We start from the raw sequence: 144179 nt of genomic DNA on the forward strand, positions 1-144179 counted from the left end.
ATATGGTACAACACCTACATCTAAACTGATGGGACTGTGGATTATAAGCCAGTTAGGGCTGATGCAAGACTAAAGTACAAGATGCAAGGGGCATTAGGCCCCCAAAATTGGCATAAGTGAGCTCCAGCATCTGGTCTGATGCACTGCCATCTTACCTCCAGCCTGTTCCTGGGTTCCAAATTGCACCGCATGGTGCAAAGGTCAGGGAAACACCAGTGCACATGTCAGGGATACACCAGTGAAAAGGTCAGGGATACACCAGTGCAAAGGCCAGTGATACACCAGTGCACAGGTCAGGGATAAACCAGTGCACAGGTTAGGGATACACCAGTGAAAAGGTCAGGGATACACCAGTGCACAGGTCAGGGATACACCAGTGCAAAGGCCACTGATACACCAGTGCACAGGTTAGGGATACACCAGTGCACAGGCCAGTGATACACCAGTGCACAGGTCAGGGATAAACCAGTGCACAGGTTAGGGATACACCAGTGAAAAGGTCAGGGATACACCAGTGCACAGGTCAGGGATACACCAGTGCAAAGGCCACTGATACACCAGTGCACAGGTTAGGGATACACCAGTGCACAGGTCAGGGATAAACCAGTGCAAAGGTCAGGGATACACCAATGAAAAGGTCAGGGATACACCAGTGCACATGTCAGGGATACACCAGTGCAAAGGTCAGGGATACACCAGTGAAAAGGTCAGGGATATACCAGTGCACAGGTCAGGGATACACCAGTGCAAAGGCCAGTGATACACCAGTGCACAGGTCAGGGATAAACCAGTGCACAGGTCAGGGATACACCAGTGAAAAGGTCAGGGATACACCAGTGCACAGGTCAGGGATACACCAGTGCAAAGGCCAGTGATACACCAGTGCACATGTCAGGGATACACCAGTGCACAGGTCAGTGTTACACCAGAGCAAAGGCCAGTGATACACCAGTGCACAGGTCAGGGATAAACCAGTGACAGGTCAGGGATACACCAGTGAAAAGGTCAGGGATACACCAGTGCACAGGTCAGGGATACACCAGTGCAAAGGCCAGTGATACACCAGTGCACAGGTCAGGGATACACCAGTGCACAGGTCAGGGATAAACCAGTGCACAGGTGTCAGGGATACATACACCAGTGCACATGTCAGGGATACACCAGTGCACAGGTCAGGGATACACCAGTGCACAGGTCAGTGATACACCAGAGCAAAGGCCAGTGATACACCAGTGCACAGGTCAGGGATACACCAGTGCACACAATGCAGCCAGTCAGTTTTCCATGGCACCGAGAGCACAATCTAACCCACTAATTTAATGAGAAAGATGATGTTACCTCCAACAGTGAAACACTTTCTCAATACTACACTGAAGTACAGTCTAGATTCCTGTGTTTTGGTGTCTAATTTGAGAGTTAGATTCATAATCTTCTGATTCAGTGAAGTCACCAATCTTACCTTGAAAGCTCAGTCAGATATTCGGCTATTGTTTTAGTTAAAGTACTAAAGTAATAAGCATGTTCCATAAAATAGCATGAAAGGAATGGTTGAGAAATAGAGTCTGAATGTCATCAAGTGATACAGCATTGAACCAGGCCCTTGAACCCACTGAAACTGCACCAACCATTAACTGCACATCTACACTAATTTCACATTAACCTTATTACTTATTCTTCTGAAATTCCCATCAACTCTCCCCAGCAAAAACACCCAATGGAAACCCACACTTCAGAGGAAGAATAGTCAAGATCCACACAGATAACACTCTGTTGGCCAGAAGAAATGATGATCAGTAAACAGGAATGGATGTGGCCATTTTGTGAGACTGTCCTTGCAGTTGCCATTTTGTAAACAGTTTGATGGATTGATTCTTGTTCTGGGAATACTTAATTAGGGTAAATGACTATGAACATAAGGAATCTCAGTTAATGACCTGCTAAACTTGGGTTCATTCTCAGACATGTAGCTACTTATTGTGGACAGTGGCAGGCTTGCAGGGGAGCAATCTGTTAACTTGTTAGGCTTAGTGTCTGGGTGACCTGGTTTAACTGGTTTGAATCAGTCAAGCTTAAATAGAACAAAAGACACTAGGCTGAGGGCAAAGGACTTAGAGAAATATTGGTTGTAGTCCTGGATCAGAGTCTATAAGAAGATGACCCAGGTTGGTCTGGTTATCTTGAGCCAATGAGATAAAAGTGCAGCATTTGAATTTGTGAGGAATGAGCATAAAAATTTGAGACTTCAAATGTAAAGGAGTGACAACTCTCCGGAGCCAAACTATTGTGGATCTCTAAAGTAAATTACCCCGTATCGGACTTGTGGTGATTAGATCGGGAATGCCTGGCCAGTGTAGACTACTTTCCTGAGTGATACCTTTTCTCTTCATTGATTGTTTGAAGGGTCAAGGAATCCTAGTGGGTGTGCAGAGTTAGTTAATTTAATTTAGTTAATTTAGGAACCTACATGCCTTTTAGTTGTGTCAGTAAAGTTATTTGTCAGTAAATACGGATGTTGTCAATGCCTAACTGATCATTATTACATCATTATATTATATTATTATCATTATATGTAGAAACTCAAATGCCAGGATCAAGCTGAAATCTTTGATTTCATGAGGCAGCAGCTCTCCTTACTGTGCTTTCAAAATAAATCAACAAGCATTTCATATGATGTCAAGCACGGGTTTTGAATGTTTTTAGGCTCAATGAAGAAACATGATTCAGGAAATAAAGTAGTTTGTGAGTTTGGAGCAGAAAAATATATTTGAAAATAAGTTGCAATGATTCTTGAGGAGTGAAAACGCAAGGTCACCAAATACAAAATCCCTTTCCAAGTGCTTGTTATTCTGTATTTCAACTTTAAATAGCCACTTTTCAGATTTGACATTGCTGTACCCATCATAAATTTGATATGTAGAGATACTTAGATGGATTGTAGCTTTGAAAGATTTTATTTAACTTTAGGAATGTTTCCCAGCAGGTAGTCTGATGATTCATTGTGGTTTCCAGTGAAGTTGGTTACTTATGCTGACTCTTAGATTGCACTTATACTGTTGATTTCATGTTGATATGGAATAGTTTCACATATACTCAAAGGGCAAAACAACAGCAGTATTAGTTCTTGAGCTGTGCTTATTATATAATACTTTTTTGCAAAATAATGTAGAATCAATGGAATAGCTGGTGGTAGAAACATCTGATAGCTACCCTACAGTTTGTCATTAGCTTAGAAGTCTCTACACCACATGGTAGGGTGGTAAATAATGGATAGATGGGAATGCCATGGTGCCATAATTTAATCATGGAGTTTGAATCAACTGAAAGCTTGATTAGATTGCTCCCTTGGAATTTCTGGTATGGTTAGTTATTTATAATGTACATGATGTTCATTTTGTGGGGTGTTATTATCCTTTCTCAGTTTTGCTTTTCAGACTGTTATTGTCGATGCCGTCAGCAACTACACTCTTGTTCCCTGCTATCAATGTTCACATTGAAGAATTCATGATTGCTCCATATGGCTCAATGTGTACTTTTACAGGACTATTTGAAAACTCAGTGTGTACATATTTATGGAATGTGTTAGTTTATCACAGGCCTGGTCATTTGTTATGATTTGTACTTATAGTACCTCTGCTTAGTGACATTTTATTTCTCATACCACTAGACTTTGATTGAATAACACCATTCTAAATGCTACATTTATTTCAATTCTTCATCTTGGTATTGCGAAACCTATCTCTTTTTCTTCTTATTGTCTAAAATGACTATTTATCACATTCTTGACTTGATGTATTTGTTTCCTAACCCCTCTGAGTTTTGCCATGATCAATGCTACTCTCTTTATCCTAGAATAATAGAGTATTATTCAGAATATAATACAGAATAATAAAGAATATTTACATATAATCAAACATATAAATGACCATTTCAGAATTATTTAACACATTCTATATTTAACCAATCTCCCCATAATAAAAGACCTATATATTTTACTCATCAAAGAGAAACTACATCTTTGCACATAGAAAATTGCACATTAAATCACGAAGTTTGCTGTAAGTGCTTTTGTTAACCACAATTGTCTTCTTTGTGAACTTAACTTTGTTAAAATAGCAGGATTAGGGGTAGCATTAATTTTCTGTGTGGACTAATGCCCATATAGAAATGGCTTAAAGATGACCATATGTTCATTGTATCAAGTCAATGGCCTTTTATCAAGGAAAGATCTCCTAATGAATGTTAACACTGTTTCTTTCTCCATAAATGCTGCTTGACTCTTTGGGCATTTCCACTATTTTCTTTCCATTTTGCCTTTCCAGAACTATTTTTAATCCAAATTTTAATTATTCAATTTACTATTTATAACGTTTCACCAAATGTTTTGTTAACGCTAGCAGAGAAACTGAAGATTATTTCCAAGGAACTGTGCAAGCGTATGTAAACTGCATTTTCACATGAAAATCATTTCCAGTCCAATATATTTTACATCTCAAAATGCCCACTATTTATTCCCTGATAAATGTGATGGACAGAAGTCCCTGATATTGGAATAATTTTGCAAGATGGGGAATTCCAAACTGCAATAAAAGACTATATTTGATCAAATCCCAAACCTACATGTAAGTGCCAAAGAAAACACAAAACTATTCATAGTAAGTTCAACAAGAAGTGCCAGATAGATCATCTACCTTGGCTCCCTCCTGAGATTGCCATCATCATATCCATGTCTTAAAGCTTCCGTAGTCAGTCATCATTAGAGAAGTCTGTCTCTAGACAATTTGATCCACTCCACATGATATCAAGAAATGATGAGGAGCATCGTGGAAGGTTGAATTTGAAGACAGAATACAGGATTAATGGCTGAATTCTTGGTAGTGTGGAGGGACAGATGAATCCCTCAAAATTTTCTGTGCAAGTTGGTAGGGTTGTTAAGAAGACATATGATGGTTTAGCCTTCATTACTCAGGGGTCTGATCTCAAGAGCCACAAGGTAATATTGCAGTTTTATAAAATCCTGGTTAATCTACACTTGGAATATGGTGTTCAGTTCCGGTCACCTCATTATAAGAAGGATGAGGAAGCCTTAGAGAGGGTGCAGAGAAGATTTGCTAGGATGCTGCCTAGATGAAAGGGCATGTCTTAGGAAGATAGGCTGAGTGAGAATGAGGTGACCTGATAGATGTGTACAAGATAAATTGAGGGGATACCAGAGATTTTTCCCCAGGGCAGACATGGCCAATAAACGGGAGTTATAATTTTATGAAGTTTGGAGGAAAGCACTTTACAGAGAGAGTGGTAGGTATGCTGAATGCCCTGCCAGGGGTGGTGATAGAGGTAGATCCATTACGGTCATTTAAGAAACACTTAGATAGGCACATGCATGACAGAAAAAATGAAGGGTAATGTTGAAGGGAAGGGTTAGATTGATCTCAGAGTAGTTTAAAAGGCTGGCACAACATCATGGGCTGAAGATCCTGTACTGTGCTGTAACGTTCTATGTTTTATGTAACAATGGAGGAACAAAGGCAATGGGACCAGACATTATTTCTGCTCCAATACTGAAAACCTGCACTCTGGAATGAACTGCACATCCAACCAGGCTGTTCCAGGATAGCTACAAAGCTGGATTGTTTGTTTTAGTGTGGAAGTTCCCTATGGATGTTCCATTCAGAAAAAAAAGCAGGACAAATGCATTCAACTCATTACCACTTGATCTATGTTCAATCATCAGCAAAGTAATGGAAAACGTCACCAACAGTGGTATCAAGAAGCTACTACACAATAAGAACTATTTTTTGATTCCACATTTAGGTTTGCTGGGACCAGTTGGCTGCATCATATCCTTGGTTTAAACTATGACAGAAGAGCTAAATTCAGGAAGTGAGATGTGAGTGATTCCATTGATAGCAAGGCAGCATCTGACTGAGAATGAAACTGAAGTTAATTGGCATTAAAAGAAAACACAGTAGCTAGAAGATATACCTGAAGATGGATGTTATTGTTGGAGGTAAATTATCCCTGAGTGCCCTGGACCTAACCACATTCATCTGCTTTGTAAGCTCAGAAGTAGGATTATTCACTAATGTTTGTACAAGTGTAATTCCATTCAAAATTGTCAAAAGTTTAACCATCCTATAGCTAATGTAGGAAAATATAGATAATATTTAGGTGCGCGCTGTTAACATGCCATTAACATTAATGCCACAAAAGAAGCAGGTGATGACCATTTAAAAAAAAAGTATTTCTAAACATCTACCCTTAAGATTCAGTGTGATTCTATGACTAAATCCTTGATCATTAATATACCTGATGAGAAAAATTCAACAAATACCATGGTATAAAAGAGCAGGACAGAGGTGGGGTACCATGATGTGTGGCCCGCCTTCTTTGCAGCATCTACAAAGAACAAATCAGGACTGTGGTAGAATACTTTCCTTGGGTGAGTGCAGTGTCAAAAACTCTCAAGTTCACCCACATAAAGAAAATGGACAGCTAGATTGAACAAGCGAGATGATGAAAGATATGTACAGTTGGTACTGTAATTCTTTATGTTATAAGACCATAAGACATTGGAGCATAAGACATTGGACCATAAGACATTGGAGACATTCAGCCCATCAAGCCTGCTCTGCCATTTGATCATGGCTGATCCATTTCCCTCTCAAACACCTTCTCTTGCCATTTCCCTGTAACCTTTCATACCCTGACTTATCAAAAATCTATCAATCTCCATCGCTGGCCATGAATGCCACAGATTCACAGTACTGTGGCTAAAGAAATTACTCCTTATCACCATTCTGAATGGACGTCACTCTATTCTGAGGTTGTGCCTTCTGATCCTAGACTCCCCTATCAGAAACATCCTCCCCACATCCACTTACTATAGGTCTTTCAACAGTCAATGGGTTTCTATGAGATATTCCCCCCATTGTTCTAAATTCCAGTGAATACAAGCCCAGAGCCGTTAAACACTCCTCATAAGGGTGAGTCATTATAGTCATTACTACAATTGTTCCAATGATCCCGTTCATACCCAGCTTTATATTCAATCAGCTGGGAGATCCAACCCCTAAAATGAACACTAGCCCTTTTAACTCTCTTTCCCCATGCATTATCTTAATGCTGAAAACAACATCTGTTGGATGCGGATGTGCACGAGAAAGGAATCCTTCAGCCCTAGCACCACCACGATTTGTGCTGGGAAATGAAAACTAAACCACCCCAAATTTTCTATCAGAGTTCCAAATTCTAAGTTTTTCTTTAATGAAACAAAGTAAGTATATGTTACCGTATACTACTACCTTGAGGTTCATTTTCTTCCAGACATTTAAAAATACAACCGTATTCACGAAATACTATACAACTACATCTAAATAGTAGCAACATCGATTTTGTCAATTCAGTGCTGCAGTAATTTGCGTCGCTATGACCATTTACCGATAGGAAAAGATAGTCTAAATTATACACACAGTGTTTGTGCTGCTCCGCCGTCTTATATTCCACGCCTGCACGAATGAGAAGGTGCTATTATTGAAACCGCAGATAGGAGGCATGTATACCCAGCAGATCGCGCCACATGCAGCTATTTTTTCGTCACCGAGGACATGCTGATTCCAGCACTATCCTTCCCAATAAACGATTTCAGCTCATTCTACAAAAGACAGTTGACAAGAACTCATTATGGGAGGGGCTTTGATGTACTCCGAGAATAAAGGTCAATTAGTATATATTCATTCAAAAAGAATGTCAGCTGAAGAGCTATTGCTGTCGCCTTTGTACACACTTACAGAAAAGGAAGATACATCCCGGGATCAAGATGTCCAGACTGTATTTCCGACTGTGAATGTAAAAGGAAGCATGAAGCACGTATTGATTAGACGGACGCATTAATATTCGGATATACCATAATCTACTTTTTATTGATCAAACCATTCTTTTATAAACCGTCCCGGCTCCCTGCATCCCATACGTGCAATTGAAATGAAATTAGCTTTTCGAATCCTTCCCTCCACCCCCCTCGCAATCGCCACTGTTGGTCACGAGATTGAAAAGCCGCAAAAAAGGCTCTTTATCTTCTGCAAAAAATAACACTAATGTAAAATCTGTGAAAACAGCGTATGATGTTTTCTACTTAATTTTCGTTCCAGACAGATATCAGTCGACGCTATTATTACTGCGTGTCATGCGCTACCCGGGTACTCTCAGAGAGGAGCCACGCTCTCCCGTGCTGGCATTTACCCCTCGCGTTACCTCCCAGAGATGGCTAATGACTATTCTGCTGACATCGGGATCGACTTGAAGCTTTTTATTCAGACTGCGGCGACACACACACATCCCAACGCCGCGCGCAATTTTGGAATACTTATTCGAATCCGCATTGCTTTTCGCGGAATTTTTTTGTTTATTGATACTTGCTCATACTAAAAAAAAACATTCGCACAGTCAAATGGTGAGGAATAGAAATTTGATACAAATCGGAGTGCGAGTGGTGAGATGGAAAATATCTTAGGACTGTCCCACCTTTGATTTCTACCGAATGGATTTCCGATATCAGTGTTAAACCATCCCCTACATCAAACATGTACCGAATTACTAAATAGGCGACACTCTAGACAGGGTTGAAAAAATTGACCAAAATGGGACAATATTCACCACAGACCACTAGCAAATCCCCTTCTCCCACTCTCAACGCTCACATACATCCTCAGTGAGTAAACAGCGAGCAACGCCCAGAGCTTTCAATCAGTATCTACAACCTCTGCTGTAATATCACGAACTCCCCGCTCGTACCAACACAATCAGTCAGTTCCACAGCGACCGCCCGTCAGCGACGCCCCCCACAACATGCGGCACGTGTCACAGAACCCTGACCAGGATGTGCCGCTTCGACTGGGGATGCACCGCGGATGCAAGCGAAAAAAAACGCCAATTTGTGTAAATGATTGGCATAGCGTTGTAATAAACCTCGTCTCATGACTATTGACTAGCTATTCCGTACCGGACCTGCGGGATTTGTTTTTGATAGAAAGCAAGGTCTAAACCTTCCGGACAAAGGGTTGGTAATTAAATAGATAGGTTTATGATTGGTTTTCATTATATATATATCGTGATGAACTGGGTGTGTACAGAAACTCTGTCGACTCTGCAATTAAAATAAAACAATGTTTTGGAAAACAATGAAATAAAGCGCGATTAGCCCAGAAATGAGTAAATCCGAAGTACCCTTTGTAGATATGTGGGTTGTTGTGATCTGATTATTGTAAGCACCTGTGCGAGTGCATCCCACTAACTCTGAGCAAGTCCAAAGATTGGAGCGTTATTTGCACGGGTTGGAGAATGGAACCGGCCCGCCCGCTCTGCCGCTGATTGGTTTAAAGAGGCCTGACGCACGATAGCTAGGTGCCCCGCTGCCAGCCAGTCAGAGCGCGGCGCCGGCTGCCGGGGATGACCATTGGTTGGCGCGAAGTAGGCGCTACGCAAAAGCAGAGCGCTGAGCCCAGAGAGCTGCAATCTGTCAGTAGAGGGAACAGTACAGGATCCAGGGACCGCAGCCGCGGGGAGCAGGGAAAGCTAACAGCAGCAGGCAGCAAAGCAAAAAGGACCAAAAAAAAGAGAGAAAGAGGTATACAAATACTCAGTGAAGTTCGGACTAGGGAGCGGAACTCCAGAAAGTGTCTGACGATCAACTCCAGATCCAGTTAACGTGTTTACACTGAGGATATGACCGGCCGCTGTGTCAAAGGGTTTGATGTTAAACCTATGCCCGCGGGATTCTCTTCTTCCAGGCCACTACTGAATAGTGGAAGATCAAACGACCATTTCACTCATTAGAAAGCAGCAGAAGTTCAAGATTCGTAGGCGATGAGTCTGCTTCACGTAACTGGCATTTGTGGAGAGATGTGATGGAAAAATCAAAGCAGGAGGGAGCGCGAAGTCAATAATTAGTAATATTTTTCTCTTTTAAAAAAAGGAAATACCACCACCCAATCTAGAAGGGGCGTCAGTCAGTTTGGATTGTGGAGATGACCTTCCTATTCGTTTTGGTTTGCATTTTGATCGACCGCGTTGCCTGTCAGATCCGCTACTCGGTTCCCGAGGAGCAGGAACATGGCACGTTCGTGGGGAATATCGCCGAGGATTTGGGATTGGACGTGACGAAGCTGGCCGCCCGCAGGTTTCAGACGGTTCCCAGTTCCAGATCTCCGCACCTGGAGGTGAACCTGGAGAACGGGGTACTGTTTGTCAACGAGAAGATCGACCGCGAGCAGATCTGCAAGCAGAGCCCTACTTGTCTGTTGCACCTCGAGGTTTTCCTGGAGAATCCGTTGGAACTTTTTCGCGTGGAGATCGAGGTCGTGGATATTAACGACAACCCGCCGAGTTTCCCCGAGGCAGACATTACGGTGGAGATTTCGGAGAGCGCCGGTGCTGGTACTCGGCTGCCGCTGGAGAGCGCGTTCGATCCGGACGTTGGCAGCAACTCACTCCGCACCTACGAGATCACCCCCAATAGTTACTTTTATCTCGACGTGCAGACGCAAGGAGACGGCAACAAGTTCGCCGAGCTGGTGCTAGAGAAAAACCTGGACCGAGAACAGCAAGCCCTCCATCGGTATGTGCTGACGGCAGTAGACGGGGGTTTGCCCCAGCGCACCGGCACCGCTCTGCTCAGCATCAGGGTGTTGGACTCGAACGACAACGTACCCGTCTTCGAGCAGTCGGTTTACACGGTGAGCTTGCCGGAGAATGCGCCCGTCGGTACCCTCGTTATTCAGCTCAATGCTACCGACCGCGATGAAGGCAAAAACGGCGAGGTGGTGTACTCGTTCAGCAACCACGTCTCCCCCAGGGTGAAGGAGCTGTTTAGCATCGAGCCTAGGACGGGCTGGATCGAGGTGAAGGGAGTCATCGATTACGAGGAGAGCAACCTTTATCAGCTGTACGTTCAGGCGAAGGATCTGGGGCCCAACGCGGTGCCGGCTCACTGCAAAGTGCTAGTGAAAGTTACTGACGTGAACGACAACGCGCCCGAGATCAGTTTCAGCACCGTTTCCAACTCAGTAAACGAGAGCGCAAACCCGGGCACCGTGGTCGCTCTGCTGAGCGTCACCGACCGTGACTCGGGAGACAACGGGCAACTCCAGTGCGAGATCCTGGGACAGGTACCTTTCAAGTTGAAGCCCTCCTTCAAGAATTACTACACCATCGTGACGGACGGGCCGCTGGACCGAGAAGTCACCGACTCTTACACTATCACCATCATGGCGAAGGACAGAGGCTCTCCTCCTCTGGCCTCCAGCAAGTCCATCAAGGTCCAAGTGGCGGACGAGAACGACAATGCGCCCCGTTTCTCTCAGTCTTCCTACGACGTGTATGTCACCGAGAACAACGTTCCCGGCGCTTACATCTACGCAGTAACAGCCGTGGATCCCGATGTGGGGCAGAACGCTTACATCTCTTACTCCATATTAGAGTGCGATATACAGGGTATGTCGGTTTTTACGTACGTTTCCATAAACTCTGAGAATGGCTATCTGTACGCCTTGCGCTCTTTCGATTACGAGCAGCTCAAGGAGTTTAGTTTCACGGTGCAGGCCAGAGATGCGGGGAACCCTCCGCTGAGCAGCAACACCACCATTAACATCATAATTGTGGACCAGAACGACAATGCGCCATCCATTGTATCACCCGTGTCCAGGAATGGCAGTGCCCGCGAGATGGTGCCTCGCTCAGCTGAACCGGGATACCTGGTAGCCAGGCTAGTGGCAGTGGACGCGGACGACGGCGACAATGCTCGGCTCACCTATTACATTGCCAAGGGCAACGAGTTGGGTCTCTTCAGAATGGATTGGAGGAGTGGAGAGCTCAAGACGGCCAGGAGACTGTCCACCACCAAAAAAGCCCCCAGTGCCCCGTACGAGCTGGTGATCGAAGTTAGGGATCATGGACAACCGCCGCTGTCAGCCACTGCCACAATCCTGGTGATGGCAGTGGACAGCCCGGTGGATCGCCAAGGAGAACGGGGCAACCGAGCTGGCACGCCGAAGGAAAACTCTCTTGATCTGACCCTGATCTTGATTATCGCCCTGGGCTCCGTGTCCTTCGTCTTCCTCCTGGCCATGATCGTGCTGGCAATCCGGTGCCAGAAGGACAAAAAGGTGAACATCTACAGCTGCCTGGCCAGCGAGTGCTGCTCCTGCTGCAGGCAGGCGAGAAACAGAAAGAAGAAGCTCAGCAAATCGGACATCATGCTGGTGCAGACCACCAACGCCAACGCTGCGCAGGTGTCGGTGGAGGAAGGGGGCTTTGGACATCACAGCCAGAATTACTGTTACCAAGTTTGCCTGACCCCGGAATCGGCCAAAACTGACCTCATGTTCTTGAAACCATGCAGCCCAGTCAGGAGTACGGACGCTGAACACAACTCCTGTGGGGCCATTATTGCGGGGTACGCTGACCAACAACCCGACGTCATTTCCAATGGGAGTATATTATCAAATGAGGTAAGATATCAACTGCGATCGGATCTACATTGCCAATTGTCTCCTAATTTTGGCCATCTCACACATTCCACTCTCCTCAACTGCCTTTACTCCCACACATTATAAATCCAGCTATGCTAACTGGCCTTTCTCAGCTCATAGCGGTTTGGGGTTTATTTTCAGATGCGTTACTCTTAGAGCAAGAACGGGCGTCATAATGTGAAATGTTGTGAATGCAGCCAAATGGCAGCACTTGACTACTGTGATTTCACGAAGTAATCTGTGACTTCTGGCACAGATTAAAGCATAAAATGGAATGACTGGTCTTTACGTGTAATGATAGATTTAACCCTTTGTTGCATCTACAGAACGGGGGAATGGAAGTCTAGAGTGTTGAGTGTCTAGCTATTTGAGTACTGAAAGAGTTTGCTCGTATCACTGTCCATTCCAAGTCCTTACAACTTTCAGATGTACTGTGCTAAATGAAGATAACGCACCTCAAGAAATCACAAAGCACAAAATAATCTAAATACTGTTCTAAAGTTTTAAACAAAAAAATTCTCGTCCTTGAAAGATTTCAGTCCTGGTTCCTCACCAACTGGAGCTTAGAGCTAATTTCAGCTCTTAAACTATATAGTCATTACAAGGTCCAATGTAATTAAATTTTTTGGATCATTGTGACACCTTTAACTAAAACTCTGGTCTGATTCCTTTCTAATGTGAGCCTATAAACTATACAGATTTCTGTTCGTTAAGTAATGATTACTGATTTGATGTTTTATACCTCCAGACCAAACACCAGCGGACCGAACTCAGTTTTCTTGTGGACAGACCCCGTCGAGTTAACAGGTAAGGAACTCACTAAACCAAAGCCTTCACCAGATTTCACTATTATCAAGAAAGCACTGATTTATTGGTGGTTTCGATCAGATATTAATCAGGCGTCCTTCTTGCTGTTACGTTTCTAGTTCTGCTTTCCAAGAAGCGGATATCGTGAGCTCGAAGGACAGCGGTCACGGTGACAGTGAACAAGGCGACAGTGACCACGATGCTACTAACCGAGCTCACAACTCTGGTAAGTTTGCTAAACTTTAAATTTCCAATTCGTTCGCCGCCCTTGCTGTCGTCGAGAGGATGGGGGGAAAGTAGAGGTAATACATGCCTTTTGCATACTTAATAGAAAATGTAATACTATACGGACGCCCTAGGTTTATTGTTTTGTGTAAGTAGCAACGCTTTAAAAATACATTTAAGTATTTCAATCACGTTCCTTTTGTCGGTGTTGGGTGCCTCTCTAATTCACCGAACTGCTCAGAGGCGTGAATGAGTGGACGTGTCAGCGGAGAAAGCACGTGTGCTCGGATTGAATTAAGAGTACTGTGCAGTTAACTCGGGGGCTTGGATTTCACCTCGTGGTGTGCGTTTCATGCAAATTATTGTTGAGTCATGGACTTTGAACGAATTGTGTGATGCACCATTGAGCTAGATGGAACAAGAGGCGTGACGTTATTTATTGCTCATCGCATGGCGTTGAACCCTCTTCCTTTGTCATGTATCTTGTGTCCAAGCTGCCCTTGAAGGAAGTTTAATTCCCCCTCTCCTTTCCGAACTTGGATTGGTTTCATCCGACCCGAGCACTAACTGTTCATTATGGAAAACACGTTTGGTACTAGCAGTCTCTCAATGGCTCCTTTATTTACCCTGGTGTTAATGAATGTGCGATCTTAAATTGGTCCTCCAGCAGTGGCATTGGTGTCCGTCATTCTGCGCTTCTGGACGTGTTGGAATTTGGAGAACATTAATGATAGTAGCGGTGTCGGTACATCCAAGAGTGTACAAAACTGCGCTTCGTTAGATGTCCAACTCAGCTACAGCTGAGGGGTTTAAATCTTCTTCGCTCTACTTCACCCCCTCCACCACCACCACCCGATTGAAAATTGGCAAACTCTAAGGACCGAGTAGTTTTGGTTTTTAGTGGAAATGCTCGTTTTGTACATTATTCTGTTCTTACAAAATGGAGGTTATTTAATACACCGATACCACAGAAGATGGCAGTAATGCAAAGCTTTACAATCTCCAAACTCTTTTCAGTATGGAAATGTCAATTTTACGGTTAGCGTAACTCTCAACGACATCTAGTCGGTAAAGCCGGTAGCAAGAAAAAATTGAAGTAGAATATTATGTACGCTGGCGAGTGAGTCGTATGCCAGTGATCGCCAACGACAGAATTTAAACCTAGTATCTTTTTTAAGAATCGCAATACTTTGAAGTACTGTAAATGACGAGTGTTTCTGGAAATCGGATCAAATTTGGCTGTAACCGGATTAGAGGAATGGAGAGAATTATTTTATTTTGGGAGGAGACAGTTGAGGATCACGATTCTAAATTTACTTGTTTCAATGGCTTATCTGTGTAACTGTTGAAACAACATGTTCAGAGTAAAGCTGAAGAATTTGAGCAGATTTATAAATCTCTCAGACGATGTAAATAGTATTGGGAAGTGTTACAGTCGGGTACTCCGGTACGACTTGCTCGCAATGATGGCATCTCTGATAACAAATGTCAATATATTTCCCAGCAGCTTTTAGATATCTAAATATATGGGTACAAAAGTTTCCACCTAATGAAATGCGAATGCTTAGGGGGGAAATACACACTTCTGCTGGTATCTAATAGAAATACCATAATTCCATCTTGACTAATCTTTGTATTGTTATCTTGAGAATACACAGAAACACGAGATAACAAACTCCTAAATTATATTGTCAACTGATTTGATTCAATGTTGGTACCGATTGGTTCGAGTTCTATGCAAACGGTCGCCCGGTAAACATAAAGAAAAAAAGAGACGCGTTAACTTATTTGCGAAGGACTTGAGTTGTATTGCGGTAAACCCGGAAAATGCCAGAGAATCTTTTTTTCCCCAGCATTCCAAATTGTTTTTTTTTTCATTTTATTTCGGTTTTCTAGCATTTTTGACAACTTTGAAGGCTTAAATTACTAATTTAAAACAAGAATTCTAGCGTGTAGGATCTTTAAAGACCTTAGCCAATGGTAAGGGAAAGATTAGTGAGGATGGATGCAAGAACTGAGAAGGCAAAATCGGTGCAAGCTCCAGCAGTACTTGCAACAGAAGTAGGCCATGTACAAAATGTCTGAAGTGGAAACGGATAAATCCCAGTTTATACATACAACCAGTGCTGTGAAATGGTAGTTTTGTTTGCCAAATCTCAGTTACCGGTTGAACTAGTTCTTTAGTATTTAGATATCTATGCTTAGGAAATGCTTAAGGATCTTAATTGTCAAATAAGGGAAAGTATAATTGAGGGTACTGGGATTAGCAGAGACTGTGGGTGGCAAAATTGAGAATGCCTATTCCCTATTAGTAATATCCCTTAACTTGCCCCTCAATTTCTCCTAATTCCATTATATGGCTTCTGACTGACAGGATAGAATTGTTCTTGTTTAGTGCAACCAGTGGTACTTTGGAGTGAGTGGAGTCACATTTGATGCATTTAAAGCATTAACCCATAGATCTAGATACATCTAGCAGATCGAATGACAATAAAAAAATAGAGTAAGATTCATGTTTTTTTTACCATTTTAGTAGCAAATACAAAAAAATGTTCCATTTGGGAAATCCTGGATAAATCATCAGTCTATTCTAAAGAATAGACTGATGATTTATCCAGGATTTCCCAAATGTTTGTCCTTCAGGATGGGAAGAAGAGCTAAACTGGAAGAAATGTTTCATATTTGTCATGAATAAAAGTTCTGGATTCAGAATCAGAACTACAATCAGGTTTAATATCATTGGCCTATGTCATGCAGTACATAATAATTTAAAGTTATAAATAGCAAAATAAATTAAAACTATAAATTGCAATAAAATTTATACATGAAAAATAAATTAAGTAGTGAAAAATTAGAGCAAAAATAGTGAGGTAGTTTTCATAGGTTAATTGCCCATTCAGAAATCTAGAACACTAGAATACTACAGCATAGTACAGGCCCTTCAGCCCTCGATGTTGTGCCAACCCAAATCTGAGGGGAAGAAGCTGTTCCTGAAATGTTGAGTGTGTCTTCTGTCTCCTTTGCCACTTCTTTGATAGCAAGGAGAAAAGGGCATGTCCTCAGTGATGGGCATCCTTAATCATGTATGGCACCTTCTTGAGGCATCGCATTTTGAAGGTGTCCTCAATGCTGGGGAGGCGAGTGCCCATGTTGCAGCTGGCTGAGTTCAGAACTTTTTGCAGCTTGTTATGATCCTGTGTAATGACCACTCCATACCAGATGGTAATGCAATAGTTAGAATGCTGTCCAATTTATGTAGAATTTTTTGAGAGTCTTTAATGATATGCCAAGTCTTCTCAAGCTCCTAATGAAATATTGCCATTGCTGTTGTCTTTGTAGTTATATCAATATGTTTGACCCAAGTTAGATCTTTAGAGATGTTGTCACTCAGGAACTTGACAATGCTCACCCTATGACTGCTGATCCCTCAATGACTTTCCCTTCTGAACAGCACAATCAATTCCTTGGTCTTACTGAGGTTGCTGTTGGGGCGCCACTCAACCAGCTGATTTATCTCACTCTTGTACACCTTCTCATCACCATCTAAAATTCTACCAACAACAATTATCATCAGCCAATAAATAGATTGTGTTTGAACTGTTCATAGCCACACAGTCATGGGTGTAGAGAGAGGAGAGCAGTGGACTAAGCGCGCATCCTTGAGATGCACCAGTGTTGATTGTCAGCGAGGGGGAGATATTACTTCCGATCCGCATTGACTGTGGTGTCCTGGTGATGAAGTCAAGGATCCAGTTGCCAAAGGAGGTACAGAGGCCCAGGCATCTGGAGCTTCACAAAATTAATTTAGAGCTTATGAGGAAGGATTATTATATTCGTGTCATTAAAGAACTCATACAAATAATTTGGTATGGCAGTCCTCAAAATTTATATTCCAAATGAGTATGTCTTCTTTTAATACATGGGTCATTACAATGTTCGCATTGTATACAATATGTGGAAATACAATTGCGACATGGAATGGTATTCAAATTTCTTTTGTATGTTCCCTTACTGAAATACTGTAGAAGGTGATGGTGGGGGTGGGAAACATTAAGTGCGGTAAAGGAGAAACCTTGAATTCTGGATCCCTGGAAGGAAAGTTAGGTGCATTAAAGCTTTCCATACTGGACAGTCAACTTTCCTTTTATGTTTGCCAACATATTGAAAGGGTTCTTAAGATTCAGAACACTGGATTCTTTCAAAACTATTCAGCTTTGATAATATGAACTAATCTCGAGATTATTAAAGACAATACTAAATATATTAGTATCAAGCTGGAACTCCCATGTTAATTGTAAAATAGAGGTAAAATAAATGAGTGATATCACGACTTGTTCTGAATTAAAAAAACTGTTCTTAAATTGTACGTGAAGTATAGTCAACCAACCTGGAAATAAGATTTCACCTGCTAATCAATATATGGGGATGGAAAGGTATTGATTAAAATAACATTTCAAAAGGAGGGTGGGCATGAAAACATACACAGCCTATTGTACAGAGGTTGGTTTTTTTTAAAAATGAATAGTTTGCAGAACCAGGCAACTGAACAGAATGCACTTCTTTCAAAGCTATTCAGAGACATAGCCACAAGTAGCTGAGCAGGCTCCAAAATCCACCCCTCCCCCAACACTCCCCCATCCGCTGCCACAGAACAGAAAATGGTGTTTATTTATTTTAGAAGTCAGTAGGCATTTGTCAGCTTTTACAAACTGCTGTGAAGAGGCCTGGATTGCGAAAAGGCTGTGCCCCAGCGACTGACTAGCAGTAGGCTTTTTGCAGGGTAAACATAAGTCAACTTGGAACAGTTTTACTAAATGTCATCATGCCTGAGCAATTCCATTTTAAATACCAGCCCAATGTCGATTTACTTTATTATTTGACTAGTTCTGAAACAAAATCAAATGAATGGAGATTCCCTAGTCCCCGCCAAGACTGTACGTCAAAGGTCTTTTCATTTCCCGTTAAAGGATTCACGGCTGCCGATCCGGTTTTCAGTTCACGTACGCAGTTTGCAACAGTCCACTGATCAGTAATTTGCTTTCAGCTTTCTGCATAGCAATTACTGATTTAGGGATGAGATCGAAGCATTGCATTTGCATCACACGAGCTTCTTTAATTTAACATATATAAAAAGTCATTTTGAGATGAATCCATGATAGCAGTCATTGCTGCCTTTCCTCGCCTCATCAGTTTAACTATCTACGACCTCAAACTTGTAGCTCTCAGAAATCATGAACTAGTGCTAGGCTGGTAAGATGAGAGAAGTCAGGCCTCGTGGTGTTGCAGTCTGGTTAATCCCTATGGCTGCTTTGCAAATGGTGTGACAAGCCTCTTATTTTGCATACCTGTTTTCTCTCTTCAGAACTTCTCTGAGTGTCTTTATTGTCACTCATCCGGTTCCTCTCTCCATCAACAAATGCATTAGTGCTAAGCCATTTGGCAAGATAGGCATTTGAAGACATTGTTTGTCAATTTGGTGTAACTTGGTTACTTCATGGCCTTTCCTTTCATGTTTTCTGCTAATATAAATTAGATTGTCATCTCAACACAGATGCACTCAGTACCTGATGAAGTAATCTGAGTGTAAATTCCTGGTCTTCTGCTGTAGTCCATCCACGTCAATGTTTGACATGTGGATTAGGAGTTGCTCTTTTGCACATTACTGTGGTAATGCATAGCTATTTGAGTTACTGTCACCTTCCTGTCAGCTTGAACCAGTCTATCCATTCTCCTCTGACCTCTCACATTAACAAGGCAATTTCACCCACAGAATTGCCACTCAAGGGATGCGTTTTTTTGTTTTTGTGGCATTATCTGTAAACTCTGGAGACTAGTGTGTGAAAATCCCAGGAGACTGGCAGTTTCTGAGATACTCAAAGCATCTTGTCTGGCACTAGCAATCATCCCACAGTCGTTGTCACTTGGGTCATATTTCTTCCCATTCTGATGTTTGGTCTGAACAACAACCGAACCTGTCGACCATGTCTGCAAGTTTTTATGCATTGAATTGCTGCCAGATGATTGGTTGATTAGATATTTGCATTAACAAGCCAGTCTACAGGTACAACTAATAAACTGAATGTTTTTCAAATTGAAATGTGTCAAGTGAATGGACATGGGGTTGATGTACACATGTGACATACAGAAATGAAAAGGGACAATTGCTCTTTCACGATTTGCTTTATTTTTCAAGTGATTTAGACCACAGGTAGTATCAAGCCATTGTCTACTTAACTGAACCAGCCTTATTCAGCAGGGACAGGTCATAGGCTGGACGATTGACTCACCTCATGGCATTCAAAAGACAGACACATCAGGAGTGTTAGGAACATTCTTCATTGACTCCACGTCCTTCCTCTCCCCTGAAAAAAGTCACCACCATGTTGGCCATCACTTTACCTGACGACTGTAGTATGCACCATCTGCAAAATAGAACTTGCTTATGTTACTTTGATAGAATCTCCCAAACCAGAATTTCTACCACCAATAAAGCTAGCAGGTACATCGGAAAATCACATCAAGTTCAATCCAAGTCTCACACTCTCGTGACTTGCTAATGCACTATATTGCCTTTCCTCCTTTGTTGCTGGTCTATATCCAGCAGCTCCCTCATTGACAGTATTGTGAGAGCTTTTTTTTTAAAAAAAAGCTGGTAAATTAAAAGTAATAAAAGATTTATTATTGTCAAGTGCACTGAGGTACCATAAATACATGTCTTGCCTACCATCTATGCTGATCAATGCATTCCAGCACCGGGACTCACACCACCAGGTTCAGCAACATTTACTATCCCTCAACCTCGAACTCTCGAACCTAAGGGGATAACTTCACTCACCTCACTTGTCCTATTATTGAAATATTCCCATAATCAATTAACTCACTCTCAAGACTGTTCATCTCATGTTCTTGATATTTATTTATTTTATCTATTTGTTCTTGTTATTATTTATATTGTACTTGTACAGCTTGTTGGCTTTTGCATGGCAAGGTGGTGCTCTCTTTCATTGATTCTGCTGTGATTATAACTATATGGATTTACTGAGTATGCTTACAAAAAATTAATCTCAGGGTTGTATATGGTGACCTATATGTACTTTACTTTGACCTTTGAACTTTACAGCAGTGAATTGAGGTAGTGCAGGGTAAAAAATAACAAAGTACAGCATAGCATTAAGAGTACAAGAAAAATGAAGTACATGTGGAGTAGGCTCCTCTGGCCCTTCAAGCTGGGCCCCAATTTGATCCAAGCCTAATCACAGAACAATTTATAATGCCCATTTAACCTACCAACTGGTACATCTTTGGACTGTGGGAGGAAACCAGAGCCCCTGGAGAAAACCCAGGCCGTAATGGGGAGAATATGTAAACTTTTAACAGGCAGTGGTGGGAATTGAACTCATGTCAATGGCTCTGTAAAGTGTTGTGCTAACCACTACACTACTGGGCCAGCCAGTTATAAAAAAGATATTTAAAACACGAGAACTGTAGTAGTTCAGTAAAGGGTTTGCTACCACTTTCTCAAGGTTGTTTAGGAAGAGCAATAAAGGTTGGCCTTGCCAGTGATACTCATATCCAGAAGAAATGAATGAATGAATGAATCATAATGTTATTGTCAATCATCCTCTGTATTTCAGACCCATTAGATTCCAACTGGATGTAAGAAAACTTGTGTATCTACTAGACAATTATCGGTCATTAGAGCATGCATTAACAATGTAGACATCAATAGCATCTGCTTCTGTATCAAACAGAACTGAAGAGTGTAGCTAATTGATTTAATTTGTATAGAGAAACACTGTTTTTCAGAATTAATGCTTTAAGTATGTTCTTCTGGCAATAATTATAATAGATGCTGATTATAATCTCTTGCCTGTTATTGTATTAGGCAAGCAGTTAAATTTGAGTTTATCTTAAAATGTATATGTAACTATGTATTTATATATACTATTTGACGATGGTCAGAGTACCTTAAATGAAAACAAAAACATCCAATGATGTCAGATATTTGTCATGGACCCAAAGGGCCAGTAAGCCTCTAATAAATACTCTAATGACTTGTGATTTATTTTTCCATAAATTCTCCAGTCCCTATTTGCATCTCAAACACTATGTTGAGTGAATTTAAGAGTTTATTTTTAAGTCTTTATTAAAGACATAATGGCTTAATTCTGTGGGGATCATCCGTCACAGAATGCAGTTCCAGCCTTACGAGATAGTTGTACTGTTTTGCCCTCAAACATCGATTTTAATATGGTGGCAGGTATAAGTAGCACATAATAACTGAATTGCAGTGTGAAGATGTAATGGTAATTTTCAGTGAATGGATCTTATGAAAATATTCAACAATAAATCAGTTTAAGGATATTATTGTATGAAATTCTAGTCTTCAGCATATCATATATTCTGGGCTTCTGGACTGGATTCAGCAAAAATAATTATCTCTAATGAACATGTATTATAAAGTACCAAGGCTTGAAAGAGTAGCTAACCATAATTCTCCATTAAGAATGCAATATTTTATAATTTGAACAATGTTCATAATTTCAATTTAAAGGTTTCATTTATTAATTTTAAAACATTCTCTTTATGTTCCTTGGTTGCAGATTTGTTTTATTCATTAAAGCAACTGTCTCCTTTTTTTTGTTTCAATACACATCCTTAAATACAAAGAGGCTTCCACTGATATTAATAGCCAGGGGGAGCTCAGCAACAAAGAAAACAAATAGCGGAGCCAACCTTGCTTTTTCTTCATTTTGTTTCTCTGTTTATTTTTTTTAATATTTTTTTTATTGAGGTTCATCATCAAACAAACATTTCCATAAGATGTATTTCAGACATTGTACATATATATCATATAATCATATATATCACAAATCTCCACAAAGTATTTATCTGAGGTATACACTTATAGAAAAGAGTGAAAATTTCCTGTTCTCCCAATTTATTCCTTTAACTTTTTTCCTATGGGAGATTCTGGTTAATTGGGTCATCAGTCACTTAGTTGGGCCAACTCCTAAAGGATGAAAACTAATTGAGAAAATAACAAGAAACACATACAAAAATGCTAGAGGAACTTGGCAGGCCAGGCAGCATCTATAGAAAAGAGTACAGCTGACGTTTTGGGTCAAGACCCTTCAGCAGGACTGGGGGGGGGGGGTGGGAAGCGGTGGGGAAGAGTAGATTAGAAAGGTGGGGGGGGAGGGAGAAACACAAGGTGATTTGTGAAACTGGAAGGGGTGAAGTAAGGGAAGTTGAATCATCCTATCACCTTGTGTTTTTCCCTCCCCTATGCCCTCCTTTTAAATCCACTCCTTATCTTTTATTTCTTCTATTCTTGCTGAAGGTTCTCAGCCCGAAACATCGACTCTAATCTTCCATAGATGTCGCCTGGCCTTCTGAGTTCCTCCAGCATTTTGTGTGTGTTGCTTGGATTTCCAGCATCTGCAGAATTTCTCTTGTTCAAGAAAGTAACAGGGATTCCCTTTGTTTATTTAGGACACTCTGTTACAATTGGCGCAGGAGCCTGTTGATGAACAGTTTCTAACTAGCGTCAAATGTGTGCGTATACTTGCGTGGCTGTTAAACACTACATTGAACTGGGAGCAGATATTTTTAAAATAGTGTAAGTTGCATGTGTGTTCAAAAAGCAGTAATTTTTGTCACTGATAGTTGGTGAGAAATAATAAGTAAGATCACACAGAACTGTTTTCCATATTGATTTCAAGCATTCAGACTTCAAGATTGCAGAAATGGCTGGGAGTGAAAGTGAAATGATTTCACTACAAGATAGGAACTATGAGGAATTTGAAGGTGTCAATGTTCTTGAATGGGTTAAAATGAAGATTTGCAGGACGCAATCATCAAAAGGATTGTATGCAGGGAGTCAATTATCGAAACGTGCGGTATCTGTGCTAATTGCGTTCATTCACACTCAATCAAGAGCACAGTGCAGGTGTACATTAAATTAATCCCTCCATTGATAACTAATAGAAACAATTACAGTTTTATAGTATTGTAGTAATATTGATGGTCTTCTAACTTGTTCTGTTATTCATTTAAATGTATAACTTGTTACTCAAACAGGAATTTGCAATTTTGTACTTATTTAACAATTTCAACAAACTTTGGCTAATTGGGCCAAAAGGTACTGGTTCCGATGTATCCCAATTTACCAAATCTACTTTATATGGTAAACTCTCTGAGCAAATACACTTTTGAATACAGGGATGCTGTGTTTGCGGCACTATAGAATTCTGTCTGCTTACTGAGACAAATTGTGATACAATCTGCTCTACTATTTCTCAAGTGATAAAATCAAACTGGTCCATTCCATGTAGCCAAATAAGTGTTCTAATTTGGCTGATCTTGCTGACCTAATGAAGTCATTCTGGATTTTCTTTGAATTTGCTTTGATTGCTGTGTTAACCACACCTAAACAATGTTTTTAAATTGTGTTTTAAATATTGGTAGGGTTTGCTGACTAGAAATGCAAAATCATATTAATCTAGGTGACTAAATGGTAGAAATATGAATAAGCTTATGCAATAATCAATACATTTATGGACAATGTTGCACAGATAAAAGAGCCACTTGTATTGGTGAGGTTCTATGTTCCCAAAGCTGTTAGTTTGCTTTTGAGCATTGAGTGTCTTGTGTTCAGATGAGATTGTGGAGTGACGTGAACCATGTATTCATTCTTGTTTGGAGCTGCATTCATTGGACATCTAACACTATCAGAGAATAAACATTAGAGCATTTTCCAAGGTGGAACCTATTGCTTTCGTAATACTTTGCCAGCTTTCAGATTGGAATTGTGTTCATACGTACCATTAATTTAGCAGTTTCTTTACTTTACAAGCAAGCGGCAGCGTAGACTTGCTATTCACTTATGCTGAAGTATGTCTACAATTAGAAATAAAAAAAACTATTAACGAGAAGAATTTTACTCTGTATGTGTGCACTGCCAGTTTGTAACAGTACTATCAGCACAATGGCAATGTTATGATATTTCAAAACAAAATTAAAATTCCTCCAGTTTTGTCACTTTGCTTTGTGTTTGTTCCTGTATAATTGTTCTTGTGGGCACTACAGATGAACTATTTTTCATGATTTTCAGAATTTTTAATTTTTGGAAACTTCTCCCGAGTGCACATTGACCCAATCATTCCACTTGCAGATCTCATAGAAAATCTGCTTTGTGATTAAATTTTGTGTAAAATATGACTATATTCCATGAATTTTGTACTTCACAAGCTATATGGTATCTCTCTTTGCCCCTTCCTTCCAGTATATACTTCAGTTATTTTCTCCACTAACTTCCCTTCTGTGCCACAAATGGCTGACCTTTCAGCCTGCAGATTATAAACAATTTATAAGTTACACAGTGTAAATTTTATCATTGAAATGGGGCATTCCAGTCACAAAACTTCTGGATCTCCACAGAGCTGCCTGCTGTCATAATTTTGCTTTACACCCGTAAACCATATGGTGGTGAGGCTCAGTTTTCAAGGCCTCATTTCTCTATGCAGGCTTTCTCCTAATGCCATTGCCCTTGTTTCTGGTGACGTGTCTATGATATCTGAAACATGCTTGTAACAGGAGTAAGTGCTTCACCTGCTTCTGTAGGCATAGAGTTTATTTTTTATTGTGCTTGATAAATCTCTTCAGTAGAAGTCCCAGAGGAGAGGAGAGGCAGGTTGTAAATAGAGAGCTAGGCTTAATTACATGGCTCTAGGCACTTTAGTTGCATGCACACTGGTGGTTCAGTGACAGGATCATTTTAGCTACTATGAAATTATATTACATACATTGTTCATTTTCTATACTTGTACTAACTAATAATTTGACAGAAAAAATAGAGTAATGTTATGATCACCCAAGGTGTGATCACTTTTTTTTGAAGGTACACCTTTCTGTAGGCGTTAGACTTTATTTGAATTTCTTTACCCAATAAAGAGAAACCTGATTCGGATCAAACCTTCTGTTTGTCCTTTGAAATAACTCTCAATGATGATTGCTGATGATGGAGGCCATCAAAATGCTTTTTGCAAGATATTTTTGTTAAAATATTGCTTCTGTTGTGGGATGCATTTGTCACAAATGGTTAAGGTGTTTCATTATCAGATGTGGTTTGGAAGCTTTATCAAACTCCATTCCTTAACCCAAAACAGCTGGAAGCCTATTTTAGTTCAGCCGCTATAAGGTATTCAAAGTGGCAGGTCTCCTGCATAGATGGACATTTTATTACTATCCTTATTTGCTGTCACTTTGTAAATGAACTGTCTATCATTGGTTGTGAACTAAGCATGATCCTAGTACTTGGAAAGTACACAAAATCATCTTATGCTGCCTTTGGAGTAAATTTCACACAGTGAATTAATTGCAGCAGAATAGCATCAGCATATTAGAATGTTCTGTCATTGCAACTCCCTGTGTATCATTCCAATTTCCTTGCACTGTCAGACACACCAGTCACTCCTGTGAAGTCTATCAATGATGCAGACAGCACCCATCTTTTAAATCTAAATAGAAACAAATTAAAATACACCTGAGTAGCCACAGCAAAAAAATAATTGGTTCATATTTTCTACTTTAATTGTTTTCCCTAAATGTCTGAAAGGTGAACGCTCTTCAAGATTAAGCTGCCAGTGAAAATGCCAGTCTTCTGTGGTTGTGCCTATGAAGATTAAACTTTATTGGGCATTGATTGCTGAATTCCACTGTGATTTTTGACATATAGAGTAATCCCAATAATGAGGTGCCCCCAGTTATTTAAAATGTTCTTTCCATCTTTTTTCCTGTCTTTCTCCCATTGTAGGCCGTTCACCAAGATGCATCCTCCTCCAGATGGGGGAGAGCAGGATGGTCCAGGATACAGACTTCTCCACGACTGCCGTCAATGCAGCTCTGTGAGCAGCTGGCAGGAGATGCGATTTGAGCAGGGTGCGTTGGACAATGCCACTTCTCCCTCTTTCCCCTCCCTCCACACACCCACCTAGAGAATGGAGTCCCTCACTTCCACATTGCTCTTCCTCTAGGGGTCTGGTCAACATCTGAGGAAGCTGAACCAATTGAGGCAACTGATAACAGGCAGTCCTGTCAATTTCTGGTTGGGAATGAAGCATGAAGCTGCTGGAGCTGCCTTGAAAGCCCTTGCTATCTATAAAGGACAGCACCAGCCTATTTTAGCTGAAAGGTTTTTTTACATTTCACAATGGAGTCCTTTTAACATTATTTTTATCTGCCAAAGGAAAGAAAATTATAAATGGAGTGATTAACTTCAATATGAGATGTGGAAGAAACACTCATATGACAATCATGTTGTTATCTTATAAAGTGACTAACAATTCAGTTTGTAAACACAGTATTATCAGTGAGGCAGTGATATCATTCGCCAACAACTGAACATTTCTTCACCCTTTTTACTACTATGCTTGTCTTCTTCCTAATCTCTCACTCCTGCCGATGAATTGAACCACTTTCAGATGCTAAAGCAGCTCTGGGTTCTTCTGGTATCTCAGCACATTGGCTGTTCTATATGTGAATCTTGACTGTAAATAACAGGAGACTGTTTGACCGTGGGAGAATAGCAGAGCAAAGCCTGATCATGCCCTCTCCCAAAGGCTCAAAAGCAGATCTTACTATTGTTAAAGGAGAGCAATGAATGGACGAATGCTATCTGATTTAGTTAACTATTGAAGCTTTGCTAATGCCAGTTGGAATGTTTGCTTTGTTGATCTGGTTGTGATCACCTCATTAAGCACTTTGCACTTACCAAGAGTCAAGGTTGGTATTTTCTTTGCTAGGAAAGCAGCATTACCAACACAGGAAGGAGGACATCAACCTATCTGAATGACTTTTATCTTCAAAATAAGCAAAGCTTGTACTTGGGAACGGAACAGTTTAATTTTGGGCACTCTAATGTGTTATCCCAGATAAATTTCACCATAATTAGAATCAAACTGAATACATCTAATGGTCTTTACGGTGTACATTACCATTAACTTTGAAAAGCAATCACTCTTACCAATGCACTGCTTTTTGTATTCTCCACATTTCTCTGAATATGATTGACAAACCAGTGCAGCTTTTTTCTATAGGTCGCTATTCAATTGGGATTGTTAGAAGTTGCCTACAATAATTACACTGGGTCCTTGTTGCCAGATTAGCTTTTCTCTCATTTTCTGGGTTGGATTGAACCCAGGTGTCTGGGGTGAAGTGCCTATATCTTATGGTCCATTTAAACATTGCTTCACCCAGTTCTGTGTTTGAATAACAAACTGAAAGGGTAGGTTGGGGGGGGGGGGTGGGGTTGGGGGCAGGGGTAGCTAACGTAGTACTATGGTATTAAGTCATTTCATCACATGAAGAAATTTCTTCATTTTAGGAGTTTTTGAGTGAGTTGTTCAAAGATTTTAAAAGGTTTGTCACTTGAATCTGCACATGATTTTGGGAGAAAAAACATTAATTTGTAAACATATGTATTAAAAAAATCAAGAAGAAAAATCACTTAATAATTAGCATTAGTATTAGTGTTAGTACTTTTCTAACTTGTGTTCAAACATCTTAATGAAATAACACTTTTTAGAATGGTATTATTTATTATGGTATTTTGCTGCAGTGTTAAATTCTGTATTTACAGTATATGCCATTAGTTCCTTTAGGAATTACAATTCTATACAATGATTTTGAAGGGTGCTATAGATACTGAGTATCAGTTATTGTCAAACAGTGAATGTACTGAAGATCAATGTCAGATTCCTCTCAAACCTCTGAAAGAGTGTATTGCTTAGTATGTGTAGACTTATAAAAATGTTGCTTTTTTATGTCCATGAATTTGAAGCAATTAAAACTAAAGTCACAGCATATATTACCATTATATTTAATTAAAGCCTTCTCTGGAACAGTTATGAGCTATTATTCATATTTTCATGAATAGTAAGGGTAAGGTGTTCCTTCTATTTGTTGCCACTTGTTATATGGTGAGATTTTGCATTTTACACCACTGTGTAAGAAGGGGGTTTGTATTGTAGTAGTTGGGTCAAGCCATTCTTGATAAGGGGCACTGCAAGTTGGGAGAATATTCCATGTCAGAGCCAAGCAGATGTCACTCCCACAACCACCACACTCCACCCACAATCTCACTATTTTCTTTGGACTAACTTTTTGATAAAAGAGAAGAAGTTGTTCATTTGAGCATTCATGATATTAATAGTCAAAATTTGGGTTAAAATATACTGTGTTAAAGATTTTGTGTCTATGCAGAATTTTTTTTTATGTTTCTGTACATGCTATTTATATTGGCAATAGTTCTTGGGATATAAAATGTAAAATTACTAAGGATTATAAGTTAAATATAACACAAACTGGTCATTTGAGCTAAAAGGTCTATGAATGTGTTTAGGTCCACCCAAACCTTCTCATTTTATGACTTTATCACTTTATCAAGATTTATTTCTGTTCCTTCATCCTCAACTGTTTACTTTTCTTTCAGTTAAATATATTTACGATATTTTCTTTCTTACTCCTTGCAATGGTGATGCCTATGTTCCAACCAATACCCGAGTTAAAAAAAATTCTTAATACCTATATAATAAATTGTCCCCTAATTGTTCTACTCTTGCTGGCAGCCAGGAACTTTCTTTCTAATTTGACTTTATAAACTCCAATCTTATTAGTAAATTTTTGTGGAATCATCACTCAATTTTTTAAGAAATCTGCAAAGTCTTAGTTTTTAAAGAATTTATGTCGTTTCAACCCTTCTCCGTGGAGGTGCTTGTGGGTGTAATTTAAGAGTAATGGGAATTAGGTCAGTTTTTACTGAATATATACATTTAAATGTACAATTGAAAACTAAGAGCAAAATGCTGTCTCTCCACCCTGGTCCAATTATCAAACATGCCGAAATTGCTTCGAGAAAGTGCAAGTGTTCATGATTTTCTGTGTTCACAGTGACAGTGCTTTCATTCTAAAGTACCTAAAGGGTATATTAAATAAAATTAAATGTTATCACTGTAGTATAACCAAAGGAAATGGTAAATGTAGAGTTAAATAGCTTGAGTATAAGTTACTATTTTGACCAAGGCATCAAAGGAGGAAGTAACTGTAGGATTACATGTGAGGATTAAGGTAAAAGGTAATTGCAGGTCTGCATACTTTAGTTTAAAAGTCTGTGATGTGATCTCAGTGGCTTGAGATTTAAGTGTGCGAAGGCTATATTTTTAAAATGTCTTTCCTTTCTTCTACTGAAATACTTTGTCAACGACTTTTCTTTGAAGCTTGGACGGATGATATTTCAGTGAAAAGGATGAAGGCAGTAATTTCACTATAGGCCATATCCGTACGCTGCCAATAATGTGAATATAGCTGGTTTGTTTACAACCAAATCAACACTCTTCATTTTATCCTTCACACGGTCCTTAGCAACAAAGAAATGCCACATACTGCATTAAATGTTCATTAACATATTCAGCAAGATCAATTATATTATGCTTTGCATTGCCTGGTTTACACACTTTCAAAGGATCACCACTTGCTGCCTGATAACGTTATGAGCACGTCTTCATATTTTCATTGAACTGGAGAATGTGTATGTAACCTCAAGAGAAGTAATCTATGCTATTGAAAGCAGTAAATAAGAAATTAAATACTAACTTGGTAAAATCGCAATTGTGCCACAACGACATGCAAGGTACTAATATCAGAATCTGTATTACTGGTTACTATTGTTTGCCTCCATGTGACTGGGTCAAGTATTCAGTCAGGAGAGTTTATAGTCTGCTGTGCTTACAACACATTGCATGGACCTGATGAATGTAGTGGGAAAGAGGAAGAAATAAATATTTGATGGAATAAGGAAAGAAATTGATTTAAGTAAAACTAAGTGCATAACCTTTCATGTACCCATACATTTACTTCTTCCCTTTACCACTGGTTGTTCTTTATATTGTGTGTTTAGTGGAAATCCACACCAATAATTGAGACCAATCTTGCACTGTTTCTACGTTTTTGTTGTCAAGTTAAAAGCTGTTAAGCTAATAAAGTTACTTTGTATTTTTAAAGCTTACTCTGCTGTGTTCTGAGAAATATATTTACGGAAACTAAAGTCACTAAATTGCAGAAACTTTGAGTCTGAAGTAGAAGACAGAATGAATAATTGCAGAGGCACTTGTTAGCCGTCATTTTGCAAACATCACGATGGATTTTAACAGTTATGCATCATGGGATACAGAATTTATTCATAGAAACCTTATTTATTCCAAGTTTAATGGTCGCCTAAGTAAGCAAGGTGGTCTGGACCATGGCATGAGTTTGGTTTCTGCTGCATACTTCTATGCCCACAAATGTTGAAGACTTCATACATCCTATTTTAATATGTGTTGTGTACAGCCACAGGAGGAACACATCAAAACCCAAGTTGTACAGAAGATCCCATTTGAGTGGCATGAATTAGCTGTTCTCAGCTTGTCTGTTTGTAATAGTGCTTCGGGCCTGAAGGAAATACTTTCATTTAAATAATACTTATTTTTTAATTATGATATTCTAAATTGCTTTATTGTACATTTGAATATTAGTGACATGTGATACATGTCAGCCATTTTTTTGTATAGCAAGCTCCTGCAACCAGTGAAAAGTCAGCCAAGCTTTCCAGTTGTAAAGTATCTACACATAAGGCAATAAAACATTGGAGCAGAATTGGGCCATTTGGCCTATTAAGCTTTATTTGCCATTCCATCATGAGTCATTTATTATTCCTCTTAATCCCATTCTTCTTCCTTCTCCTCATAAACCTTAATACCCGGACTAATCAAGAAACTATCGGCCTCTGTTTTAAATATAGAGTACTTAATGACCTGGCCTCCAAAGCTGTTTGTGGAAATAAATTTCACAGATTTGCCACCCTTTAGCTAAAGACATTTCTCTTCATCTTTGATCTAAACAGACATCCCTATACTCTGAGGCAGCGACCCCTGGTCCTATACCCAATCATTGTAGGAAATATCCTCTCCACATCCACTCTATCTAGACCTTTCAATATTTGATAGGTTTCAATGCGATCTCTCCCCCCCCCCCCCCCCCATCTTAAACTCGAGTGACAACAGGTCTAGAGCAATCAAACACTCCTCATATGTTAGCCCTTTCATTCCTGGATTCATTCTTGTGAACCTCCTTTGGACCCTCTCCAATGTCAGCACATCTTTGCTTAGATAAGGGGCCCAAAATTGCTCACATATTCCAAGTGCAATATGACCAGTGCCTTAAAGTCACATCATCACATCCTTGTTGTTATATTCTAGTTCTCTTGGAATGAATACTTACATTGCATTTACCTTCCTTACCATCTACTCAACCTGCAAGTTAATCTTTAGGGAATCTGGCAAAAGGATTTCCAAGTCCCTTTGCACCTCTGATTCTTGAATTTTCTCCCCATTTAGAAAACAGTTTCTGATTTTATTTCTTCTAAGTACATGACCATACACTACGCTATCAACTGTATTCCATCTGCCACTTTGCCCATTCCCCCAAACCTTCTGAAGATTCCCTGCTTCTTCAATCTATCTTTTTATTATCTGCAAATGTGGTACAAGATCTTCAATTCCTTCATCCAAATCATTGACATATAATGTGAAGAGAATTTGTCCCAATACTGAACCCTGTGGAACACTACTAGTCACTGGCAGCCAACCAGAAAAAGCCCCCCTTATTCCCACTCTTTGCTTCCTGCCCATCAGCCAATCTTCTATCCATGCTAGTATACCATGGGTTCTTACCTTGTTAGGCAGTCTGAGAGGCACCTAGCCAAATGCCTTCTGAAAATCCAAGAAACAACATTCACTGACTCTCCATTGTCTATCCTGCTTGCTATTTACTCAGAGAATTCCAACAGATTTGTTAGGCAAGGTTTCTTCTTAAGGAAACTATGCTGACTTTGGCTATTCCATTCTGTGCCTCGAAGTACCCTGAAACCTCATCCATACTAATGGACTGTGTAACTTAAGCAAACGTTAGCCTCATTTTTGAATCGTATACATGTTTCTTTCCAGTAGAGTGTAATTACTTGTGTAAGGTAAAGAGAGACTTCCTTGTTCAGTAACTTTTCACCATGTTAAGGTAAGGAGGGTTGAAATTGGACTGGGATTGAATCAATAAGCTAATTATTAGAGAGCTGTCAGTAGCTGGCAAATAATACCTCTATGCAAATTTCTATGTCCAAGTCTAATTGTAATTCAACCATACATGAATGCACATGGATGCAACCAAACAAAACACAGTACCTCTGAGGCCAACGTACAAAACACAGTACCAAAAAAGACATACATTGCACAAGACTCATGAAGTCACACATGAAAAAAACTAATATAGCAGAACTCTGAGTCCATGGACGTTGTCAGCAAGAACAAGCCCTCAGATGAACGCAATCCAGTTCGTCTTCCACTGGAGCAACCCCCCAACCCAGCATCACCTTTGTTGGGCAGCTGCAACAAGTGACACCACAGCATGTGGCCCAGTTCATGCTATAACCGAGGCCATGCAGCTACCTGCGGCTCGTCTTTCCATTAAACCAGTGAACTGGACTTGCAGTATTCTACATTGCCAATGTCCAACAGGGTCTTGCGATCACAAGATAAATGTCCAAGACTATCAGTTGCTGTTAGACTGCACACTAACTCCAAAGCATTTCTATAGCAGGCAGCAACAGGGTTCACACAGCTCCCCTGCTTATGAGCAACTCACTGATGGGGTAGGCCTGCAGTACTTGAAGTTCTTAATGTTAACAGTGTCTTTTGATTATTTAAAAAAAAGATGTTTAAAAAAGACTAAAATTTTTGGTTGACCCCATGAAAACTGCCATGTCTAAGCACTCCACCACCTTACTGGAAGTCCCTTCATGTAAGATGGATGGAATTGCAGAAAATGTGGGGAATCCTCTAATATGATTATGTTTTATTATACATTGGAAACATTATTATACACTGGAAATGTATCTTTTCTTCACACCTTTGAAACATCGATACATGCTTTCACATACAGTCTATAATATGTGAATATTACTAAGGCCACCAAAATTATCATAGAATTTGTTCATTATAGGATACAGTTCAAACTACCTGAAGGTGTAATAAAGATATTTTACATTCACAACAGTTATGACCTTATATTTGGATATGTGGAGTAATTTACTTAATGCAAGTAGTTAGATTTGATGCCACCAACTGTGATTTTAAAAAAAAGCTTAAGTATAACCTGAACAATTTGTATTTTGAACAGGAAAATAAATATGCAAAACTTAATCATAGAATGGAACAGAAGAAAGCTATTTGTTTCTTTGAGGTGTTAAGAGCAATCTAGCCAGTCCCATTCTCCAACAACCCTGTAAATTCTTGGTTTAAAATATGAGCAATTAGGCTTGGTGTTTTGGAGAATGAAAACACTGCATGGTTCTTCAAAGTAATTGCCACAGGTTTCTTCTCTATCATTGAATTTAATTTTCTCTTGGAATAGACAACCTGAATTTTGAAGGCATCTTTGAACTTGTTATCACTTTCCTCCTTAAGGAAATAAATATATTGATATCTACCAGGTTGCTCTCATGTTTTGGTCTTCTTTGACACTAACATAAAATAATTATGACCTAGTCACTTTACATTGTATATATGCTCAAATGATCTTGCAATTCCTTCAATATAGTAGTAGAAGCTTTCCATGTTCAAAGCAATGCAAAGTTTCAGCTCAACAAATGGCTGTAATGAGTTATTTCTTTCTAAATTCCTAGTGCATTTAAATAAATTCTAAGATAGCAATTTGGATAGTCTAAACTCAGTTTACTTAGTAGGCAATTTAATGCAATACACTTGGCTTGCGTTTTAATTCTTGTTGGTGTGAAACTTTGAAGTGGACAATGAATAAAAAGAAACACACATAAAATGCAGGAGGAACTCAGCAGGCCAGGCAGTATCTGTGAAAAAAAGTAAATAGTCAACATTTTGGGCAGAGACATCGATTGTCCTCTTTTCCATAGATGCTGCCTGGTCTGCTGAGTTCCTCCAGCGTTTTGTGTGTTGCTTGGATTTCCAGCATCTGCAGATTTTCACTTGTTGGTGAATGAATAAAAAGTTTGTTTGTAAATGTAGTTATAAGTAATCAACCTGAATTATAAAGCAATCAATGCATACTAGTGTACAAATATACAATTATAACTTAACCACGGGTCCATTCATATTCATCTATGCACATTACAGGAATCCATATAGTACTGTGAACAATACTGGAGATTTAAAGGCCAGAGGGAGTGATATTCATCTTTGGCAAAACCCAAAATTAGCAGAAAATGAATCATTTGGTCATTATATTCTAAACCAATAGAAAAGGAAATTTGACAGGATGCATAATGGACAACAGATCTACAAGGCAATTGCATTGAATTTGAATTTCAGCTCCATTAAGCCTAAACAAGATTGACAATTGATGTAACTCCATGGCAACAGTGTTTTAGATATGTAATTAAAATGTTGCTTAAGAAAAAATATCATATTGGCACTCTGCAGTTAAAGTAGTTCTGGAATATTTTATTGAAGTGACACCAGCCTACACGCATACAGTGGATTTTTTTTGCTATTAATATCAGCCATCGTAGTGCAAACAAATATATACAATTATGCGAATATAAATTTAAAAGAAATGTGTTATATACAAGGGTAAGTGCAATTGAAAGAGGTCAATTTTGTAACCAAAGTGACTTTGGAATCTTTATGGTATTGTTTCACTCCCTCCCCCACCCCCCCCCCCCCCCCCCCGGCAGTTTTCATGTTTTATTGTTTTACAACAGTGGATCACAGTGGATTTAATTTGGCTGTTTTGACACTGATTAAAAGAAACAGACTTCCATGATGAAGTGAAAACAGATCTCTACAAAGTGATCTAAATTAATTGCAAAGTAGAATACAAAATAATTGATTGCATAAGCATTCACCGCCCCCTTTTATGTGACATACCAAATCATCACTGGTGCAGCCAACTTGTTTTAGAAGTCACATAATTGACTGTGTGCATTCAAGGTATTTTAATTGATTTTAATAAAAAAAATACACCTGTATCTGGAAGATCCAACTGCAGGTGAGTCAGTATCCTGGCAAAAACTAGATCATGAAGACAAAAGATCACTTCAAGCAACTCCATGAAAAGATTATTTGAAAAGCACAAGTTAGGAGTTGAATGCAAGAAAATTTCAAAGTCGCTGAATAACCCAGTTAAGTCAATCATCAAGAAATAGAAAGCATATGACACAGCTGTAAATCTGCCAAGAGCAGGCCATTCTCAAAATCTGAATGGCCAAGCAAGAAGGGGGACTGGTGAGGGAGGCCACCAAGAGGCCACCACTATGACAGCTCCAGAGGAGTTACAAGCTTCAGTGGCTCAGGAGGGAGAGACTGCACATACAAAAAAAACTGTTGCCCAGGTGCTTCACCAGTCACAAGTTTATGGAGAGTGGCAAAAAGAAAGCCACTGTTGGGGAAAAAACCTCACATGAAGTCTCAGCTAGAATTTGCCAGAAGGCATGTGGGAGACTCGGAAGTCAGCTGGAGGAAGGTTCTATGGTTTGATGAAACCATAATTGAGCTTTTTGGTCATCAAACTAAGCAGTATGTTTGGCATAAGCCAAACACCACACGTCATCAAAAGCACACCATCCCTACCATGAAACATGGTGGCTGCATCATGCTGTGGGGATGCTTCACTGCAGAAGGACTTGGAAGGTTCGTGAAGGTAAAGGATAAAATGAATGCGGCAAACTACGGGGAAATCCTAGAGGAAAGCTTGATGCAGTCTGCAAGAGAGCAGCGACTTGGGGCAAGATATGTTTTCAAGCAAGGCAACGACCCCAAGCATAATGCCTGAGCTACACAGAAATGGCTTAAAAAGTTAAAGTCCTGGAGTGGCCAAGTGCAATCTGACAGAGCTTGAGCAATTTTGTAAAGGATGATGAAAAATTGCAGTTTCCAGATGTACAGAGCTGATAGAGACCTATCCATGCACTCAAGGCTGTAATTGCTGCCAAAGTTGCATATACTAAATACTGACTTGAAGGGGGTGAATACTTATGCAATCAATTATTTTGCGTTTTTATTTGAAATTAATTTAGATAACTTTGTAGAGATTTGTTTTTACTTTGACACTTGAGTCTTTTTCTGTTGATCAGTGTCAAAAAAGTCAAATTAAATCCACTGTGATTCAATGTTGTAAAACAATAAAGCATGAAAATTTCCAAGGCAGGGGGGTTGAATACTTTTTATAGGCACTATAGTTGGTCTTCAAACAGATAAGCTAATGAGGCAGTTTCAATGGTGCTGGATGTCACCACATTAGTGTTGTATAGCTTAAATTTGTATGCAGACATTCCATAATTAGAAATGTTTCTGTTTGTGCATTACGAGGGTCACCTGCAATATCTGCAATTGTCACATTAATATCCATTTTTGTTAATACATGAGAAATGAGGCAAAACATATGCTCCAACAGTACTGCCAGTGAAGCAGCACATACGCTTGGCCTTTCTTATCAGTTTATCTCCACAAGCTGAATATTTATAATGTTTAAAATGCACGTATAAGGGTTATGAGCATTCACAAAATGAAAAGCTTAGCACTGTTGTTGAGTGGAAGGATTAATTAGAATTTTAAAATGCCCTTGGCAGAGTGTTGCATTTGTTCATTGCGGCATGGGGAAGAAGATTAGCTGGAGGGAAATATCACTGGAGTCTTCCCTTCAATGTTTATGTCAGTGCATTAAATTGAAGACAATTTGAGGAGGTTTTCCCCCAGCTCTGGAAGATGAATTGAGGTGGGTGCAACTATGTAGAGATTCCAGTGAAATATTGGTAGGCATCCTAAGACCTGTCATAAGCTCAAACAATATATAATTGTTTTCCCCTACCTGGAAGGCAATGTTCCCAATATCATAACATAATGTAATTTATTCTGATTTATCTTTATAGGAGCTGACCTCTTTTCTAATTGCACAGAAGAGTGTAAAGCATTGGGACACTCAGACCGCTGCTGGATGCCCAGCTTTGTGCCCACTGATAGTCGCCAAGGTCCGGATTACCGCAGTAATTTACATGTCCCAGGAATGGACTCTGTGCCTGACACTGAGGTCTATGAAGCTCCAGAGCAGCCTGGTGAGAAATCTTTCTCTACATTTGGAAAAGAAAAAACACATCCCTCAATTTCGGAAAAGAAAGAATATGAAGCACTTTTGCCCAACACACGTGCGCCTTATAAGCCACCCTATTTAAGTGAGTATTCAGTAAAAACATTGCCTACATCAATTTACCTTGCTTGTTAGGTGAAGAAAATTCACCAGGAAAATAAATTTGGCTTAAAGTAGCTCCAATAAATTTGGAAAATAACATCTTGGATTTTAAGTATTCTCTTCCTTCAAATCTTTTACTTTTTTAAAACCAGAAATAGATTTAATAGTTTTAATTGGGTGTAATAGTGCTGTTGATGATCAAGCTGGAAACATGTAAAACTTAAAAGTCACCTAAATTTAAATTAGGTTGGTCCTGAAGAAAGATCCTGGCCCGAGATGTCGACTACTTGTTCTTTTCCATAGATACAACCTGACCTGCTGAGTTCCTCCAGCATTTGATCTGTGTTGCTCTGATTCTCCAGCATCTTCAGAATTTATTGTGTTTAAATTGAAATTAGTTCAGATCAAGTCAAAACGTTAGAGTATTAAAAGTGCACGCTGGGGTGTCTAAATGTTTAAGTTAATTCTAACTATATTTAAAATTACCCTATTGTTGCAGAGGGCATTGGGCATTGGGTGTTTTGTAAATCAGTCGTGCCTTGCCATTAGAACTGTGCTATCTGAATTCAGAAGTCTGAGAGTGCTTCCTTACTGTTTTGTGTTTTAGATTTATATAGAGCCTCTGTCAGGAGTTGTACTGCAATTTTAGTGGTTACTTCACAAAATGTTTTTGTTTGTGTAGATTAAAACAGTTTGCTATCATTGTATTCAGCTGCTATACAAAGTAGCCATTTTAGGATTGAAAAGATCCATTCTGAACTCAATATGCAAGTTCACAAGATTCATCATGAATTTTACAAGTGTATGAGCACCAATTTTATTTGCTGCAATTGAGTTGTAATTTAATACGGAATTTGCATAGATGTGATGAAAATTGACCAGTGCTTTACAGCTCTGAAATCAAGTTAAGTGCTCAATTAGATGTGCATTTTTAAACAGTCTGCTGAAGATATTTTTTATGAATTGATGGTCCTCCTGATTCTTTACCAGTCTTGAAAACCAGGCCTCAGGAATAAGTTTGCTTTTAAAGGCAGAAAATAGCTAAATTTTATACTCGAAGTGCTCAAGATTTAGTTTTTGGTCTGTACAGATATTATCAATCTTAATTGAGCAGGTAGTCTGTTCCTATAAATAGTATTATGCCCCTAAAGAAAATAGTTCTGGGTTTCACTCCAATTCACTTTCCAGCACTTCCTGACATGTGTGTTTGCAGATAGTTGAGGAAAAGAATTGTGCATGGTTGCTAAGCTTCATGGCCTAAAGCCAGATGATATTACCTGTCAGGGCTCAGACAGGTAGAATGTCTACTTAGGCAAGATATCATAGAGGGCCAAATGGCTGTGATCCCATACTCAGAAGGGTATCAATACTACTAAAGGGGAGCATGAGGTCTGGTTCTAAAGAAATAAATCTAAGAAACCTGTTTAGTCAACCAGTAATGAATTACTTTTATAAAAGTCTAGAAAGTTTTTGATATTTTGCAACTTTCCAGCAACTTCTGCAAAGCAGAAATTGTGTGGAACTACCTCATGTCAGTGGTCTTGTGATTACACTAAACAGTGCAACAAAATTTAAATGAAACTGAGCTAAATAAAAATGCACATAATCACACACTTTTCATCTTCATTGCTCTTAGCTTTGTATGCCATGAGCATTTAAGGAATGAAGAGAAAAAATCAAACAACAATTTCTATTGTTGTCATGGCAGGTATAAATAGTCAGAGCTGTGCATTTTTCATCTGAGGCATCACATGCAATCAATGCACTGTGATCTTTTGATAAGGATTCCATTGTCACTTTGTAGTGTATGGTCAATAAATTGGACACTTCCTGTAGATTTCTGTCATTTTTGCAACTACCAGTGGGCGTATTTATATATTATTCTTTGGTGTTGGGAAGCTCGGGCGTTTGAACATTTTGTTTAATGTAGTTCAATATATAAAATCTGTAATTTGCTTTTTGCATTGCGGAATGCAAAAACATGGTGACTTCCCTATGGATTCAGTGCCTATTTCACTGATGAGCTTTGTATTCCTGTTGCAATTGAGTATTCTATAATGTTGCAAAGGTTTTCTTTGAAGTTAATTACATTAAAATAACTGATACAAATATTACTAAATGCTTTTGCAATTTATATTTAATACAACAGTTTAAAAATGAGTACTTGTCTGACAATGAGACTTATTTGAATTAAATGGCTTATCCTTTCTTGTTTGGTATTTTTGAGTTTGGTAGTAATTTCGTTAATCTATTTACCTATATTTGGTAAAAAATGCATAATGTTACGGGTAATATTTTAGCATGGATAGGGAAGTTCCTAAATAATATAAATCATTTTGTTTAATCATTAAGTAGTGGTAAGTAGAGATCAGTGCTGGGGCTTCAAATATTTATAATCAATGTGGCTGACTTAGATCGGGGATCAAGTGTCCGTGTGTCCTATTTGTCAATAATCCAAAATAGATACATCAGCAAATAATAAACAGAAGATGGAGCCTGCAAAATGAAAAATGGGTTAAATGAGTGGACAGGAACTTGACAGATGGAATATAATGTGAGGAAAACTATAAAATGTTGCTGTAAAAAGGAATCTGGGGTTCCTGGTACATAAAAACACTAAGCGTGCAACATGTACAAAAAGCTGGAGGAACTCAGTGGCCAGGCAGCACCTATTGAAGAGAGTACAGTCGACATTTCGGACCAAACCCCTTCTTAAGTGCGCAGTTGCATCAAGTTATTAAGAAGGCCAATAGAATATTTGTCTTAATTGTAATACATATGGATTATATACATCTGCGGCCCCTTTATTAGGTACACCAGAACAGCAGTTGTTAATGCAAATATCTAATCAGCCAATCACGTAGTAGTAACTCAATGCATAAAAGCATGCAGACATGATCAAGAGTTTCAGATGTTGTTCAGACCAAACATCAGACTGGAGAAGAAATGTCATTTAAATGAGTTTGACAATGGAATGGTCATTGGTGGCTGATGAGGTGGTTTATGTATCTCAGGCTGTAGGTCTCCTGGGGCTTCCTTGCACAACAGTCTCTGAAGTCTATAAAGAACTGTGCAAAAAAAAAAAATTCTGCGAGTGGCAGTTCTGTGGGTGAAAATGTCTTGTTAATGAGAAAGAACCTGAAAAAAAAATGTAACATTTGAAACAGAAGCTTTAAAATGGAAGTTTTTTAGAGAGGGCCAGCAGTATTCTGAGTGCAAGTCATTTACATAATCCGATACAATGTGGGAATGGTTTCACTGTGAAATTGGGCTGTTATTGTTTTTTCTTTTGGATCAGAGTTGAAATCCAGGTTAGACTGACTATGTTCAGGTTCTCCTCTCTTTTGCTATCTATAAAGTTTCCATATAATTTTGTATTGTGCTGATCAGTGTGAAATTGTTTAACTTGACAGTAGTTCAGCAAATAATAATCTTAATGGCTGTTATGAAATTAAAATCTGTCACCTTTTTCTGGGGCACCACTGTTGGTAGTGTTTAGCGCAAAGCTACTCCAGCTCAGGTTGCCAGAGTTCAGAGTTTAATCCTGGCCTCCTCTGTAAGGAATTGTTCATCCTCACTGTGAGTGCAGATGCTCTGGCTTCCTCCTGCAGTCAAAAGACATAATCGATTATTGGTCATTGTACGTTGTCCTGTGATTAGGCTATGGTTAAGCTGGGGGCTGCTGGTGCAGTGGTTTGAAATGCTGAAAGGGCCTATTCGGTGCATTATCTGTAAATAAATTAATATCTGTCACATTGGCTAATAATCTTCTGAGATTGAAGTTGGGACTGATTCAGATGAATGGGGTAGAGAGTCCGTTCGAATATGTTCAGTATAGATTTCAGGGAGCTGGAATGGAAACTGTTCTATTTTCCCATATTTAAAATCATGTGTTTTGGTAAGGACACCAGGCAAATCAGATAAAATGTGCTAATAAGGGTAATAATCAGTTGTAGGGAAGTAAAGATTATAAATAAAAACGATGAGGAAATATGTCCAAGTAAACATCCGGAGAACCAGAAATGAGCCCAACCTGAAGACATGAAAAAATGAAAACCTGTGGTGTAGCTGAACATTGAGTTTGATACACATTGGAATGGAGATCGGAGTTTAGGTTGGTTATGTGCAACCGTGGAAGGGTAGAATCTGATATAGCAGGTAAAATTAAGTTCACTGTCATCTACAAAAATATGGTAAGGTACAAACACAGTGGAAAAACTTGCTTGTAGCAGCATCACAAGCAAGTGGGTTCCGACAATACACAGAATATTAATTGCATGTATATTATACAATACAGGGCAAAATAAGATGCTAGTGCAAAGAAAACCAGAGATGTGTCCATGGTGGTAGAAGGTGTGGTCAATAGTGTTCCATTGCTGAATTAGGATGATAAGACTGCTTACTGTTGTGTGTATGCATCTGGTTTTATTCTGTCCTTTGCATTGATCAATTACCTGCTGAATGGTGTCAAAAGTGACAAGCTATTTGTTGTTGGCACAATCATTCACAAAATTATCAAATCATTGTCTGAAAGCAAGAACAGATTGAGCAATTGTTGGTAGATAGTGGGGGGAAAATATCTGAACAGCAGACAGATACTTTCCTGGTTTCAGTGCCCGGAACCTAGAATCAAAAAGATGGTTTAAAAAAAAATGTCCTCTGTAAGATACCAATTGTTGTTTTTTCATTTATGAACATCTAATTCTATACAATGGATAATTATGCCTGAACGATAATGGAGCTGATGAAAATGCTGAGCTGGTTGCAGAATTAGAATTATTGAAAAATCTTGATGCTGCTTACTGTTGGTTTCTTACTGGTGACTTACCGGTCTAATTGTTATTCTGAGATACTACTAGAATATTGAAGTCCTCATTGTCAGTATGTAAAACATTTGTTCTTGTTCTTACATCACTGAAGGCCTTAAATCTCAGTGAATTGGAGATCAGCTACCAATGAATCCATTGCTTACAAAAATGCTAACACTTAAATGTTACAGGAGATGTACAGACTTGTCGGTCATATTTGTGGTAATAAAAATCAGTTGTGCTGAAGCCCAAGATACAAATTGGTGTCATAAGGACAGCAGTTACAGCTTAACATTCTCAACCAATCCAAGCGATTTTCCCTGCAATTTGTAGTAATGTTTTATATATTAGATTTTGTTTCTTTTCATGGATAACTGGCCCAGTGTTTTTTGCCTTAAAATATTTTTTGCATGAAAGTAAATTTAAGCATTATTATCTACATTAAGGTGATCAGATTATAAAATAGATCGTTGGAATGCCTCTTTGTCCTTAATCTCAAAATTTTCATGGCCCTTTTACTTCTCAAAACAATGAAATTCAATTTTGCAAAATATTTACCCATTCTCTCAAACTTCACACTATTGTTGTTGAAGTCAATATCCAGAATATGCTGAGATTATTTTACACAGTACTGTATTTTGGTTTAAAAAGGAAGATGGTTATTTGGTAATTGGAAAGACATAACATACAATACTGTGCAAAAGTCATAGACATCCTAGGCTGTCTCTAAGACTTTTGCATAGTACTGTTATTATGTCGATTTTATGATTGCAATGCACTGTTGCTGCAAAACAACAAATTAATGCCATATTATCTGTGATATAAACCCTCTGATTCTGAATTGGTCCCTGTAGGCTAATCAGTGTGCATGCCATATAGATCATGTGGTAAGCTGATGTAGAACCAATACTTGCCAGGATTGTGCAGAGCAGACGCATTGTGACATCAATCAGTCATGTGATTGATCATGTGATATCAAGGATATTTTATTATGCATGTACTCTTAGGATAAGTATAATTGAATTTGTTTATTATTGTCGTATGTACTGAGATACAGTAAAAGGCTTGTGTTTCAAACTGTTCATCAGATCAAATCAGTATACAGTGAAATGAGGTTAAAAAAAAGTAAATCAATAGTACAATGCAGATTGAAGTGAACAGCTACAGAGAAAATGCAGTGCAGGTAAAAAATAACATCCAGGATCTTAATAAGATAGATTAAAAATTCAAGAATTTATTTAATTATAGTTGGTAACCATTCAATAGTCTTAAAACAGCAGTGTGGAATCTGTCCTTCAGCCTGGTGGTATGGGCATTCAAGCTTTTTTATCTTCTGTCTGAGGGTGGAGAGGGAATGCTTGAGTAGGTGGGGTCTTTAATTATGCTGGATACTTTATTGATGCAGTGAGAGATTTAGGGACCATGGTTTCTGAGATATGCTGAAATATATCCACAGCTCTACAGCTTTTTTTGTGCATACACATAGAACAGTTGCTCCACCAAGCTTTCATGCATTTAGAAAGGATGCTTTTCCATAGTGCATTGATAAAAATTGATGGGGATATTTTCAAATTTCTTTTGTACCATGAGGAAGTAGAGGCATTGCTGAGTTTTCTTGGCTATTACATCTTTGTGGTTTGACCAGCTCAGGCTATTGATGATGTTCATGACCAAAACTTGAATCTCTCAACTCTCTCAGCCTCAGTCCCATTAATGTAGAAACAAAGACTTTAAGCACTATCAGATATAAATTGCTACGTGCATTCTCAATAAAGGGAGATTATAGTGTAACTGTTCAATCTTCAAAGACAGGTTTACTTCTCTGTTTATTTTCTATTGTGTGTTTAGCTGCCAAAACCCACTATCTGAGCAGTGGGTGCCCCCTCCCTACTAAGGAGAAGATACTTCCAGCTAATAAAGTTGTTTAAAACACAGTTCATTTAATTTCTGTGATTCATGTTTAAATCTACGCAACACATTTAAACTCAGAGGATTTCTCATGTGTTTATCTTGTACAAAGATGAATTATTACAAGAATATATTTATTAGGTCTCTAATAAGGATGGTTGCCTTGGGATGCCAGAAGTAGGCTTATATAATCAATTTCCACACATGCACTGGCACATTAGTTTTGCTTGTCATATAGAAGGTGGTTTTGTGACTGCTCCTTTATTATTAGTCAGACATTTTTTTACTATTGGCAACAAATCGCTAATAATCACTCAACATGAAAGGCCATCAGTCTATCATTGCTAATTTTACATGAGTAGCTGGGTTGTCACCGTAATGGTGTCCGAATTTTTGGTGGACTTTCTGTATCAGTGCTTCCCACTTGTGGGGAGGAGGTATTTGCTTATCTTTTTTAGGGTGACATGCTCAAATCATACCTTCACCAGTGATTTTATATCTGTACCATGTTGAAAACCCAATTGAATTGGGTTTAGTAGTATCCAGGAGAATTCTTAAAATCCCATAAGACATAGGAGCAGAATTAGGCCATTCAGCTCATTGAGTTTGCTCTGCCATTCCATCATGGCTACTCCTGGATCCCACTCAACCCCATATACCGGCCTTCTTGCCATATCTTTTGATGCCCTGACTGAACAGGAAGCTATCGACTTCTGCCTTAAAAATACGCTTGGACTTGGCCTCCACCGCAGTCAGTGGCAGAGCATTCCACAGCTTTGCTACTCTCTGGCTAAAAAAATTCCTCTCTACCTCTCTTCTAAATGGTCGCCCCTCAATTTTCAGGCTATGTCCTCTAGTTCTGGATACCCCTACCATAGGAAACATCCTCTCCATATTCACTCCATCTAGTCCTTTAAACATTCAATAGGTTTCAATGAGATCCCCCCACATTCTTGTAAATTGCAGTGAGTACAGGCCCAAAGCCACCTAGTGCTCCACGTATATTAACCACCTTCATTTTGAGAATCATCTCTGTGAATCTCCTCTGGATTATCTCCAATGTCAACACATCCTTTCTGAAATAAGGGTCCCCAAAACAGTTGACAATACTCCAAGTGCAGCCTGAACATCATCCTGATTATATTTTAAGTTTTTATTACCAAAAGTCTGGCCTTCCTTACCATAATAAGTTCCAATCTGACAGCTTGTCCAGTTTATTACCATGGTGGTGTGTGGGGCCTGAAGTATGTCCTGGGATGTGTAACACTTGTAGTAATGATCAAATCAATAACAATTCATAAATATTCTTCCACATGGACAAAGGTGGAAGCAGTTTACCTCTGTGTTCTCCATCTGGCATTGATCAGAATGAAAGATATTTTCTACAGCATTCCTAAAATAATGAGTCAGTACATATCAACACTGGTTGTGTCTTCTCTTGTTTTAGACATAGTTCTAGGGCTTTAGCCTCTGTAAATTGAGCTGTATGATGCCCTAAATGAAGTGCTTAACTCGTGTAGTTCGAATTCAGTTTCTGATTTTTAAAAAATCCTTTTATAATCAAGAGCAAGGATTACAATTGAGTAGATGTATTTTTTCCTGGATTTTCAGTGTTGATCTATCACAGTACCATATTTGAGAATAGTTCTCTGAAGGTTGTTGTGCTCTAAGTCATAAAGAAGCTGGTTCCACATACTTCATGAAAGGTAAAGATTGTAAGTCACAGCTCTCCAGAATGTATTCTCACTTTAATGTGTTACCTTATAAAAGGATTTGCCATTACCCAAATCCAGTTATGGTAGCTCTCCGTTCTTTTTTTTTGTAATTTGCTTTCAGTTTTTAAAGCCTCAAACTCTGTTTCTATAATAATTGATTTGCCCCTTGCTGTGGTGCTGCTACAATAAGTGTATGGAATTCCATAGTAAGATATCATTTTAAGGCAGTTAATTTGTGTTCTGTTGGGATGAAATTAAATCAGGCATAGTGTATGGTGCTTGTGTTTCTTCTCCCTTATTGCAGCAGATGGCTACAATGGTTTTTGGAGAAACACAAATTTGCAGAACAAGAGATTTTGTTAGGTCCCTTATCAGAAGTTCTATTGCTTGTTAAACTGCATTCATCAATTTCTCTTGTGACTCTTAATCTTCTGGGATAAAAACAAAAGGCTTTACATTTCTCTGGTTTACATCTGTTGTGCAATGTTTTTGACAATTGAGCATAGTCAGGTATGAAAGCTCTAGCATAATTCAATAGGTCTAGAGCTGATTGTAAGGCTTTTATAGTCTTTGGATATCCCACTTGAGCAATCCTTTGACTAAATTCAGGGTTAAGCCACATCCCTGATAGTTAATTGTCATATCTAGGAAATCTAATTTTATACAACAGAGCTGAGACTTTTAATGTTACTTGTTGTGACCAGATGTATGCAAGATTTGTATATGTATCTTCATGAGTCATTCCTTGTAGCAATCCTAATGACTGCTGCTGTATCAAATTTTGCCAACAGTATGAGCTTTGGCATATAGAAAGGGTTGTATCCAATTTGTCAGACAGAGCATTCTGGATAGAGTTGTTTAAAATTCTCCTGTGCAGTTTTTATTTCATTAGTGTTAGCCCTCCCCTCCTTGATATTTTGTTTTCTCTGAGTTGCAGGTTGGGAGTGTTCATTTGGGATGGGCCCAGTCCCTTTATACATTCAGGGTGTGAAGGATATGGCGGGCCTCATGGCGTCTGCTCAGTTTCATACTCTTCTCCATAATATTGATGAAGTCTCTTGAATGTTACCTCTGTGCAGGAAGGAATATCTTGGTCTAAAACTAGGTGAGGTGTGTTATGAATGTAGCACAGCTCTGAGGGGCCGAAGGGTGCGGGGTAGCCCCCTCCTTTGTGAGAATCGCAAGAGCGTTATTGGGTTGGGTCAGAGGACCCAAGAAATGAGAGAGGGACATGGCCATTGTCTCCTGGAGACAACGTTTGTGGATTGGGGACTATGCTATGTGCAGGCCCTCGGGCAAAGTGGGCTGGTTGAGAGAGAGATTGCATCACCCCGGCCTGATTGACATCTACTACCCTGCGAGTTAAGATAAAAGAGGGGCTGTAGGGACAACCCCTCAGATGCACTAGAAGAAACACTAGCGATCCCGTAATAGCGGGAAGCCATTTGAAGGAAGCCACGTGCGTTTGGTTCCCTTGCCTGGGGGCTGGTGGCTGGTACCACGGAAAACGACTTGGAACTAACAAAGGGGAACCAACTCCCCCGACTCAACGGATTCGCCTCATAAAAGACCCGGGCAAGTTTAAAACCGTCTCTCTCTTAAACCCACAGAGCTGCAGCTTGAAAGGACAGTGACTTTTATCTTTCCATCGGACAATACAATATCCCCTAGACAAACAAAAGAGCTATTGCTTAATTGATGATTATTATTTTACCCGCATTTTTAGATTGAGTATTGACGACGTATATTATCTGAATGTCTGTATTAATCTTATTTTTGTGCCCCTTTATAAATAAAGACTTTTAAAAATAGTACCATCAGACTTCAACGGACCTCTCGATCTTTGCTGGTAAGTGACCCAGTTACGGAGTTCGTAACAGGTGTCATAGCACTTGTCAAGAGCTTTTTGATATGGACCACAGCTAAATAATTTTTTCTAAAATAATATTTTTTGATTAATATGACCACATTGGGTGCTAACTGTGATGGTATTGTGTTTGCTGACCACAAAATTCTAAACTCAAGGCAGACCCTATTGGATACAAATAGCTATGAGCACTCTCACTGAATGGAGATTATACTGTAACTACCCAACGTTCAAAGACTAGTTTACTTTTGAGTTTATTCACTATGTTGGGTTTAGCTACCAATACTCGCTGTTTGAGCAGTTGATCCCCTCTCCCTAGATACTTCCATCTAACAAAGTAGATTAAATCACAATTCATTTATTTAGAGTGATGCATGTTTAAATCTACACGTTCCTATAATGTATTTAAAACTCATAGGACTGCTATCTTAAACATTTCCCAATTATAAAGTATTTCTCAAACGGTAAGGATTTCAAAAACATAGGTGTACAATTCTTATAAACTATAAAGACATACTAAAGATGCAGATAAACAAGTTGTCTTCCGCAGAAACTGAAGCTGGAGGAATGGATTCTGATTCTTCCCTTGTTTCTTTCATAGACACTTGAAGTTCTTTACCCTATTCCTAATAAGTTCTAGCTGCTCTCTACTTCTACGTCCTTTCCAGCCACTTAAGTGACTTCAGAAGTCTCAGATATCCTCATTTTCTGCAGATATCCTTTTACCACAAACAGTCTAAAAACATTTTTGAAGACATAGATCTTGGCTAGCTACCATTAATACTGTAAAGCTAACTTCTGAGTTAATAAAACTCTTCCAACTATAGACACAGCAGATATTAATATGCTAAATTGCATTATACATCTGTTCTGCAAATTTCCTTGAACTAAGCAACTTAAGAGTCAGCTCGTCTATTTGAAGCAACCCAAATTAAACAGCCCATATTCTTTACACTTGAGCAATAATAAAGCAGGTGCAGTGACTCTTTATAGACAGTTTCTTTAAAATACAGAACCTATTTGCAGCACTATTTATAAGGAGTGTTTTTTTTAAACTTCAAGCTGCTTTTCCATTTACATTTTAAGAACCGAAGACTGACTTCTGTTTATGACCAGAAGTTAAAGAAAGCAATATAGTTGAAAGTTTACTTACAACTGTTTGTGACCTTCCAAATGGTAGCTGCTATTTGGAATTCAATTTTAGCAAACATGAGAGTGAAGTGAATATCTATCACACAAACAGTAACAGAGTAAGGATAAATTCCAGAAGTTTGATTGGCTCATCATTAAATTCGTCTGGGTTCTTCAGTGAATAATTTTCTATGTGACTTCCAAGGAAAAGTACATGAGATTTTTGCTGCATTTTCTAAACACATTTGTTACCCTTATGTTGATGGGTTTCTATCACAAGGACCCTTTCGTATGATTAATGACAGTAATAATTTTGTTGCATAGTTGAAGTTTAAGTTGGAATGTGACTGTCCCAATATGCTGATTTCCTATGTTCATAGTCAGACTGACTTTGTGATCTAACAATACAAATGAAACTTAATACAATTAAACTGGTGATGAGATTGCAGGCAACAGCACAATTTGGGAATGTAGAGAATTGTAGTAATTATGGCTGAAAATGCAAAGTCTGTGGGGTGTCTTGAGCAAATCTACACATTCTTTAAGGCAAATGTCATCAAGGAAGTTGAGAATGAAAATACTGAAGAACACAAGTCAAAAATTATAAGGCAATCATTTTAATTGGCTGTGGTATATGTTATGTTGCCCACTTTTGTAATGCCGTATCAACAATTTGCTGAGACTATGGGTATTTTAGTCCAGTGCCTTCAGGAATGAGCTGCTAGATGTACTTCTTGAGACAGGCATGTTAGCAACATTTTAAAAGCAATCCACGTAAGTACATGTATAAGAGAGGTTAAGGGGGCTAGGACCCAAATGCAGGTAGATGGGACTTGCTCTCTGCGTAACTCAGCAGTACGGGCAAGTTGGGCCAGAGGGCTTGTTTTGTTGTGGTATGACTCTATGACTTGATGTTCGGAAGTCTTATCTTTACTGTGCCCACCCAATGGCCAGACAGAGGATAATTAAATTTGTGACGTGTAATTGTTTGTAGAAGTGCCAGAATAGATTAGTTGAAACTTAAAATTCATTTACATGGTTTTTGACAAGATCCTGCATGATAAGCATCATGGCTTCCAGAGTGAGCTAGCCAACTGGATACCTAGTTGGCTTGGTAGAAGGAGTCGGAAAGTGGCAGTCCAGCCTTGCTTTTCAGATTGGAGTTCTGAAGCCATTGGTGTGCTGCATGTACTGCTGCCGGGCCATCTGTATTCATGATTTGAGAATGTAAGTGGTACAATTTGTAAGTTTGTGGATGATACTAAAATTATTGGTGTGATGGACAATGAAAAATGTTGTCTAAGATTACAACAGGAACTGAGAAATTGGACAAATGAATGGCAAATGGAACTCAGTTCAGGCAAGTGTGAAGTAATGCATTCTGGGAAGTTAAACCAGGGCAGGACATACATAACATATGGTAATGTCATGGGGAGAGTTATAGAACAGACATAGGGGTACAAGCGCATAGTGTTCTGAAAGTAGCAACACAAGTGGCGAAGAAGAAGTATGGTGTGCTTACCTTACTCAGACAGGGCATTTAGTAGAACAGATAGGGTGTCACGTTAAAGCTGTATGAGAAATTGGTGAGACAGCACTTAGAGTATTGTGTGCAGTTCTGGTTGCTCTATTAAAGGAAGGATGTGATTGAGCTAAAGGGGGTACAGAAAAGTTTAACAAGGATGTTACCATAACTGGAGTAATAAGAAGAAACTGATTGGGAATCTTCACTGGAGTGAAGGAAGGTGAGAGATTTCCTTACAGTGGTTTATAAAATCCTGGATAAGATAAATAGTCACAATTTTTTTCTTTCCCCAGGATACTGGAGTCTATAACTGTAGGGCATGATTAGTACATTTGATAAGAGCTCTCATGGTAGGTTGATTCAGAAGATTAAAGTGCCTGGATCCAGGGTGAATTGCAAGTTTGGATATTGAACTGGCTTGTCCTCTGAAAGCAGACACAGAATACTATTTATCTGGCTAGAGGTTCATGACCAGTGGCATTCTGCAAAGATTGGTACAGAGACCTCTGTTTGTGATATATATCAATGATTTGGATGAAAATGTGAATGGGTGAATTAGTAGATTTGTGGATGATAGCAAGATTGCTGGAGATGTGGACAGTGTATAGGACTACCATTGATTATAGAGAGATAGAGAAATGGGCAGAGAAATGGCAGATGAGGTTTAATCTCAGCAAGGGTATAGCATTGTACTTTGGGAGGTCAAATGAAAGGAAAAAATATGATTAATGGTCTTTGAAGTTCAGTGTCCAAACCTATTGTTCACTGAAAGTAAATATGCAGGTGGATAAGGTGGTAAATAAAGTGTATGGTATGCTTGCCATCATTGTTATGGACGTTCAGTATAGGAATAAGGAATAAGTGATTCAGTTATCTGAAATATTAATTAGACTGCAATTGTTGTATTTGTGTGCAATCTTGGTCATACCATTATAGGCAGAATGTGGATCTGGTGGAAAGGATGTAGAAGTGGTTTACTCGGTTGCTGCTTGGATTAGTGGATAAGAGTGAGAAGAAAAGATGAGGCAAACTTGGGTTGCTCTAACTAGAGCTTTGAAGGTTACGAGGAGAACCAATAGTTTAAAAATTTTTTAAATTGTAAGAGGCGTCGATATGGTAGACAGTCAAAATTTTTCCCCAGTTAAGAAATTATAAATGCCAGATGACATGTTAGAGGGGTGAAGCTTAACTGTTTGTGACAGACAAGTTTTTTTTTCACATAGAGAGTGGTAATTGTCTGGAATGGGTTATCAGGTGCAGTAGTGAAATCAGGCAATTTGAAGTTTAAGAGGCTTCTAGATTGACAGATAAATATGAACACAATGGGAGGATATGAATGATAAAGAAAAAGGAGGTTTGGTAAAAATTGCCATCAGTAGCTTGACCATTGCTGTACTGTTCTATATTCTATGTATGTTCTACAAACTTGAAATGAGAATGGAATGACTTGAGGGACAAGTTTTTCATATGGAGAGTGTTGGGTATACGGAACAACTCCATATAAGGTGGGTATATAGAGAAAGTGATGGAAATGGGTACAAATACAATATTTATAAAACATTTTGACAGGTTCATGGATAGAAAGGTTAGAGGAATATGTCCCAAATGCAGGCATCCTTAGATCAGTGGATAGATCCATGAATAAAAGAATATTGATAACTATTACTGAATTTCAACAAATTCATACTCTGAGGAAAGACTGAAGATTTGTGGCAAAATCAAATTTATGTATGATTTTCCCTGATGGAATGAGAATTGGCTACCATGGAATGAGGCAAATTATATGTACATCATAAAGAGGTGTGAACAATTATTTCTGGAGCAAGCCACTTTACAGATTCACTGAGGGCCATTCTTCATCTTGCTTGCCATACACAAGCCTCTGCTAGTTATCTTTGGTCCACTGCTGTTCATTCCAGCATTGCTAAATTACTGTTTGCATTGTTAGGCTGCATTGTGGCCCGGATGTGAGAAGGCAACATTCTACTTTGAACTAAGAGTTTTTATGATGGAAGCCATTGACAGGGGTTTCCAGTCACAGCCAATGAAGCTGGTAGGACCAAAGAGCAAGAGAATATGTTAGGGAAAGTCAATAAGTATATCCATTCAATATGGAATAAGCCAGTAAAGAAAACATTCAGGCATTTTGGAGAAGGGGAACAAAATTCAATGCATATTAAAGCCACAGTACGAATCTCCAAAGTTGCTATAGTGCCATAACATCTATGAAATTAGTGCTCAATTTGTATATTTCACATGTATAGGGGATGGCTTGAAGGTATATATACTAGTTGCAAATCTGGTTGAGAATATGTTAAAAGAAAGATGGTCAGCTTGAGTATTTCATTAGATGTACTGTATATTGATTTCCTCAAGTATGGTAAAATTAATTGCTCATTATGGTGCACATTCACTTGAAGTGACTTGAGTTGCCAGCTTTGACTCTCTGCAACATTATGGACCAAAATATTGAGTATCATGGGTTTTTTTGTTCTAGACAATGGCATGCACTTCCATTTGGATCAATTGGATATATCCTGAGAGCAGTATGGACATTCTGATGACTCATGTCATCCAACTTCCAAAGAGGAAGCCAAATGCTTTGTTAAGTTTATGAAAAATGAATCGATAGTTGTTCCTGTAAGTTTATCAGAAGGTATTTCTGGTTCCATTTAGGGTAACACTTCATTTGAGAAGAGGACTATGACGATTAGAAATGGTGTTGGAATATTCACTATGTCACCTAGCATGGAAGAAAGACCAGAGGAGTGCTAGGGGATAGATTGCCGTATGCAGATAGGAAAAAGTATAAGGAGGGCAATTAAGTGAGTGTGCCTGGATCTTCTGGGCAAGTAGAACACGTGTGATGCAACAGTGGACCCATAGCTGAAGTACCAGAGGCTAGGAAATATGAGTGAATGGCAGTTGCAGTAAGATTCTATATTCTCTTCACTGTTGCCAAAGGAGATAGAATTGGTAATGGGCAGAAATACCAATGTAAAACAATTCTGCAGATGTTACCATTGTGAAACAGAAGTAAGTACTCTGATGAAGAGTTAATGGGATGTTATGTAGAGCCTGAGAAACTCGATGTCAGCCTCCAGAGCAGATGTTAATGTGCCAAGTACTGCACATGACACCACAAGCCATTTTTCTGCAGAAGGAATTTCCTGTCTAAAGTTGCCATATGGATCAGCTATAACCCTAATCACTGAACAAATAAGACTTGGTTTGGCTGTATTTTTCAAAATTAGTTTTGACTTGGTCTTTTATGGGTGAGCTTCTTCTCAGTGTACCTGGATGTATCTGCAGTATCTTGAAACTTACTGTTCACCCATTACCTATTATTTTCCAAGTGAACTAGGTACATCCAGACAGCAACTAATAAAAAGAACATAAAATGGTTGTATAATTCTTCATAGTGAAGAATGGCCTTTAGTGTATTCACTCTGTTGTTATGTGCTGTAATCTAAAGTAATTCCACTCCTTCAGCATCTTAGCTCAAGTGTAGACATACAGAGCACAGTGTACATCTTTGCATTGGTCAAGATGCCTGTGTTTTGTAGCATTCCACTATGTCATCTACGTCACAGCTACTATGACAAAACAAACATTGGTAAATGTGATAAAGGTGATTGGTGGTTAAGTACTATTTGCTTACACTGTAACACAATAGCACATTAGCATTGTACATACAGTGAAAATAGTGGAGGCTCATAAAATGTGACAGAGTAGATTTGTGTTCCCTGGAGATGTCATATGTTCTTTGAGGCAAATTTTCAGTAATTCCATTCGGAGGATATTTGTATTTTATAAATTCCATGACACTATTGGAACACAGATGGCAGCAGCCTGGGGTAATATGGCAGGATATTAATCTTTTACAAATAGTATTCTGTGTTTCCTGGACAGAATTCCCGGTTTTCACTGCAACATCCTGATATTGGGTCACGTCTGGTTATATTGCAAGGAGCAATGACATCATTTTGCAGTATGTTGCTTTAGTCCATGAGCATGCTACTGAGTTGTCCGTCAATGAGCTTAGCAGGAAGATGTTTCCTGTTTGGCATTGCTGCCTGCCGCACTATTTCCAGTGTGAAAAAGATTGTCAACAGTCTGTGGGAAGGTGCTATAAAAGGATGTACTCAACACTTTGTTTACATTGCACACCAGTTTTATGGACAGCATGCCAATAAATTGGATGTTTCATTGACGATCTAAATTCAGTGGCCACCTTAGGTATCATCTGTACCTAATAAAGTAGCCACCATGTATACTTTCATGGTCTTCTGCTGCTGTAGCCCATCCACTTCAAGGTTTGATGTGTTGTGCATTCAGAGATGCTCTTCTGCACACCACTGTTGTAATGCCCGGTCATTTGAATTACTGTTGCCTTCCTGTCAGCTTGAACCATTCTGGTCACTCTTCTGACTTCTCATTAACTGCTACTCACTGGATGTTTTTTTTTTGTTTTTCACACCATTCTCCCTAAACTCTAGAGAATGTTGTGCATTAAAATCCCAGGAGAGCTGCAAAGGCCCTGACTACAATTTTCCAATCCTTTCCAGATGGAGGAATAGTGCCAGAGGTTCAGAGGATTACTGATATATTGTTCTTTTAAAAGAGAAGGGATAAACCAAGTAATTACTTGCCTGTTAAATTAACTTCAGAGCTGGTCAAATTATTGGAATTCGTTCTAAAGGTACAAACCTTTGTTTGGAAAGGCACAAATTAATCAGGGGCAGCATAGATTTGTTAAGGGAAAGTCATGCCTGATTAACATTGAATTTTTTTTGAGGAGTTAATGAGCAGGGTCGATTAGAGGAGTGCATTTGTTGCAGTCTGCATAGATTTTAGCAAGGTTTTTAACTAAGTATTACATGGCAGGCTGGTCAGAAATTAAAAGGGGAAGCAGCAAATTTGATCCAAAATTAACTCAGCAGCAATAAGCAAGGAGTAGCAGATGGTGAGTGCTTTTGACTGGAAGGCCGTTACTAATGGAGTTCCACAGACCTCAGTACAGGCTTTACCTTTCTATGATATAAATGAATGATTTGGACCATAATGTGAGTAAAAATGGTTTGGTGATACAACAATAATTGGCCATGTGGTTGACAGCTCATGATGTCAGGTAGGTATCCCGACTACAAAAACCTGTTAGTGAATGATTGAGGAGTATGGCATTAACTAACATCTGATTACAGTGGTTGTGGCCACTGAAAGTGCATTCATTGCCCTTGACTACACTTGTCAGATCACTGAGCTTCTTGATATTCCAACCAGATACTTGGTTCTTGATTTCTGATGTTGACATTCATAGGCAATTTTTCCTGTAATCTAATGATATGTGGTTTGACATTTCATGGTGTCATGAATTCATATACTGCAGAAATGGGTCCTTGTGCCCACCCACTCCATGGCTGTCTTTTTGCCCTTCTATACTAATCCCAATTGCCACAATGGATCCCTATTCTTCTATATCATGTCTATGCAGGTGCATGTCTAAATGTATCTTAAACATTGTAATCATATCTGTTTTCACTACCAGTTCCAGTAGTACATTCCGGATATCAACTACTCTCTGTATAAAACAAATCTTGCATGGTGATCTCCTTTAAAACTCAACACAGTTTTCCTTAAGAGAACGTTTTAAGAGAAACTACTGGCCTTTAGTAAGGTGAACTACTGCTTAACACTCACTACATTTTGCTTTTTGGCTATCGATTGCAAGCTTACTGCAAGCAGGCTATTGAAATGAATACGCTGAGCAGCAATTTTTATATCTTGTTTGTATCACATTGGACTGAACATCATTTTCAATCACTTTCTTGAAGATACCAAGAATGAATCCTTTCACAAACAAGAGAAAATCTGCGGATGCCGGAAATCCAGACTACACACAAAATTCTGGAGGAACTCAGAAGGCCAGGCAGCATCTAGGAAAAGAGTACAGTCGAACTTTTGGGTTGAAACCCTTTGGCAGGACTGGAGGAAAAAAAGCTGAGGAGTAGGTTTAAAAGGTAGAGGGAGGGGAGAGAGAGAAACACACAAGGTGATAGGTAAAACGAAGCAGGAGGGGATGAAGTAAATTGCTGGGGAGTAAATTGGTAAAAGCGATAGAATAAATTGGTAAAAGGCCATGGAAGAAAGAAAAGGGGGGCATCAGAGGGAGGAGATGGGTGGGCAAGGAGATAAGATAAGCTGAAGGGGAAAAGGGGATTGGGAATTATGAAGGGGGGGAGGGGTGGGGGCATTACCGTAGGTTTGAGAAATCGATGTTCATGCTATCAGGTTGGAGGCTACCCAAGCGGAATATAAGGTGTTTTACCTCCATCTTAAGTGTGGCGTCATCATGACAGTGGAGGAGGCCATGGATAGACATATCAGTATGGGAACTGGAAGTGGAATTAAAATGGGTGGCCACTGGGAGATCCTGCTTTTTCAGGCTGATAGAGCATAGGTGCTCAGCAAAGTGGTCTCCCAAACTACGTCAGGTCTCACCGATATACAGGAGGTCACACTGGGAGCACTGGACACAGTATATGACCCTAACAGACTCACAGGTAAAGTGTCGCTTCACCTGGAAGGACTGTTTGGTGCCCTGAACAGTAGTGAGGGAGGAGGTGTAGGGATAGGTGTAGCAGTTGTTCTGCTTGCAAGGGTAAGTGCCAGCAGAGAGATCAATGGGGAGGGATGAGGGACAAATGGACAGGGAGTTTTGTAGGGAACGGTCCCTGCAGAAAGCAGAAAATGGGGGGTGGCTAGTGAAAGACAGAATCCTTGCAGTCTTTTAATGAAGAAAATCTCAAAGATTCCATGCTCTCTGGGTAAAGAAATTTATTACCTGAATGTTCACTCCCTTATTCTCTTGCCCCTGGTTCTAAGCTCCTTACCCAGGGGAAATATTAACTCCACATTTGTCCCTTCAAGCTTGTTCAGAATTTTGTATATTTCAATTAGGTTAGCTCTTGTTCTTCTAAACTCGAACATAGTCCAGATATGTTTAATTTTTGTGTGATAGGTTGGTCATCCCAAGATTCAATCTGGTGAACCTTTGCTGCACTCTTATCACAAATACATTCTCACCAGACTCCTCTATAATTAGAACAAAATATCTCCACTTCTGCACTAAATAATTTGTAATACAAGCTAACGCAATATTTGCCTTTGCAATTGCAATGGATTAACTTTCAATGACTTCTATACTAGTGGATCGAGTCTCTCTAACCACCAATGTCTCTTGGCATGCTAGAAAATTGCTTATCTGAATCCATATGCCTGTTTTTGGGGTTTCCAATTTTGCTTCTTGGGCATCATAGAGGTACAAAAATGACTCCAAGCTAATGCTGATTTGTGAAGGAAGCCTAATTAATGGTGCTCATGTCTCCAGCTATTAGCATACAAAATTGAATGAAGCAGTACTTCATCAGTATAGACCTTTCATCAATTGTCATCCAGAGCACTGTACTTATTTTTAGTAATCACAATTAATGTAGGGTATGCTGGTATTAGAAAATGAAAACACAGATGTATCTTAATGTGAAATAATCAAATTTGAGCACTTAGTATGTGAATTTTTTTTCCTTTTCTCCTGAGTTTAAGAAGGGTCAGGGTGATCTAACTGTGCTGTTTAAAATGATAAAAGATTTCAGAGGGTACATTAAAATGTTGTTTCATCTCCTGGGGAATCCTAAACTAACAAGCCTATTCTTAAAATAGATTAGCCTGTCAAAGAATAGTGTCATAAACTGCATTTTACCATTAAGTGCTGGGGAATCTGGAATACGGGACAGTAAAAAGATATGAACACTGGGTCAACTGAAGTTTTCCTGTCTGAGATTGATACATTTTTGCTCATTGAGCAGCTCAAATGATCATATAACAAAGGCAATAAAATTGGAGTTGAGGTACTAATTTGCCACAATTCAGATGGATGGCAGAACAAACGGAGGTGATGATTTTTTCCATCCTCCAATGCTTTAATTAACCTCTGATCTTGCAGAGAAAGGGACGTCATTGTAAGGGATGCTGCATTCATTGTAAGTTTAATGACTAGTTGTATAACCAATGTTAAAATATAAGGGTTTATTTATTTTTTCTAAGAATGTTTAGAAATGAAAGATCAGTGGTAATAGTGGGTAAAAACAAACATGTTTCAACAATTCCATACTAATTGATTCCTTTGACTCTCACCCTCTCACCCTACAATGGTGCTGAAGTTTGTCGTCACAATAAAACTCCAAGGTATTGAAATTAGCTGTAAGAGTAGGTCACCGTACCTGGCTCTACCTTTTACTGAAATTGTGATTGATCTCATTGTAATTTTAATTCTGTTTTCCTCTTTTCTTCCAGTAACCTTTCACCAGGTTTAGGAAGAATCAATTTATTTCTATCATAACAATCTTCAAAGACTCTGCCTCCACTGTCCTGTGAAAAAGTGAGTTTCAAAGACTCACTACCCCCAGGGCGAGAAAAGTAACTGTGTTTCATCTCTTCACTGGTTGGTGTCTTTCAGCGACCTGGTCCTAGATTATTTTATAAAAGGAACTATCTTCTCCACACTCTGTCCAATCTTTCCTCTAAAGGCAACCCACCTAACCTAGATATTAGCCAAGTAAACCTCCTCTGAACTGTTCCCAACACATTAACGCCTTCCATAAGTAAGAAGTCCAATCCTACGCTTAGTACTCCAGATGTGGTCTCACCAATGCACAGTGTAACTGAAGCATAACATTCCAATTTTTGCATTCAACTCCCCTTACAATAAACAATACCATTTTGTTAGCATTCCTAATTACTTGTACCATCTGCATACTAGCCATTTGTGAATCATGCACTGAGCCATCCAGATCTCCCTGCACCTTAGAGCTTTGCAGTTTGTCACCAATGTCTTCATTTGTATTTTCCTGAAAAATGGACAATTTCACATTTTCCCTTCCCATACTCCATTTACAAGTTTTCTCTATTCACTTGCCAGTTTCCCTTTGTATCCCTTGTACATAATATTACAAACTACAGTTTTAGCTTTCTGTGTCTTCAGCAAATTTGCATCATCTTCAATGCCGTCAACCATTTATAGAAATTCCAAACAGTTGATGTCCAAATATCAATCACTGTGACATACAGCTTATTATCTTGCCTCCTATGGGAGCTACTTGTGCCTACTGTTTGTTAGCTAGCTAATCTTTTATTGATAGGTTACATCCTACACCATAAACTTTCATTTTCCTTTATAATCTTCACTTTAGTAAATGTCTTCTGAAAATCTAAGTAGAGGATATCAACCAATTCTTTTTCATCTGCAGCATCTTTCTTCAAAGAATCCCAATAAAATGGTCAGATATTATATCCTTTTCACCAAACCATACTGAGGAGTGACCTATTTAAAATGTATTGAATAGTCAAAGGCCTTGATAGAGTGGATGTGGAGAGGATATTTCCTAAGATGGGGAAGTCTAAAAGCAGAGGACACAGCCTCAATATAGAAGGGTACCCTTTAGATCAGAGATGCGGATGAACTTCTTTAGCCTGAGAGTGAAAAATCTGTGGAATTCTTTGCCACAGTCAGATGTGGAGGCCAAGTCTTTATTTATATTTAAGGCAGAGGTTGATAAATCCTTGATTGTTCAGGGTAGGAAAGGATACAGGGAGAAGGTAGGAGATTGGAGCTGAGAGGAAGAATGGATCAGCTGTGATGAAATGGCAGAGCAGACTCGATGGGCCAAATAGCTAAATTCTGTTCCTGTATCTTTTGGTCTTATGGTCTTGACAATGCCTGAATACTGATTACTTAGAAATTTTCAAAGAAACCTGCTCTCAAGTCTCTGTAATAGCATCTAATATTTTTGTTATGTCAGATGTTGGGGTAACAGCCTTATAGTTCCATGCTCTATCTGTAAAAGGAAATTCAAACAATTTGAATTTTTCCACTTGTTTGCATTTCCTTTTTGAATTAAGATTGTCCTTTGCTTCAAATTGTGAGCATAGGCCTCTTGAAGCTAGATTAAATCAAATCAATTATTTTCTGAGAGAATTGTTACAATGTTATACTTTCACTTCAAAGACTTGGTCTAATCCTCAAGTATTAAGTAACAGTGGCAGAAACCTACTTTAGTAACTTGTTTCCTTTCTATGCTGTTCCATAAATAATAGGCTAAAACTATTTACCTTTTTGCAGTTCTGAAGAACACCAGTGGCAGTATTCCTTAAAGGCCTAGTTCATCTCTGACCTTGTATCTGTGCAATGCAAGGTTAAAGGGTAGTGGATGACTACCCTTGCCCTTCTACCTTGCCACTAAATCAGTGGTGAGTCAAGAGATGAGACACTGATATCTTGAGCTGAGATGTCTGATGTAAATAACATCCAGTCCCTAAGCTATATACCAAGTATTACAAAAGCATGCAAAGTCTTATTCACTCAACTGGAGTGACTGAGGTTCACTGAAAATATTTTTGGTTTGTTTCCCCCCCCCTTTTAATTTAATATACTTTTTTACTTAGTTTTTATCAGTTTCATTTTTAAGAGTTAATATTTTTATTATTTATTTATATTAACATATAAATTAGCAAAAAAAAAAAAGCCCCACACCTGAGGACTGGGAGAAATTCAGAGACCAGCAGAGGAGGACAAAGGGCTTAATTCGGAAAGGGAAAAAAGGTTATGAGAGAAAGCTGGCAGAGAACATAAAAACTGACTGTAAAAGCTTTTACAGGTACGTGAAAAGAAAAAAGATTGTTCAAGACAAATGTAGGTCCTTTACAGTCAGAGACTGGTGAATTGATCATAGGGAACAAAGACATGGCAGACCAATTGAATAACTACTTTGGTTTTGTCTTCACTAAGGAGAACATAAATAATCTAACGGAAATAGTAAGGGACCGAGGGCCTAGTGAGATGGAGGAACTGAGGGAAATACATGTTAGTAGGGAAGTGGTGTTAGGTAAATTGAAGGGATTAAAGGCAGATAAATCCCCAGGGCCAGATGGTCTGCATTCCAGAGTGCTTAAGGAAGTAGCCCAAGAAATAGTGGATGCATTAGTGATAATTTTTCAAAACTCCTTAGATTCTGGATTCATTCCTGAGGATTGGAGGGTGGCTAATGTAACCCCACTTTTTAGAAAAGGAGGGAGAGAGAAACCGGGGAATTATAAACTGGTTAGTCTGACATCAGTGGTGGAGAAAACGCTAGAGTCGGTTATCAAAGATGTGATAACAGCACATTTGGAAAGAGGTGAAATCATCGGACAAAGTCAGCATGGATTTGCGAAAGGAAAATCATGTCTGACGAATCTTATAGAATTTTATGAAGATGTAAATAGTAGAGTGGATAGGGGAGAGCCAGTGGATGTGGTATATTTAGATTTTCAAAAGGCTTTTGACAAGGTCCCACACAGGAGGTTAGTGTGCAAACTTAAAGCACATGGTACTGGGGGTATGTTATTGGTGTGGATAGAGAATTGGTTAGCAGACAGGAAGCAAAGAGTGGGAGTAAACGGGACCGTTTCAGAATGGCAGGCAGTGACTAGTGGGGTACCACAAAGCTCAGTGCTGGGTCCCCAGTTGTTTACAATATATATTAATGATTTAGATGAGGGAATTAAATGCAGCATCTCCAAGTTTGTGGATGACACGAAGCTGGACGGTGGTGTTAGCTGTGAGGAGGATGCTAAGAGGATGCAGGGTGACTTGGATAGGTTAGGTGAGTGGGCAAATTCATGGCAGATGCAATTTAATGTGGATAAATGTGAGGTTATCCACTTTGGTTGCAAGAACAGGGAAACAGATTATTATCTGAATGGTAGCTGATTAGGAAAAGGGGAGATGCAACGAGACCTGGGTGTCATTGTCCACCAGACATTGAAGGTGGGCATGCAGGTACAGCAGGCGGTGAAAAGGGCAAATGGTATGTTGGCATTCATAGCAAAAGGATTTGAGTACAGGAGCAGGGAGGTTCTACTACAGTTGTACAAGGCCTTGGTGAGACCGCACCTAGAATATAGTGTGCAGTTTTGGTTCCCTAATCTGAGGAAAGCCATTCTTGCCATAGAGGGAGTACAGAGAAGGTTCACCAGATTGATTCCTGGGATGGCAGGACTTTCATATAAAGAAAGACTGGATTGACTAGGCTTATACTCACTGGAATTTAGAAGATTGAGGGGGGATCTTATTGAAACTTATAAAATTCTAAAGGGATTGGACAGGCTAGATGCAGGAAGACTGTTTCTGATCTTGGGGAAGTCCAGAATGAGGGGTCACAGTTTAAGGATAAAGGGGAAGCCTTTTCGGACAGAGATGAGGAAAAACTTCTTCACACAGAGAGTGGTGAATCTGTGGAATTCTCTGCCACAGGAAACAGTTGAGGCCGGTTCATTGGCTATATTTAAGAGGAACTTAGATATAGCCCTTGTGGCTAAAGGGATCAGGGGGTATGGAGAGAAAGCAGGTACAGGGTTCTGAGTTGGATGATCAGCCATGATCATACTGAATGGCGGTGCAGGCTCAAAGCACCTATTTTCTATGTTTCTATGTTTCTATTAATCTATTTCCACCTTCTTTAAATATCTGTGAACAGTAGAGAATTGTAAAAACTATTGAAATTCCTTTAAAAGCACCAAGATCTCAAAAGGCTATCACAGTATTCTGAGGGAAATGTCTCTGGTCTCATTACCTGAGGCCAGTTCTCTGTTGTAGAATGCTACAGTTTGTGAGATGGTTGAAGATTAACCATGGGATCCTCAAAAATAAACATGGCTGAGTGGAGATCACATGTGAGTTTGTAAAGTGGGCAGGAATAAACAGTGTGGCCCTCTGTAGCACAATATTCTTTTGAACTGCAATTATTGTTGTTGCTGACATCAAAGAAGGGGTGACTGTAGTTGTGATTTATGATGTAAATTGAAATTGGTAGAGGAACATAACAGTTGGTTGAATTGACATCACCAATCTCAAAATGTAAAAATGTCTCCCAAAACATATAAGAAACATATGGAACATGAAATATGCATTCACAACCTAATCTTGTCAGTCCACAGAACAAGTGGGATTTGCACAGATTGAAATTTGGACACCTACTCAGTCTCCTGAGGAAGGCAATCAAAGTCTGACATTTCTCCCAGTTCTAAATGATAAATCAAATCAAACACCAAGATATTAATCCATTCTTACAATTTGTGCTGTTCTACTCTGATTAATTGCTTTGTTTTTCACATATGACTCAGCCACTGCACAATTGTGTTCCACAAAGCATTTAATCACCTGTTTTCATACATATCCCAATAATGTTTGATTCTATTGTTAACCAGACACTGGTTGTCTTTTTTCAAAGGGTTAATAAAATTACATACTTTATGGATTTTTGACATGTTTTTATTCCAGATAGCTATTTCTAATAAATATCTTCTGATATCATGCCTTATTGAAACATCACATCCATATTCACTAAAAGCATAATTATAATCAAAGTAACCTACCAAAATGTATTCAACTTTTATTTCCCATAACATTGTTTCCTTTGTCTTTAATCCAATGATACCAACTTGACCTTTGAGTCTTTCTTCACATGCCCTTGCTGTTCATTAACTCTCCACTGTGACAGTGTACTTTTTAAAGTTATGTTCCCCAAATAGTATAGATCATGGTTTTAGATGCTCAAATGAACTTGCACTTAAATGTCTTCCAGATGTGCCAAGTCAGTATAGGCAACAGTACTCTGATTTGGTATCCCAGTGATACATAATATGATGGTACAGGTTGTGTACCCCTTATTCGAAATCCCTGGGGCTGAAAATGTTTTGGATTTCGTAATTTTTTTCAGATGTTTGGAATAGATAATGAGATAGCTGGTAATCACCATTATTTCTGACTGAATTTAAGTGTGACTAGTATGCAGTCTTTGTCCTGAACTTGTTCATCATAAAAGGTACATAACAGTAAAAAAATATAAAATATAAAAAATAAAAAAAACAGTAAAATTAGAATGAAATTATAATGTGTGTAGGACAAGCAGCACAGCAGTTTTGGGTGAATACCTAAATCCACTGTTGAACAACAGCAGGCTTTCAGCTTCTACCTGTGATGCTGTGTTTTGATTAAAAGGTTAGAGTACACAATTTGTATTTTACTTTTTTTCGGTTTTATTTAAGGTATAAAAAGAACCAGCATTGTAAACTTGTTCTAGTGTTAGATTTTCATCAGTGACAATCTTGGCAAACTCATCAATGAATTTCTCATAGCTACCTGGATTATACCTCTTCCCACACTGTTACTCGTAAAATTGCCATCCTGTTCTCCCAATTCCTCCATCTCTGCTACATCTGCTCTCAGGGTGAGGCATTTCATTACAGAACAAAGGAGATGTCCTCTCCTTTCAAACAAATGGGGTTCCCTTCTTTCACCATCAATGCTGCCCTCAAACGCATCACTTCCATTTTGCAGGCATCTGCCCTCACCCCAACCTCCCGCCACCCCACCAGGGATAGGGCTCCTCTTGTCCTCACCTACAACCCCACCAGCCTCCACGTCCAGCACATCATTCTCTGTAATTTCCGCCACCTCCAATGGGATCCCACCACCACTGAGAAGTAGCAGAGTGATAGGGCTTTGGCTCAACGGGCTCAGGCGGTAATAAGGCGAGGTAGGTTTACCTGTGTTAATTATGGAAAGGAAGTAGTACATGTGTGAGGCCGGTTTTCTATGCTCAGTATCAGATGTGGGAAGTCCTGGAGTCTCCCAGCCTCCCAGATGGCCATATCTGCACCCGGTGTATTGAACTGCAGCTCCTAAGGGACCATGTTAGGGAACTGGAGATGCCGCTCGATGACCTTTGGCTGGTCAGGGAAAGGAAGGAGGTGATAGAAAGGAGTTATAGGCAGGTGGTCACACTGGGGTCACGGGAGACAGACGTGGGTAACAGTCAGGAGGGAGAAGGGGAAGAGTCGGGTAGTAGAGAGTACCCCTGTGGTTGTAGCCCTTGACAATAAGTACTCCTGTTTGAGTACTGTTGGGGGAGATAGCCTAGCTGGGGGAGGCAACAGTGGCCATACCTCTGACACAGAGTCTGGCCCTGTGGCTCAGAAGGGTAGAGAAAGGAAGAGGAAGGTAGTAGTGATAGGGGACTCTATAGTTAGGGGTTCAGACAGGCGATTCTGTGGATGCAGGGAATAAACTCAGATGGTAGTTTCCCTCCCAAGTGCCAGGGTCCGGGATGTTTCATATCGCATCCAAGATATCCTGCAGTGGGAGGGAGAACAGCCAGAGGTCACGGTACATATTGGTACCAATGACATGGGTAGGAAAAGGGAAGAGGTCCTGAAAAAAGACTACAGGGATTTAGGAAGGAAGTTGAAAAGCAGGACCTCAAAGGTAGTAATCTCGGGATTACTACTTGTGCCAAGCAACAGTGAGAATAGGAATAGAATGAGGTGGAGGATAAATGCGTGGCTGAGGGATTGGAGCAGGGGGCAGGGATTCAGATTTCTGGATCATTGGGACCTCTTTTGGGGCAGGTGTGACCTGTACAAAAAGGATGGGTTGCACTTGAATCCGAGGGAGGTTTGCTAAAGCTACTGGGGAGAATTTCAACTAGAATTGTTTGGGGGGTGGGAACTGAACTGAAGAGACTGGGAAAGAGGCGGTTGGCTCACAAATAGAGAAAGCTTGGAGACAGTATGTGAGTAAGGATAGGCAGGTGATAGAGGAGAGATGTGTTCAGACAGAGGTTGAGATGTGTCTATTTTAACACAAGGAGTATTGTGAACAAAGCAGATGAGCTTAGATCATGGATCAGTACTTGGAGCTATGATGTGGTGGCCATTACAGAGACTTGGATGGCTCAGGGACAAGAATAGTTACTTCAAATGCTGGGTTTTAGATGTTTCAGAAAGGACAGGGAGGGAGGCAAAATAGGTGGGGGCATGGCACTGTTGATCAGAGATAGTGTCACGGCTGCAGAAAAGGTGGACATCATGGAAGGATTGTCTACAGAGTCTCTGTGGGTGGAGGTTAGGAACAGGACAGGGTCAATAAATTTACTGGGTGATTTTTATAGGCCACCCAATAGTAACAGGGGTATTGAGGAGCAGATAGGGAAACAGATCCTGGAAAGGTGTAATAATAACAGAGTTGTCGTGATGGGAGATCATAATTTCCCAAATATCGATTGGCATCTCCCTAGAACAAAGCGTTTAGATGGGGTGGAGTTTGTTAAGTGTGTGCAGGAAGGTTTCTTGACACAATATGTAGATAAGCCTATAAGAGGAGAGGCTGTACTTGATCTGGAATTGGGAAACAAACCTGGTCAGGTGTCAGGTATCTCAGTAGGAGAGCATTTTGGAGATAGTGATCACAATTCTATCTCCTTTACCATAGCAATGGAGAAGGATAGGAACGTTAGGAAAGCATTTAATTGGAGTAAGGGGAATTATGAGGCTGTTGGAAATTGGAAGCTTAAGTTGCGAACAGATGTTCTCAGGGAAAAGTATGGAAGAAATGTGGCAAATGTTTGGGGGGATACTTGTGTGGAGTTCTGCATATGTACGTTCCAATGAGACAGGGAAGTTATGGTAGAGTATAGGAACCGTGGTGTGCAAAGGCTGTAATAAATCTAATCAAGAAGAAAAGAAAAGCTTTCAAAAGGTTCAGAGAGCTAGGTAATGTCTAGAAGATTATAAGGCTACAGGAAGAAGCTTAAAAAGAAAATTAGGAGAGCCAGAATGGGCCATGAGAAGGCCTTGGTGGGCAGGATTAAGGAAAACCCGAAGGCATTCTACAAGTATGTAAAAAGCAAGAGGATAAGACATGAAAGAATAGGACCTATCAAGTGTAACAGTGGGAAAGTGTGTATGGAACCGGATACTTAAGTATTCACTATGGAATGGATCTTGGTGATTGTGGTGATGACTTGCAGTGGAATGAAAAGCTTGAACATGTAGGTATTAAGAAAGAGGATGTGCTGGAGCTTTTGGATAAGTTGCTGAGACCAGATGAGATGTACCCCAGGCTACTGTGGGGGGCGAGGGAGGAGATTGTGATGATCTTTGAATCAGCAATGGGGATGGGAGAGATTCCGGAGGATTGGAGGTTTGTGTATGTTGTTCCTTTATTCAAGGAAGGGAGTAGAGTTAGCCCAGGAAATTATAGACCTGTTCGTCTTACTTCAGTGGTTGGTAAGTTGATGGAGAAGACCCTGAGAGGCAGTATTTATGAACATTTGGAGAGGTATAATATGATTAGAATAGTCAGCATGGCTTTGTAAAGGGCAGTTTGTGCCTTATGAGCCCAATTGAATTTTTTGAAGTTGAGACTAAACACATTGGTGAAGGAAGAATAGTAGATGTAGTGTATATGGATTTCAGCAAGGCATTTGATAAGGTGCCCCATGGAAGGCTTTTTGAGAAAATGAGGCGGCATGGGATCCAAGGGGACATTGCTTTGTGGATCCAGAACTGGCTTGCCCACAGAAGGCAAAGGATGTTTGTCGACGGGTCATATTCTGCATGGAGGTTGGACACCAGTGGTGTACCTCAGGGATCTATTCTGGGACCCTTACTCTTTGTGAGTTTTATAAATGACCTGGATGAGGAAGTGGAGGGATGGGTTAGTAAGTTTACTGATGACACAAAAATTAGAGGTGTGGATAGTATGGAGGGCTGTCAGAGGTTACAGCAGGACATTGATAGGATGCAAAACTGGGCTGAGAAGTGGCAGATAGAGTTCAACCCAGGTAAGTGTGAAGTGGTTCATTCTGGTAGGTTGAATATGATGGCAGAATATAGAATTAATGGTAAGACTCTTGGCAGTGTGGAGAATCAGAGGGATCTTGGGGTCCAAGTCCATAGGATGCTCACAGCAGCTGCGCAGATTGACTTTGTGGTTAAGAAGGCATATGGTGTTCTGGCCTTCATTAATTAAGGAATTGTATTTAGGAGCCGACAGGTTATGTTGCAGCTATATAGGACCCTGGTCAGACCCCACTTGGAGTACTGTGCTCAGTTCTGGTCGCCTCACTACAGGGAGGATGTGAAGGCTATAGAAAGAGTGCAGAGGAGATTTACAAGGATGTTGCCTGGATTGGGGAGCCTGCCTTATGAAAACAGGTTGAGTAAACTCGGCCTTTTCTCCTTGGCGCTATGGAGGATGAGAGGTGACCTGACAGAGGTGTATAAGATGTTGAGAGATGTTGATTGTGTGGATATTCATTGGCTTTTTTTCTGGGGTTGAGATGGTTGCCACAAAAGGACGCAGGTTTAAGGTGCTGGAGAGTAGGTACAGGGGTAAGATTTTATACGCAGAGAGTGGTGAGTGCATGGAATAGGCTGCCGGTAACGGTGGTGGAGGCAGATACGATAGGGTCTTTTAAGAGACGTTTGGATAGGTACACGGAGCTTAGAAAAATGGAGAGCTATGGGTAAGCCTGGTAATTTCTAAGGTCAGGACATGTTCAGCAGAACTTTGTGGGCCAAAGGGCCTGTATTGTGCTGCAGGTTTTCTATGTTTCTATGTTTCACCAAACACATCTTTCCCTCCTCCCATTTTCTGCTTTCCACAGATATCGCCCTACATGCCTCCCTTGTTCATTCGTTCCTCCCCACTGATCTCCATCCTGGCACTTGGTTTCCTCCAGGTGCTCTGGTTTCCTCTCTCAGTCCAAAATTATACCGGTTGGTAATTAGCCGGTCGTTGTAAATTTTCCGATGATTAGGCTAAGGTTAATTCGAGGGATTGCTAGGCAGCACAGCTTGAAGGGCCTACTCCATGCTAATTTCAATAAATAACTAAAACAGAGTTTGTTTGCAACGCTGTTCTATAGAATTTGCTTATTTTAATTTAAAGCTGATTACTGTTTTCCACTTACACTTTAAGAACTGAAGACTGACTTTCATTTATGAGCAGAAGTTAAACAATGCAATAGAATTGTAAGTTTCCTTACAATTGTTTCCAATCTTACAAGTGGCAGCTGCTATTTAGAAAGCAAGCTTAGCAAACATGCAAAAGAAAGCAAATATCTTTTTGCAACAACAATTTGCAATTCTGATGCATCAATTTATTACAATTTATTTGTTACTTTACATGCTTCTTGATTGACTTCTGTCTCTGAATGTTATCAGATGTACATCTAAAACACAATTACTACATTCATGAATAGACTAAGTGGGTACGGTGGAGCTATTAAATTTTGCTGGTCTTTATATGACATGCTAAGTTAAAAATAGGATGTTTGAGATCCCAGTTCAGTGCTTGCACATAAATGTGTCTAATTTGTGCAAAAATCAGGCTTCATTTGAATAACTATTTCTGTAGGGATGACCTGTGGCTTGCATTGGTTACTCTGTGATGAACAAAAATCCAAGAAGTGAATCCAGACACTTTCTGTACATTGTTCTGATGCTACCTGTGTGGTTTCTTCTGAGAGTCACATTGTGAATCATGGTGTGAGTCAATGATTTTTATTCTCTATTTTTTCATAGAAATTGGATCATATAATGCCCAAAAACGAGGAACTCTAACTTTGAGGCATGGTTTGTTCTAGTGGCTCAGGGTTCCAAAATGTTAACAGATGGATGTAAGATAAAATCTAAACTTTGGAACTGAAAACAGGGGGAGAAAACTTTCATGTGCAGTTTTGTGGCTCCAAATTATATCCCAACTACATATAGAGGAATTGTGGAACCTTTGAATGGTTATGGCAATGGAAGAGGCCATTTGGCCTGTAGAGTCTTTGCCTATGCATGATAGACTAATCCCATCAGTCCAACTGTACTGCTTACAAAGTTTAAGATATGCTTAAAGCAATGGGACATGCAGGTTTTGATATTTTAAGTTACCTGAAAATTTCTGGACTGGTTTGACCACTTCCGTCCAGGGACTCCTATGATTTGCTGAAGCCATGACATTTAATCAGGAGGGTTTGAAATTTTCTTGAGTTTTGTCTGTCCCGCTGCTACAATGGAGTTCAAGGCAGTGCCCTAATGTCAGGAATGTTCCATTGGGAATGCAGGTGATGTGTCCTGCACAACGGAGCTGTCAAGTGAGAAGAGACTTAATGCTAAGGTTTGTTGCCCAGCAGTTGACGCTAACACTGAGCAGTTCTAGTGGATTAGGATATTGCTCATGATATTTCACCAGTGTTTTGAGTATGCTTTGTATCTCTGGCCAAATAGAGGGTGGTAAGCCATGAGCTTGGTTTGGAATCTGGACTCTGAACAGTCATTTTCAAGGTCAGCGGCAGACTGTGGTGGGTTTTATAACTGATGTCTTGTATAACTGAGAGGAGCCTGCTGAAATGTAGGATAAATTCTGCATTATCCAGGATCTGTTTTGAGGGTTGGTTGCTGTTTTGATGATGATTACTGGATTGGTAAATAACTTCTTGGTAGTTTAGTGTAAAAGGGTATTTTATTATACAGTTCAGTGACTGAAGCAAAGAAATGTTGATATTTGTTTACTGAAACATCAGCCTGTAGAAATGGTTAAAGCAATGGGACATGAAAGTTTTTGCTTTTTCTAAGCTTTCAGCTTATGCTGTAGACTAAACACACCCCACAAGGGAGCTTGTTGAAGATGAGATAAAATATTTCAATGTGGAAGATTAAGAAAGGAGATGGTGTATTAAGAAAAGTGTAAATACAATGACAGCTTTGATGGCCATCACTAGGAATGAGTCAGAGGTAGTTCCACTGGGACAGATCTTGGCTTGAGTTTTATTATGGAGCAAACAGAACATGGTGAGAAAGGTAAAATTAAATTTGGTACAGGCAAATTTGAGAAGGGTCCTGTATATGTTTTCTACATTGCTGGAATTTGAGGGTTTTTTTAAAAAAAGAGGTTACATATTGTGATTGGTACTGCTCCCTGGTCACTATTTGGATTCGACCACAATACAATATGGGACGTTCTTTGGTCCTTGTTTGATTGCAATTCTTGCAATGAAATTGTCTTCATCATATATGAGTGAGGCTCCTCTGTAATGGCCACAATCAGACATCTCATTTCATGAGGAACTCAGCGAGCCAAGGAGCATCTATGGAAGAAAGTAAGCAGTTGTTTTCTCAGGCTGAGACCCTTCAGCAGGACCTGTTGAAGTCCTGATGAAGGATCTCTGACTGAAACATTGACTGTTTGCTGTTTTCCATAGATGTCTGGCCTGGTGGGTTCCTTCAGCATTTTGTGTGTTTTATCTTGGTTTTCTAGCATCTGAAGATTTTCTCTTGTTTGTCATTTCCTTTCATGAAAATAGTTATGATTTTGGTAGCTCTGCCCTTCCTAGATGAGGAAGTTGTAGTTAAAAATCCAAGCCACCTTACTTCCCACCATGTTCTGAGTGCACTTGCCAAACATAATTAATGACAATTTTTCAAAAGCAATAATAATGCTATCTCGGCTTTTTTTTCAAACAACTGAAGTAAGGGCTTGTGAGCTAAGTGGTTTGACCTTTTCTGTCCAGACTGAAAAGTTGCTGTACTGAAATGGGCATTTCAAATAAAATTAAACTGCAATCATGCAAAAATCTTGTGGGCTGCTAGGCCACAGTGATCACTGGCCCCCTTTACAATGCTGATACATGAACACTTCAAAGCACAGGAGTAATACTATCAAAAACTGTTTCTGGAGTATTTTCTAAATCCGCACCTTTGACAGGACAAGGAAGCCAGTGTCGTCAGCCCCTTCTCTCAGGCCAACATCCCTGGCATTGGGGCCCAGTTACACTCAGCCAGTTTTGATGGTGGTCCATGCTTTTCCATTACCAAATTCAGAATTCCAAACCAGACATCTTCTGTGGCACTCCATCATTGTACAGGCATACATTACCTCCCGTACTACCTGCTTATTTTCTTGCCAAGCAACTATTGCCTCAACTTACCTGCACTGTCTTCCTCAGCCACCTCTGAACTAGAACACAACCAAATCAACCTCCATCCTCAAATGATCAATGTGTCTTTTTGGTGGATCACTTGTGTTGTTAATGTAAACTTGTACAAAATATCATATAATATGATTGAAGGCAGCTAACTTCCTTCATTTATGTTAAGAGCCTAACCTAAGAAACATTACCATTGTTACTTTCTGAAAATCCACATAATTTGTATCTGGCTGTTTGCTATTGTCCACTGGAATTTAGAAACGTGATTCATTACCTTTCTAAGTCCAAACTACCAGCTGCTTATGGCTAATGAATGAATGTTGATGCTTTCCAATATCAGTTTCAAGTTGATTCTGGCCATAATTCCTGAATTAAAAGGACAGTTAAGTGTGCTGCGCCACCTGTATCCTCCTCTGTCTAAAAAAAAAATGCCTTAAATAGTTCTGTTCTGTTCTGGAACTTTCCCAGTATCTGTGGTAAGAATGCAGGTTGAAAGATGAGGTATTTTCCAGGTCTTCAGAATTAGTAGAAAATTAAGGTACTGTTTTCCTTCAAATTTGTGTGGGAAATTTTAAAATAAAGTAGATATACTGTAGCTATTTGAAAATTGGAAAGGCTTGTATCTAGTAGAACTAGTTAATCACTGTTCCAAGCATAAGGCCACACTAGAGCAAATTTAAAATTAGTATGCTCAGCAAGAACAAAGAGTAGAACAGAAAAGGTCAGAGCAGCAAACACAATATGCTGGAGAAAAATCAGATGCTCTTTTGATACCATAATAGCACAGGAACAGAGAAAAAGGAGAAAGTAAGTTCAAGGCAAAAAAAGCAGTTCATGAGGAAATAAAGTATAATTATAATAAGTGATTTTCTGGAAGCTTTTGAATCAACTGTATTTGTCAGAGGTTATTAGTAAAATAATAAGATATTATAATTAAATCTCAAATTTAAGAGCCACTTTTTTTAAACTATTTTCTCTCAACTCCAACAATGTAATGTAATCCTGAATTTCCATATGGAGTATGCACAATATCCCTTGACAATGTGGGTTTTCCTGGGTGGTCCAGTTTCTTAGCTACCCCCACCCCCATTCAGCACTTCCCGAAGATGTGCTTATTGTTGTTTCAATTGATGACTGAAAATTACCCCAAGTGCCCAGCAGCAGAAATGGAGATGTTCATGGGTTAAGGGATAGAATGGGTCATTGGAAAATAAGTGGGAATCAGATTAACGTGAATGCTCTGAGAGCCAGCATTGACTTGATGAGCAGAATGACCTCCTTGGAGATCAAAAGGAAATCTAAGAGAATAGATGGAATTCTGCTTAAAAGGTATGTTCATAGTAATTCAGCTAGAATTGAGCACATATGAAGTCCCACATCTGCTTGATCCTGAAGCACTTTCCAGATGGATCAAAGGGGATTATATTTATTTACACAACAGAAGTTTAGGAAATTGGAAGGATGTTTAAAATTTCTCAGTAAAATATTGCACATTTTATATTATTACAAAAAGCTCAAGTCAATATGTTCAAATACTTGAGGTCAGTGGAGTAGACAACTAATTTCTTCATGAAGTCCTTGAGATTTACGATTTATCTTTTTGATAACTAGCACATCAATGATTAAGGATCAACTTTATTTGCCATATGCAACAAAAACAAACAACTTTCAACAATTATGCAGAATTAAGAATTACATAAAAATAAAGTTAGAAGTGCAGATATGGAGTAAATGTATATAAATACAAAAATACTGGCATGTATTTACAATGTAAACAGCATTGTAAAAGGTGGTTTAAAATGTTTACAGAGAAGTACAGTGACTGAGCGAACAGAGCGGTTGATGGGTCTAACTAGTATGGCTGATTAGATTAACTGCCTGTGTGGGGAAAACTCTTAAGATGGAGTGAAGTTTTTGTTTTAATAGCTCTTTCAGAATGGAGCTTTTGGAAAAGGAAGTTTGCAGGATGGGCAGTACAGGCCATGATTTCTTCTGTCTGCTTCTTTTGATTTGGACACATACAAATCCTGCAGCGATAGCAAACTGTAAACTGACTCTTCTACTGCCCTGACAGTTTGCTGAATTTTCATATGTTGTGAGAAAATGCTGCACAAAACCAGACAGTAATTGCTGATGTAAGGATTTCTACCAGTATGTTCTTGGGAAGATGGATTTTACCAGTTGCTGTTAGAAATATATTTTCTGCTAAGCCTTTTTGTTAATGAAAGAGAATTAGTTCTCCCAGATGAGGTCCTGCAAAATAATGATGCACTGGAACATGAATGTTGAAACTGGGCTAACTGTAGAGTTGTTGATGATGGGTGAATTTAGTGAAGACATATTTCTCCTTAAGTTGATATGAATTTCCATGGTTCTGAGGGCATTCAGCACCAAGTTATGTGATTACACCAGGTTACTGGCTTGTTTACTTTTTGGTGGTAGTTAGATTTGTCCCTTCTGGTGATTAATCCTATGACGGTGGTGTCATCTGCAAACTTTATCAGTTTAAATGATGTATCACTAGAGATGCAGTCACTGGTGTAGAGAGAAAATAGGAGAGGGGTGAGAATACACTGCTATGGTGCACCAGTGCTGACTGAGTGGGAAGATGAAATGTGTTGCCTTGTCACACATACTGCCTCCTGTCAGAGACAAATTCTATTCTATCCCCCATCAAGAATGATTTAGAGCTCTCTGCTTCTTTCTCAATAAAAGAACCAACCAGTTCCCCTCCAACACGACTCTCCTCCATCTCTCAGAACTGGTCCTTGCCCTCAACATTTTTTTTACTTCTCCTCTCTTTCTCCAGACTATGGGAGTAGCCATGAGCCCCAGCTATGCCTGCCTTTTCATGGCTATGTACAGCAGTCCATGTTCCAGGCCTTTCCCCAGTAATGCTCCCCAACTCTTCCTCCACTACATGGACGATTGCATTGGTGCTGCTTTATGCACCCATGCTGATCTCGTTAATTTCATCAACTTTGCCTCTATCTTTCACCTGCCCTTAAATTCACTTGGTCCATTTCTGACATCCCCCATCCCCCCCCCCCCCTTCTCAATCTCACTGTCTCCATCTCAGGAGACTAACTGTTCACTGGTATGATTATAAACCTACCAATTCCCATGGTTATCTAGACTATATCTTTTCCCACCCTGTCTCCTGTAAAGATACTATTCCCTTTTCTCATTTTCTTTGTCTCAGCTGCTTCTGTTCCCTGGATGCCACTATCCTTTCCAGGACACCAGAGGAGACAACTTTCTTCAAAAAACAGGGTTTCCTTTTCTCCACACTGATGCTGCCTTCACTCAAATCTCCTCCATTCCCTGAACATCCATGCTCAACCCATGCTTTAACAGTGACAGAGTTCCTTTTGTCCTTGTCTACCACCCCAACCAACACATCATTTCCACAACATCAGTAAAGGGATCAAGGGGAGCAAATATTTCTTTAGCTCTTCACTTTCCGCAGGGATCGCTTACCCCCCCCCCCCCAATTCCTTTGTCCACTTGTTCCTCCCTACTAATCTTCCACTGGCATATATCCCTGCAAATGGTCAATGTATCTGCCCATTCACCTCCATTCAGGGTGCCAAATTGTCAAATTGGGTGAGGCAATTATTCACCTGCAGATCTGCTCGGGTTGTTTATTGTGTCCAGTGATCCTATGCGATCTCCTACTATTGTGAAACATGCCATAAATTGGGGGACCACTTCATCAAGCATCTCCACTCCATCCACCAAAAGTGGAACTTCCCTGTGCCCAAACATTTTGATTTCCCATTCCCATTCAAACATGTCTCTTGTGTCACCAATAGGCCACCCTCATGGTGAAGGACAACACCTTGTATTCCGTGTGTGTAGCCTCCAACCTGATGACATGAATATCAATTTGTTGTTCCAGTAAAAAAAAATTCCCGCATCCCTCCCCTCTTCTATTTCCGACTCTGGCCTCTTACCTCTTCTCAACTGCCTATCACCTCTTTCTGCTCATCCTCCTTCTCTTTCTCCTGTGATCCACTCTCCTGTCCTATCAGATTCCTTCCTCTCCAGCCTTTTATCTTTCCTACCCACCTGGCTTCACCTATCACCTTCTAGCTATTCTCCTTACACCCCCCCCCCCCAATTCCTACTTTTATTCTGTCGTCTTCCCCTTTTCTTTCCTGAAGAAGTGTCTCAGCCTGAAACATTGACTGTTTATTCATTTCCAGGGATGCTGCCTGACCTGCTGAGTTCCTCCAGTTTTTTTTGTGCATTACTTAGTATTTCCAGCATCTGCAGAATTTCTCATGTCAGAGAGGAAGCTTGTAAACCACCTGAAATGTTGAGGAACATTTAATGCACTGCAAGAAGCCATATAGTTCCTGCTTTTAAGAAGAAATGTCATGCAAGTCAATTGGACCGTCCCTATCCTAGTCTTCATAATTTATAAAAGCAAATGAAATAAATAATCAGGCACCAGTTGAAGTGAATTCATTTAAAATAACCAAATATATGCCGGGCAATTGTGGTGCTTGCTAGGTAGAGCCTATACCTAATCACCTAAATGGTTTGAGGAGTTAACAGTATTCTTGATGGGAAAATTGGTAGTGCATATAGTTTTCCACATCATTTTATTTGCAGTGCTATATAAGTTACTGTTGTTTCAATCAGGGTCAATGTCTACATAGATTATGGCAGGAGTATAGATCAGTAGCAAGATAAGGGAACAAAATTTAGGATCATTGTAATTGACATTTGGCTGAGTTGTGTGGTGATTTGAATTGGAAAGTCCTCGAGTCGGTACTGGAATTCTTCATGTTCCCATTATACACAACTAACCTGGGTTATCTTGACCAAGCAAGGTAATTACATTTGCAAGTAATATTTAACAAAGAAGAACTCTGTGGTTAGAAGAAACAAGTCAAGAAATTATTGTATAATTATTGTTCTTGTCTTTTTGAAGTCCAGTTTTGCAGCAAGGAGTTTAAAACAATGGCACATTCTTTTGGAAATTTGAATTTAGCAGGTGCTGTTTTAAATTTTCCAATCGTTACATGTTTAGCTGTTTAATGATTAGAAAATCAGGTGCAAAAGATGCCTGAATTCCCAGTGTGCACTATCAACAACCAAGTTTCTGTGCTGACGGTACATTATTCTAAAATTAGAAGCCACGCTAATCAGTAGCAAAGTAACCAGCACAAACAAATAAAGTATAGTGGGAAGATGGCCTTAAGGTTAACTAGAAAGAAGCCTTGGCTTTACTGTCCTCAGAGTTCCAACTGCATAACAGACATGATCAAATCAACGACCTTCCTGCTGAAGTGAGCGTTGCACTCTAAAATGTTATGTGTAAAATAGCTCTTGTTGGTGTGACTCAGTAGGAACAGCTAGATGTTAAGAATATGCAGAAGAAATATAAGGTGTTAGATAGATGAGCTATAAAAATAATTAGATTAGCTGGGCTAATTTACTATCAAGTATATAAGAAGAGAGAGCTTGTGCAACAGAGAGTATAAACTTTAACCAATAGCTTCTGATGTATTATTGCACAATTCCAAGTTGTGAGGTCAATTGTTATAAAGACATTATTTAAATGAGAGTTAGTTTAAGTATTTTGAAAGGAATATAATAAAATAATAACAGAAAATTTAGGGACATAGTTAGAGAAGTCAGGGCAGGACAGGAATGGATGGATTGGGCTGGACAATCTTTCCTTACTCACAAATATAAAGTTTGTGTTGTCAATGAATGGCAACACCACTAGAGTAGGGTACATGGGCAAGCTTCTAGAATGTAAATAAATCTTGCAGTATATAAGAATATACAGGTGACTAAGATATCATTGGAAAATGGCTTACTTGATGTTTTCCTTTCTCCTGTTGATTGGAAACTTATTTTTGTGGCCTTACTTTGCAAACAATTCTGTCTTAAAGTTGCACAACTTTGTATGTTGTTTTCCCCTATACTTTTTAGTGCTATGTAATTCAGCTTTTCTCTATTTACCTGCCATCTCATCTTTATCGGTACTTGCTCTTTCCATCCTCTTTTCCAGTGCCCAGCATCTAATTTCCCATTACTATTTCCCACTGCCAAGCTGAATTAAGTTGGTTCCACCCTGAGTGACTGATCTCAAAGCATGTTGGTACTCCATCTCACCACTTAAAAGAGGCATCAGCTGCGGAAAAAACCTTAACACAAACCGTTTTCAACTGGTATGACAGAAGCCATGCAATGATGGAATCATTCAGAAAGTTTTCATCACTTTTGCATGTGTTCATAACAGAACTGAAATCCCCTGAAAAGTAGAAAGACCTCTTAGAAGACAGAAGATTTGCATAGCCTATACATTCTTATGAACCTTTTAAGATGTTGCATGGTACAATCTCAATGTAGCTGATGAAATGCAGATCTAGGTATGCAGAGTACAGTACAATTGGAAAATATGATAATAATATTTGGGTTTGACTGTTGGAAAGTGTTAGTATTTTCAGGACCTCTAGGAGTAGAAACATCTGCATTAGGGTTTGTCATGACTGCAGCAGCATGGGAGGAAGAAGCAGCACTGGATATTGGCTACAGAGGAGATCAACAAGAATGTTGCTTGGATTTGGAGCAGTTCACTGATGGGGAGAAATCAGATGAGTTAGATTTGCTTATTCTGAGGTTGAGAACGTTACGGTACATAAACCTATAAGGCGGAGGTTGATAAAGTAAGAGTCTTGACTTTCCATTGTGGGGGTGTCTAAGATAAGAACCTACTGATATAAGGTAAGGGATCGAGGGTTCAGAAGGCACCTGAGGATTTTTTCGATGGTTGTTATCTGGAATGCAGTACCTGGGAAGATGGTGAAGTCGGGTGCTCTCACAACATTTAATAAACCTCAAAACAAGGACTTAATTTGTTAAGGCATAGACTGCCACAGACCATATGCAGGTAAATGTGATTGGTATAGATATTCGGCAGATGGTCATGTTTTACCTTTTATGACTCTATGACTGATCAAAAGGCAGATGAGTGCCTCAAGAAGGGTCAGATATGAGTTTTTGGTGAATGCAAGCTACTTGAGAGTTGGGAATAACAAACAGCCAGTCTGAATGGTTGGACCTTGTTGGCCAAGGATTATGGGATAGAGGGAAGATAAAATTTTAGGATCAGAATGGGGAATGTGTCAGACCCTAGCTTCAGGGTTCAGCAGAGTTCTGTTCAGGAGTCAAAAATGTAATCTCAAGTTATGCAAAGGTGGCTGTTGGGAGTCCAGTGCTGATTGAGAGTTGATCAATTACCAGAAGTTTCATAATTGTGAGTCTTGAGAGTGGAAGCCAATTGTTCATGGAGTTGGAAGAGGTGATCAGAAGTCTGGGTTGATCAAGGGTCAGTCTTACTTGATTAAGTAGGTTACTGGGGGTGAAGACCAAATTTGAATACAAAGAACTGGATGAGGATTTGTATAATAGTCTCTTTCTGTGTGGCATAATTAAACCATTGTCGTTCCATGAGTGATCACTGACTCAGAAGACCATGATCCCATTTCCTTGCAATGTTTTAATGTTGTTCTCTAAATGACAACCCTGAAGTTTCCACAGACTAGTTGAGGAGTGGAAAAACAACCTGAGATACTCAGCTGAATTTTCAGCACAGCAATAAAGGCGGCAAAAACATTGCTGCTGCATCCAGGTTATAGTTCTCATCCAGGAAATAACACCCAATGTGTACACAGCAGACTCGCACAAACAGTAACAAACTCATTTCATAACAGCAGGAGCTGAGAAATACACACACATTTTTTTTCCAGTGCTAACTTTCTGAAAGTTTATTGCTAAAGTGATAAATTGCCAAATTGACTTGTTAGTCGAGCACGAACCGAGGTACAGTGAGAGCTTTTGTTTGGCATCCAATCCATGCCGATCATTGCACTGTATCAGTACATCGAGGCAGACCAAGGAAAAAGCAGTAACAACATGCTGCATGAAGCATTTCAGTTATAGAGGAAGTCCAGTGCAGGTGCAAGGCCATGACAAGTCAGATTGTGGGGTCAGACGTCTATTGAATTGCACAAGGGTTTCTATTATAAGGGGATTTATAACAATGGGATAGAAACTGTCCTTAAACCTGGTGCTACATGCTTTTCAGGTTATGCTAATTTCTGAGTTGAATCATAATACTCTGGAAATTCAACCTGGTATTTCTGAATGTGATTCTTCATTGTCTGCAATTTAAGAGCTTTGCTTGGGAAATTAGGTCACTTTGTCTTTGTTCAGCCAACCCAGAATAATGCTTTCATAGTAATCTTTAAAGATGTTTGCCTGTGCAGGAACTAGACTCATGACTTTTGTATCTTTCCTGCACTCATTGGCCTATCTTCCCAAAGTCAGCTGATGACACAACACCATCTAATCCAACTCACAGCTGCCCTCCTCCACCTGCCCCACCCCCACCCCCAGCATTTACCTGCTCCCTCCTTTCCTCAAGGAAATCTCCATTTGGTTTTCCCTTCAACTAATTTATTATCTCCAGCCATAATCCCCAGGCTCTGATGTTCAAACAAAACTTCCACTATCCATTTCACCAAGGTTGTGGTATCTGGTTAGATCTCACTGTTGGCTTCAACCAGACTTTGATACTGTCTCCCAATCTGCACTCCATTTAAAGTGCCTGGACCCTTGTGGTTAACATGCTTGGAAGTGTGCAATGTTCTAATACGCCTTGAGCTGAAGTCAGTACCGAATTTTGCTTGGGTGGATGTACCACTGAAACACTGCTGAGGCTGCTGGTCCAGTTCCATAACAATTATATTTTGTCTTCAGTCCATCATTAATTTTAATCAAAATACTTGAAAGGTTTAATTAGCACCCATGTATTTCGTACTCTGATTTTATTTTCTTTGATCTCAACAGTGGGTCACTGTAATGCAAGTAAAATCAAAGAGAACTTGATGGATAGGTGAGAGAGAAAAATGTAGGAATGATTCAAGTAAGTAAGGAAGGGGACCAATCAAAAACAAGAGAAAACCTGCAGATGCTGGAAATCTTTCATCAGTATCTCGGCCCAAAACGTCGACTGTTTACTCTTTTCCATAGATGCTACCTGGCCTGCTGAGTTCCTCCAGCATATTTCATGTGTCAATAAGGAAGGGCAAATGGGATTGAGGGAGTTCCTTTGCTGGGAACCAGCATAAATCTGGTTAGCCAAATGGCCTTCTGTGTTGTAAAAAGTAAGGAAATGGGATATAGTAATATAGCATACAGACAAATGGGAAGTAAATTTAATGATAGAAAAAGGGTAGTTGATTAATTTAATCTAGATTTCAGTTTTGTCTTCAATTATTCTTATTTCTATTTCTTTTGTTTTCCAGTTTATTCTTCCCAGCTCAAACCACTCCTTACTTGAAAACTGATATTTTCCTCATTTTCTATTTTTCGCCCTTCTGTTGCTACCTTTACTGTCCTGTCTTTTCCTACCATGTAAGTGTGACAACAGCCTGCATTTCTAAGGCACATACTGAAGGCTTGAGATAGTCATTGCTATTCTGGTTTGAATTAATGAAAAGACTATTTGTTTGTTAATTGCTTCAATTTTGATCTGGACTATCCAGCGAGGTAGTCAGTCTCAGCTGAGGGATAGTAGATTTTCTCTTAACAGCACAATTTACAGATTGGGAGCTGAAAGTTAACATGGGAGTTCTACTTCCAGTGATTTCCAGTTCATTACTTTTGGAACCACGTATGTTATGCAAAGAAGAATTGAGTCTGGCTATGAAAGCCCAGTATATGTGCATTTAAACATAAATCCTGACACAGCAGTTGCTGCAGTGAAGAATGCCTGACAAAAAGGACTTGTGAGAAAAATTGCTCCTGAGCTTACATCAAATGCAATGGTTCAGTCAGACATGAAAATATTGGTGGGGGTGGGGGGGAAGGCTGTTTAAAATGCAAAGCAAGTTTCCATCCAGGTGTATTTGTTCAATTTCAAAAGGTAAAGAAATGAAAGAAAAATTGGTAGACCACATTATTTCACTTAATGAGAAATCTGAAATCATTCTAATTTCCAATTAGAAATCTGTAAAATAGGTGTAAATAAGTAATGATTTGGATGTTGAAATTCTTTTAACTGAGAATGAATGGAAATAGTTTGTCACATGCCAGCTCTGTACAAAAGAGTGACAATGGTTTAATGTATTGGGTTCCATTGTGACTTGCTTCAGTAGGTTTTACTACAAATATGTGTATCTACTTGCAGGTGTATGGCAAGCACTAAATTCACTACATGATAAAATATTCCACACATATCGATCATGTTCTGACTCTCCATCTATTTATGTGCCTGGCAGTTTTGAAGTTAGGCCAGCATGTTTTTTCCTGTTGCTGCTTTGAAGCAAGTCTAAGTGTAATAAGATCAAAATAGCATGGTATGTGATACTTTATTATGATCTTTAAAGAGGATTTTCTTTCCTCAGCATTGTTTAATATGGAATCCTAATATACTTAAATTACTTGTGACGTTTCTGAGATATAATCTGATTAAAATAATCCAACAAAATGCTATTTAGTTTGTTTCTTCCTAGTTTCACTGCCTGAGTATGTGTGTGGGGAAGAGGCATGGTTGGAAGTGAGTGTTGGATTCATTAGTCACAGAATGGTCGCTTGTTTAGATTTCTGCTGACCAATTCCACACATCTTTGTGCTTTATTGATATTGTTAGACAGAGAAAAGATAACAATGTAGCCTGCTGACACAGAACTACATGTCAACCAAGATTCCCTCATTCCAAGTCTGACAAGTTCCAAATTTACTAACCTGGGATAAGGTATCTTCTGAGATGTTTTTCTGCGAGGAAATAGGACAATGTAACACGCATTTGTCTTCCTATACTATTTACTGATTAGTTCAGGAGAATTGCAAGCTATGGGCAAGGGACAGATTGGAGTTTGTTTTAACTGAAGAAATTTTAGGAAGGGTGGAGATGTGAAACAATAGCAAAGAAAATGTATTGATATAGATCATCTTGTGAATGTTTAACTGAGGATAAGATTTTGAAATATTTTAATGTTGGGAGGGATCATAATCACAGTGAGATACTGGCCTTCAAAATAGAAAAGGTGGAATGGTGAACTGGCAATGATTGGGTAAAAATGGAGCACAAATTTGACCACAACATGCCTGGATAAGACGGAGGTGAATGTTAAGAAATTGGAAATGAGAATTTTTTTTCTTGGTTAACTCTCCGTAGTCTATGCAGTTTGGCAATAGCAGCCGTAAAGGACATATGGAACATTTGGCAGGAAAGGACAGAGACAAAAGAGTTGCAGATGGAACTAGAGGAGGGTTGAAATGGAGTGGTTGACAAAGGTTTTAGCCTGAAGATTACTGTAGGAAGTGAAGAGAAAGTAATATGGCAGAAATAAAGTATAAACTTACACGGTACTAATAAAGAGTGGCATTCGTTTTGGCAATTACACAATTGATATATTGGCATTTGTCAACACCATGGCTAACTTCTTGCTTCTGTCTGTTTCTTTCCACAGCACGGAAGAGAATTTGCTAATCCCTTCTGTTGTTGCAGCATGATTTTGCACAAGCCAACGACTAAAATAAATCAACTTTCCAGTCCATCATCCTGGCCATCAAGATGTGCATAATATAATCGGTTCCTATAATAATGGAGACAATCTTGCTAATAACAGAATCAAAGCTCTCAGCAGGTCTGAGATTGATGTGATTTGGAGACTTCATGGAAATGACTGGTCTGGTCACTACTATGACCTCCGTGTGCCTGTTTACAGCACTCAATAACTCTTACTGAGCTCCGAGCTCATTCTTTAATCTCCGACCACACAGATCGGCACCAAAAGAAGCCAATTGTACAGAATCAAACAAATGTGCATTACAGATGCAATATCACTGTTTTAGATGTGACTGTATTTTCTATTTTTTTGTGATGGAGTGTTCCCAGATTGCGCCAACTTTTCAAGACTGTGACTGTGTTCTTTGCGCCCACTATTAGGTCTTTCCAGTGACAAGCCACAGACCTACAGTAATCAGAGCTCCTCAGTTCAATTACATTCTGTAGTTTATACACAGTGTTACTTGCAGATGTGTTTAATGTACTCTTTTGAAACTTCTAAATAAAATGAAATGTACTCCTTTATTTTTCCTTACTGGAAGTGGTGGTATTAATAAGGAGTTGATTTAGCAATCTGGTTTATCAGTAATTCCAAGTGTCAATTTGTCTATAGCCTCTTTAATTCCCAATAATGATTAAAACCACCCACGAAGAGAAATCAAACTGATTCATGTTAACTCTTGAAGTCAAAAGCTAATTAAAATACTGAACTGCTTTTTTGCTCCCTCCTACCAGACAAAACATTTTGAGTTACTTGCTGGGTTTTCTTCATCAGGAGGAATTGATCTGGATCCCAAGAGGGGCAAGTGATTTTGCTGGTTCAAGGCGGAAAGGATTGTTTTCCTTTATCTTGTACATGTAATTTAAAGATTCCTCTCTCATGATGTCTTTTTCACTGTTATTCAGAATAAGAGGAGGCCTTTAGGAATAAAGTTACTCCATCAAATGTACTTATGTAAATGATGCTTTGTGTCATTCTTGGTATGATTAGAATAAAACCAACAGTAAACGGGAGTGCATTTGAATACCAGGACATAACTGATATGTTCCCTTGGACATCTAAAGCCCACAGAGCCCCAGAGTCCATTGTGCAGTTCAATCACCACATTGGTACCCTATGTGTATAATCATGCCTTTGAGTGGACTATCTACTGTTAGTCAGCTCTTTTATATTATACGAGATGATTGCTTTTTCATTTTTGGTCGGATAACTATTTAAGCCCCAATCCCTATTTTAGGCTACTGAATTAACTTTTTTTTTAAACAAAAAAGAAAACAGGTTGAGGTGAAAATTGGGGGTAAAAAAAACATTTTTTTAAAAAAATAAAATATTATGAAGAAATGGATGTTGTATTTTTCTCACATTGTTGAAACAGTTTATTGTCAATAAAAAGCTGTAATACATCATTTAATCCACACTGTAGTAGTTTATACGTGCTTAAAATAGCAAAACTTTACAACATGAAATAAGTATAATTCAACACGGCAATCATCTGGGTTAATTCAACAAGCAGTACAGAATAATGATGCAATTGTTTACATGGATTTAAAGTGCTATTCATTAAAAGTTCAATGAATGCCTATTTTGTCTCTGTAATGTCAGTCTGATGCTGGAATAATTTTGTTAATTACAGTGTGGCACTAGAATGCACGGTGCCTTTGCTCCTTAGTAGTGTGCGAGTGTGCGTTGATAGCTGCAAACGTGCGATTCTTCCTCTGAGGGCCATAGTTCATACCATAAGAGTTAATGTTCCAGGAAATGACAAGAGTGGGGGGGGGGAGCAAAATGATTTTGCTCGTAGTTTAAACCTTCCATTCAAGAACCCACATATTTTTGGTTGTGGATATTTGCACGCTCACTTCCAGAACATACACAGGAGGGCAGCACACCTAAAAAAATAACACTATGCTAATAAAAGGGATGAGAGAAAGTAAGGATTTCTGCTCCTTGAATTTAAGTACTGGAGACTGACTCAGTTCAGATTATGCGACCTTGAATTGATCATTAATGAATATATGATGTTACCATGTTATGATAATCGTATGATCTTGGAGTGATTACTAATGACTGCTGTCACAACTAAAGGATGTTTTGGTGGCTTTGCTCTGTGGTCTTTTATGTTAAGGATTGCAAAATGTTACATTTGTCCATTGGATAATGAGTGAGTGGCAGTTTTAAAGACTTAGAAAATAGGAATAATTGTGTCAAGGCTGCATATTTTGTTATGCATCTCCTAGTAGTATACAGTAATTACAATGAAAGATGTAAAATAGATTATGGATTAAGTTAAATTGAAGTAACCTTGTTAAGGATTACATTTATTTAGATTAACTGTTACGGATTTTGTGACATAGCAGATGATTGGTAAAAGTGTTTATTTTCCCACACTTCTTTCTCATTTTCTCTTTGATAAATTTAACTTAACACCAATATGTCTGCTAAGTGTTTGCATTTATGTTTCAATTTACAGATTTCCCCTATAAGGAGAACATTTATTTCAGTTTAGGAATTTTGTTTCATGTGGCATTGTCTGAAGTTGGCCCACAAATTAATTTAAATCAGATGCAACACTGTTCCTTTACCTCCTTGCTACCTGTTGTCCAAACATCCACACACAATTTCCATTCAGTATTTCTGCCTGATTCTTATTCTCCTTTGGTTTTCACAATATATGGTAGTAACCTGTACATGAAGCCAATGTCTAAACCAATTTACTCTCTCCTCTTGAATGCCAAGCAACTGAACCTTCTTGACTAAACTCGCATGTGGGACCTTGTCAAGTGCCTTGCTAAAGTCCATGTAGACAACATCCACTGCCTTGCCTTCAACAACTTTCCTGGTAACTTCCTTGGAAACTCAGTAATATTGGCTGGACATGACCTATCACACACAAAGCCATATTGGCTACCCCAAATGAGTTCTTGTCTATCCAAATTCTTGTATATCCAGTTTTTCAGAATACTTTCCAATAACTTTCCCACAACTAATATCAGGCTTGCTGGCCAATAATTTCCTGGCTTATTCTTAGATTTTTTTCTTAAACAATGGAACAAGACTAGCTACCTTTCAATCCTCTTGCACCTTATCCATTGCTAAGGATGTTTTAAATGTATCTGCTAGGGCTCTTGAAACTTCCAGAATAGCCTCCCACAGGGTCCGAGGGTACACCTTGTCAGGCACTTACCCACCCTAATTCACTTTAAGACAGCAAACACCACCTCCTCTGTAATCTGTATAGTGTCCATGATCTCGCTGCTGTATTACCCCACATCTATCCCCTTTGTGTCCGTCCCCCGTAATTAAAGATGCAAAAATCCATTTAAGATGTCCCCTTCTCTTTCAGCTCCATGCATGATTACAACTTAGATCTTCCAGAGGACCAACTTTGTCCCTTGCTATCCTTTTGCTCTTAATATACCTGTAGAAATGCTTAGGATTCATTCACCACCTTTGCTAGAGCTAACCGCATGTCTTTAAACCCTTCTGATTTCCTTCTTAAGTGTACTCTTGCTTTTCTTCTGTTCCTCAAGGGCCTCATTTGTTCCTGCCTGCCTATACCTTCTCCTTTAACCAGGGCTTCAATATCTCTCTAAGCAAGCTTCCCTGAACCTGTTACATTTGTCTTGTATTATAACAGGAACATACAAACTCTACTCTTAAAATTTCACTTTTGAAGGCCTCCCACTTACCAACTACACCTTTGCCAGCTGTCCCAATCCACACTTGCCAGATCCTTTCTGATACAGCATTTTACTTAACTGTTTTTATTTGATGTATTCATATTGCTCAGTTATATATAAAAAGCTAGAATCTACATTCATTTGATCAGTCCTAGTTTAGTTCACCTGACATTTGCCAATAAATAATAGCTTCCGAATAAATTTAACAATATGATACGTGGAATAAAATTCCGCAGTTTTCTCTGCCAGTATTTAAAACACTGCAGCAATCTGAATTCACCAGAGATCTGTAGTAGTTATTATAAAGTACTTAAACCCCATATTTTGCCTGAAACGAAATAATGGTGAGCAATGAACAGTGTGACAAATGTACAATTGTTAGTTGTAAGGTGACAGTCTTAAAATCATGGAGGATGGCATGGAATCCAAACCATTCTTACTCAAATTATCCTGGAACTTGCTGCAAGAAGGAATAAAACAAACATTATGATTTGCAACAAGTTGGAGTCCAATTAGCACTGCCAGTGGCTTCACACCACCTTTAATTTGTTCTTTTTCATGTTATGTTTGCACATAAATTTGCCTCAGATGACTAAAACCTGTGCTGCTACATTAAAGGAAATGTTTAATTTCATCATTACATCTGCCTTCACTGAGCGAAATTCCCATTGGTCCATGTTATTTCAGTCTCATGATAAACTTCCCTTGTCGGAAAGTGTAGGGTGGAGGTGGCAGCGTTGTACAACATGGTGGAGTTTCAAATCTATGAATGCCCAGCATTTGCAGCTAATTAGCTCCTGGATAGCTTGTTCATTTTCATCAAAACAACTCAAGTAGACAAACCAAGACATTCCTCATTGCAACAGGGTTGTGGATTCCTGATCTTTGCAATTTTTATAAACAAGCACAGAAAATTTGGAAACTGAAATTCATTGGATTTGTTTAATGTTTTTCAAAATTTTGTACTACAAATACTATAATGGCAATTCCAACCTTTTATATTCAAATGACTAAATTTAATCCTTCAGCTAGACACATTGAATTTAATTATGGTGAATTTAAGAAATATTTATATTTTGAAAACTCTATCAGGAGCTAAAACCAATACAGCACTCTTGATCTACTGGGCAGCAATGATCCTCATGGTTCTGGATATTTCTGAAATGTGGATTGATTTTATGATCTACCTTGAAGCATTGAAGATGTACCAGAAGTCCAGCAAATCCACAAAAAAAGATAAGCATACCAATATTAGTATCTTCTCTCAGACCCACATCTCCAGTACTGAATCCCAAAGATACTCAATAGACTTTAAAAAGCAGGTCATGTGGCTTATGTATACAATAATAGACTGAGTTCTGCCACATCAAGACATTGTTGAGAAGATGTAACAAATAACTTGAAGATATTTTAAAGCTTCCTTGGGGAAGTTATAGCATTCCTTCTGACTTATAGGATTGAAAGATCAATTACTGCTCAAAGTAGAAAAGAAGCATTCAGAATAATGTTGAGAACCTTGAATCCAGTTGTTCGGGGCATACTGAAGATCACCATAAATAGCAGAAGAAATGCATTGCTTTGCAGACTGTCTGTCTTGTCAAGCTTCTCCTCCAGCAGAGAGTGCTGGTCCAATATTGGTTTCAAGAGCCACTTGGAACGCATAGATATCGAATGAAAGTAAATTAATTTCAGCACCTATGGAATGCCCAAAGAGAAGAAAACATGAACTGCCCATTAAGCTTATGAGTGTTATGGTGTTCGGTAAAACTTATACCACACAAAAATTTTAAATGATTACATATCAGATAAAACCTGTTGTCTAGAAAGTAAACACTTGTAAGTGGAATAAAATATATTCTTCCAGGTTATGAATTATTTTGGAAATTTTCATAAATGCAAATTTTAGGTGTTTCTGACTCCACTTTGATTTTTCAGCTTTATTGAAAAACTCTATCCTTTGTTTTTTTTTGTATTTACCTGTCTTCACATGATTTGACATCAAATTCACTCAGTGTCCATTTTGAATACTTAATCTTACATTGAATAATGGGATGCAATGTTTATTCCAAATTCCCAAAATGCCTTTTGACCTTGAAGCCCTTTTGAGCTTACTCTTCCAGTAGTTAAGTTGACAACATTTATTAAAAGCCAAATATGCCGCACCAAAAATGTCCTAACAAAAAGACATACCTTACTCCAGCAAAATCTAGCCCATCATACTTTTTTGCCATCTACTTGTTTTTTTCATGCTTTGTTCACTTGAATTGGTATGGTATTGCATGTTAAGCCCTTTTCTCAGCAAATGGAATAGTATTACATTGTATTGAAAATAATATTACCAAGTGTGGTACAGAGCAACTGACCTGAGAGTAGGGTCACTTCAATTAATTTGGGAATTGAACCATAAGCATCATAATGATGTACAATGGTATTTTAGTAGTGCACAGCAATTTATTTGCTCCCTTGTATCCTACAAAATATGAACACAGTCTTTCAACATATATTAAATATTGAATTCTGTCTGTGCATACTTTGGTGATTGCTTGAAGAACTGAAACTGACAATCTTGAACGGGCAGCCTTTGAATATGCTCATTTTCAGATATTGAAGGAATCAAGGGATATGTGGTTAGCACAGGATTGTGGCATTGAGGTAAAAGATTAGCCAGGGACATGCTGAATTGCAGAGTAAAACAGAATCAATCTACCTCTAGACTTGGGCATTCATCATTCCACAGAAGTGGACCAGTTCTCTAAGCTGGCCCACTTCATTGCCCTCCTCAAACTTCCATCAGTCACTGAAATGGCAGCCCTGATTCTCCACATGTAGTTTGGCTCCACAATTTCCCTCAGGACATTATGACAGACTGGAGCCCACAATTTTCTCCTGCTACTGGAGAGCCTTCTACTCTCCTCCACACCACAGTGGGGTTGTCTTCTGGCTATCATCGGCAGATCAATGGTCACTCAGAAAGAGCCACTCAACAGATGGAGACATTTTTGTGTTGCTTCACTACCTCTAACTCTTCCATGTGGAAGAAGTATTGGCTCTGGGCCGAACTGTCCCGCAATCTACACACATCCTATGCCACCGATATGTCACCCTTTGAAGTACTTTGTGGTTACTAGCTCCAAGTGTTTCCTGCAGAGAAGCCAATAGTGGAGGTCCTGTCTGCTAGGGACCTTGTTTACCATTGCTAGAATGCTTGGAAGAAGGTGCAGATAGCCATCCTAGCTGCCTACAACACCTACTTCCACTAGTCCAACTGCCAGTGGCACCGAGTCAGACTACTATGGCCTGGGGACTGTGTCTAGCTGTCCAACAAAAATTTGCTCCTGCACACCGACTTGCACAAGCACTCACCCTGGTTCACTGGCCCCTTCAAGATTACCCATTACATTAATCTTGTCATCATTTGCCACTATCACACCTACATTCCAAGTATCCTGCCTGAAGCCTGTTGTCCATGGAGCATTTCCCCCATTTGAATCTGCACTTCTGAAACCTTAGGATGGTGTAAGGTGGTCCGGTGTTCATAGTTCACCAGCTGATGGCTTCATAGCACCATGGATGGGGTGTGGAGTACCTAGTCGACTGATAGTGGTACAGCCTTGATGACAGGTCTTGGGTGCCATTTAGTTTCATCTTAGATCTATTGCTGATCAAGGGAGTTCCACTGGATGCATCTGGATCATCCTGGGTCACCAGGGGGCCGGCAGCAAGAGAAGGTTCCTATCAGCACGTTGTAGTTCATCACTGAATTGTCTCCTCTGCTCAGCCTTTGGGTCAAGTCTCCTCTACATTTCCTGACATATATTCTGCTTACTACCTCTACAATTTTTCACATGAGTTGGTTTGACACCTGCAAGAATCTAGAACATTATTGGCAGAATACAAACATGGTTTTCTGGGACATTATCTTTTAAACTGGAATTTAATTCTCATCTATGTGTGTACAAAGTAATAATTTAACTTGGATTTGCTTCCAGCAAGATCAATAGCAGTTTAACCTTTTCTGATGTGCATAAGTCTTATTTATAAGCAATATTATTTATCACAGCATAGGATTTCTGCTCCAAAGTCATGTGCATTTTTTTTCTATTTAAAAAAACCTAATGGGAATATTTTTGAAAAGTCTTGTTTGTTTATGCTTTTGGCTTTTCTTTCACTTATGAATCTAGGCACTTTGCTCATAAATCTCAATGTATTTTCTGTTCACAAATTGATATGTTTCACATGTGCAGAGATTTCTCATCTTACAATTTGCAGATTAATTTTTCCTGGTAATCTGACTTCAGAGCAACTGAGCTCCAAATCAAGACTCAAAAATGGCTTTTTAGATTATCGCAGAGTTTGGGCAAGACTGTGAGCTGAGATGGATTTTTTATTAGTGCTTGAAGCTATTCTTTTGTCTTTTTGCTGTTGTTGTGACATTATTCTGTAGGAAAAAGATACCACAATTTTTCTTTCTAATAGAACGTTAATTTTCCTCTTGTCGAAAAGAGACAGTTTGTTTTTTCCTAATAAATAAAAGTTCACCGGTAACCATTTGAATTTGCCACTGGCATCCCATAACAACATGGAAACATAGTAAGAACTTACTGTTACAAATACCTTTCCCTTTTTAGTCAATGTTTTACTTTCTGCAATCACTTCCAGCAGCTGAAATCAAACTTAATTTAGGCTCTTTTTCTCTTCAAGGTGATAACATCTTAATTTTGGTCTCAGCACCATTTTTGCTAATAACAATTTCTCAATGTGTGTCCCCTTGTTTGAGGAACTTGAAGGGATCTGATGAATGAAAACCAAAGGGTTTGGGTGGAATTGCATGTATTGGATATCTGCAATAACAATTTAAAAATTGCTGCAAAAACATAGTGAGTCAGACAGCATTTGTAGGAAATGAAATGGAATTAATGTTTCAGCTCTGGGGCCAATCATCAGAACTGAGGTTTGTTGAGGAGCTGGCTGTTTGCTTCGTAGTTCTGATGATGAGACCCAGACCCAGCTATTAACTACTTCTCTTTCCAAAGACGACATTAGGGCACTTATTTTGTGTTTTTGTTATTTTATATTTTCCATTATTTGTTTCGATTATTTTATGTTTTTTCCATATTAATATATTGAGTATGCTTAATGTGCAACCACCAATATCAATATATTTGAAATTGTAAAGTTGAAAATACCTTGTGTTGGAAGCCTCTTAACGGCACCTCATAAAAGAATTCTCTCTACTCAGCCATGACTAATACTGCATATATATTCAACATTCTTTTAACATCTTTATGCTCTAATGATCTCTGATTCTGAGAATGTTCTCATAAAGAAATGAATTGAAACAATTTGATGTTTGCTCCCATCTCAGTAGTGTCTAACTGGAGAGTGGGACATTTTGATAGCTTCCATTTGGAACAATAAGTAGTTTCATCACAATATTTCAGATACAAAACTATTGTTCTGAGAGCACCCATGTATTTTTCTATTGTTTCCATATTTTCAAAGCCAAAAGAAATATCGTCTGCTGTAAAATGAAATTCAGAAATAAAAAAAGGAAAATGCCAGAAATACTCAGCAGGACAGATAACATTTTTGAAAAAGGAAAAAAGTTAGATTTAGGCCAATGACCTTTCATCAGATGTGGTATATGTTAGAACTAAATACAGGTAAGTCTAAAAATTGCAGAGAAGTTAGAAGACACCAAAAAAAACAAAATAGGAAGATGCAAGTAGGAAGAAATTACTGAATTTGTAGTGCTAAAATAGGAAGAAGCTGAGTTACCTGCTTTTTTCAAATTGTTGAGTCTTGAAGGTTGTAATGTGGCTAGTCAGAAAAAATGTTGTCACTCAAGCTGATATTGGGCTTTACTGCAACAGTATTGAAGGCCAAATCCAGAAGAGGTCAATGTAGAATATGGACAGATAATTAAAATGACAGACGCCTGGAAGCTCAGGAACATCCTTGTGGATTAAATGTAGTTGTTCTGCAAAGTGGTCACCTTATCTGTACTTATTATGTAGAGGATATCAATAACTAATACCAAATGATCCTTCTTTTCTGATACTTTGGATTTCATTTCTCTATTCCTATTTACACTTCTTCCAGAACCACCTTTTGACTTCAGATAAGCAAGTAAGTTTTTAATTGTGTCTTAAGCCATAATAGGCACTTTGCAAGTAATACAATGATAATCCTAAATACATTTATGGACATTCTGATTTACCCTAATAAATATTTCAAAGTATAATAGATCATATATATATATATATATATATATATATATATAAAAAGTTTATTCATGAAATTCCAAACTCTACCTTAACAAATATATTTTCATCTCTTCTTTTATAAGGATTAAAATATTAAACATTTTTCTTTTATTCCCTGAAGCTGCTCTCTGTGATGTTCTTGAAGCAATTAGTTGCTCATCCAACTTGACATTATTTTGGTGGATCCCTTTGTACTGATGACTGAGAGCAATTGACACCAGGAAAGTAGAATATCAGGTGACATAGATTGGTAGATCCTTGTTGGCAAGTTTATTCAAGATTAATGCATCACCATCATTTTGTTCTTTGCAACAAATCAAGGTTTAAATTTCAAAGTTGAAAGTCCATTTATTATCGAAGTATGTATACATTATGCAGCCTTGAGTTTCGCCTCCCTACAGTCACAAAAGAATGCAAAAAAGACTGTAAAACACCCAATATGCAGAAAGCTAAAAAAAAAATCATGCCAATAATAAAATTATACAAAAAACACTCAAAGCAGAAGTGAGTCCATAGACACAAAGCGTGGAGCAGCTGGTGCAAGTTCAGTGCAGAGGTGAGTAAACGGTGCAGAGAAGTGAGCAGAACCTACCTGACTGAGCACAACCCATTGATGGAAATTAAAAACATTAAATTCCCTAGCACCTTATTCTGTACTTTCCACCACTCCATCTAAATTTCTTTCTCCATTGCTGACCTATTTCATGTTGCAATCCAACTTAATTCTTATCTTTTTTTGCAAAGATTATCCAACTATTTAAGCATTTAGATTTTGCAAAGAATTTGAAAGTTTAGACATGCGTAGGGTACCACTGATATAATTTCCTGGAAGTATTTCTCTAGTACCTGTTATTCCTTTACATCTGTGTTCAGAATATGCAGAGCATATTGACCAATGGGCTAATATGAGCTATTGGCCAAGTGACTCGTTGCACATGGTCAAAGTCATGATCTTCAGTGGACTTTCAGAAGCTGAACAAACTACAATTTTGACAGGAGTGAGAAATCCTACTATTTCCCCACACTATAACAAACAATCAGGATGCAATCTCTATTTACACTTCTTTCCATTCTGTTGCCACCCTTGGGGAAACTCTGAGTAATTCTATAGATTTCATGCAAATGTTGTTGCTGTTGTTTAGAAACCAGCTGTGAAAGGCAGATGGTGGTGATGTCATGTTTTCACACTGGCATCGCCTGTTGTTTGGAGAGTGATATAAATCAAAAGTAAACTCTTGTACTAATTTGGGAAATGTGGGTCCTGATGAAGGATCTTGGCCAGAAACATCAACTATACTCTTTTCCATAGATGCTGTCTGGCCTGTTGGGTTCCTCCAGTATTTTGTGTGTGTTCCTTGGATGTCCAGCATCTGCAGATTTTCTCTTGTTTGTATTAATTTGGGATCATGTTTACTCTCTACCCACAACAGGTTCATGATGATATACGGTAATAACTGTGGTTGTAGAATGAGACTTATAACTAGAGCATGTGATTTTTTGACTATATTTAAAAAAAATAATTCTCCATTGATTATTTTTGCATGTGCATAAAGATACCCAGTCAGGCATGATACAGTGTAAAACTGGATGAAGATTTATCTTGATGAATCTTTACCTATTTTGGGTCAGACATGAAATTTTGGTAAGGATAGCATCTCAGAGTTCAACTGGATGATCTAGTAATAACACAAGTTTTATAATGAGTTGTATGGTGGAAATACAGGTATCCCAGCTTCAGTAATCCAGGTTCAATCCTTACCTCCAGTGATGTCTCCATGTGATTTGCACCTTCTTTCTTGTTACCACATAGAGTTTTCTAGGGTATCTGATGGGTAGTAGTTTAATTGGCTTCTGTAAATTACTGCTTATGTAGGTGACTGGTGGGAGAAACGGCTTGGAAAGTTTGGCAAATCAGTGTTGGTAGTATGTGAGAGAGAACAGATTTCAAAATAACGGGACAAATAGTAACATTAATGGGACTCTTTAATGGGACTGCTGTAAGGGCTAGGGACCAGAGGGGTGAATAGCTTTAAAGATGTTAGCAAATATCGATACAAAAATAATGGATTAAAAAAATCCCATCCACACTTACATACAATCTGCAACACTTTCACTTGAAGCATGTTTGTCACAACTTTTACACCAATTTTAACCCATTATTGTTTTGATTGTCTATAAGATTTGTCACCTTGCCATGATACAACTAAAGTAATTTACCATGGCCTTTGGAACAAAATGCTTGAATAGCTCTGATCTGAACTGCAATATTATTCAAGGTGCAAAGAGAAACATGTCTTTACCCTTCATTGCTAAGCTTGACCACTGATGACACTCACTTCTGAGAAGTTCACTTTAATTCATTTGAAAGGAACCAATTTTGTGGAAGTGAGTACAATCATCAGTGATACTCCGACTTGAATGGAACAGTGTTTTGGAAGATGAGCACAACTCACAGCTGCTACTCTATCGTAATTTAAAGCAAGCAACTGGGACCACATTTCCAACTCATTATCTTGCCATTACCAATTACTGGTGAGACTTGCTAAGAGAAAATTGATCTGCAACTAGACTGCTGCACTTCTAAATTGCAGTAGTACATTTCAAAGCAACTTTATTGGCAGGAAATAATTTGGGGAAGTTTTGGGCTGATATGCAATGTACATGCAAAAATGACAACAAAAGTTTATTGTTCAGTTTTCAATTCTCTTAATATTGTTTTTTGCTGGTCTACGTAGTAGGTAGTGGAAAATGAAGCTTTAAAAATCTGGTACTCTCCCTTCAAACCTGGCCACTAACAATCAAGCATTGCAATAAAAAATTATATAATTTAAAAGCTTTGCCAAGCTAGGGCAGTTCCTGGGATGAGAGTACTTTTCTAGCACAAACAGCTAAAGAAGTTGATCTGTATAATTCAAAGTTTAGAAGAATGAAGAGAAATTTTAATGATCCTGAAGGGGGCATGGCAGGGTAGATGTTGAAATATTTCCACTGGTGGCAGAGTCTTGATCAAAGGAACAGGGATATGTCTGCAAGATGAGGGAGCTGTCACTGCCTTGTAATTTCTGCTTGCAGAGGGTATCAAATTTCTGGAATTCTCTATCCTGGAGTATTATGAACATGAGCTCATTGGAAGTATTTAATGAGGAAGTAGAAAAAAAATTGAAAGATCAGAAAATTCAGAGCTATAGGGGATTGGGAAGAGGAAACAAAGCCTAGGTGCAGAACAGCCATGATCATAATGAATACTGAGCAGGTCACCCACTGCTCTGATGTTAAGACATTTTGTGCAGTTATCTTTGAAGAGGTTTTTTTCTTCCTCAATGGAAACTTCCTCTCTACTCTTATGGACAGAGCCGTTGGATGTATTTCATATATTCCTAATAGCTCTACTCTGACACTTCCCTTTCTTGGATAGTGCAAGAACAGAATTCACCTGGTCCTTTTTTTCCATACCATTAGGTTTAGAAATTAGTGAATCATCTCAGAATTTCTATTATCTCAAACAAGATCCCACCACCACATATGGTTCCATTCCCTCTACTTTCTGCACCTCAAAGGGATCACTTCTTCTCATGTCCCTGTACTGTACATCCATCTTCACCATCTTCTGTAATTTTCCCTTGCAAATATATGCAGTGAATCATGTGTCCTTTCACCTCTTCCCTTCCCAGCATTCAGGAACTGTTACAATAATCTACCCCTTAGTAATAATGATCAGGAAGGCACAGAGAGAATCTGTAATTACCAACAAGTATACCTTCATTGTCTTAATGGAAGAAAATGTGAACTTACACAAAAAAAAACCTGTGTGCACACCTACTAAGTTTTCCTAACCCTCCATGAACAGTCAAAGAATAGAAAAGGTAATACCAGTAAAAATGAGTTTCTGCTTGTTGTGGGTTCCTCAGAGTCCTGTTCTGAATCTCCACATAATGTGGCCGTGGGACACTACACATCCACGATGGTGGGTCTTTAGAGAATGCTCCCTGCCAGCTCACCCAAAGCGTCTTTTTTTTTGATATTTATTTCTTACCAATTCAAATGTTGCATTTCAGTGTTATTGGTTAAGGTTCATTGGACTGACCTTTAACACCTTCTTATGGGCTCTGATCCAAGCCAACATTTATTTATTACCTTACTTCCACAAGTAACAACTGGTAATTTATGGCTCTTTGTTCTCTTCAGTAACCAGCTTCAGTAACAGCGCAGGCACAGACTCCAACATTCACAAATCTGCATAATGTATCCAACCAAAGAACACCTCACAAATAACTTATTTGGAAATTACCTCTATTTTATCAGGTTTCCTGCAGCATCATTGTGTCTATTTTAAAACATTAATCAAGCCCAGCAACTTTAGTTCACAAAATGGAGGGGCCAGATCCATTTCACGAAATAGCAGCTTCTAACTCCTTCAAGCATATAGCAAGAACAAAGACAATTGGTTTGTCTACTTTGACTTCCCTTGATTCATTCAAATACACTGATCTGTAGACTGTACTATCTGGCTACAGAACTCAGGCCATCTTTCCAGTTAGAGCAGCAATTCACATTCACTTCTTCTAGAGTACCACATATGATGATCACATTGTAGTCTCTTCTATATTGGATAAACCAAAACCAGATCAGATTATCACTTTCAAGAGGGCCTCCATTCAGTCCAGAGAAATAGCTCAAGACTGTCACTTCAATTCACTATTCTACTCTCACTCTGACTTCTTCACCTCTATCTTCCTACATTGTTACAACAAGGGTCAATGCAAACTTGATCAACAATACTCATCCTCCATCTGGACGTGCTGCAGCCTTTAGGATTCAGTTTAAAATTCCACAACAGCCTGTAACAGAAATGGCCATTTCTGACTATTATCATTTCTGCTCAAATTCCTTTCAAAAATAATCTACCGACATGCAATTAACAATAAAGAAGTTTATTCCTCATCCCAAGAACAAGCTACAGTCACGGGATCACAGAGCTGTCTAGTCATACAGAATGGAAACTTATTCTTCGGCCTTCCAGGTCCATGCTGACTGACAACCACCCATTTGTATTAATCCAGTGTTAATCTCCTATTTTATTTATGCCACGATCTCATCAACTCCCCAACACTCAGTTTTTTTACCATTCACCCACATATTACGATCAATTCTCATAACCCTACCAAGCCATATCTGTTTCTGATATTAGAACCCAGAAGAAACCAACATGGTCATGGAGAGCATAAAAGTCCACACACTCACACTCACACTCCACACACTCAGCTTTCTGGTTGGTAAGTTAATTAGTTATTGCTTATTGCTCTCAGTAAAGGTTGGTTGTAGAAGGGAATTGATGGGCATATGAACAAGAATATCTTACAGAGAAAGTAAGTGGGAAAATGGGATTGATGTTACTCAAGCATAGATTTAGTGGGCATAAAAATATGAGAAATACTTCACTCCAGTTTTAACATCTCAGTCATATATTATTGTCAATAAGCTGCAGTGGAAGACATTCTCTAATCCAGTTGAAAGTAGCTCAGTATCTGAAGATTTCACACTTCAATCAACATGTCAAATGGTTTGATTTGTCTTATTCAATTGCTTTTAAGTCATTGTATTTGGCAGATAAACCACTGTTTTCACTGCGACAGAGAAAATTATTCTCCTCATACAAAGAAAACTAAGCAAAACAAAAGGAAAATTTCTTCCCTGATGCAAAATTACAAGGTTATTTTATAAATGCTTATTATGTTTTTATCATATTCTTGTTTGTTCATTTAATAGAAATAATTAATTATTTTTTAAAAAAATAGCAATGGGATGAATTTCACATGATAGCATTAAATTCTTAGGATTTTTTGCAGTCATTTTAAATATTATGCTTTTGGTGCAGGTGAGCAGTAAAACTACATTTAAATAAACCTCTGCTTACTGTGCATGCCTTTTTTCCATTGTGTTTTCTACTAGGCCAATTAGTGATGTGTCCAGAAGGAGCCATAATATGTAAATAGCCATTTTGTTCAATGCAGTAGGTCCTAGCACACACACAAAACAAAACACAAAAGAGAAAATAACAGTAGGCAAGCTTGCTGTTTGTTTTTAGTATAATATAAATCACTAAAAAAGGACAAATTCTAATTGGTTCATTATGTAAGTTTTATACATACACAATGATGGTAGGGAAACTTGGTGATGGTTACTGTGCGTTTTAAAAACTGTAGATCAGCTGTCTGAATTTTTTTGAAACATTGACTGTGCATGAGATTCCGTACAATGTTTTAATACACTATTGAAATTCCTTTAATTTTCAATCCAACTTCCTGTTGCTTCAATTAAATGGTAAGATGACACATTCTTATCAGACCAATCCTTATTCTTCAAAAGTCTCATCACACATGCCACTCATTCTGAAGTGCAGGGCAGACCATTTGCTGTGGCACATTGCAGCTCCCATAGTCTGGCAATAGACAGGTTGTCTGTGATACACTGTCTGAGAGAACTTAACTTGGTGGGATCTTCAGTGTCAACATTGATCTTCTCAATATTGATCCCATTGATGCTGATATTTTTTTGTTAATGTTGATAGAGATAGATTGAAATGGGTAATGAGCAGTTCAGCAATTATTGGTGCCTGCAATAGAACATGTGATGCTAAGAATTTTGTGGCCCCTGATGAAGATCATTGTTATGATTTACAAAAAGAAATAAATAGTGCAAAAGAGGGACAATGAGGTAGTATTCAGAAATAAGCTGGCAGAGATTAAAATTGTTCCTAAAACTTTGATTGTGTTTCTTCAGTTTCCTGTACTTCTGTTCTGATGGTAGAAGTGAGAAGAGGGCATGCCCCGGATGGTAAGGGTTGTTAATGATGAATGCCAGCTTCTTAAGACACTGCTCTTGAAGATATTCTTTATAGCGAAGTGGGTTGTGCCCACTCTAGAGCTGGCTGAGTCTACAACCCCCTGTAGCCTCTTTAGATCCTGTGCATTGGGGCCTCCAGACCTGGTTGAGGCTGCCAATCAGAGCACTCTTCACTGCACATCAGTAGAAATTTGATAGTCATTGATGATTTGTCTCCTCAAACTCTTTCTTCATGACTCCGTCAATGATGTAAGCCCAAGACAGATACTCCATGATATCGACAGCTAGGAACTTGAACCTGCTCATCCATTCCATTGCCCGGAACCTCAGTGAAACTTCGTATGCATTCTCCTGACATCCCCTTCCAGAATTCAACAATTATTTGCTTGATCTTGCTGATGCTGTGAGTGAGGTTGTTGTTGCAACTTCACTCAACCAGCTAAAGCTATCTCACTCCAGTACACTGCCTTCTTGTATCTGAGATTCTGCAACAACAGTGGTGTTATTGACAAACTTACAGATGGTGTTTGAGCTGTTTTTAGACACACAGTCAGGGATGAATGGGTTAATGTATAAGGAGCGATTGATGGACCTGGGCCTGTACTTACTGAAGTTTAGAAGAATGAGGGGAGGGAGGGTGGAACATCTCATTGAAATCCATATCTAAAGCCCTAGAAAAAGTGGATGTGGAGATGATGTTTTGTATAGTGGGTGAGTCTTGGACCAAAGGTCACACCCTCAGGGTAGAAGGATGTCCCCTTGGAAAAGAGATGAGGAGGAATTGCTTTAGCCAGAGGGTCATGAATCTGTGGAACCAATCACCACAGATGGCTGTGAAGCCTAGTCATTAGCTAATAAAGTGAGGTTGATAAGTTCTTGATTAGTAAGGTAGTTAAGTGTTACATTAAAACATTGTTGTAGGAAAGCAGCATCCTTCATCAGGGACTGAACACCACCCAGGACATGCTCTCTTCTTGCTACTGCAACTAGAAGGAAGCTAAAGGAGCCACAAACTCATAACATCAAGTTCAAGAATACTTATTACCCCTTAACAATCAGGCTCTTGAACCAAAGGGGATAACTTCAATCAACTTCACTTGCCCCATCATTGAAATGTCTCCACAACATATGGATTCACTTTCAGGGACTCGTCATCTCATGTTCCTGATTGATTGATTGATTTATTTATTTGATTTTTTTTTTTTTGTTTATTTCTTCTTTCTTTTTTATTTACACAGTTCGTTGTCTTTTACACACCGGTTGAATTCCCATGTTGGTGTGGTCTTTCATTGCTCCTACTATGGTTACTATTCTATTATGGATTGATTAAGGATGGCTGCAACGATCTCAGAGTTGTATATGGTGACATAAATGTACTTTCATAATAAATTTATTTGAACTTCAGAATCAGCCATGATGTAATGATGGAGCAGACTCGAAGGGCCAGATGGCTTAATTCCACTCCCGTGTCACATGGTCTAAGTCAAAGTTTCTCAACCGGGGATCTGTGAGAAATTGTGATTCAAAAAATAGCCATTGTTTTTTTGAACTTTGCACTAGCACTTGCAGTGGTGGGCAGTAACCAAGCAGCCCTGTTAGCAATCTTGTTAAAGGTCCCTCGGTCCAGTATGGCAGTGCACAGTAGGACAGTGTGCATTTTGTTGAATCCATTCTCAGTTTCTGATGCAAGACTGGGGAGGCCATTGATAATTGTGGAGTGCTGCATTGCACGGAGGGGAGGACAGAAGGCTGATGAGGAGCATGAAGTGTGTTTTTCGAGCATTGAATGGACTTACCCAACTTGCATTGTGATATCAGACTCTCTCTCCTGAGCTACCTTCCCCTACTTCCCCTTACACGCCGCCAACTTATGGGAGCAAACATATTCTACCAGTGCGGAAAACTGAGGGGAATTTTCATTCTAAAGAAGGAATTTTACAGATATGTCTGGCTGTTCAATATGGAGATTTTTGAAGAGTAGGTGTGGGATGGAAGAGGAGGAATCTAGGCTTAGGCCTATAGACAAGTCTGATAAGGTTAATGATGAAAAATTACAATCTTCTGTCATTTCACAAAACACAGAAAGTCATTTTTACAATGAAAGACTGGCAACCAATTTGTCCTGCTCCATCGGGTCTAGTCTGTGGCAAACAACTTACAGATGCAGCAATGGCTCCAGCAAAATTGAAAAGACCCTTAACTACAAATAACAGCCATATGATGATTATTTTAAGGAGCCACTGAAATCTCAAAACAGAGTAAAACTTGTTAATAATGTCACAGTCAGTAAAAGGGTTCAGCAAACCAAGTTACTTAGTCGCAGAACTTATTACCCAAAAAAAGAAAAGTCACACAGATGATGAGAACCTAATAATGCCAGCATGTAAAATGTTAGGACAAGATGCAATATCTTACACTCTCCAACAGTATGATAAGTTGATGTATTGATGACATATCACATGATGCTAAAGAGGTTCTGTGTGATAAACCGAAAAATAAACAATAGTTTACCTGTCCAGGTTTATGAGTCAACAGATTTCATGAGTCAACAATAAATGCCATATTATAGCATTTGTAAGATTTGCAAATGATGGGGAAAGTCAAGAAAAGTTTTTCTGTTGCAAAGAGCTGCCTGAAGCAAGCAAAGGCCAAAATATTTTTAATGTTTTGTCTTCATGTATGGAAACAAAAGGTCTGTCTTGGAGGAACTGTGTTGGCATCTATACTGATAAGTGCCCCATCAATGGTTGGTTCCATGAGAGCCAACACATTTCTCATGTCAAAAAAGAAAATACTGACATTTGAGCTGAAAGGTGAATTGTAGGAGCACTTTCAAGAAAATAGTGGGCCAGATTTTGCTGAGCACTTTGAAGATGAAGACTGGCTGCAGAAACTAGCCTACTTAGCAGTCATTTTTCATCATCTAAACCAGTTGAACATTTCTCACAAGGCCCTGGAGAAAATGTTTTGACTTCTAGTGACAAGACTCCTGGATTTAAAAAGAAACAGAATCTTTGGAAGAATCATGTTGCAAAAGAAAATCTTAAAACGTTTCCACTTCTGCTTGGGCATGAGAGTGAGGAAGAATATCAAAAAGTCTTGAGTCTTATTGAAAACCACTTGGAAGAACTGCAGAACAAAATTGAACAGCATTTTCCTCCCTTTCAACACAAGTACATGACTAGGTGAGGGATTCTTTCTCTGAATCTTCTGCTCAGCCTGACAACTTGACTTTGAGAGAAGAGGGAGAACTTAACTTTGAGTGAAGGTGAAAAACTTCAAAACTGCTGCTTGATCATGCACTCAAGATGAGATTCACTGACCTGTCCCTGAATAAGTTCTGGATTTCTGTGAAAGAAGAGTATCCTGCCATTCATAGGAAAGCAATGAACATTTTGCTGCAGTTTTCAACTTCTTAAATGTGTGAACAACCTTCTTGTTTAACAAGCATCAAGAGTAAGGATAGAAATCAACTCATTTCCATTGCAGGTGATATTCATGTGTGCTTATCTCACTTTCGACCCAGAATTGAATGTTTGTGCAGCAAAATACAAGCACGGGTTTCACATGCTAGGCTTGTATTTGAGCCTGATGATGTCACTTAGTAAGAAAATGGTTTCTCAAAGTCTTTTATAAAAATGTCTTAGGTTGTACTTTCATTCATATTGCTTTGGCTTAAGTGTTTGTCAATAAATTTTCCTGTTATAAATAGAATTAGTTAAAATCAATCTACAACTTCTATTTAAATTAGATCTACTGAGCCTACCTTTAGAAAAATTAAATCCCATTTTGGCTTCAGCCAGTCATTCAACAGAAATTTATTATGTTTGCCATATGAGTTTTTATAAATTTATGAAAGGGGAAGAAAGAGATTAAATTCAAGAAATGTAAGCTAAACTTAACTATCTGTTTTTTTCAAGAAAGGTTGTCTAAAAATTAATTCTCGACTCAAAAGAGCACTGACAATTATTTTTGGATTATTACAAACTTACTTATCATTTTAACATACCGTGAGCTGTAGATATAATAATTTTTACAGAGGGTTTACCTGAGACTTGAAAATTATTTCGAGGGTTCCTCCAAGGTAAAGTGATTGGACTAAATCAAGGATCCAGTTGCAGAAGGAAGTATAGAGGCCCAGGTTTTGGATTGAGGGATTGATAAGTGCTTTCAAGAGTCTCTGACTGCAGGCATCATCCAGCTGTCTTCCTTCCCTGCTGGTGCCATCTTTTTTTGTTGAAAAGAAGGACAGCTCCTTACATTCATGCATTGATTACTGGGGACCGAATGAAATCACTGTTAAGAACTGTTACCCTCTTCCATTCATGACCTCAGCACTTGAACCATTGCAAGGAGCCTCAGTTTTCACCAAGCTTGATCTCCGTAATGCCTACTATCTTGTCTGCATCCGCAAAAGGGACGAGTGGAAGATGGCCTTCAATACCACCTCAGGTCATTACGAGTATCTGGGCATGCCATTCGGTCTTACCAATGCCCCTGCCATCTTCCAAGCCCTGATAAATGACATTCTCAGGGACATGTTGAACCAATTTGTTTTTGTATATCTTGACGACATTTTGATTTTTTTCTAAGTCCCTTGCTGAACACACAGGTCACAGCACCTTCTGGAGAACCAACACTTTGTGAAGGCTGAGAAATGTGGGTTTCATTGAAATACCATCTCCTTCCTGGGGTATGTAATTTCAGGCGGTTCCATTCAGGTGGACCAACAGAAGATCAAAGTGGTGGTCGAATGGGCCATCTTGTCGGGAGTTGCAACACTTCTTGGGCTTTGCTAACTTCTATCGCTGCTTCATCAGAAATTACAGTACACTGGCTGCACCACTCACTGCCGTTACCTCATCTGCTGTCAGATTCTCTTGGTCCCCTGCTGCTGAAAAAGCATTCCCTGACCTGAAGAAATGTTTCACCTCTGCCTCAATCCTGATTCTACCAGACACTGACCGGCAGTTCACTGTGGAGATGGATGCATCTGACATTGGTGTAGGAGCTCAGCCAAGGATGAGGAGGTACACCCCTGCACCTTCTTCTCTAACCACTTCATGCCCATACAGCGGAATTATTCCCGTCAAGCTCATTGGTCCTTGTTTCTCTCAAGATTCAATTTTACTCTGTCCTTCTGCCCCAGTTCCAAGAATGGAAAACCTGATGTCCTCTCCCGAAGATTCCCTCCTCTGAGACTCCTGACGTACCCAATATCATCCTCCCTGCTCACTGTCTTGTGGGTGCAGCGCAATGGGACTTTGAATCGACGTGCAAGCTGCTCAAAAGAGCAAGGCAGCCCTTAGTCAATGCCCAACTAAGGGTGTTTATGTTCCTAGATCTGTCCACTCACAGGTATTGCAGTGGGGTCATTCCTACTGGTTATCCTATCACCCTGGAACCAAGTGTACTCAGGTCTTGATCAGTCAGCGGTTCTGGTGGCCCTTCATGGGATATGACATCTGCAACTTTGTCTTGGCCTGCTCATTCTGTGCTCAAGGCAAGAACTCTAACTAGTCACCTGCTGGTCTGCTCCAACCCCTGTCTATCCCCAGGAGACCATGGTCCTACATTGCCCTGGATTTTGTCACTGGTCTTCCTCTATTAGTTGGTAACACCACCATTCTCACAGTGGTTGATCATTTCTCCAAGTCTGTACTTCATTCCTTTACCTAAACTCCTCTCTGCCAAAGAAACAGCCAAATTACTAGTACTGGATGTTTTTAAATTACATGGTTTACCTGTAGATGTTGTGTCAGACAGGGGCTCTCAATTCACATCCAACGTCTGAAGGTCATTCTGTAATCTGGGTGACCCTGAGTCTGTCTTCAGGATTCCACCCACAGACCAATGGCCAGACTGAGCGGGCCAACCAACAGCTAGAGACAGTATTGCGGTGTCTGGTCTCACAGAACCCCTCTGAGTGGAGTCAGCAGCTACCCTGGGTCAAGTACACCATAAACTCTCATCCGTCCTCATCCACTGGTCTGTCTCTCTTCGAGTGCTGCCTTGGTTTCCAACCTCCACTGTTTCCTTCCCAGGAGGAGCATGTTGTCATTCCATCTGCTGAAACATTCATCTGCCGTTGTCAGCGGATGTGCAGGTGCACTCATTCTTCCCTTCACCGTGCCTCTGCTAGGATCAAACGTCAAGCTGACTGCCATCACTCCATGGCCCCACATTACAGCAGGGACAGCATGTGTGGCTTTCAACCCAAGACCTGCCCCTCAGGGTGGATTCCTGCAAGCTCACCGCCCCCCCCCCCCGGCTTCATCGGCCCTTTTCCCATTGCTAAAGTCATTAGCCATGCAGCCGTCCATCTCAAGCTCCCCTTCACTCTCCGCCACCTTCATCCCACCTTCCATGTGTCCCGCATCAAGCCTATCATAAGTCACCCCATGTCCTGTCCCCAAACCCGCCCCCTCCCCCATGACTCATCAATGGGCCAGAGACCTTCATAGGGTTATGCTTGTGATTATAATGCTGAGTATTGGCGTGTGGCCTAGTGGATAAGGCATTGGTCTAGTGATCTGAAGGTCAGTGGTTCGAGCCTCAGCTGATGCAGCGTGTTGTGTCCTTGAGCAAGACACATTGCTCTGCGACGACACCGGTGCCAAGCTGCGTGGGTCCTAGTGCCCTTCCCTTGGACAACATCGATGGCGTGGAGAGGGGAAGGCTTGCAGCCTGGGCAACTGCCGATCTCCCATACAACCCTGCCCAGGCCTGCGCCCTGGAAACGTTCCAAGGTGCATATCCATGGTCTCACGAGACTAATGGATGCCTATTATAATGATGTTCTATTCATTTGAATGGGTTCATAAACATGAAGAGAAGTAAATTTTTTAAATTCAATTTTGCATTATTTGGGATAATTTTATTGTTTACATTACTTTTACATAAATTGAAGATGTTTTCACTGAATTTATGTATTCATGTTTAAATTATTTTCCCGCAATTTTAGTTTTTGTAATTACTTGTATGTATTTCAATTGACTCTATAAATCTCTGATTACTGTAACCTTTTTCAGACAGTGGACAGTAATAAATAGAAAGAAGCTATCAAGTTGGTCCAGAGGCAGCTTTCACTGCCTGAGGTGCTCCACATTCCAGAATGGCTGCAGCAGTGAAAGTCTGAAAGCAAAGCAACCCCTGGCATTGTAAAAGATACATGTGACAGCGAGGAACTTGCAGCAGGGAGACACAAAGCAGCCCAGTCATCTTCGAAACAAAATAAATTGACATTTTAAATCAATAATTGTTTATTAAGTATGTTTTTTTAGTGAGCCTTTTTCTGTAAAATCAATTGGGCTGAAACATCAAAACAGTTTTAATTTCCAAAAGTTAAAGTATCACTTTCCTAGTTCCATTTATTCTTCAGCAGATAGGCCAAATATTCATTAGTCTGCGCCGACAGAGATCTTAAAATGAGTCATATTTCCCAAACGATGGCCTTGTGCAGAGTTATTTTAGACTTTGGCCAATGTATGTGTGATATGAAAGTGACTGCATAGCTTCCAGTGAGCAGTGAAAACTGTGAAAAATCTACAATGAACTTTGCAGATATTTGTATTATCTTCTGCTGACACTGTTATAATAGATGACAGCTTCTGTTCCTACTTTCATTCTTGTATTTCATAGGGCAGGCACAATTCAATGCTTCCCTAAGATTGCTACTGGTCTTTTTTGGAATACAGTTACTTGTGGATCCTAGAACAATGAAGCAGATCAGAGGAGATTACTGGTAAGGAGAAATACATTTCCAAGAGGATTGGCTTCTGTTAACTATCCATCTCATGACTAGAGTACTGAAAACATTGAAAAGTTGACTTTGCCTGGTATTGTGTGAAAAAATTATTCCCTTTCTAAAGAGTTGCCCTAACTTTCTCAGCCACTCCTGGCTCTGACAGTGGAATTCCAACCAATCTGGAAGTTAACAAGGAATGGGTGTCTCAAGCCTCCAACACAGCAATGCTCTGTGAGCTCCCAGGAAAGACTGGCAGTGGCTGGGAAGCACAAAATGATGAACACATTTATTTTTGTCAGTGATCCTGCATGATGTTTGGAGTGTGGATCAATATATAAAAGAAAACTGCATCTCAAATTGCTTGTTGGGGGGAGTTATTGGATTTCCCTTGTCCTCTCTTCATGGGCTATAACCCCTTGGAGTGCCTAGTCTATACAGAGACCAGGCCTAATTTAATGTTCAGTTTAATAGTTCTGTAGGGGGGAGGTGAATTACTTCACCATTTTACATTCATGAAATAAGGCCAAAAAATGTAAACCTGAGGCAGGTGATCTTTCTTGGTATAAATTAGTTGCAAAAGAGCCTCTAGGATGGAATCTTCATTGCTACACTGGTTTAGCCTGTGGCGACCCATTTCCTGGTACATCCGAACCGGCTCACAATTAGATAGCCTACGGGGGTTTGCGAGCACAGAGCTTTGGAGCCTCTGCGCCACGGTGGGCAGGTCGAGGGAGGCTTAAAAGTGAGGCTGAGGATTTCGAATAAGGTTTTTCTTTCGACGGCAGTTACCGACTCCGTGTCGTAATTTTAGCGCTGCATGTAGCACACCGCTACAATTGGTGACCCCGACGGTCCAAATGATTTTTGGACCAGAAATGACCGATGCTGCCTCTGTTCATGCGGTTTCGTTGAAACTGCCGGGTTCCTGGACACAGCGACCAAACCTATGGTTCCAGCAAGCCGAAGCCCAATTCCACATTCGCCAGATCACCTCAGAAGACACCCGCTACTACTACGTGGTGAGCTCCCTCGACCAGGACACAGCGGCCCAGGTCGCGGAGTTCGTACAGTCGCCCCTGGCAGACAGCAAGTACACGGAATTCAAAGCCCTGCTCCTCAGGAATTTCGGACTCTCACGGCGCGAGCGGGCTGCCTGTTTACTGCACCTGGATGGCTTGGGCGACAGACCTCCTTCGGCTTTAATGAATGAGATGTTGTCTCTGGCCGACAGACACACACCCTGCCTCATGTTTGAGCAGGCATTCCTGGAGCAGCTGGCCGAGGACATACGCCTGCTGCTGTCCGACGCGGATTTCAGTGATCCCCGGAAGGTGGCAGCCCGGGCGGACTTGCTGTGGAACACCAAAAAGGTGAGCGGGGCGTCCATCGCACAGATCTCCCAGCCACGCTCCCAGCAGCAAACCAGTCCAGGCCCGGCTGCAGAGCCCGCTAACCCCCAGCCCAATGAACACTGGTGCTTCTACCACCAGCGGTGGGGCGCAGAAGCCCACCGTTGTCACCCGACCTGCAAGTTCCTGGGAAACGCCAGGGCCAGCCGCCGCTGATGGCTACGGCGGCTGGCCATCAGGATAGCCTCCTGTATGTGTGGGACAGAAGGTCGGGACGCCGGTTTTTGGTCGACACTGGTGCCGAGATCAGCGTTTTACCTCTGACGAGTTACGACACCTGCAGCAGGGCACCGGGGCCCCCCTGAGGGCCGTGAACGGCAGCACAGTAAGGACCTACGGCACCCGTCAGGTGCAGCTACAGTTCGGCTCCAGCCAGTTCACGTGGGACTTCACACTGGCCACTGTAGCCCAACCACTTGTGTGCGGATTTTTTGCGGGCTCACAGCCTACTGGTCGACCTGCCCAGGAAGAGACTGGTACACGCCGAGACCTTTCAGACGTTCTCCCTGGGTGCAGCCCAGTTGCCAGCCCCTCACCTCGGCTCCATCATGCTGTCCGACAACGACTTCACCAGGGTCCTGGCGGATTTCCCATCGGTTCTGGCACCGCAGTTCACAGCGGCCATGCCCCGACACGGCGTACAGCACCACATCCCGACCCAGGGACCACCCCTCCACGCCCGCGCTCGGTGGCTTCCCCCGGACAAGCTCCGACTGGCGAAGGAGGAGTTCCAGAGGATGGAGGAATTGGGGATCATCCGGCGGTCCGACAGCCCATGGGCCTCCCCCCTGCACATGGTGCCCAAAGCGACGGGAGGCTGGAGACTGTGCGGCGACTACCGCAGGCTGAACGAGGCTTCCACACCGGACCGCTACCCTGTGCTGCACATTCAGGACTTTGCGGCAAACCTGCACGGCGCACGGATCTTCTCCAAGGTAGACCTCGTCCGAGGGTACCATCAAATCCCGATGTATCCTGACGACGTCCCCAAAACTGCTCTCATCACCTCGTTTGGCCTTTTCGAGTTCCTCCGCATGCCGTTTGGCCTGAAGAATGCCGCACAGACGTTCCAGCGGTTAGTGGACGCGGTGGGACGGGACCTGGACCGCATTCATCTATTTGGACGACATCCTCATAGCCAGCGGCAGTCGTCAGGAGCATCTGTCCCACCTCCGTCAACTCTGCGCCCGACTGAGTGAGTTCGGTCTTACAATCAACCCCAGTTGATTGTAACCCCAGTCAATGCCAGTTCGGACTCGATACCATTGACTTCCTGGGCCACAGGATTACTAAAGACAGGGCAACCCCTCTGCCCGCTAAGGTAGATGCGGTCCGCCACTTCCCCCGACCCACCACGATCAAAGGCCTTCAGGAATTCGTAGGTATGGTCAATTTCTACCACCGCTTCCTCCCTTCTGCTGCCTGGATCATGCGCCCCCTGTTCGCCCTGCTGTCAGGTCCGAGCAAGGACATTACCTGGGACGAGGAGTCCACCGCCGCTTTTGTTCAAACGAAGGAAGCTTTGGTGAACGCCGCAATGCTAGTACATCCCAGAATGGACGCCCCTACCGCCCTCACAGTGGACGCATCTAACACGGCAGTCGGTGGGGTGCTGGAGCAACTCATCGCAGGTCGCTGGCGTTTTTCAGCAAACACCTGCGGCCACCCGAGCTCAAGTACAGTGCTTTCAACCGGGAACTGTTGGCGTTCTACCTGGCAATCCGGCATTTCATGTACTTCCTAGAAGGTCGGCCCTTCACCGCAACCGCTTACCTTTGCGTTTACGAAAGCGTCCGACCCCTGGTCGTCCCGCCAGCAACGCCACCTGTCCTACATCTCTGAATACACGACGGATGTCCGGCATGTCTCGGGTAAGGACAATGTCGTGGCGGATGCGCTCTCTCGCCCTACCATTCATGCCCTTTCCCAAGGGGTAGACTTTGAGGCACTGGCAGAGGCACAGCAGGCAGATGAGGAGATTCCGAGTTACAGAACCGCAGTCTCCGGTTTGCAGCTCCAGGACCTCCCCGTAGGCCCGGGTGAGAGGACCCTACTCTGTGACGTCGCCACCGGCCAGCCCCGTCCCGTAGTCCCGACAGCCTGGCGGCGCCATGTTTTTGACTCCATTCATAACTTGGCGCATCCCTCCATCCGGACGACTGAACGGATGGTTTCCAACAGGTTCGTTTGGCACGGACTCCGCAAACAGGTCAGTGAATGGGCCAAAACGTGCATGCACTGCCAGACGGCCAAGGTGCAGCGGCACACCAAAGCCCCACTGCAGCAGTTCCATCCCGCCCACCGGTGTTTCGACCACATTCATGTGGATATCGTGGGCCCCCTGCCAGTGTCGCGTGGAGCGCGGCACCTCCTGACTATCGTGGACCGGTTCACAAGATGGCCAGAGGCGGTCCCGCTCACCGACACCACCTCCGAATCTTGCGCCCGAGCCCTGATCGCCACCTGGATATCTCGCTTTGGTGTACCAGCCCACATTACCTCCGACAGAGGCGCCCAGTTCACCTCCAGCCTGTGGTCAGCTATGGCCAGCCTTTTGGGGACTCAGCTGCACCACACCACTGCCTACCACCCACAGTCGAACGGGCTAGTGGAGCGTTTCCACTGTCACCTGAAGTCGGCCCTCATGGCCTGCCTGCGAGGAGCCAACTGGGCGGATGAGCTTCCCTGGGTCCTACTCGGCATCCGCACAGCGCCCAAGGACGACCTGCACGCCTCGTCAACCAAGTTGGTATACGGCACGCCCCTGGTCGTCCCCGGGGAGTTCCTACCAGCCCCACAGGGGCAAGAGGAAGATCCCGCAGCAGTCCTGGGCAGACTACGTGAGAAGCTCGGTAACCTGGCCCCCATACCCACTTCACAGCACGGGCGGAACCTGACCTGCGTACCCAATGACCTGCAGAACTGTAAGTTTGTGTTCGTACGAAGGGGCGGGCATCAGCCACCGTTGCAGCGGCCATATGAGGGGCTGTTTATGGTGCTCCGGAACAACGGGTCCACGTTCGTGCTGGACGTTGGGGGGAAAGAGGAGGCTTTCACGGTGAACCGCCTCAAACCGGCCCATGTGGACCTGGCACAACCGGCCGAGTTTCCAGCACCTCGGCGCAGAGGCCGACCTCCCAAGCAGGTTCCGGCCCAGACTGTGGACATTGGGGGGTGTATCGCCGGTTCTGGGGAGGGGTTATGTGGCGACCCATTTCCTGGCGCATCCGAACCGGCTCACAATTAGATAGCCTACGGGGGTTTGCGAGCACAGAGCTTTGGAGCCTTTGTGTCACCGGGAGCAGGTCGAGGGAGACTTAAAAGTGAGGCTGAGGATTTCGAATAAGGTTTTTCCTTCGACTGCAGTTACCGACTCCGTGTCGTAATTTCAGCGCTGCTTGTAGCACACCGCTACAAGCCCATATTTTACACAAGTGAGTCACAAAGACTCTGATTGACAATTAAATCATCTGCTAGCATCACTCGAGAAGCAGTGTGCCAATTTACTTGCCAGACCTACAATTAATAACACTTTTAACAGTCACCAGTTGATTGCGAGTGTAAATGATTTGTTGATGGGCATTGAAAGTGCTTCTTAAAGCCAGACATAGTTTATATTGTCACCATGCAGCTAGACTATAAACATTGCATTTGAAGGGAACCTTTTAGGCACATTAGGGAACCTTCTGGGATATTTGTCAAAACTTTGGTGACATTCCATTGACATTTTTTCTCAGAAAGTATGCAAGGACCTCTCTGACAAATTTTATAGGAGTCACTGGTCAAAAATCGGAGTGCCAGGTGATGGGGATTGTGTTAGATAACCCCTTTGGTCTGAAGCTTCAAAGATAAACAGCAACAAGGAGGAAAGAACAAAAAGGACGAACAGGAGAGAGAATACTGATACTCCATGCTCCACAATGTGACAATCACAGGAAACTAGTAATCACGACCAATTGTGATAAATAGTCAAACATGGAGAACAAGAGAAAGAGGAAAATGGGGAAAGAAGTCTGAGGAGAATGAGAAAGATGAAGAGGACAAAAGAAAGCCTGTGACGGTTCAAGGGAAAATGACCAACATCTGCAAGGATGTTCATTGCTGCCTATTTAAAGAGTACCTTTGAAAGAACTTCTCCAGCATTACCGTTTGGTCCACCATCTCCACTCACACCTTTCACCCCTCTCCATAGAAAAGATGACAAAAATGATCACCAGGTCACCAGCTCAACCACTACCTAGTTAACAGAATCAGACTTTAGTTGGAAGGAAAAGAACGATAAACTTATAAAACAGCTAGCGGCACTTAACACATATTTAATCATATCCTATAGAAGGACATCTTAGTGACTATCATATCAGTGCTAATGCTTAATCTAGCATGGTTGCAATCTGAATAGCAGAGGCTTGTGAGGGCTGCACAGCTGCAGAGCAGGAAGAGCTGTTTAGGAGAATAATTTCTCACTGTTAGCACATAGCTGAGTGACAGAATCTGGTATTCTTCAAGGCCATGTGAGGAGAACAAAATGCAGTTAGTGTAATTGAGTGCTTGGTTAAGCATGGATTTGATGGACCAAGTGGCTGTTTTCCATGCTGTATGACTGTATAAGATGACTGTTAACATTCTGAAGAATAGGCTTTAAAAGTCCTCCAGAGATACTTCAAGAGACTCTGAATAGTGAAAGCTTCACAAAATGCTGTTTAAATTCTACTTGGGCTTAAACAGTCTTTGCTGCTTGATTGACAGATAATTGGAAGGGAAGAGGGAGATGCAGGGAGAGAGCAAAGATTTTGCCTGCCAGAGTTCCATCAGAGATTCACTGCTCCATAACTTCACAGTGCCCCAAATGAATACCTTGTGGTATTTGTTCAGCCAGCTCGCTGAGCTGCTGCAGGGCAAAACTAAGAGCAGCTGAGACACACTGCAAATTCCTTTCAGCCTAAGAGCCCAGAGCTACCACAGCAGTTGCCGATATTGCAGCAGTTCAGTATTTTGTTGAAAATATGGGTGAGAAAGGACAGATCTCATTCCAAGTTATATAATGCTTTGTGGAGATACAGTGATCGCGATAGATGCGGTGACCTCAGCTGTCAGGTGGCATGATGTCACGCTCCATGGAACATTGGATGCATTTGCTTCACCTCTCCATGTTGGAAGTGGATTTCAGACTTGGCGGCAAGGTATCAAGAAGTGACATTAATCATCCTGGCCTCACCCCACAAGCTATCAAAGAATTCAAACAGTAGTTTTCTTACTTAAACTTACTAGTCTATCCACTGAAGCTCGGCCACTTGAAATGGGCAATAGACTCTGCACTGTGTGAATAAATGGGTGCGTTTCCTCCAGCATTTCTTCCCCCAAACCATCCTTCATTCTGCTGCATGTGGGTCTGTAGTATGTCCTTTACACGTGTAGCTATTGGTCATCAGTGCCTGCAGCATCATATGCTGATGCTTTTAATTCAGGCCTCTGATCTAGCCAAAGTGTTGAGATTTGGAGCTGGAGTCTGCTGTTTCATTGAATTTATCTTGTCTTCCACCTCCTCCTCTTTCACTTCTGCCTTTGAAGATTGGCAGGGGAGCTTCTTGTCTCCATTTCCCCTTGGTGGTAGTTGGGAAGAGGAATGGTGCAAAGTGGCTCTTGTTGTCTAGAGCCTGAAAGACTGAAGCAAAAATGTTGGAATTCAGCTGGCCTGGTCTCTATAGAGGATACATGCAAACACACCTGAAATGTTAAGTGAGGCTTGCTTAGGAAAAATGAATAGTTATTGTTTTATTTTTCAATAAATTAATAGTCATTGTTTTATTATTCAAAAGTTTTCCCCTGACCTGGTCTTGGGACATGGCAAATGTCATTTCACACTCAATTACCACCGCCATTGTATTCTTAGGAGAAATGATTGTCATTCTTCTCCCATGGTCAAGCCTTATTAATGCTGATTATGCGTTACCTTCACTAAAAAATTATTTTGAATGAGTATTTGCAGGAGGTGGTGGTGGTGTGAATGTGTGAATGCCCCAGTGTAGAGTTAAATGTTAGGTCCATTAGTCAGAGGCTATGACTCTGTTGGTGGAACAGCTGTCAAACAATACGTTTGTGAAATACACCCATTATTCTTTCAAAATGTTTAACTTCTTTATGTCCTTGAGCAAGGGTTGACACACTTTCAAGGACTCTTCAGCTCATGTTCTTGATAGTTATTGCGTATTTACTATTTTCTTTCTTTCTTTTTGTATTGCACAGTTTGTTGTCATTTGCACATCAGTTGAACAAAACTGATGCGGTCTTTTGTTGATATTATCATGGTTATTATTCTAAAATGGATTTATTGAGTTTAAGAAAATGAATCTCAGGATTTTACATGGTGATATTTAAGTACTTTGGAAAAAAAGTTACTTTGAACTACGAACTTTGATCTCTTAACTACGAAATATTCATCAACTGAATTAGGTAGCTCTGTGGTCAACAGTACATCAGTCCCTCTAAGGACTTCCTCTGTTAAACTCATGTGCACCCTTACCTTCAGCTGTTGATTCATTTCTTGTGTGTCAGCCTGCTCAATTAGTGCCCTTCTGGAGAAGTGGAGTCATATCTGAGCCTAGGAAAATTGCTACCAATCACTACTTTGATCTTAGAGTTATAATCTTCATACATATTTAAATAATGCCAATCATTAATTAGGCAATAATTAGTCTTAAATCAGACTTTTAAAGAGGCAAAGCTAATCAGCAGAGCACTTATTACCTGATTCCACTCCTCCCCCAAAATAATCTACTGAGTCTTTTTCAAGTGGATGCTTGCTACAGTCATATTTTATTTTTAACATGTGTTTGAGGTCATGGTTATATTTGTGGAATTGCTGTTTGATTTAGTACAATTTTAGAAACATTATTTGAACTAAATTCCTCTCAGCAAAATCCTGGAAATTTAAATATTGACAAGTCATCTATTGGCTTCGGGTTTGAACTGGTTGCCATTCTCTGAGACAGCATGATTCTGTCATCTTCAGGACCAATAGAATTGCAAAGTTACAAAGCAAACCAGTTACTTTTATTTTTGTAGGAATAAAATGAGGATAATTAGTAACTAATATAATCATCTTAAACTCATATTTCAATAATTACTTTAATATTACAGTGAAGTCCAGTTATAAATATAATTTTTCTTCTTTTTATTTAGTCTGGCTAAGAAATCCTTTGAGCATGTCTGTTCAGTTAATATATTCATTAACCTTAGATATAAATTTACATTGCAGTGCTAATCTGAATTGCATAAGCAACAGAATTCATCTTTTTATCACTTAAGCAGGCAGATTTTCATTTAACTTTGTTTTATAAATTATATGCAAGACATGCTTAGCCATTTAGTTCACACTTAGGATTTAATGCAATGTAGAAGAGCAGCAAGGAACTTAAGACTTCAGATCATCATTTGCACCTACAGCCCTCGTGCTGTAATACTGGGACAGAGTTGCTCCAGACAGCAATAAAAGCCTCTTTTGCTTGGAAACATACAGCATAAATGTGTATATTGCAGTTTGAGTGTTGTCAGTTACAGGCATGAATGGTAGGTTGTGCCTCCCGTTATATTATAACCCTTAACATTTACCTTTCCCGACTGATAAGAAAAATCTGCATCACAGAACATAGAACATTGTACAGAGCAGGTCCATTGGCACACAATGTTGTGCCGACCCTTTAACCTACTCCAAGATCAATCTAACCCTTCTCTCCCCCATAGCCTTCCATTTTTCTTTCATCCAGTGTCAATCAAAGTCTCTTATATGCCTGTAATGTATCTGCCTCTTCCTCTACCCCTAGCAGGGAGTTCCATACACCCAGCACTCTGTAAATAACCTGCCTCTGACATTAAAGCATGAATTGTCTTTCCTTCCTCACCCACCATCTGCCTTTATACATATTGAACTATGGTATTGCAATAAAAGAGAATACTGATCCAGAGGAAATAAAGCATCCAAATAAGCAATGTGTTAACCTGATTGTCAAGAAACTTCACCAAGAATTAATGAACAGCTCTGATGAAAACAGCATGAACACCCAGCTTTTATAAACAGGTAATCAGCTGGAGTGCTGTAGTAGATTGCTTTGTTTACTGTGTACTGTGCTTCATTCCTTGCTGTTTGTTTAAATGCTGGAGATGAAACATATATTACAGTAGTCTCCACCTGTCTAGGGCTCATGGAATTAAATATCAGTGAGATAATCCATTAATGTGAATCAATGCTATTTCTAGAATGCATTGAAATATAATGGATAAGGAGTCAGGCGTAACTGGAGGTCCTGAATCTCAGGTAAAGGGGTGGCTAACAAACCAGCAGATTTCTGTAAAAGGTCAGTCAAAGGACATATAATTCCGAAGATTTGAAATACCTTGTATTTTTCTCACTTTCTCATATTTCTTTTTTTGTTTGCAGTGCAAGCACCTCTGAGATTATTGGGTTCAATTGGCTTTCAACTTGAGAGCATCTAACAGCTGTTTTTTTTTCCCAGACAGAGTTGCATTGAGTTCTGCTTAACTGCAGAGTAAAGACAGTGATGCAGGGAGATTGGAAACATCCCATCCTATTTTTTTTCAGCTGGACAGCTTGAGATGTGTTGATGCAAGTGCACTAACAGGTCAACCCTTTGAAGTAAGACACAGAGTATCCAACCAACATGAAGAGAAAATATAGCTATGGTAATTGATTTCCTTTGCTTTTTCTCTTTGCATCCAGATAGAAAGTGAATACTTCCAAGAAACCATAGACAGACATTTCAAAGCCGCTGATTCCTAAGGTTGATTTGCTGTAGTATTTTTTTTTTGCAGGTATTTATTGGCACTAGCTTGAAGAGTATTTTTAAGAATTCTTCCAACTTTTTGCATCAAGAAAAGATCGAACTTGGGTCTACATCCACCAATTAATTTATTTCAGTCAGCTTGAAATTCACTGTCAATATACTGTACATTGTACTGATCAATCACAATTCAGTTCCAGTGATCCTCCACACAATGATCAGCAATGACGCAGGATGAAAAGGAGCAGGGACAAGGGAAGGACAGCAGAAAAACTGAAGTCAGAAGAGGAGGAAATGAAAAGGAGCAGGAAGCCAGATGTTTTTTTTCATCTGGTCTGGTTATTGTCAACCCATCTCAATAAACAGAATTTCTCCTTCACCAATGGTCCACAACTTACCTTCCCTCTGTTGCTGACCAACATGCCCTCTGCTTGGTCACAACACCGAAACAAAATGCAAGACAAAATATAACCATGAGAAAACCTGCAGATGCTGGAAATCCAAAGCAGAACACACAAATTGCTGGAGGAACTCAGCATCAGCTGCCTCATCTATGCAAATTAATAGAGAGTTGATGTTTTGGGCCGAGACCATTCTTCAGACCTGAAGGAGGGTCTCTTCCCAAAATGTCGACTGTTTATTCATTTCCACACATGCTGCCTGATCTGCTGAGCTCCTCCAGCATTTTGTGTGTATACAATACAAAACAAATATATAATTTCAAATTTCTAAGTAAACACATTTTAAATGCTCCCAATGAGTCTAGCTTGTGCATTGCTTGAATGTCTGCCTTCCATGTGCCCTGGTTTGTCTTCATGCTTTGCTGCAGTGCAACCCTTGTGATGGTATTGTAACTGATCGAAAACTTGCAGTGAAGATCCTTGTGAAGGATGAGTTCCAGCTGCTTTGAATGAGCAGGCACAGCTTAAGCATGAGCAGCAACAGTCTGGGCTTTTTGACTGACAAGCATGAGCAGGAACACAGACAAATTTAGGAAAACAAATCCTGTTGATGTGAGAGCAGCAGTTACTCACACCATGACAGTTTGTTGAATGGCTGTGGCAAGCTGATGGCCCTTATGGACAGTGATATTCACAGCCATGCCAACAACAAGACCATGTTTTCCTTGCAAGGTCTAGACTTTGGACAGCTTCTGTGGTTACTTTAATAGCATCTGAGACACAAGCCAACAATGCTGCATGGCGATCAAGTGCATAGTGCTCCTGCAGATGGACAACACTGTTTGCCATCACATTTTTTTTGCAAGTTAATGCTCTTCACTCCTTGAAGCTCTCTTCAGGGCAACCCCATTACATTTCATACATTTCACTGTGCATATTTACTGTGCAATATGCCTTAGCCGCGCCCTGTAAGCTACACATATTGAAGTTCTCATCTGAGTACAGCTGCTTTATCCTTTACCTCTACCATGATGGCATCAGTCATAAGTGACAAAAGATCGTTGAATGAAAAGAGATGGGAATGTGCGAAGTGTGTTTTATTTTTCTTTTTTAATCCATGGAAGTGAGATAGAAAGTCTGGTTGAGTGATGACGCTAAGACCAAATCTTTCACTGTGGACTTCAGGAAGAAGTCTGAAATGCATGAATTCTCATTGAGAGGTCAGCAGTGGAAAGGATAAGCAACTGTAAGTTCCAGGTGTCAGTATCCCAGAGGATCTATCTTGGGCACAACATATTGATGCAATCAAGGGGGAGGCATGGCAGTGGTTATACTTCGTTAGGACTTTGTGGAGGTTTGGCACATCACGAGATTCTAGCAAATTTCTACAGATGCATTGTGGCGAACTGGTTGTATCACTGCCTGGTATGGAGTCTCCACTAGACTGGAATGAAAGAGGCTGCAGAGGATTGTAAACTCAGCCAGATCCATCATGGCCACAAGCCTCCCCACCATTGAGGACATCTTCAAAAGACAGTGTCTCATTAAGGACCCTCACCATTTGATACACACTCATCATTTTAGGAACAGCTTCATTTCATCCACTATAAGGTTTCTGAACAGTCCGTGAAACTATGAACACTGTTCCTCATTTGCCTTATTTATTATATTGTTTCATATTGTAATTTGTATCTCTTGTACTGTACTGCTGCCACAAAACAACAAATTTCATGGCGTATGTCAGTGATAATAAACTTGATTCTGATTCTAATCTCTGTTGTGTTAATGGCAATGTTCTATATCTTGGTTACCTCTCCATAAAGGTTAAATTGATCTTTCTGTATTAGACCCCTACTGTCTTTGTGTTGCTGCTTCCTTTTATGTGCCACCATATCTTGTAAGAGAGAATGAAAAAGTGAGTTAATGAGTGTCACACCTGGGCTTGGGTGATATGTCTGTCACAGTTGAATAGTGTTTCAGCAAACTGTGCGATATAGTTGTGAGGCTTACAGAATTTCCCAATGTTTGAGAGTGTGAGGACACAGTTAACTGTTTCGTACATGTTACTTGGGCTAAGGAGCATTTTTGCATAGGTGACGGTAATGATGGATTTGGACGAAATGATTTGGAAATGCATTCACAGGCAAACGGAAGTTGAACTTTTGCAGCACTGCATTTGGAGTCTTCTTGACCAGATGTCTATGTGAAAGATTGTGCCCCCTGTAGGAATAGCATACTGGATGAATAAATCAGAGACTTGTACATAAGCCCAAATGTCTTAAAATTCAATGAATTAATTGAAATCAGAGATAAAGTACCAGCACCATTAATGATGAAAATGAAACTAAAGAATTGTTGTAAAACAGGACATGTGGTTCACTAAGGTCCTTTTGTATTATACCAACATAGCTGATTCCTAATTGCCTTCAGAAATGAGAACTAGTCACAGTTCAAAGGTAATTAGAGATGGATGATGAATGCTAGATTTGCCATAAACATCCACATTTTTGGTACTTTCTAGAAAGAACCATGACCATATGTGGGTAAGTATAGCTCAAATGCTATCTATAACTTTGCTGATGATACAACTATTGTTGACAGAAACTCCGATGGAGAAGAAAGGGCATAGAGAAGCACGAAATACCAGCTAGTTGCTTGCTTTTGCAGCAACAACCTTGTACTAATGAAATGAATGTGGACTTCAGAAAGGATAATACGAGGTACACAAACCAATACTCATTGAGGGATCAGAAGCAGAGAAAGTGATCAGTTTTGAGTTCCTGGATGTCAATGTCTCTGAGGATCTAACCCGGTGCCAACATATCAATGTAGCTATAAAGAAGGAAAGACTGTGGCTATATTTTATCAAGAGTTTGAGCAGATTTGGTTTGTCACCTAAAATACTTGAAAATTTCTGCAGATGTACTGTGGAGAACATTCTGACAGGCTGCATCATTGTCTGGAATGGGGAGGGGTCTACTGCACAGGACTGAAAGAAACATAGAATCATAGAAAACCCTCAACAAAATACAGGCCCTTCAGCCCACAAAGTTGTGACGAACATACCCTATCCTAGAAATTACTAGGCTTACCCATAGCCCTCTATTTTTCTAAGCTCCATGTACTTATCCAAAAGTCTCTTAAAAGACCCTATCTTATCTGCCTCGACCACCACTGCCAGCAGCCCATTCGACGCACGCACCACTCTCTGCGTAAAAAGCTTATCCCTGACATCTCCTCTGTACCTACTCCCTAACACCCTAAACCAGTGTCCTCTTGTGGCAACCATTTCAGCTCTGAGGAAAAGCCTCTGACTATCCACATGATCAATGTCTCTCATCTTACACACCTCTATCAGGTCACTTCTCATCCTCTGTCGCTCCAAGGAGAAAAGGCCAAGTTCACTCAACCTGTTTTCATAAGGTATGATCCCCAATCCAGGCAACTTCCTTGTAAATCTCCTCTGCACCCTTTCTATGGTTTCCACATCCTTCCTGTAGTGAGGCCACCAGAACTGGGCACTGTACTTCAAGTGGGATCTGTCCAGGGTCCTATATAGCTGCAACATCACCTCTCAGCTCCTAAATTCAATTACACAATTGATGAAGGCCAATACACCCGTATGCCTTCTTAACCACAGAGTCAACCTGCGCAGCTGCTATGAGCGTCCTATGGAAGCTATGGAAAGTTGTAAAATTAGTCAACTCCATTAGGAATACTAGCCTCCATTGTATCCATAATATCTTCAAGGACTCACATCACCCAGTATATGCCCTCTTCTCATAGTCACCTTCAGGAAGGAAGTACAGAATCCTGAAGGCACAGATTTGGATATTTGGGAACAACTTCTTCCCCTTTGCCATCCGATCTCTAAATGGACATTGAACTCATGAACATTACCTCCCTTTTTTATTATTTCTGTTTTTGCAAGACTATTCTTAATTTAACTCTTTAATATGCATATATATATGGACAGTAATTATTATTTTTTCTCTATTTATCATGTATTGCATTCTACTTATGTCCCAAAGTTAACAAATTTCACGACATATGCCGGTGATATTAAATCTGATTCTGATACTGACTATGACATTTTTCTTGCGCTTCTTCATCACACATTCAAGATCCAAGCAACCTGCTCTCTCCCAAATTGTTAGTTCATATTGAAAAGTTAGAATTACCTCCCAAATGACTTCTAACAAGTTAAAGGATAATCAAAAAATACAGCAGGATTTACACTCAGTGGCCACTTTATTAGGTACACCTGTATACCTGCTTGTTAATGCAAATATCTAATTCGTCAATCATGGCAGCAACTCAATGTATAACAGCACTGAGACATGATCAGAGGTTCAGTTGTTGTTCAGACAAAATGTCAGAATGGGGAAGAAATGTGATCCAAGTGACTATGACGATGGAATGATTCTTGGTGCCACACAAGGGGAGGGGCTGGGGGAGGTTGGGGTAAGGGGTTGATCATCTCAGATACTGTTGATCTCTTGAGTTTTTAATGCACAACTATCTCTAGAAATTTCAGAGAAAGAAAAATAATTTTAAAAAAACATCCTGTGAGTGGCAGTTCTGTGGGTGAAAATGCATGTTATTGAGAGAAGAATTTTAGAACAAGAACCATTTGAACCAGAAGGTATAAAATGAAACTGTAGAGAGGGCCAACAGCATTCTTAGTACAAATCACGTACATTGCATGATTTTAATGTACAATGTGGGAATGGTTTCATTGTGAAATCGACTTGTTATTTCTTTTACTTTTGAATATGAGTTGAATTCCAGGTTAGACTGATGACATTTTCTTTCGCTATTTATAAAGATTCCACATAATTGTGAATTGTTGATACCAGACAAGGTTGTTTGAATATCTCAGAAATTGCTGATCTCTGGGATTTTTTATGTACAACTACATCTATAGAGTTTACAGAGAATGGAGTGAAAAACACTGCCACATGAATGGCTGATTAGTTATTTACATTAACGAGCAGGTATGCAGGTGTACAGGTGCACCTAACAAAGCAGCACAGACTGTGTATCCTTAATGGTGATGAGTCAAGTGCCCACAATGGAGCCGGCTGAGTTTACAACCCTCTGCAGTGTTTTTGTCATGATCCTGTGATTAGCACCTCCATACAAGACAGTGACACAGACTGTTACATTGCTGTGATGAACTACATATACCTGTCTGGACTCGCCCCTCTGCTGACTGCTCCTGTGGCTCCTCCCACAGACCCCGGTATAAAGGCGATTGGAGGCACTGCTCCCCCCTCTGTCTCCAGGATGTTGTGTGATGGTCTCTTGCTGCTGATAGTGCTCTCTCTTCCAGCTAATGAATGTGTATCTCTCGCCTCACATCTCCGAGAGTTATTGAAGGTGCATCAATTGCTCTCTATGGTACATCTGTAGAAATTTGCTACAGACATATCAAACCTCTTCAAATTCCTAGTGAAATAAAAGGCCTTCAGACAATAAGTCATAGGAACAGAATTAGGTCATTTGGGCCATTGGATCTGCTCTGCCATTTGATAATGACTGATTTTTTTTTACCCTATCAACCCCATTCTCCTGTCTTTACCCATAACCTTTGACACCCTTATTTATCAAGAACCTATCGACCTCCATTTTAAATATACCTGACGTCTTGGCTTCCAGAACCACCTGTAGTAATGAATTCTATAGTTTCACCACCCTCTGCTTAAAGAAATTACTTCTCACCTCTGTTCTAAAGGAACATCGTTCTACTTTGAGGCTGTGTTCTCTGATCCTAGATCTCCTTACTACTGAAAACATCTTGTCCCTTTCCTTTCTATCTAGGTATTTTAATATTTGATAGATTTCAATGAGACTTCCCCCCCTCATTCTTCTAAACTCTTGTCAGTACAGACCGAGAGTCATCAAATGCTCCTCGTATAATAACCCATTCATTCTCAGAACTATTCTCCTATGGACCCTCTCAAATGCCAGCACAGTTTTTTTACATAAGAGGCCCAAAACTATTCACAATTCTCCAAATGCAGTCTGACCGATGTTCTATAAAGCCTCAGCATTATATCCTTGCTTTTATATTCCAGTCCCCTTGAAATGAATGCTAACATTGCATTTGCCTTCCTTACCACCAGCTGAACCTGTAAGTTAACCTTTCAGGTATCTTGCACGAGAACTCCCAAGTCCTTTTGCACCTCTCATTTCTGATTTTCTCCACATTTAGAAAATAGTCTATGCTTTCGTTCTTTCTATGTAAGTGTATAACCATACAGTTCCTTACACTATATTCCATCTGCCACTTCTTTGTCTATTCTTCTAATCTGTCTTAGTCTCTCCTGCTTCTTCAATACTACCTGCCACTTCATTTATATTTGTGTCATCTGCAAAATAGACCACAAATATATCTATTCTGATCTAAATCATTGACGTACTGTATAATGTGAAAAGAAGCAGTCCCAGTTCTGACCCCTGTGGAATACCACTTGTCACCGGCTCCAACAAGAATAGACCTCCTTTATTCTGACTCTTTGCCTTCTGCCAATCAACCGACCTTCTGTTTCTGCTAGTATATATTCTGTAATACCATGGCCTGTTATCTTGTGCAGCCTCATGCGGCAGCTTTAAAAAGGCCTTCTGAGAATTCAAGTAAACAACATCCACTGACTCTCCTTTGTCTGTTCATCCAGTTGTTTCTTCAAGAAATTCTAACAGATTCAATATTGTTAAAACGTCAAGATTTTTGTGATTTCATGAAAAGCAGATTCAGTTTTTTTTTAGATACAAATTAACATTCAGTTGATGATAAATTTATAATATGGGAAGCAATGAAGGGATATTTGAGAGGCCAGATAATAAGTTATACTTCTAAAATTAAGAAGGAATATATGGTAGAAATAGATCAATTGGAAAAAGAGATTACAAAATTAGAAAAAGAATCTCAAAGATATATGACAGAAGAAAAACGAAGACAACTTGTTAACAAGAAGTTACAATATAATACACTTCAGACATATCGAACAGAAAAAGCAATTATGAGAACTAAACAGAGATATTATGAACTAGGTGAAAGATCACACAAGATTCTTGCTTGGCAGTTAAAAACAGACCAGGCTTCCAAAACGATAAATGCAATTAGAACAAGTGTAAATAAAATTACTTATAAACCTTTAGAATATAATGAAACTTTTAAGAATTTTTATTCTGAACTGTATCAATCAGAATCACAAAATGATAATGTCAAGATAGAAAGGTTTTTATCAAAAATAACTTCCAAAATTGAATTTGGAAGAACAGAAGGAATTAGATATGCCTTTCACATTAAAAGAGGTCGAAGAAGCTCTAGGATCACTTCAGAGTAATAAATCCCCAGAAGTTGTTTTTCTGCCCAAATTTTATAAAAGGTTTAAAGATTTACTAATTCCTCCTTTTATGGAGTTAATATACCAAGCGGAAAGAATGCATAAACTTCCAGAATTTTTTTCGACAGTTATTTTTATAGTATTGCCAAAAAAAGAGATCTTTTAAAACCAACATCATATAGACCTATTTCTTTGTTGAATACTGACTATAAAATAATAGCAAACATTTTATCTAATAGATTATCTAAATACTTACCAAAATTAATACATATGGATCAAACAGGATTTATCAAAAATAGACAATTGGCAGATAATGTAACTCGGTTACTCAGCATAATTCACTTGGCACAAAAGAGGGAGGAAATGAGTGGTGGCAATTGCCTTAGATGCAGAAAAAGCATTTGATAGATTGGAATGGGATTTTTTATTTAAGGTATTAGAAAAATATGGATTAGGTGTATCTTTTATAAAATGGATTAAAACCTTAAATACTAATCCCAAAGCTAAAGTAGTGACAAATGGTCAAATTTCAACATCATTTCAGTTAACAAGGTCAACTAGACAAGGTTGTCCATTATCACCTGCTTTATTTGTGTTGGCGATAGAACCATTAGCTGAATTAATTAGAACAGATCCAGATATTATGGGTTTCAGAGTTAACCAGGAAGAATATAAGATTAATTTATTTGCTGACGATGTTTTGCTTTATTTAACAAACCCATTGTATTTGCTGCGTAAATTATTTTCTAGATTGGAAGAATATGGGAAAATATCAGGCTACAAAATAAATTGGGATAAAAGTGAAATTCTACCCCTTACTAAAGGAGATTATAGTCAATGTTGACTAATAACTCAATTTAGATGGCCGATAAATGGTATAAAATATTAAGGTATAAGTGTTGATAATGATATAAAGAATTTATATAAATTAAATTATTTACCTTTATTGAAAAAAAATCAAGAAGATCTTGATAAATGGATGACATTACCAATAACATTAGTAGGCAGAGTAAATGCTGTAAAAATGAATATATTCCCTAGATTACAACATTTATTCCAAACACTACCAATACAATTACCGCAAAAGTTGTTTCAAGAGTTAAATAACTGTGAGAGGAAGTTCATTTGGAAAGGTAAGATGTCAAGAATATCACTGGAAAAATTGACATGGAAATTTGACCTAGGAGGGTTACAAATTCCAAACTTTAAGAATTATTATAAAGCAAATCAACTTAGATTTATTGCATCTTTTTTTGATGAAGATAAACCGGCATTGATTAGAATAGAATTAGATAAAATAGGAGAAAATATACCAGAAGGTTTTATATATAAGTGGGAATTTAAATGGATATGGGAAAAGAAAGAATCTCCTATATTAAAACATTTGATTGATTTATGGGATAAAATAAATGTTGATGACGAGATAAAGAAATCTTTATTGGCAAAGTGACCTTTAATTCAAAATAAATTTATTCCTTTTACAATGGATAACCAACTTTTATACAATTGGTTTCTAAAAGGGATTAGATATATAGGAGATTGTTTTGAAGGAGGTATATTAATATCATTTGATCAATTAAAGAATAAATACAAAATATCAAACAACACTCTTTATTGTTATTTCCAATTAAGGGCTTATTTAAGAGATAAATCGGGTCAAACAATGTTATTGCCGAAACCTAATGAAATAGAAACTTTAATTCGAAAAGGAAAAACTAAAAAAATTATTTCTTGTATGTATAGTTTGATTCAAAAACAGGCAATTAAACAAGGAATTCATAAATCAAGACAAAAATGGGAAACTGATTTGAATATTAAAATTGCAGAAACAAATTGGTCAAGACTATGTCTTGACAGTATGACAAATACAACAAATGTCCAGTTAAGATTAGTGCAATATAATTTTTTACATCAATTATATACTACACCACAAAAAATAAATAAATTCAACCCAAATTTATCTGATCAATGTTTCCGATGTAACCAAGAAATTGGTACTTTTTTACACTCTACTTGGTCTTGTTTTAAAATTCAACCTTTTTGGACAAATTTAAGAATTTTATTGGAACACAACTTCCACATAATCCAACATTATTTTTACTAGGTGATATTGAAGGGATAAAACCAAAATTAAAGCTGAATAAATATCAGAAATAATTCATAAAAATTGCATTGGCAGTAGCCAAAAAGGCTATTGCAGTTACCTGGAAATTGGATTCATACTTAAGTATAGATCGTTGGAAGAATGAAATTTTTAACTGCATTCCACTTGAAAAAAATACTTATAATTTAAGAGATAAATATGAAATATTTCTGAAAATTTGGTGCCCTTATTTACACAAGATAGGATTAAATATATAGGTGCTCCTAAGATTAAATTATTGGTTATCTGGGGAAAGAAATAAATATATATACTAAAGCTATTATGAACTCCATGGAGCATGTGGGGATCATCCGATATCCAGGCATTCCTTCTTTCTTTCTTTTTTCTTCTCTTTTTTTTTCTCTTTCTACAGGGATATTTTTGGGGGGAGGGGTTAAGGGGAGGTGGGAAGGATTGATAATTTTTTTTTACAATTTTTTTCCTTTTTGTAACCTATTTGAAAATTCAATTAAAAAATTTTATTTAAAAAAACAAATTCCAACAGATTAGTCAGTCATGATTTTCCTTGAGGAAACTATGCTGATTTTGACCTACTTTATCATGTGTCTCCAAGTACCCTGAAATCTCTTTGTCCATCATCCAAATCATTGACATAAAATGGGAAAAGAAGTGGTCCCAATCCTACCCCCTATGGAATACCAGTCACCTGCAGCCAACCAGAAAAGGTCCTCTTTATTCCCTCTCTTTGTCTCCTGCCAGTCAGCCAATCTTCCATCCATGTTATTATGTTTCCTCTAACCCCATCAGCTCTTATCTTGTTTTGCAGCTTTAAGTGTGGCACCTTCTCAATGGACTCTGAAAATCCAAGTGAAACAATAAGGTCTGACTGGGCCAGGGTCAGGAGTTGATATTGGATCAGGGACAGATCTTGGTTAGCAATAAGGGTTAGTGTTATAAATTGAGTTATGAGTCAGGATATTGTGTTAGGGATTTCAAGTTAGTTTCACAGGTCAGCTATGGGTCAGGAACAGAATTTAGAATTATGGATTAGGGTTGGATTAACAAGTTATGGCTCTGATCAGGACAGGGTTAGATCTTTGGGATTGAGGTGATGGTTGAGGCTTGGGTGAGGAATTGGGTTTAGTGTTGTAGTGTCAGAGATTTGGTTATTATAACTTGAAATTTGGGTCAGAAGGAATGGGTGCTGGATCTATCCTATTGCTTATAACCTGTGCTATCAGATTGCTCAGTTTGCAACTACACAGAGCATTAGAAGCAGTTCTTGAGAATGGTGATGTGTTCCTAAGTTTCATGAAGTTTTATTGGATGGCAGAGGAGAGAAAAGAGAATGATTGGGCCAGAAGGACTCATAAATTATGTTGGCTGCTTTTTTGACGCATTGGAAGCGTAGACACTGATGCACCACATCTGGTGCACTACATCTGAGACATGAGGCGAGATATTGGCTTTTATTGACTGGAAGAAAGAACAAGCAGCAATTGACCACCATGCTACATCCTGGAGATTGAAAGGCCAGGGCTGTGTCTCTAATCGCCTTTACACCAGGGTCTGTGGGAGGAGCCACAGGAGCAGTCAGCAGGGGGGGCATGTCCATCCAGACAGGTATATGTAGTTCACCACAGACACAGACAGTGGAAGGGAGGGTGGTTTGTATGAAAGATCAGGCTGTGTTCATAGTTCTCTGCAGTGCCCTGGGGTCTGGTGCAGAGTAATTGATTTACCAAACTGTGATGCATCCATATAGGATGGATTCTTTGGTGCGTTTGTGAATCATCAGGGATGCTTTGAATTTCTTTAGCCTTTGGAGAAATTGGAGATGACAGCGAACATTTCTATGCAGCAGCTTCAATGTGGCTGGACCAGTAGAAGGTGTTGGTAGTGTGTATTTAGTATTTCAGTATTTTTGTTAATATATTGTTTGAGGAAGGATTCTTGTTCCTTAAATACTTCACTATGGGTAGTTGTGAGTGAGTGGGGAAGTGGCATTAGTTTGGCGACCGAGACAGCGTTGTTGGTAACAAGCTGGGCAATTCCATTAGTTGTGGACTGACACAGCAGTTAGTGTGGGCCAGTGGGATTGGTTTGAGGACTAACACGGGGCTATAAAAAGACAATCAGGCAGTGGGTTTTGACAGAGTGGCGGGAATTTTGTGGGACTTTCATGGAGTCATACAGTATATGGAAACAGACCCTCAGACCCTTTAATCAATGATAACCAATATTCCCATCAAAGCTCATCCCATTTGTCTGCATTTGGCCCTTATCCTTCTTTGTGATTAGTTTGTAGACCAGCACAGCTGTTTGTAACAGAATGGGGAAATGATATTAGTTTAGGGACAAATGCAGGCTGTGGGTGTGGGAGACGTCAGTGGGATTAGTCTAGGGACTGTCGTAGGGCTGTAGGGTGGTAGAGTAGCGGTGGGATCAGTCTGCAAATTGATGGAGGGCTATGAAGACATTTGTTTAGGGAATGACAGAGGGCCATGAGAAGACTGCTGGGAAATGACATTTGTTTGTGATCTGAAGTAGAGCTGTAGGGAGAGAGAGCAGGGAAATGGGATTGTTTGGGGACTGACACAGGGTTTTGAAGAGAGAGTGGGGTGTTCAAAGGTTCATTTTATTGTCAAAGTAGGCATGTAAAATACAACTCTGATAGGGGATTTGGGATTTGTCTGGGAACTGACACTGGGTTTTACAGAGAGAACAGTCCTGTGGAATTTGATTGGGCTGGAGGGACAGTGTGGGATGTGTTGTAGGCTTTGGGAATGACAAAAGGCAATTTGAAGAGAGTGGGCCTGTGGGATTAAATTGAAGCCTGATGCAGGGTTTTGAAGAGAGAGCAGGCTGGTTGGATTACGTTGTCGGCTGACACAGGGATGGAGGGAGAGTGAGAGATGTGTCATAACTTTTGGGATTGATACATGTCTGAAATTGGCACATGGGAGACAGTAGGTTTGTAGGATTTGTTCATGGACTGCCACAGGGATGCTGGTTACAGTGAGGCAGGCAGATTAGTTTGAGGACTGACACAGGGTTAGTTCCTGGGTCTGATTTCAGACTGAGTGAGTTCCAAATTCAGATTTGTGAGTAAGTGGGAAGGCAGGATAATGGGGTTGAGAGGAATAATATATCAGCTATAACAGAATGGTGGATCACACTTGACAGGCCAAAGAGCCTAATTCCGCTCCTATGCCTTATGGGCTGAGTTAAATTCTCATCTCCTTCTAAACTTATTATCTTTGATTTATTCTGGAGACTTTTGTGACCTCTCCTTCCATTTTACTTTAGCTTCATTTTTCCAAACTGTTGGAAGTTTTGAACCTACTATTTCATGTAAAGACACACTTCAACCCATCCCAGTGATTTCAATTTTTCCCTATCAACTTCCTATGTTTCCTCAGTCTCACTATACATTGCATCTACTTGTAAACCAATTGCTCCATCCTCTGCCATATCACTTTGGTTCTCATCACCCTACCAAATTAGTTTAAACCCTCCCAAACAGATCTAGCTAACCTGCCTGCAAGGATATTAGTCCCCTTTGATTCACATGTAAACCATCATTTTTGTACAGGTTATACGTTCCCCAGAAGGGATCCCAATGATGCAGAAATTTGTACCCCTAACCCCTGCACCAATTTATTAGCCATGCATTCACCTGCCAAATCATCCTGTTCTTATCCTCACTGATGTGTTACCACCTTTGAGGTCCTGCTTTTCAGCTTTCTGCCTAGCTCTCCATATTTTCTCTTCAGGATCTTATCCTTTTTCCTTGTTATGTCATTGGTAGTAGTATGTATCACAATTTGTGTCTGCTCACCTTCTCCCTTTTAGAAAGCTATGGACCTGATCCATCCCTGACCCTGGCACCTGGGAGGCAATGTAGCATTGGGGTGTCACTTTTACGTCTCCTGTATGTTAATTTAACCATGAAGTCCCCTATCACTACGGCACTCCTCTTCTCCGCCTTCCCTTCTGAGCCACAGAGCCAGAGTCCTAGCTGTTGTGGCTTTCCCCATGTAGGCCGCTTCATCCAACATTACCCAAAGCAGTGTACTTATTATTGGGGGAAGAGCCATAGAGACACTCTGCATGTCTACCTCAATCACACATCTACCTGCCTCCTGAAGCTTAGTTCAGTCGATGGCTTCCTCCACTGCTGTGATGAGGCTATATTCAGATTGGAGAAGCCACACTGTGGTGAACTACGTGTGCCTGTCTGGACACGCCCCCTGCGGACTGCTCCTGTGGCTCCTCCCACAGACCCCTGTATAAAGGCGATCTGAGGCCTATGCTCTCTCTCAGTCTCCAGGACGTAGTATGATGGTCACTCACTCCTGGTTCCTTCTTCCAGTCAATAAAAGCCAATATCTCGCCTTACGTCTCAGAGTGAGTTATTGATGGTGCATCACATACCTTATATGTCATCTAGGCCTGATGGCAGGAACATTGATTTCTCAAACTTCCAGTAAGTTTCCCCCTCTCCATCACTATTCCCCATTCCTATTTCCCTCACTCACCTTATCTCCTTACCTGCCAATCACCTCCCTCTGGTCCTCCTCCCCCTTCCCTCTCCTCTCAGACTCCCCCTCTCCAGCCCCTTATCTCTTTCACCAATCAACATCACAGCTCTTTACTTCACCTATCCCCTTCTCCCAATTTCACCTGCCACCTTGTAGTTATTTCTCCCCTCCCCCCACCTTTTTGCTCCAACTTCTCATCTTTTTTTCCCAGTCCCCAGCCCAAAACATTGACTGTTTACACTTTTCCATAGCTGCTGCCTGGCCTGCTTATTTCCTTCAGCATGTTGGGTGTGCTTCCTGCAGCCTAGGGGTGGCTAAATCCCTGTAGCTCCTATCTACTACCTCTTCATTCTCCCGTATGAGCTGAGGGTCATCCAGTTCCCTAACATGGTTTGTGAGGAGCTGCACTACAATAAAAAAAGCTTGCTTTGCACAGCATTTATGCTGCTGGATCTGTATGAACTTTATTGTATTTTACCTTGCTACATGTGACAGTAATAAACCAACTTGCCAATGAATTTATACACCTGCACAAGGTCACCCCATAGTATTTTCTAAACTAACCATTTGGAAGTGAATCAGCATTTGAAGTACACAGTCATTGGCAGTCTCAATCGAGACAAGGGACATGTGGGAGGAATGGGTGGAGTAGTGTGAAGGGGCAGCTTTCCTATGGGGGCCGGGAACCCTCCATGTGGCCCAATCCCACTCCTGCACCTCAAGTGACCTCAAGCCATTTCCATCCATGAGTGCACTGAGGTGGCTAGTGATGATCTGAGGTGGCTAGTGATGCACTGAGGTGGCTAGTGATGATCTGAGGTGGCTAGTGATGATCTGAGGTGGCTAGTGATGCACTGAGGTGGCTAGTGATGCACTGAGGTGGCTAGTGATGATCTGAGGTGGCTAGTGATGCACTGAGGTGGCTAGTGATGATCTGAGGTGGCTAGTGATGATCTGAGGTGGCTAGTGATGCACTGAGGTGGCTAGTGATGCACTGAGGTGGCTAGTGATGATCTGAGGTGGCTAGTGATGCACTGAGGTGGCTAGTGATGCACTGAGGTGGCTAGTGATGATCTGAGTGTGCCATAACTTGGAGATTCCATGGTTATTATTGGCAATGCTTTGTGATCTAAAGTAGGATGTAGAAAATGGCTTTAGTAGAAGCTGTGGCAAGACATTTATTCCTCTGGGATCCCATAACTTGCCTCTCTTCACTGATCACTACAGGGTTTGCTCCTCTTTTGGCCATGAAGTGAAAATTGTGGGTTGCAGGTTGCATCTTTCAAACCCACCATCTATTGGTCAGCAGGGAATTAGCTGCTGTACATTGTATGGTGTCATTAGAATGATTCCTGATGTTCATGCTAAGAATATGCCCAGAGGCACCCAAACAAAGTTTCTCATTGCTATTTGACCAGGAAATGATTGATCCTGTCGTCAAATACAGGCAAACAGCTTTTCTATGTAAATTACATAAGAGTCCTGTATGAATGGCCCAAATTTCTTGGCATGTATTGTATTCTTCTAGCATGCCAGGACTTATTCCTTTCACTGGTATACAGGTGGTTCCCCTCCCCCCCTTTTACAAAGGTAAAGCATTCCTATGAAACCTTTCTTAAGCCAAAATGGTTAAAGTGAAGAACCACTAATTTATATGGGAAAAATGTTTGTAAAAGCGAAAATCCTCTTTGTAATGCGAAAACAGGTTAATAATGTAGGTCTTTTGTAAAAGCGAAGAGGCGTAAAGCGAACATTCGTAAAGCGGGGGACCCCTGTACCTTCCTTTATTCCCTACCAAGTTGGAAGAGTAAATTTTTATCAGTCCTCTTTACGATAGAATCTCTGTTGAAAGAACTTTAAACTAAACCTCCCAAGGACATGGAAAAGTTGGTTTGCTAAGGATCACAGGTTCAAGAGAGTTTGCATATATGTGGTCTATGAGCTATTTGTTGAACCTTTAAAAAAATAGCATATGTACTGAATCAAAGATTTTTAATAATGAAACATAATGACTCCCAGATTCCGCTCCAAGCAACTATTCCTATTATGATCTGTCAGAGTTAACGATACAAGAGGCTGATTGTTTAGTGTGCACCAACAGAGTAGAGTTTAGGTAAATATAAATTAAATGCAAATCTCATTTTCTGATTGATGAACAGTACTCTTATTCAGACATGATCATTGAATAGCATCTAGTCTCATGGTCCTCATCTCTAAACACACTTATAAAATATAATTGCTAATAATGCACATCTTTTTTGCTGATCAATTATTAAACACCAAACATGATTTTGAACTGTACTCTATTTCCATTTGGCTTAATTCCTTTATTTTAAGCCAGCACATGGAAGTGAACTCAAGAATTTTGTGTAAGTGTTCTGGAGGAAGCAAAATATACTCAAAAGTAATTGTGGATTAAAATTGTTTCTGTAGAAGAAAGAAAATTATTAGTATTTCTTGTTCATCGCCATGAGACTTGATCCAACCTTTTTTTAATCTTAAAGTCTGAATTAAAGTGTAGACAGCTTTTACATTTGAGCACAGGTCTCTTAAGCTTATATTAATTTCCTTATCACTTTAAATATACCAAAAAGAAAAGAAGAAATCAAAATTATATGGGATTTATTCAACTACAGTCCTCTGTGCCAGTCCTGAAATGCAAACCAGCACAATAAATTAAGTTGGCAGTTGGAACATTGCATGTTTATTTTTCATATGCTGTGTAGTATCACAAAGACACTGGACTTAAGTTGAGAGGCTAATCTGATAGTCCATACATTATTAATTTTATACATTGGGAAGGGCCAAATACAGCCAGCAGAGATGCCAGATATGTACCTAAAATACAATTGCCAACTAACTCATTAAAATGTAATGTTTATCTTATACATTTTACATAATTCTAATTAGCCATACTGACATAGACAAAGGATAGCTAAAATAATTAGTTATTGGAAGCATTAAATTAAACTAATTTTGTGATCACAGAATAAAAAGGATTATGGTCCAACAAAATTCAGGAAGCTCAATACCATCCAGGATCAACCGATGCCTTTGATCGGGTTCCATCTACTAGTATCCTCATTAACTCCTAGTGCAGTGTCATTAATCTGCATATAAACCCAAAACATGTACTGTGCTTACTCATGTCAATTACTCTGGCATTACTTCCCAGGTCCACAGACATTACCATCATAAAGGACAATTCAGCAGATGTGCAATGGGACAATAGTACAGTATCTGCAAATTGCGCTCTCAAACATCATTCTGGTGTGAAAGTTTACTGCTCTTCATTCATCATCACTAATCAAACTAGTAGATCTTCTAGTCAACAGAACTATGACAGTACCTTCACCAAAAGGTTCATGATGGTTCAAGGAGGTGACTCAGTTCTACCATCTAAAGAACAATTAATGAAGGGCAATAAATATACCTCTGCCAGGAATACTCAGAACTTGTAAATAACTTAATGGGAAAGCTGCTTCAGAAATCCTTTTGCATGATGTAGTACCTTTGGGTGTTTTGCTAAAAAAAAAAATCACTGATTTTCTATTTTATATCCATTTTGCAAAGGTTGCCAAATCCATCTGCCAAAAGTTGCTTTTCTGCAATGAACTTCTGGAAAACTGAAGAATGCTAAAAGCTGTTCCTCTAAAACATACACCACTAACCATGAAAACTGATGCATATTCCAATGGCTTATGAATTCTGAAATTACCATGATCTGTTCGCAACCTTGATGCACAACCTGCGACTGAATCATGAGTCCTAACCAATCACCCCAGCAATTATACATGTTCCTGATACTGTGCTCAGCAGATTGTCACCCAACGTGGTATATCCCACTGTTTTTATATCATTTGTTCCCAATTTAATTGGATCTGCAACCGACAATTCCACAGGCCTCCATTAGTATGGAATTAAGTTGCTCAAGGCCCATGCACAAAATGTGCATTGATATATGCATATTTGTCTTAATGTGCCTTCCCAATGGATAATTTTATGTCGGTCTCTTCTTTTTTTGGAATAAAATGTTGCTAAGGTGAGGAGAAATGCCTTCCTTAGTGATAATACCCCAACATCTTTCTCTAAGTAGATTTGTTAGAACACGTGGCAATTTTCCTAATGGACTATTACCCTTTTTTTTCTCTTTTTCTTAAACAGATGTTATTTGGATACCCTGGTATTGGTACATGTAAACCAACACAGTTACACAGTGACACTGCTGCTTCACAGGTTCAGCGGCCCAGATTTATTTCTGATCCTTGGTTCTGTCTATGGAATTCTGTGACCATGTGGACTTTTTGCAGGTGATCTAGTTTCTTCTCACATCTTAAAACAAGCAAATGTTAGAATAATGTGCCACTTTATGATGCAGCTAGTGGGTAAATGTGTGGCAGAATCCGGGAAGAGGAGAGGGTAAATTGATGGGAGCATGGAGGGAATAACTTAGATTTGGAATGATTCCGAGGCAACAAAACTATGAAGTGGCCCTCCATCAGGCCGCACCACTTGCATGAGGAACAGTCAAATAACTCGCACTTTCACTGGATGGTACTGTTCAGTGCAGGAGATAAATTTCTATAAAGAGAAATTTAATGTGGGCTTAATCTGTGCCAGGTGGCAAGAGCTACCTTCAGTATTGTCCATTTTAACTCCTTACATGCAAAACATTGGGGAAATTCACTGTCAAATGTATGGATCAAATAAAAATGGACAACTGATTCTCCTCTATTTCCAAACTTATCCATAAGATTTATTAACACACTGACATTGAGAGGAAGTGATAAAAATTCTAATTTATCATGTATTATTTGTTAAGAACTGTGGATCAGTAACAGAATAAGGACTAAAATTTCACATTCCAAGTTTACCTACCTCTAGTTTATGTGGCTTTGAAAATTAACTAGAGATTCAATCTGATGAACATTTGGGCTCACTTCAAATTGTAATTACTCATTACTGTCCTCCATCAGATAATTTTTCCTTGATCGTACATAAAAAAAGTTCTTTAATTTTTGTTCCTAATTTAACTGTTTTCCTGCTGTAATTGGGACTAGTTTGATCACTGATAATGAATACAATTAGTTCTTCAAAACAGTTTCATATTTTCATTTAAACTAAGCTTGTAAGTGACTCTTGTGGAAAAAAAAATCAAATGGCTACATTTAGTATATTCTTCAGTGAGTGAGAACAAGGCATATTTTTTAGAGCTAAGGAAAGTGAACCCCTATTTTTTGTACCAATATATTTGACTTGGTAAGATTCATTGTTAACACTGAGGTCTTGTACTACTGTGGCCACTCTCAGTATCTGTGGAACTGTGAAGAAATGATTGAAATCATTGAAAGGAACAACAGATTCACTCATAATAATTTAAGCCCAGCAGACAATATTGACACGTTGTTTACTGTTCAGCACTACAGACCCCACCTTGACGATACGACATTCCTGCAAAAATTGCAGATGCTTTATAATTGGATACCAAAACTAAATGTAAGGTATATAATGTTTTCTTTCCAAACTAATCTCTAATATGAATGATTTTTATTAAATTGTCAATATGAGCATAACAGCAATGACAATGAGTTTGACTATATGGTCCATGCTGATACATAATGGGAAACTAATTGTTAGACTGTGGAAAAGCATAATGGAATTCACAGCTGTTATACAAGCTGCCAGGGTTAACTAAATGTAGTTAAAGTTTGCACTGAATTCATTTTATAAACTATGAAAGGATAGTTAACTATTTCTTTCTCTCTCTTCTCCACATCCTATTCTAAATTCCCCAGCCAATATTCCAGCACAAGATAAACCAGCAGCTCCAATTTATATTTAAGTATACGCTAATTTTAAGAAATAAATGCTCGCAAATTCTAGTGCACCAGCTGACAATAGCTTTGTTGTTAAAGGGTGAAGATTTGAGAATTAATTTGAGAATTAATGGATGGTCCTAGGTCTGGCTGCGAAAGGAGGAGGGCTAGGCTTGGGGCTAGCAGCCCCATCCTGGAAAAGCCCAGAGCACAGAAACACCAGCAGAAGCTCTGAAGACCTCATCTCTCAGACTGGAAGGATCTTTGCTTAGAAGAAATATAAAGTCATGTTGCGAAAGCAGCCAGGACAGGACAGAGGACAGAGGACTCTGACTAACTGCCGTCAGTGCCATATGCCCCAGGAGGGGAGATGAGTTGAAGAAAAAGAAGAAGGTTGTTTAGGAATTAACAGCATTTTTATGTATAGTATAGGTACTGGGGGAAGAAGTGGGAGAATTAGGGAATACTTTGACATTGGTGGGAACATGGGTCACACTGAAAATGATGCGGCAGATATGGGGAGGTGTAAGGTGAGATGAAAAGGAGGCTAGACTGTGAGAAAATAGTGGAGTCTTTGGGCTTCCTAGAAATGGCAGGGCAATGTAAGCCAGGTGTTCATGCCATTATTTAAGTTCAGATATCTAAGCCTGGTGCTGTGTTCATAAGATTGCATTGTCCCTGGTACGGTCAAAGGCAAGTACTCCAGGTCAACTCCCACCCCAGCTTCAGTCAAGTCAGCCATGATCTTAGTAAATGTCAGAGTAGACTTAAGTGGCCAAATGGCCTATTCGAAAATTCATACATTCAAAACACTCAGAAAGAAATGCTGTTGTGGAACAATGTCATTCCTTGCATCCAATGCAGTGATTATTCCAGGACTGCATGGAAGACACAAAATAAGAAATGCCCAGACCAGAGACCAAGTAGCATAAACCAAAACAGAAATGGTCACTACTGTGTCACATGCTTGGAAAACTAAATGGATTTCCAATTGTACTATGCTGACAAAACATTTTTATCCAGGCAGAAGTTTGTTTAAAAAAGAGCAAAAATATAATTTGTTATTTACTTTTGTGCAGGCAGTCCTCCTATTTCTCCATTGTCTCACTCTTTGAAAAATCATTGTGCTTCCTGTACAAGACACGTTTTCCGTACAATCTTTTCTAATCACCTTATATTTCTCGAAACAAGCTTCAGTTCAGAATACTAGCTGCAGGGGTGCTATAACACCACATGAATTTAATGGACCCATTGTAATCACACTGATTCAGTGTAATCCACATCAGCACTAAACGATTTTCAATTCTTTTGGAATTAAAGATACCTGTATAAACATGACTATGGAAAGAGCTGCTCTAAGACGTTGAAAGATGCTTTATTTAGATGAGTTTTCTCTGAATGATGCTGTTTTATGTTTAAACTCAGTGCTTTCAAATAGTTCACTACATTGCTTTTCCCTGTAGGCCTTAACAAATTTCTGTGAAAATGTAAATCTGCGATTTATACTGGTATTGATAGTTCAGTACCTTCTATCTACTGTCAAGTATTTGATCACAAAAAACAGAAAACACAATGTTCTGATTGGCTTAGGGATGTCTTGGAACTTGCCTTTAAATTACCTGATCTGAAAATGCCCAAAATATAGGTTAGATTTTTTAAGGCAATTGAACACCAGGAAATAAAACAACACATGCAATATTTAGTTGATTTTCTACCAAATTACAGCTGATCTGCAGAAACCGCTTTATAGCTAGCAAAGAATTCAAGCTACAAACCTACCCATACCCAACCCATTTCACTCATTGCACAGATCGTTTTATTGCTGTGACCATGATTTTTGCAATGGAATATCCAGGTCTACATATTTAAACCTTCCTTTTCATAAACCCTGTTGACTCTGCTGCATCATTTTATGATTTTCTGACTATTCATTATAATAGTCTAGCAATATCCCAATTAGTGAAGACAGACCAATGTACCATTAAGTTCTAATTTTCTTTTTCCCGCAGCAGTGCTGTTCGACTTGATATGATATGCCCCAAGGAGGACATTTATAATCTAGTGAATTCTGAAAATCATAAACCAATGCATTCCCTATCATTGTAGCCATCTGCAGTCATCTCTTTTAAAACTTGAAGGTCTAGGCCATTTGCTCTAGGGAATATATCAACTGTTAATCCCCTTGATTTCTTTGGTATTCATTCGCTACTAATGTTAATTACATTAAATTTCTTACTCTGATTACAACCTTTGTTCTTCACAATTCCCAGAATACATTTTGCGTCTACCACTGTGAAGAAAGCAAAAAAAGTACTTGTTAAAGGAACCACGTTTTTTCCTTTTGGCAAACATCTTTCTGCTTCAAGTGCTTTTGCTGCTCACTTTTACTATTTCTATACTCCTCTTGCTGAACTTTTTGCTCATCTTTTACTCATCAACACAGCTATCCCAATCTTTAAGCTTTTAGGCTTCGGTAAAAATATAGCAAGGTATGTATTTTAATTAACGTATTTCCCTTTAATTTTGCTTTTTCAGAGACTGAATGCAATTCTTCAAGTGAGTAAGCATTTGCTGAAAATTTTGAGTGACAAATTTTAATGGTTGCCAATGCTTTCTCCCAATGGAAAGATTAATTTGAATTTGCTATTCACCTCAGCCAGCTTGTACATCACCAACTTGAAACATCACATAGGATGATTACCCTTCTTATGAACATATTATACTATAAAATAACCATTAATATCTTGAAACACCTTATCCTAGCATGTGGATCTAAATAAGCATGCTTTTTATGTGCAAGTCATTCATTAAAAGGAGTTTTATTCAATGTACAGTAGTTCATGCAAATAATGATGCTGGTTGCAACTGTGCATATCAGAGAATTAATTTGATTATGTCTATGCATAATTCACCTTAACACAGGTATCAGTTGTCACCCTTATTATGCCACGGATCATGCAGTGCATGTTCTATCCATGGACAACAGAAACTGAATCTTTGTATGTGACATATGACATCTTTTCTTCCCTTAAGAAGAACCAGGAACACACCATGCAGGGAGCATCAATAAGTTGTGAGTGAACATCATTATCTTGTGTGGAGCATTTGGTAGCATCACTCTGCAGCACCCTCCACACAACAGCTGCTATGTCATTGCTAGGAAGGCAGAATGGTGCAGTCCATACGAGCTGCTGCTTCACAACTTAATGATCCAGCTTCAATCCTGATCTCCGCAGTGTAGAGTTTATGCATTCTTCCTAGTGCCACAATTATTTCCTCTAGATACTCTAGTCTTTTCTCCCCCCACATCCCAAAGACATCAATGTTATTTGGTTAATTGAGCACTACATATAGTATGTAATAGTTGGTGTAGTTAATGAGAATGTGTGGAATTAAACCTAGCAGAACTAGTGAAAAATTCTGTGTAAATCTTTGCTTGATAGTCAGTGGAGACTTGGAGCACTAAAGAGTCTTCTTCTGTCCTATATGAATTTCAGACAGTATAACATTTTTATTTGGATCATCTCTGGGTTGCACATTGTGTTTACAGGTCATTTGATTAATCTGCACTCACATTGGCTTGGGGTCACTTGTATGTCAATCAGATCAGGCAATCGCATGGTGAGTACCAATACATAAAGGATAATTCATGAATTATCCACCTGTCTGTATCTTACTTTGCATCCAAAGCAGACTTTCCTAATGCACTAACATGTAGCTACCATAGGGAGAGTTCTTCAAGTAATTACTCACTTCCCAGCAGTCAGTGTGACTATAACAGAGAAGCTACAAGCTATGGATGTAGCTTTTGATAGGAATCGCATTAATCCTGCTTTAGTGTATGAGTAGTGTGCTAAATATCATAGCATTAACCTTAAGGAATTTAAAACCCATAATACAAGGAAACTTAATGGATATCAGCAATAAAGGAAGGGAATGCAAAGTCTAACAAGACAGGGTAAAGCCTAATTCCCCAGCTCAGTTCTTAGTTGGTATTTTAAATGTTCCTCCAGAAAACTGTCTCAAAAGTAATTCATCAATTTGACTTTCATGATGCTTTTGCCAGCTTAGTTTACCCAGTAAAATTCCCTGGATAATTATTATGTGTTCTACAAAGTTCTTCATAGTTATTTTGCATCACTCTATACTTTCATTATGGTGGTCAAAAATTACCTGCATGGGTTATTTCTGAGCATCACTATCTGCATTCTGATTCTCTAAGATAATGATTATTTATCTTTCAACGCATTCTTTAATCTTCTTCACAGACACTTTCAATTTACTTCAGTTATGTACATAAGCCACTTAGTATGGATCCTACCTATAGGATATCCATGAGCCCTCACTGGCGAATCATAGCAGAACTAGATGCCAAATTAGATAAAGTGTCAACACTATCTCCATCCCCAGGTGGCAGCTCCACACTCATCCAACACCTGATCCATTTATTCACACTTCACTGAACACAACAAACACTCATTGCTCTCTTCTTCATCAATCTTTCAGACTTCCTTAAAGTTCTTCATTTCCACATCCACTTTAATGTTACTTCTTTCTTACTTCAGTGGCTAATGAAGAAACATTGGTTTTCATCTATCTTTTTAATTACTTTTCCTCTTCCACTATGAAACTTGTTCTTTCTTTTTGTTGATTGATTCCTTGCTGGTGACTATTATTATGTACTTCCCAAATAGTATGTATTTTATGTCCCAAAGTATTTTCACAGAAACACTCAATAATTTTGTTTCGCAGGTGAGATAAAAGGTTCCTAAATTGTTTTAATCTTTCAGTTTTTCAAGTTTATCTTAGACTTACCGTGAGGTCATCAAAGTTTCTCTGGTGACAATGTCTTTAGAATGACATTCAGAACTCAACCACACCTTTGTTTATTCTGACAGCAAGTAACATAATTGAAACAACAGAATTGCACCAATTTAGGTCTCCCT

At 39.6% G+C, this 144179-nt stretch overlaps 1 protein-coding gene across 4 annotated transcripts; it reads left to right on the forward strand.

The window, feature by feature from the left end:
- The first annotated feature begins 9519 nt into the window (after window positions 1-9519).
- Window positions 9520-84800, forward strand: pcdh10a (protocadherin 10a). Of its 4 annotated transcripts, none has more exons than XM_059965216.1 (5): window positions 9520-12503; window positions 13273-13331; window positions 13451-13557; window positions 37549-37848; window positions 84178-84800. In XM_059965216.1, exons 1-5 carry the CDS (start codon window positions 10023-10025, stop codon window positions 84195-84197), a joined length of 2967 nt encoding a protein of 988 aa, XP_059821199.1. In that variant the 5' UTR covers window positions 9520-10022; the 3' UTR covers window positions 84198-84800. The 4 variants fall into 4 exon arrangements, with proteins under 4 accessions (XP_059821199.1, XP_059821200.1, XP_059821202.1 ...); XM_059965217.1 differs by having other exon boundaries at window positions 9530-12503; window positions 37549-37731; XM_059965219.1 differs by lacking the exon at window positions 37549-37848 and having other exon boundaries at window positions 9530-12503.
- The last annotated feature ends 59379 nt before the right edge of the window (window positions 84801-144179 follow it).

The sequence above is a fragment of the Hypanus sabinus genome, chromosome 3, assembly GCF_030144855.1.
Source record: "Hypanus sabinus isolate sHypSab1 chromosome 3, sHypSab1.hap1, whole genome shotgun sequence".
In the NCBI taxonomy this organism is placed as follows: domain Eukaryota; kingdom Metazoa; phylum Chordata; class Chondrichthyes; order Myliobatiformes; family Dasyatidae; genus Hypanus; species Hypanus sabinus.

Coding starts and splice junctions, on each gene's coding strand:
- pcdh10a (XM_059965216.1), top strand. CDS start 10,023: ATGACCTTCCTATTCGTTTTGGTTTGCATTTTGATCGACCGCGTTGCC. Junction 13,332..13,450: donor AGACCCCGTCGAGTTAACAG/GTAAGGAACTCA, acceptor TTACGTTTCTAG/TTCTGCTTTCCAAGAAGCGG. Junction 37,849..84,177: donor TTATAAGCCACCCTATTTAA/GTGAGTATTCAG, acceptor TTCTTTCCACAG/CACGGAAGAGAATTTGCTAA.